This window comes from Gymnoscopelus braueri (genome assembly GCF_963280865.1).
Source record: "Gymnoscopelus braueri genome assembly, chromosome: 3".
Classification (NCBI taxonomy): Eukaryota; Metazoa; Chordata; class Actinopteri; order Myctophiformes; family Myctophidae; genus Gymnoscopelus; species Gymnoscopelus braueri.
The window spans coordinates 18834554-18978732 of NC_137612.1; the positions used below are offsets into that span (position 1 = coordinate 18834554).

The 144179-nt window shown below is 43.2% G+C and overlaps 5 protein-coding genes across 5 annotated transcripts in view; 2 read left to right on the plus strand and 3 right to left on the minus strand.

The window, feature by feature from the left end:
• Window positions 1-7144: 7144 nt before the first annotated feature.
• Window positions 7145-30423, minus strand: rybpb (RING1 and YY1 binding protein b). Its single transcript, XM_080423296.1, has 5 exons — window positions 30229-30423; window positions 29235-29360; window positions 11428-11808; window positions 11244-11336; window positions 7145-10543 (listed from the first exon to the last, which is right to left on the minus strand). Exons 1-5 carry the CDS (start codon window positions 30252-30254, stop codon window positions 10294-10296), a joined length of 876 nt encoding a protein of 291 aa, XP_080279422.1. The 5' UTR covers window positions 30255-30423; the 3' UTR covers window positions 7145-10293.
• Window positions 30424-52721: 22298 nt separating this feature from the next.
• shq1 (SHQ1, H/ACA ribonucleoprotein assembly factor) lies at window positions 52722-86131 on the minus strand. The gene is made up of 12 exons (XM_080424020.1): window positions 86042-86131; window positions 83327-83493; window positions 82432-82496; window positions 79886-80014; window positions 78870-79039; window positions 78450-78562; window positions 77860-77960; window positions 71548-71705; window positions 70915-70968; window positions 67721-67844; window positions 61475-61595; window positions 52722-53896 (listed from the first exon to the last, which is right to left on the minus strand). The coding sequence occupies exons 2-12, from the start codon at window positions 83467-83469 to the stop codon at window positions 53209-53211; spliced, it is 1866 nt and encodes a 621-aa protein (XP_080280146.1). The 5' UTR covers window positions 83470-83493; window positions 86042-86131; the 3' UTR covers window positions 52722-53208.
• An 803-nt stretch (window positions 86132-86934) lies between these two features.
• Window positions 86935-109706, plus strand: gxylt2 (glucoside xylosyltransferase 2). Its single transcript, XM_080423131.1, has 7 exons — window positions 86935-87410; window positions 95454-95652; window positions 103947-104078; window positions 104276-104527; window positions 105757-105880; window positions 107311-107483; window positions 107924-109706. Exons 1-7 carry the CDS (start codon window positions 87097-87099, stop codon window positions 108098-108100), a joined length of 1371 nt encoding a protein of 456 aa, XP_080279257.1. The 5' UTR covers window positions 86935-87096; the 3' UTR covers window positions 108101-109706.
• A 4045-nt stretch (window positions 109707-113751) lies between these two features.
• On the plus strand, window positions 113752-121028 carry ppp4r2b (protein phosphatase 4, regulatory subunit 2b). Its single transcript, XM_080425103.1, has 9 exons — window positions 113752-113866; window positions 115303-115384; window positions 115719-115889; window positions 117640-117733; window positions 117817-117854; window positions 117976-118050; window positions 118152-118292; window positions 118576-118877; window positions 119444-121028. Exons 1-9 carry the CDS (start codon window positions 113830-113832, stop codon window positions 119806-119808), a joined length of 1305 nt encoding a protein of 434 aa, XP_080281229.1. The 5' UTR covers window positions 113752-113829; the 3' UTR covers window positions 119809-121028.
• Window positions 121029-134478: 13450 nt separating this feature from the next.
• The window catches only part of pdzrn3b (PDZ domain containing RING finger 3b), a 120418-nt gene continuing 110717 nt past the window's right edge, over window positions 134479-144179 (minus strand). Inside the window, exons 5-11 of the mRNA XM_080424392.1 lie at window positions 143733-143820; window positions 142413-142511; window positions 141640-141702; window positions 141158-141259; window positions 139339-139455; window positions 137193-137528; window positions 134479-136675 (exon numbers count right to left, since the gene is read on the minus strand). Of these exons, the coding sequence (XP_080280518.1) occupies window positions 135491-136675; window positions 137193-137528; window positions 139339-139455; window positions 141158-141259; window positions 141640-141702; window positions 142413-142511; window positions 143733-143820 (1990 nt within the window). The 3' untranslated portion in view covers window positions 134479-135490. The remainder of the gene's footprint in view (window positions 136676-137192; window positions 137529-139338; window positions 139456-141157; window positions 141260-141639; window positions 141703-142412; window positions 142512-143732; window positions 143821-144179) is intronic.

Genomic DNA, 144179 nt, shown 5'->3' on the forward strand with positions numbered 1-144179 from the left:
GTCTTTATGTTTGTCTATGGAAACGATTACTTACTTTACGGGAAAACTGATTTTTTTTTTTAAGAAATGTGGTTACCGGTATTTGGAAAGCATGCAGTGATTTGGTGCACTTTCCCCTGAACTGGTAAACAACAGACTGAGATATCGACAACAGCAGCAGAACAGGCTAAATCATCCATCTCTTATGTCATGTGAGAGAATGATATAAGTTTTAGAATGTGGATTTCACTGACCTAATCAAGGGCTTTGTTGCAAAGGGTTAGTGTCTATCTCTGACATCATTTTATGGATGTCATTTGGACTGTTGCAGTTTTGCTTCGCAGGGCCTTATTGCTGACAGTTAATGCTTGGTCAGTGATGGTGTTTGTCCCGTGGGCCATAGCATTGAAGTTAGACCCAAGTTTTGTAACAGCTCTGTCAAGGTTGCTGCCGTGGTATCCCTGTGCACTCTCTCTTCTCTCTCTCTCTCTCTCTCTCTCTCTCTCTCTCTCTCTCTCTCTCTCTCTCTCTCTCTCTCTCTCTCTCTCTCTCTCTCTCTAGAGGGTTTAAGTGAGGGCTTTTAAGGATTTACAACTGTATTGGGTCAACCTGCACACCAACCAACACACACACACACACACACACACACACACACACACACACACACACACACACACACACACACACACACACACACACACACACACACACACACACACACACACTGACTTGCTGTCTCCTTCTCTTTCATGCTCCCTCAATTTAACATTGAGGTGCCTAGAGGTCTCAGGTGCCCACTCTTCTGGTTACCATGTTAACCATGTTACCCACACTCTCTATACTTAGTAAACTGGACATGAGGTTGCCTCTGTACTTGGTCTGTTTTTCCCCCCTCTACACCAAATCTCTTCGCCAAAAATAGCCGATCTAGATCTTCTGTCCACTCTCCACTGTTATGAGTCCCAATCACACATCTACACAGACTCGCACGCACCCACGCACGCACGCACGCACACTCGCACGCGCGCGCACACACGCACGCGCGCGCGCACACACGCACGCGCGCGCACGCACGCACACACACACACACACACACACACACACACACACACACACACACACACACACACACACACACACACACACACACACACACACACACACACACACACACACACACACACACACACACACACACACACACACACACACACACACACACACACACACACACACACACTATTAATTGCTAACCTGATGGCAATCATGTGGTTGCTTTTAATTTTATTCTACAGTACACACAGTAAAATCCTCAGAGATAATTTAACTCTGAGTGTAAAAATGGGCACTGATTATTTTACTCTGCATTTTGTTACTTCTTTCTTGAAGCAAAAACATCCACTATGTTTAGTTTTTTGAGCAAAATGATGTCTGCTTGGACCTGCTTTAAAGAACCTCATATCGGCTTCTCTCTTTTCTTCTCACTGTCCCTCAACTCAGAGTGTACTGGCTTTTAACTGCTGTGCAACTCCAGTTATTGTGGATCTAGATTAAATGGATGGTGCATCCAGTACAACTAGGTCCCATTAATAATTAAACTGGGAGAATATTATGCAGTTCACAAACAGGGAGTTCAGTGAGTAGGGTCAAGAATGATTACACACTGCATGCTGACAGGCAGCGAGGAACCATTTGTTCAGCGGTAATTAGCCTAAATGATAAAGTAATGTACCCCATTAAGGAAGGGGAGACAGTTTTGTGGAGGAGACTTTAACACCCGCTACACGCTGTGACGAACGACAACAGGCGGCGGCGCTGAGCTGCAGATAAAGGACTTATTTGTACGAGGACAAATTTGAACATAATCTTTTCAATCCTGTGTTTACTCTTGAGGCTGAAAAAAAAAGAAGAGAAAATCACACTCCAATGCTGCTGCGAGGCGAGAAGCACAAACTTGATTTAAGCGAAACATCTGCTCCCCTCCCAACACAGCAAAATCCTGAACCAAATATAGTAGTGGTGGGGGATGTTCAATGTATTTATTACCACTACTACTGTGTTGTGTTGACTAAAGAAAACATACCGTGACCTTTTTGTTATTTATTCGTTATTTCATATTATTAAAATCTTTGTGTTTTGTCAATTATTTGGGGGCCCACTTGCAATATCCTCACGGCCCACCAGTGGGGCCCGGCCCCCAGGTTGAGAAACAGTGGACTAAATGGTTGGAGAGGGGCCGGGGGCGCCCTGGAGGGCCAATCCATGACAGAGGGAGACGTGACAGCTATCAGAGGCTGGATTTCTGACCTGCAGGTGAGACTGCTTTACAAGCCTCTTGAGGAGCCAGAGGTTCATCAATAATTTACGATGCCGCCGGTCATGTTCACACTATCCTTAAGCGGAGTCATTATGAATTACTAACCCCTATGGGAAAGCTTGCTGAACACACACACAATTGCATGCGCGCGCACACACACACACACACACACACACACACACACACACTCACACTCACACTCACACTCACTCACACTCACACTCACACTCACACTCACACTCACACACACACATGATACATGCATGCATGCACATTGCACAAGCACATTCATTCATGCACATAGTGTTGGCACACATGCAGTCATGCATGCACACAGACATACATGCACACAGACATACATGCACACAGATACATTTATGAAACATGCACAGTGTATTTTTCCATCTGTCTCTCTCTTACACCCACACACAGACAGACAGACAGACAGACAGACAGACAGACAGACAGACAGACAGACAGACAGACAGACAGACAGACAGACACAGATAAACACCCAGTAGTGTATGGAGGTTATAAAATGATCTTCATTACCCTGTATCACATGGTGACAAGCTTCGAGCAATAACAGACGGGGCAATATCTTGAGCAATATGGTCTGTTTACAACAACGGCGATTTAATGTCAAGTATCCCAAGATGCAGTAGGTTAGCGTCTTGAAACGAGAGTTCTTATTCCATTTCAGTTCGGTTCTTGGCACAAATGGGAAGAAATGTGCAGGGCCTTTGAAAGAAAGAATTAGGGAAAAAAAGAAAAAGAAATCCTCCCACAGACATCCTGGAAAAAAGAGGTAAAGTTCTTCAACAGAGATTTACTGTTCCACTTTATGAGCACCGAGGCTGCTGCTCAATAAATCCTTTATCATTGCACTTTTTATTTGGAGATCTGATCTCGTCAGACAGATGGGGGGACTGGGTGGGGGTGGGGGTGGGGGAGGGTCGTGTTAAAAAATGAGTCTGACTTAACTAAGATTTTGCGCCGTTTGAGCAGACAGACACTTTCAACAGCAGTGAAGCTGTTAACTAGATACATCCATCGATCATGTCAGCGCAACGACGCCCGTGGCTGAGCGACTCACTTGTGTGGTGAGTCATACTGTCTGAGACTTTAAGTCTCCTGTAGGCAGTGGCACTGGAGCTTCCATATCTCAGGCTGGAGCCTGGATGGTTTGCTGTGGATAGCAAGTGCACTGGGCCTTGAGATTTCTTCATTAGTTTCCCAGGGGTCACTACTAGTACTACTAATAAATAAAGTTCATACTGTATATTGCTTCTCATCTTTTGAGGCAAATCTCAAAGTGCTTTACAAATACTTAAACTACAGTAAACAAAAATATGTAACAACAACAACAACCATTAAATATAAAATAACAAGAATAAGGGGGGGGGGGTTCAAGGGGTTGTACCATAAAGGTTGCTGGTAAAAATGTAAGTTTTGGGAGGAAAATGTGTCCCCCCCCCAGGTTTCTCCACCCTGTATGTTGTCTCTGGTCTTCTGAGGTGGGAAAGCGTGGTGGCGGTGAGCTGGCAATGCCACCATCACTGGTGTTTATGTCAGTATAAATGCCAGGGCCATAGGGAGTGATTGACTGTGAAGCGGCCCCTGACTCAGGAATCGGCATCAGAGGAATGAGCTCCTATCACTGCCAGGCCTTGATAAGGCAGGGTCGGTCACTGAGGGCTTCATTCCCACAGAGAGGAGATCAATCTCATATTGACTGTTAGGCATCAGACCAAGTCGTTTTCTCTATTGATTACAGCGGCGGAGGTAAAACTAGGAGCGGTTGTGGTTTGCATTCACGTTGTGAACTAAGGTATATAAGGTTTATGTCCTGAAGAAGATCTGAATAGATCGAAACGTTGACGACGCAATAAAAATACGGCAGAGCTTTTTCAGCATCACCAGTGTGCAGACACTATTCTTTTTTATGATACTTTTGCTCGTCTTGCACCTGGACCACGGATGTGCGTGCACTACCTTCTTCTTGCATTCTCGTTGTGCCTTCAAATTGAACTGTTACAATGTAAAACCACACATTTCTTGCTGGAATCTAATGCCGGTGTTTAAAACTTGGTGATCACTTTGAGTATTAACTGCCTTCTGAGAAATTCTCTAAGACCACACAAAAGACTGTGAAACAACAATTACTATACTCTGCTGGATCTCTATTACAGCTGAAGTTCAAAAGGCATAAATGAAGGTCCCGGGAGAGGCCTTGTAGCTGCTTATTCAAAGACAAATGTATACGCTAATTAAAATGTTAATTCACCTCAATGAATCAGCTGAGAACTTTCTTGCATAAAAAGATTCTTGGGTATGGGACATTTAGATTAGTTTTACATCAAATTGTTTAGTTTTTTCAATTAAGAAGTGGACTTTGATGTGTTATTTCTTTGTGGCTGGAGTAGATTACTACAAAAACACAGGGTAGATTTCTTAGACGGGGAAAAAACATGGAACCCCTTTGTGCAGAGTCTGAACTGGAAAGACGTAGGATGCTTTCAGTCAGTCATCCTTTGAAACTCCCTTCATCATACAGAATATTTCAAGCCTGTGCAGCAGGCCTACACTCACACAATGTATACACGCACAAGCTAATGTAGAATTTACATAAGAGAACTGTGTTAAAATCAAAGGAAAGCGATCTGAGGATGATGATGATGCTGAATCATTATATGTGGATTTGAACCAGTTTTCTAAAGCGCAATCTAAGCCCCTCTGTCTTACCCTAATGCCTCCAGATCAACACTGTATGCACAACAGCACTTCAACAACAGAACCACAATATAGTATTTTCAGTGGTGGCAAGTAACTAAGTACACTTACTCAAGTACTGTACTTGAGTACAATTTTGAGATATTTTCTTTTTACTTGTGCGTGGAGTTTTTCCAATTTTCAAAACTTTTACCTTTACTTTACTGTTACTTAGTTAGTAGATGTTGATTATTATTACAAAACATACATTAACCACTTCAGCTTTATATATAGTACTTCAGCTATTTGAAAATAGCAGATCTACAAGCTCACAATGCGTCGTGATTTAAAAAAAAACATATTTAATACCGGACTTTTACTTGTAACAGAGTATTTCAACATTGTGGTATTGCTACTTTTACTTAAACAAAAATCTGAGTACTTCTTCCACCATGAGTACTTATAGTGTAAGGAAATACTGTAAGGCCATGGCTCCATGCTCTGCTACACACATTGTCTGTGTTTGGCATTGAGCCTCTTGATTTCCTCTACACATAAAAGCCAGTTTCTAAAGTGCAGATGTTCAGCTCTTCCTCACCATATGTACACTGTATGCTTTCATGGTATGGCGATGCTGCCTGGCAGAGCGCTCGACTCTAGTGGAAGAGACCCATCTGGTCAGACCTGTGCTGTGCAGAGGTCATCCACTCTCCCTGCCTGTCACTCTCACTTGACTTACATATCAGGTACTTTGATTATTTCAAGGCATAACACACATACACATACACACACACACACACACACACACACACACACACACACATACACACACACACACACACACACACACACACACACACACACACACACACACACATACACATACACATACACACACACACACACACACACACACACACACACACACACACACACACACACACACATACACATACACATACACATACACATACATACACATACATATACACATACAGCTGTAACAGGCAGATTCACGTTTTGGCCTATACAGTTCAAGAGTTATAGGCCAAAACGTGAATCTGCCTGTTACAGCGCCACCATGAGGCTGATTTAAAAAATGTAGGTAGGCATTTCTTCCTTGGCCTAGTGGGGATGTGCGTACATAGTTTCACGGAAATCGGAGGCTGCGTTCATGACTATTTACCAATGGACAGAATGCCCCCCCCACCCCCCAGTTTAAAATCACTATAACGATAGAAAACAATAAATGATTTTTTTTAAAACACTCATCTTTTAATTATTATCATTACAAACTAATAAAATAACCCTTGTTGTCAAAAACCAAAGTTGTCCTTTAAATGACCAAACATGCCTAGTGGTGAACTGTCCCCAGCTCTCCTCTGAGACACAGACTGAGTAGACAAAAATGGTACCATATTATAATGAGCATTAGTGAGGACCAATTATATGAAGATAGGTTGAAAATTGGCTGAAGTGGTCCTTTACGTATTTTAACAAAGCATATACTTTTAGGGTAACTTTCACTCATCTATACTTTGACTCAAGGACCTCGGTTGAATATTGTGCACCACTGACCGTTCATGTGGCCTTTTGACACTTCTGCAGTGAACAAAAAATAAATACAGGCTTCATTACCACACAGGTCAAGAAATCTCACCTCTCATCACAATTTAAAACAAATATTGAGCATCAATCATGCACGTACGCCTGTGGTCTTTGATTTCCATCTAGGTTTGCCAGTGACAGCATTCCTCGGCTGCCATTGGTTTAGGTTTCTGAAATGAGACAGTATGGGTCTGTAATTTTATGGTGCCACAAATAAGAATCTTGCGGTGGTGATTGAAGGTGCCTGTCAATAAGGGGGAGTCCCCTGGTGTTATTGCTCTGCTGCAGGAGGCCTCTTCCACTACATAAACACACACCCCAGGACGTCTCAATCAAAACAGCTGGTGACAGCCCGCTAGCTGCCATCTCACCTCCAGGAGGTAAATACTAATAGACACATCACCTCTAGAGGCGTGAACCGATTACAAGAGCAAGTGCACATTTAATGCATAGCCTACTGTATGCCCGTCTTCTTAAAACAATTGTGAATACACACATTGGCAATAAAGCACAGGGATCACTCAGAAAGATAGATAACTTTAACAATTTTATTTGTGAAAAACTACAAGCAAAATTCATAAATAGACATTTCTATTTGAAGCGGAGGAAAATGATACGGTTAGCCTATAAGCGCAAAGTCGTGCACATGCCAGAAACATGTAGTATTTCAACATTATAAGCTAGACAAGGAGCCATGATCAGCTGAAATGCTTCATACATTTCCACACCAGAAACATAATGTGACCATTTCACAAGGGGAAACAATGACACATTAGCTAGTTAGAAAAAGAAACAAACTAAAACTGGATTAAACAGAATGGATTATTATACCGTCCCTACATACTTTTTCTTTTTTTTACCGAGCAATAACTTTAAAAGCATTGTACAAGACATTGTTATAGCAGGAAAATGAGAAGTTTGTATAATACACTTACTTGGAAATTCACGGTTAAGGTTATACAGTCAGTAAACAAGCATTCTATATTTGGGTTTCTGACAAACAAAGCTAAAAAAATGTAACCATCTTTACACAGTAAATTAAGGTTACTGGTCGCACACAAGAACAGAACTGCTTGCGCGGAAAGGAAACAGGAAAACAAACAAAAAACCATTCAGCTCCAATGCCATTTTCATAGTGTTGGCTATTTGCACCATTTCAAATTCTATATACAAGCAATATTTCATATACTCAGCAAATGGCCATTTTTCAATAATTTAACATAATGAATCCGTTCTGTCAGACTATTCAGTCAAGTGAATGAGGTTGCGGATAAGGCAGGTAAAAGAGATGGCTTTTCAGGCCCATTGATAATAGATTGCATTACAAAGCAGGGTAATATTCTCAAATTGGACAAAACATTTTTCCCTCGTGTTCTGACCCAAACACCTCAGTATTTCTGTTCACATTGCTTTTTGCCACTTTGAACACTGACTCCATATTTCATATAAAGTACATATTAATAATCATAGCTGAATAGCAGGAAAAAAAAAAGTCATGAACATATGCCACCCGGACATCAAACACTGCTCAACACACAACACATGATTATCATCCCTACATGTGTAACGGCGAAGCCTATAGACCCAAACCGTGTCCCTGGAAACAGTACATCGCGTTTGAGGGACATGTGCATCTCATCTAGTCTGACATTAGTTGCTCTTGGAGGGACAGAAGAGGTGTGCTTAGGCTAGCTGGGCCTCTGAAGGCTATGGTAGTCCAGCAAGGTGGAGGGGTTGGGGGTTCACCAAAGGGCTAGGTTTTAAAATTGATGAACCACAACTTAAAGTCAGCTGACCCACCCACAACGCCTACCGTTTCACTGAGCATGTCACCAAATAATTGATTGGGCCTTTGAGTCACAGTACGTCATTCTCTGCTCTGAATTTAGCCGTATGCATTGAGGAGGGGACAATAAGAACACAGTTTAAATGGATTATATTAGTCTTTATTTAAACTGTATAGACCTTTTCACACTTGACAACATAAACATTCTAAATGGGTCCAAATGTATTTCCTGTTGCAGTGTTTACGAATATCAGTAGCTGACAGGAAATAAACTTGGACCCAAGCTGTTCCCTAGAAATGCAATTCCACTGACAAGGTCTATTTCAACGCACACATTTTCATAATTGCATTTTCAAATTGTTATTCTTCTGTCTATTTATCATGTCATTATGAAATTCCTTTGGTCCTTCAATAAATAAAACTAAGATATCATATACACATTTATTCTTTATACAATTTCTTACAGTTAAAAGGAAATTATGTTGGTCTAGTGCCAGCTAAGGTGAAAGTGAATTAAAACCCTTAGAAAAGCCTCACTGACTTGCAAATTGAAAGAGCCATTAATGTTCAATCAACAACTAGATTCTGTTTGTTTTGCCTTCAATGACAGCTTTGGAGTCTTATCAATCATAATCATGTCAATTGAAGCTTTGAATCTTCCATCAAATGTTCATTAAATAAAATTGTCATGAGGACCACAATACAGAAAATAAAATCCATAAGCAAAAAAAGAAAAGAAAAGCTCACAACAGCTTGGTAACGACAGGTAAAGGACAGACTATATTACAGTTCAATATGGTTTTACCAAGTGGAACTGCACAAATGCATCCTTCAGTTACAACAGAAAAGAACCAGGTTTCCAGAGAACGATTAGGAGAATTCTACGGAATGCAGAGAATAAACTGTTTTATTTAGTGTTTTACACAATAGCCTACTAAATACAGTTAAGGACATGAGAGACTCTATAAGACATCTGCTGAAGCAGTGCTTTAAACAAAACAAAACATCCAATTGAAAAGGTTAGGTGTTTGGACTTCAGGTGGCCTTTGTTCTGTTTTTTTTTTTCCTCTCCTTTCTTCTTCGGATGCAGGTTGACCTGTACATATCAATGAGACGGACCTGGCTGGAGGTCCCGACAGTGTTCAGAGTTGGACAGTGTTGTAGAATGAGAATTTCTGGTTCAACAGCTCTTTTTCACATTGAGTGAATGGCAATCCCAGTTCAGTCGGACAACTCTTGGATTGGATTAGAATATAGATTTATTTATCTGAAAAAAAGACGTGTCACAGTGTATCTAGCACCAGTGAGTGCATTTGTGTATGATACAGCGAAGCTTGGACACAAAACAACAAATCAAACCCCAAAACAATAATATCAAAGTATACAGGTGCAACAGGTAATAAATAAGGGTAAGAATGGTTCAAAGTTATTAAAATGAGGGTGGTTATTGTGCACAGCGGAGAATTCTTCTTTACAAAGAAAATAATTAAAGAAAACAATATCGAGTTGGCCTCACATCCACGTACAAATATAAAACAATACATAAAAATGTCTGGATGCTACCGTGAAGGGGAGGGGGCCCTGTTCCTATTAGGCCTGCTGTCCTGGCCGGTACCATGGTCGTGTAAGCACTAGGAGATCTCCCCCAACCCTCAACTCAAACAGGAGGGTAGAGGGGAATCAATCAATCTCGCCAACAGGTGCACCGTGCTGCTCCTCTCAGAATCCAGGGGTGTTTACAGAATGGAGGCAGGGCAGCAATAAGAAATCTCTCCCCCAAAGGGATCCATAGTGTCCAGAAACATTGGAGTCGGGGAGTGAGGAGAGAGCAGTGGAGGATGGGGCGGGGGCTGGGGCAAGCGGGTGCTTGTGTATGTGCGTGTAGGGAGTCTCAGAACGACTCGTCCTGCCCAATGGAGAGATCCCCTTTAGGGGTGGAGGCGCGGGATGAGCCCTTGTCCATGCTCTCGGAACCGGAGCTCTGATGCTGCTGTTCAGAGCCTGCGCTGGACGTGACGGTGGAAGAGGACGTGGACGAGGAGCGGTTCTTCTCCTTAAAGTCTGTAATGATCACCGTCACGTTACCCACGGTGATGGCCAGTTTCTGGGCCGTGCTTCGGTCGACGTTCTTCAGTTTGGGCCTGTGGAGGTCCACGGAGGGGGTTTAATAGAGAGGAATAAACAAAAGAACACAAAGCGAGAGTGTGAAGTGATTGTACAAGACAAGACCAAATTGAGCTGGTGATGCAACAAGTACTCGGGGGCAAGTGGGGATAAAAGTCAGCGTGGGTGTTTATTAGTGTAAGATAATTTGTGAATCATGTGAGGTTTTACACTACATTGAGCACAAAAAACTCAGCATAAAAAGAGAAATTGTAGAGCACACAAAGCCACACCTGTCCATATGTGGAAAGGAGAAAAGGACATAAGGGGGCATGCTCCTAGAGATGTCAAAAACTGATAGTTTTGCAACCAATTAGCAGACATCATTATTCGGTTAATTAACTAAACATGTAACTTTGTTGTCATCCTTCTTTGTGAAACGGTTCCAACCAGAGATACATTTTTGATACATTTTGTTCATTCGTAGACCTTCCTCCGCTCTTGCCCTCTCTCATCAACTAGTAGACCTACCGGTGCAGAAATGCCTGTTCTTATTTTTCTCTCACTCTTTAAGTCTGAACTCTGAAATTACTCTATTGCACCTCCCCAAGTGTGTTTAAAATCATGACATCTCCCCATAACCAAATAACACTGTCAACAAACATGTACTTATAAGTTGCATATTTGGATATTTTTTCATGAAAGGCTGTTTGCCGTTGACGTCACTATGCTACGCACCTGGAGATGTGAGCGGTCTTGGTCTTGGATGCTTTCCCAGCCCGTATGCTGTGTTTTTCATTGGGTGTGGTCTGATGGCTGTCTGTCTTGGGTCTGGAGACACACAAACATGCATGAGACATCAGAACTCTACACGGTTCGCTTCTAGATGCACTAGAAAAGCTGGAATACCTCACACACTGACCTTGTCTTTTTGCTGTTGGGTTTCTTGGTTATGGCTGGGATGATGTCCTTCTCTCTGTCAGGCTTGTCTTTGATTGGCTGCTCCTTCTCAGCCTTGTCCTTCTCTGGGGTCTCCTCCTCCGGCCTCACTCTCTCAGGGGGATGCTCACCTTCGGGGCGCCCCTCAACTTCGGGGTGCGCCTCACCTTCGGGGCGCCCTTCATCTTCGGGGCGCTCCTCACTTTCGGGACGAATCTCGCCTTCAGGACGCTCTCCATCCTCATCAGGGCGCTCCTTGTCCGAGCGATCGCTCCTCTCTCTGCGCTCTTTCTTGGGCGGGGGAGGACTGGAGTACTGCTGAGCCACCTGCTGGGCTACCAGCTGGGAATTGATCCTGGGTTTCCTGTCGAGAAAAGAGCCAAGGCACAAATGGGGATTAGCCTGGTAGTGGAGCTAAGGAACCACACACACACACAAAAGGCTGGAACACAACAGGCTCATAAAGAGAGGTGAGTGGACCTGGAAGCCAGGGAGTGAAAGGGGCCGATGCTCCCAGCTGGTGTGGAGGTAGGTTTAAGTGACAGTTCCTGGTGGAGCTGCACTGTTTTCAAGGGTAATCTCATTAGCCCGCGGATGTAATAAAATGAATGCTGGGGATCACAAGGTGGGACATTTGCAGCACGTCACTTAGGGCTTCTAATCTGATTACTGTAGGGCTGGCCCCATTTGTCACAGACTGGGCCTCAGTGGGGATGGTTGCAGCCGCCCCACACTGATGAGCTGGCTCATGGATGATGAGCTCTCTGTAACCTCACACCACACACACACACACACACACACCCCCCCCCCCCCCCCCCCACACACACACACACACACACACACACCCCTTTGAACTCCCCCATTTTCATTCAGCAGGCAAATATGTTACAAGATATCTTAGAAAAACAGCGTGTTGTCTGTAGATTGAAAAAAGCCATGGATGACACTTCAAAAGGGGATAAGATCATATTACTTCCCTTGGGGACAAGAAAATAATCTCCACAACACATGCTATTGTCTCCTATATGGTACATGCAATGAATGATGTTCATAAGACACTCGCATGGAACTCTTGTGCTAAATATTACTTTCCATCTAAGATCAGTCTGTTGCCGTCTCAGTTCTGCTGATTTAGGAAGCACTGAAAGTTGTGAGGGACGAATGCTAAACTCGTGGCCCCTATTGCTTGAGCCAGCTTACACACCTGCAGCATAATGGACACCAGCTGGTGGCATCTGAGGTGAAACAGAGGACCTCAGGGGGAGGGGGAAGGGGAGTGGTGGTGGTGGTAAGGGGGGGGGGGCACAACCGCAGACTGGCAGAGGAGCGAGCCAGGCCAAGACCAGACTGCAGCCAGCAACATGGATAATCACAGGCCAGAACTGGGCAGGCATGCTGAGGAATAAACCGCAAGCACACACTCGCACACAAACGCGCACTTCAAAAGCCCAGTGCACAACCAAGCAACCTGGCACAGGTCCCTGGCTACTCAGGAGGCCCTTCAATAGGAATACAACCAGCCTTTCCAATCGTTTTTCTACCCTTGGCAGGAGGTGGTGGGTTGTGTTATCCGAGATGTGTAGAGGAGGGCCCCCGATTCATGGAGCAGGTTTCTGCTAGTTGGTGGTCAGAAAGGGATCAGCAAGAGTTTCAGAAACTTCCGTATGGACTCCGAGCGGCAGTGTGGACACAATCTAATGTTGCTACTGGAGAATTAAACAAGGCTCTCCTCCTGAATACAAAATGTTGGCTTCAATGTGGCAACAAGCTATAGTGAAGAGGTTCTGTGAGCAAATGCATTGAGGCTGGCTGATAATTACTGGACTGTGTGGTGTCAGAGAAGACCCTGTTGATGTCCGTGGATCAGCTGTGCAGAGAGCTTTCCAGGCAGCTGCTGAGGTGGTTAACCTTGGTGACGTTACGGTTTGACACTGCACCACAGTAAGTTACTCATCTTTGTCCACGGCTCCTTGCTCAGCCTCACACTCCCCCACGCTCTCTCTATCTCACCCTCCAGGGCCTAAAGATTTACTACAAAATGTGTTTTTTCCTCATCCTCCCCCTAATTATTTGGTCACTTTGATTCTCCATCCGGCTCATTTGCCCAATGCAGCCTATTAAGACCGAGATCCCCAACACCAAACCCCCCCCCCCCCCAAAGGGGCAGAGCAGCTGATCACGGGGCCATCAATCCCTCATAATAGGGCATCATGTCGTAACGCTCTCACCATGCTCTAATCAATAAGCCTGCTGTGGCGAATGCTGATGAGCCTGATGCCTTTGGCTGGCGATCCACCAGCCACAGCTGCCGCATTATTTCTGAGAGGCAGGCTTTTGCAAGCAGAGTAAAACTTCAAATGGACTTATGGATTGTGGCTTTAAACTGTCCACAGCTCTCCGGCATACCATGCTTGCAAGAAGTCCGTTTCTCTGTGGATGGTGGAGTCCACACCACAATGAATGTAGGCCTGTGCCCATGGTATAGTGGTGTATAGTGTATTAAGTAGCAGTACATGGGAATGTATGGTTTACTCTAAACACGGGCAGCTTTTCGTGATTATTGTACAGTCCATTCATTAGCGTTTCCCACAGGATTCTTTGACAATACTTTCAAACAGTATAAAGCATTATGTGAAGAAAGAAAAATGCGTTGGGTAGTGTGCACAAGATCGGTCTAGTGGTTTGCGAGATTAGTTCCAGACAGACAGACAAACACTCCTAGAGGGGTAGCTTACAGTCACGTCGTAAAAATAAAGTGAATGCTTCTAGGCCACCATCAGAGCCAAACGTTTAGAACAATACAATTGAAACGTGAGCTCACATGCATTGCACACACAAAAGCTATTCGTCTCTCTAAAGCACGGCGGCGGTAAACCCATGAATATGTTCGCTTATCCATCAAGCAATGTGTAGTGTTAGGCAGAAGGAAAAAAAAAACACGCTTCTGGGCACGGACGGCGTCCGACAGAACATGAAATCATTCTGGCTGGCAGGGGGAAGCTGTTTAGTGAAGTGGTTGAGGTGCGGAGTGAGCGTGATTGATTGATTGATTTATTGATAAGCTCCATGCCTCTTCTGCCTGTCGCCTGAGTCCAGGACGGGGCCTGAGATTTGTGTGTCAGCAGCAGCAGCTAGCGGTAGCAGCTTAGCTCGCTGTGACAGAAGCAGCCCCCGGTAGTTAACCAGTGATTCAGTGCCAGCTGTAAGTCAGCCATGAGTTGTTGCTGGCATGATAGGGCCACCGCTCTCCGTGGCCCGTTATTTATTTACCGACCGCACGTCACTGTATTCACACAACGCCGCTCTGTGGCCGATTAACATGGCCTGGGACCCTGTCTGTCACCTTGTGTGTGTGTGTGTGTGTGTGTGTGTGTGTGTGTGTGTGTGTGTGTGTGTGTGTGTGCACGGCCAAAGCATGCCCTGTGTATATGAGCGGGTGATGAAGTTACATTGGTCAACGACTGCCTCTATAACCATTTTTGTAATAGACTAGAAAAGTGCGTAGAGGGAGTGTAGAGGGTACAATGCTGTGTTGCGATCTGTTGTTGGGGGGGGGGGCAAAGTTTCACGCCGATCAGTCCAGCAGTGTCTGAGATTTGCCGTTTACAGAGGGATGGACAGACTGACTCACAAAAGCAAGAGCATAATCCCTCACCTTCAGCTGGTCGGGCCTGGCGGGGATGATAAATACCAAAAGGCTATTTATCTGACCTTATTGTTTAGCAAAAAACAAACATAATTACATAGGTTTATTACACTCTATATGGTTTTGTAGTACCATGTCAGGGTCAAATAAAAGCCACTTACATAACAGAGACAATACTGAGACCAGCAGAGAGCACATGTACCACCACGGGAAGTGGTCTCACACCCAACAAAAGCCCTCTATGGTTAACAGCGGTGAGTGTGTGTGTGTGTGTGTGTGTGTGTGTGTGTGTGTGTGTGTGTGTGTGCGCGTGTGCGTGTGCGTGTGCGTGTGCGTGTGCGTGTGCGTGTGCGTGTGTAAGCATGCAGCCTGGTGTCCAACCACTCCTGACCACGAGTGCTAACATCATATTACCTACCTCTTCACACTACCATGATTGACAATGCCTCCTCTGCCTGCCTCTTAAATTCCACAGTGTAGGGGGGTGGAGACTCCCTTCACGGGATGCCCTTAAATAACTATCATTAGGCTTAAGCACTTCTAATTCAGGCAGAGCAACACCCATAGTTACTCAGATACATCCACTGATCCATCCCAGTGACAGAGACACCCTGACTCCCCTCCCCTGTAGCTTGGGCTTATGCTAATGTCACTAGCCAGCCCAGAGTTGAAGGATGGAACCGCAGCTGATGGGAGATTTGTTTCTAGACACAGGAGACAAAGAGACCTAGCACTTCACGAGAGACCCCAAAACAGAGTGACAAAGAGAAAGTGAGCGAGCGATGGCTAATGCGATAGAGAAGAGAGAGGTGCAGGAAAGCCCTAATTAACGTGCCTCTCTCATTTGAAGTGCTATGTGGAGGACAAGCAATTATTTCCTGCCAGACTTGAATGCAGTGGCAGACAGCCGAGCCATAGAGAGAAAGAGGGAGTGAGAACTGAGAATGTTACCAGACAGGCAAGAGATTCCTTCATCTATGGGTCAGTGTGTACGGGAGCGCCAATGCCACAGTAATTTAACATCACCCACTCAACTGACTTGACTTTGTAACAACTCACAACTCAGTCCAGGAGAGCGCAGGTTCCTTGTTCCCATTCGATGTAATAAACAGCAGCACCGGGAATCCTGTCTCATTCTTCTTTATTTAGCAGTGACCAGTTTCACATGTGGTTGTATAGGCCTATCACTGCCTCAGCCTGGATCCCACATGCCAGCATGCCACAGGGCATCAGTTTGATCACAGCGTCTCCCTTATGCCGTGTTAGCATTGACGTAACATCTACGCGCGCTCATCCATGTCAACATCTGCCGCCCTGCACCTTGATCATTATGTAGAAACATACAGTGCCCCCCACCCCCCCAATCCCCACTGTACAAGGGGGTGACGGAGCGAAGCCGAGGCAGAATGGTCTTGCCTGTGTGGAATATGTTAAACAAGGCAAGTTGGATGCCTTTTTTTTCTTTCGGTGTGCCAATTCTGACCAGAGTTTGCGAGGTGACAGGAGCACGTTGTTACCTCTAGCATCCATCCATGGGTAAAGCAGTAAATGGTGTGTGTGTGTGTGTGTGTGTGTGTGTGTGTGTGTGTGTGTGTGTGTGTGTGTGTGTGTGTGTGTGTGTGTGTGTGTGTGTGTGTGTGTGTGTGTGTGTGTGTGTGCCTGTGCTGGGGGAGCTGTGCTTGGGGTCCGTGGAGAGCAGCCCGGGGCAAGGGAGCTGCTGCATACATTGCCCCACTGCCAAAAGGTGGCAATTAAACATTCCATCTTCTCAACCATCCCCTCCAGACACAGGATTTTGCGGACAGGCCCGTCTTCTGCCCTCAGGGATTGACCTGGTTTGCTCCCTCTCTTCCCATGTGTATCCCGTCTCACTGGAAACACTCATCACTATTCTACCCCCTCTTTCCTCATTCAAGTTCTCTGGGTCTTCTATGTACAGCAGGGGTCTTCAACAGGGACCGGGGTCCTCAGAGTTACTACAGGGGGGCCTCCAAATCTTTGTGTGACAGGATCATTATTTTTAAGTTTTTTAACATTAACCACTTGAACCCTAGAATCCCTATTCAGGGAGAACAGTCACTGAAAATAGCCGATCTACAAGCTCACAAAGCGTCACGTTGTGCCACGTTGTGAGATTGGCACGTGAGATTGACATGACAACGGACAAGCATAAAAAAATCTGGTGGACTTGGAATTCACAGAAAGACACAAATTAATATTTTCCTCATTATGTATCATCCCCCCTCCCTCCCACAACCGATCTGCTATACATTTCTGTTAATTTCGATGTCCCAAATTCATCCGCCCGCGTAAAAACGAGTGACAGCGGACAATCGAAAGATCTGTACTTTTACAGTGCACGGTTGCAGGCCCAAACCCGTCAGGTACCGTGGGTCTCGGGCTGAAATTTTGAACTCCAACAACTGCTTGGTGTTTGGCTAGTTTGTCGTTAGATCAACCAACAGACTAGTGGTGTAACTTCATTACTCAAGTCAGTCAGTTAGAGAGATTTATAGGTCCGTCTGGCTGCACGATCCAGAAGTAAGTGTAAGCAAGTGTCTGCTTTTGTGAGCGATATAGAGAGAGAAATTAAAAGGGGAGAGAACAAAAGTGTTCACTTGTGTGCTTTTGAGTATGTGTGTGTGTGACAGAGTGTGTGCGCATCCTGTCTCACTGAGAGCCTTTCCTCCTGTGACTGAAGCATGATTTGGGATCCAACCGGAGCTTTGGCAAATCGCGCCGCCCGACCGTATCCATTGGCTGGCTGTTTCTAGAATGTATATCTGATGGACACGGCCGTCTTGTGCATCCATGTTTGTCAACTGTTGCTGTTAAAATGTGCTAGTCCTACTGTTATATAATTGCTTCTCTGCTGGCTTTAATATAGGATTAGACAATAATGCATAACTCTGTGATGGCCTGCCATGCACCACATTCATATGCACCTCTAAAAATAATTATATACAGGCAGATTAAAGCTCACCTTACTGGCAGCATCATGATGTTGCTTGCATATAATATCCTGAGTGTAACTCCTGTTCAATAGCATATTAGTTTTTTTTTTTATTGTCCAACAGCTGAACACTGATGAAATGCCAATATGGCAGTTTTCCAACAAAGATCTAAATATGAATCTGGCAGGGGATAAGTTCATTCACGTGAGGTGATAAAGATCAGTATGATTATGTTCTGCAGCCTAAAATCTCTTCATTCCACTCCAAACATATCTTGCGAGCAATTATTAACCTATTTAACAGACTAGCGTATTTTAATAACAACAGTAGACAAACGGATGCACAAGACGGCCGTCTCCATCCATTTATAAACTCTTTGGATATAGCCAGCAGAGAAGCAATTATATAACAGACTAGCGTATTTTAACAGCAACCGTTAACAAACACGGAACACAGAGACGGTCTGGGGCGCGGTTTGGATTCCAGCGGCTCTCCGGGGGTGGGGTTTGCCCAAAGCTCCGGTTGGGTCCCAAATCATGCGTGACTGAACCTTCAGGCTACAAAATGGCCTGGCATCATGGAGATTGACATGCTGGCCATTCGGATGGTGCTACGTATGGATCATTTGAGCTCCAATGTGTCCCACTCCTGTGCATACACTCTCTCTCTATACCTGCTCCGTCATCCTCGTCTCTCTCGCTGCTCTAGATTACTAAAATGTCCATCGTTGTTAATATGTCTCCACTTCACCTCTTGTCCCCTCTCTCTCCTGCTGCTTTTGTCTCTGCTGTGCGTAATTTATCAGTTTGGTGGACTAGGTCGAACCTGCCTGTCACTGGCACTGCTGCTGCAGTGATTTAGTCTTGTTTTGTTTTGCCCCATCGCTCCTGATGTGAACATAGCGTGTTTCAAAATGGGCTCAACGAGACGTCAAGTGCCAGCGTTAGGGGGACAACATGACTGCTGTGAGCTTTCATTTTGACGACAGAAGAGAAGTGACAACCAACAAACGAAACGGTAAAGGAAACCCAATGCTGAGGTGTTCAGGACAAAAGACCCTGATGACAGATTCGGCAACCTAATTTGATTGCTTTGGGTTTCCCATAAACCCTGATCAAGGCATGACATTTTTGGGGGAAAATTCCCCAAATAGGGGGGAATTATACACTTTTATGAGAGAGAGAGAAAGATAGAGAGAGGCAGAGAGCATGTGAGAGAGTGTGAGTGAGTGAGTGAGTGAGTGTGTGTGTGTTTATGTTAGGGCTGTTGTGGTGTGGATATTTTTCTACCAGCTAATAAACCCATTTTAACAACTAAACTACTGGTAATATCAGATGCGAATTTGCATAGCCTACTTTACTTCATTAATCAATTGTGCCGTCCATTGAAGTGGTGCTGTTCGCTTGTCTTAAGTAATTAACATTTGTCAACCAGAAGGTGTCCTACCCGACTATTCTGGCATTGAGTCAGACACAAACATGAAATAAGTAGCTAGATCGGTTAAGAGCAAATCATCTACAGACTGTTGTGAATTAAATAAACACTCACACTCAGGTAGCACGTGCAGATTCTGCTCTGTTGTCAAGTAAACTTTAGAGCCTTATTTCTCTCCCTACTCCTGTAATGTGGTAAGTGAAATGACCCCACCGTGACTCGTGCAGAGTCACTTCTCACTTCATGTTTGAATTTGTCGTCTCACATCTTTCCACAAAATAATAGAAAAAGACCAATAGTGGGCTCGATAAAAGCTCGGATCAATAAGCAGGATCAATTTTTGACCGCCAGAGTAATAGTGTAATAGGGTGCCACTGCTGCCTGCAAAAACAGCTATTTTACTGTACCTTTGAAAAATCATGGAATATTATCCGTGACCACCGTCCTCACGGAGATCGTCTCATTACACGCACAGGTTTGGCATAGTAGAGGAAAAAAAGAAATGGTCTGGTCGCAATCCTCCATTCAAGAGCTATGGCTTGTTTTGCCGTAAAGCAGGCGGAACGGACATCTAGCAGAGATATAGCCATTTCACTGCAGGAAGTAAATGAGCTTTTATTTTCATTTCCGGGTCTGTCGTCATCAGGCAGTGAAAGCATCATCCATAGGATAGGTAACAGCGCCATCTAGTGGAAATCCACTGAAAACAAAAACTCGTCCAAACTCATCCTTGGCAGGGAAAGCCGTGGCAGAATTCGACGCGTTAACGCCTCCATGGCAGGCAAAGAGATAAGGTGCTCATCAATTTACGAGCTCCATCCCTAGACATAACCATATATAGAGTTCCCACTGCAGCTACACCCAAATATGGTGTGTCATGCTGACTGTGACAGCATGACATCAGACCCAAACAAGCCGTGTTGTTCATGAGATCAGACTCAAACAAATTATTTAAGGATCCATATAAGGAGCTCCACGTCGTCAACCATGACCATATAAGTATGAGGTTTCGGGATGACCATTATGTTAGAATATGGAGTGCATGCATTGAGTCACTCACTCTAACCTCTTCAGTAACCATGGCGATCTATCGTGGTAAACCCTATATGTGATATCCCACCGCCAAACATCAAATGCACATACTGTACATGGAGTCAAATGCACATATAGCCACATTCAAATACACATATATCTCCATATATGTGCATCAACATGCACTGATATCACATGAAAGGAGATCAACATGCACTGACGAAGTCATAAACAACATAAACCAAGTGGACATATATAGATCAACATGGACTGATGTTATACCCTAACCCAACATAAACCAAATGCACATTATGATGATGATGCCAGACAACAGAAACCGTGCTAGTGGATGAACCAAGGTTATTTTACTGTGTCATACGACAGAGTATAATTGAAGCATTAAAATAGCATTGATTGCAAGGACAGGACAGACATTAAACAGGCTACTCCGAAAAACACCTGTGGCAGCAACTTTACAACTGCGCAATCTGTTAAAAATAACTGGAAAGAGAAGAGAAGGCAGACACTTCTTGTTGGTGGGAGGCGAGGCTCAATAATAATGAAGTGGCTGATTCTGGACTTGCTTTGTTTCAAGAATGCATTTCTCTCCTCGACAATAGAAGCGTCGTCAACATGGCCACTCGCTCAATGTAAATTCACCAGACAGACTATGACTGCGTCTATCCACACATGTTGGGGGGTATCGGGGGGCTTGAAACAAACAACCATCTGTGACCTTGAAACAAACGCAACTCTCCTATCATGTATGAACATGAGTAACGTGTGTAAAACTCATGAACGTCCCCTGTGCAGTGCAAGAGCAGACAGGCACGGGCATGGAGCTCATTGAAGCGGCATTCACTGCTAGTTCCTAAAAAACAATGTCTATTCAGGCAAAAGACTCAGTCAAGAGAGTCTCACGTCACTGGCATGTAATGAAGGCAAAGACGTTGCTAATTGTGTCCAAAGTGGCCAGTACTAGGTCTGCTTAATCATCACGCACGTTACACAGAACTTCTCTCTCCTGATCAGCACTGATCATGGGTCCATGGGTTCTCGGATCCACTCAGGTATAACACATAATGATACAGACCCAGGACCCCCTGTAATAGAATGGACCATAATAAAACATGGACCTTGATATTCATTCTCAAATATGGTCTGTTTTTTTTGGTCTAGGTGGACCTGTGAAGACAGACCTCTAGTTGGAAGCACGAGCCCTGGTGTTGCCGGTGGAACGGTCTCCAGTTGACACACACACACACACACCCCTTCCCTGGGTAATGATGGGTTCCGTTCTGTCTCCTAGGCCCCTGGAGAATCACGGCTGAGCGAACACACACCCCACCACCGCAACTGTCCCCTACCCCTGGCTCACGGCACGTGCAGTCTGCACACACACACACACACACACACACACACACACACACACACACAGCAACACCCAGACGCTCCCCTCCCGTCGCTTTGCTGCTGTCTATTGTCCTCTTCTGCCCTCTTCCCTTACTCTTCAGCAAGCTCTGACTCTGCGCATCAACTCGTTCACTCCCTCCCTCCCTCTCCCTTGTCCTCTTTTTACCCTGCTGTTCTGCCTTTCTGTGTCGTATTCTCTGTGCACACTCTGTCCTCTCCGTCTCAGACACTCGCTCGCTCTCCGTCTCATTTTCCCCCCCGCCAACACTATTCCTTGGCGCTCGACATTTCTCTGCGTTTTGTCAGATTGACAAATTGGTCATTGTATTTAATCACTCACCACTCTGTCAAATCCTATGAGGTAATTAAGAACTTTTAAATCCGCCAATTAACACGTAAAGATTAGGAGGCTACACTCTCGTGCTTGGGGTTTTAGTGCAAATGCTGATAATGCTGGATAAACAAAATCAGTGTGCGTGTTTGAGGGTGGGCAAAGAAATAGAGATGCAAATGGCAAGTGCCAGCATGTCCCTCTTACGTAATTCCATTATCCTAGACAATTTGCCTTAATGTGACAGCAGTAGAATGCACGAATTATAATGACTCAGCTCCATCACTTTAACAGCAAGAATGGTGTGAGTGTGCGCATATAGACACAAACAAAACTAAAGTATGTAAATTCTAAGTGTTCAAATTATTCTCCATCAATTGTGCAGCCAGTCATGTAATAATTTCACTATTTGATGAACTAGGCTATTTCTGTCTGTATGCAAGAGAATTACTTCTTACTTAGACAAGGTTAGTTTTTTGTAGACAAATGCTGTTGCTCGATCAATTCATCAGTGGACTCTTAACAGCTCAGGGTAGAAAGGGTAACACCTTTCAATGGGTCACAGACTTAGGCTTGAGCGTTGGCTGTAATATGTTTTGTTTTACATGCTGTTTGTATGCTTTTCTAAGATGGATTTCAACACAGACTTTGCTGTTCATTAGTAGGATGCATGCAACGGACGCGTTGACGGTGAGTAAGTTGAAGCTTGTATTTGCAGAACCGCGTATCACTTCATATTCCGCTTGTCTGTACATCATCTCAGCATATTAAATCAAGTTACACTTACAACAGTAGACTACTTGTTAGTTTTGTCAAGAAAAGCAACACAGTTGCATGAATTACCGTTACAACAAACTCATTTGATTGGAATGTGCAAGGAAACATTTGTGAAACATGTATATGATCAATAATGATCTCGCAGAGCTTTCCAATCCACGCTGTAGGCTACTATTGCACGCTTACAGTGAGTGAGGAGCAATGATCCGATGGGAGGTAACCATAATGCTTAATTTATGCACGTGCTACATGCTGAAAACAGATAAACAAGCCCACAACTCTTGTGGATGCAATGCGTTGTGAGCTTGTAGGTCTGATATTTTCAGCACCACCTTTCCTGTTTATTGACCAATGATCAACGCTCCCAATGCTTAATTTAAGCACTTGACATGCACTGAAAACAGATAACACTCGTGCTTATAGAGAGCTTGTAGATCTGCTATTTTCGCTACCATCTTACACTTAAGTATATACATTGAGCTCAATGGTAGGTGTGGCAGTCAATAACCATCCATGGGACCATGAGTCAAATGATGACTCCCAGGTTAGCAAACAGCGCTATCTAGTGGAAAACCACTGAAAACACAAAATCTCAACTTTTACGAGAAATCTCGTCATTGGCAGTCAGAGTTAATGAAATCATTTATCCTAAATAATCTTGCGGGCAAACATTGGCAATCATTCATCGGGTGCATTAAGAAGACAAGGACTTTAGCTGCTGTTTGTGGTTGTAAATAGCCACTGTGACTCCTCGACACTCTCTCAAAGACACCCGGCTTTTTGAGGGGACAAATATATAATTTAAAATAAATTCCTCACGCGCGCTGTCCTCCACACCACAGTTACAACTTTATCCTAGGGGAAACACTGTAGGGGGGATTTAAACACTTTGGGGGTTTACTACATATTAAGCTTAGCTATAGAGGTCTTACATTGTCCGTTTCAGATTGCATTTTATCGCTCTGCTCCAATTTAAGGGGGGGGAGAGAGAGAGAGAGAAACTGCAGTAGACTACAATTTTAATATTTATTTTAAAGATCAGTAGAATTGGGTAGCTAGGTTAAGTATGAGGTCTATCCATTTCTGTGCCTACAGAATCCGTTTGCTACAGTATGTTGACTATGTTCTATACACTACTCCTTGGAAAGTCAGAATACAGAGGGGACAAATATGCAAAGTTCATAATATGAAAAAGATAATTTACACTTCATAGAAACTGAGATGGATAGGAACTAAAGAACAAGGCAAACACGCTATGTGGAAGGGGGAATAATAATAGAGATGGAACAGAGTGATAAAAAGTAAGGAGGAAAGAAAAGTAGAGATGTTTGCAGCAGTGTTATTGGTCTGGTGTTTTTACATAGTGGGATTCACTACAGATGATTGTAACCCTGATTTATACTTCGTTGTACAACGGTGTCGCACCAAATGTAGCGATCCCTGAGCACACAATGCGTTGCGATGTTCAGCTAGCGACGCCACCGTATTTATACGAAGTATAAATAAAGAAAGCCAACGGAGAAGGAAGGGGGTAGCAAATATTCCTTTTCCTAGGAGAACTGATGACTTATGAATAACTAGAGGTATGACGCCAAAAACATTATGCAACCCTAATCCAATGATAGCATTAAAAAACATAACACAGATGACACTGTAGTCTACAAATACAAACATCTCTAGACTGAATAATGATTATTCAGTGTTGCCAAATTTTGCGCGAGAAAAAAGCAACCAGGAGCGCATTTCACAACAACAGCCCACAAGTTCGAACACAGAATTTACTGATCCTGAAATGAAGAAAACAAGCTTACAATGAAGTAAGCATACAATATATTCCAAATAGGAAACACAGCTACTTTAATAAAACAGTGAGAAACGACTTGGCAGTGAATAGTGAGAAACGACTTGGCAGTCAATAGTGCCAAACGGATAGACTAAATGTGTAAGAAGCCCAAAAACATAAATGACATGAAACTTAGGATAGCCCTTCGCTCTTTAGCCATGTGACTGAATTGACTGAAAGCACAATTGCAACTTCAGCTGAAATGTAGCAACAACAAAGAAAAACCTCTTCCTTGTTTTAACGTTGTTAAATACAAGGCAGAAGTTCTTAGCATTGCAAAACGATTTTAGATCGATGCAAGTCACACTAGAAGAAGTAGTAGCTGTTTACATAGATGTAGTTGGATCGTCAAAAATCGGTGTAATACACCACATATAAGCGGACTTTTTTTATATTCCAGGGTCACCCTTGGGGCTCGGTAAAAGAAGTCATATGAACACACGTTTAACTTACGATGGCTTTCCAATACATCACAATCACACCATCTGGTTTGTCACAACCAGCTCATTATGGGCATTGGAAATCATGTCTGGTTTCTGTTTACAGAATGCTTTCTGCTAGTTCTCACAACCACACACACTAATCCACACTACTATCAATATCTGGATTTTGATATGGATGATGGAAAAATGTATATTTGAAACTGATACAGATTCTGATTTCAGATTTGTAAAATAACCAATTAGAAATCTGGTGGCAACTTTTACTGATCACATTTTCACTTCTGGAATAAATAACCATGCACCTTTATGTATACATCATGCACCCATACATATTTATGTATCTATGTCTTTCCACTTTTCTTGAAATTGGAATGAAATTGGAATGCCTGTATATAGATGATGTGACAATACAGTTGAGTTGAGATTAATAGTATTCCTTTTAATGCCAGACATTGGCCAAAATTTACATTTTATGAACCAGAAAATTATCACTCAGGTATAACACATAATGATACAGACCCAGGACCCTCTGTAATAGAATGGACCATAATAAAACATGGACCTTGATATTCATTCTCAAATATTGTCTAAAAATATTATTTTTCCAATGCCAAAACTGACTTAGACTGCCAGTCCAGCCAGTCCTTTCATTTTATTGAACAATAGAGACCTGAACTGTAATTGTTACGGGATGAAAACTCGATTGTATTCCTTTTTCCTCCAATAGAGATTAATAACTGTTCTACGAGTGGAGAAAGTGTAAATAACTTTGTTTAGACTTTTTATATGCGTTTACTTGGGTTCTTGGTATCAGATGCTTGGTGTCGGCCCAAACACCATTTCCAGTATCACTCAATGCTGCACTATATTTGCACTGTTATGCTTTTGTTCCAATTAATTAAAGCCATGCGTCTCAGATTAATTAGGGATCACAGTTGATTATCTTGTAAAAAATGGTTGAGCTTGAATAAAAATGACAACCCATTCCATGTATGTAGATCCTACTTCAGGTGGCAGACAACAGTTCACAAAAGAACAGATAACGCCACAGCATTCAAAGACTGAGGTACCCTCAAGACTTCCTGTGATCCGAGTCATCAATCAACTTTAGAGGGCTCCTAATGGTTTCTCCCTGGGCCGCGGGGCTGCTCGAGGTGCATACCAAACACCACCGCGCTGAAAACTGATGTATGGCAATGCGGTGTCACATTCACACAGTGCTCAGGTTCAGGTGATGGGATCCATTTGAATATGATCGCATGCACCTCACAGGGGTGCTAATGCAAACTCTTCAGTCTCCAATTACTACAGAGACAGGCGCAGAGCACAAAAGACGCCACGCACTTGGGCTACTTCGACTTGTAGATTAGCAGAGGTCAGATGCAAAACGCATAATTCCGTCTTATTTTAAGAGTCAGCATAGTAGAGGCTAGATTTAGCCTGCCCGGTGTTGAGTTACATCACTGGGCTGGATAGGGTCAACAGGTTCGTTAGGTTGCGCTCAGCTGGGGAGTGCAGGGGGCCTCTCCCTCTCTACATGCTGATGCTGTAGCCAGCCTTTCGCCCTCGTTAACACACATTCTTGCCCCCGTTAGCACACCAGAGCTGTGTGACTCGGTTAACTGCCGTAAACTACCGTTGGCATTCCACCACCTGTGACTGGGATAACCCACCATTCCCGCAGGAGCCTCGAAGTAGTAGGATTTGTTCAATAAAACCTGTGGAAACGGCTGCAATCCTAGTGACTTGGGTCAGGGTACACTCAAAGTAGAGCTTGTACTGTGCTTGGGGGCATATCAATATTCATTAAGTACAATGTTTAGCAGACCAACTCAACGTTCAAAGCGCCAGCAACCACACCACCATGCCATTGTTGGAAAGACGACTTGAACAAGGTGACAGCAAGATGTCACATCGACTGCGTTGTCGATGTGAACGTGTCATCAACTGAAGCCAAGTTGCCCAAAAGTGTCTGCTCATTTAGTATAACTTTGTCCTTAAGATCGGTCATCTCTTTGATAGATCCCTCTTATCAAGCTGTGGATCTTACTTTACCCCAGTTTCTGTGTGAGCCAAAGTATAGACTAACGAGATGCAGTAATCAATGCAAAGGCTCACCTACCTACAACCAAACATACAACAGCAACAACCCTGACTGTTCTGAATCAAAGTGCAAAGTCGAGTGAAGAATTCCAGTAATTAGTTAGTTGCACACAAGTTACCTTTTCCCAAAAGGACCATTCGAACCAGAACCCAGGAAAAGGACAAACAAGCAAGTGCAATCCACTGCGTGGATCATTTGGCTGAGAAAGCACTACTCCATCCCATGCTCTGGTGGGATACATCAAAGAGGGGGAGTAAAGATGGCTAATTAGAGCTCATTAGAATAAGAGGCAGCCTGGCAACAGTAAACAATCACATCAATCAAAGGTTAAATAATATTCAGATCAAACAACGACATGTGACAACCACTCCGGTGATGTCACACATTTCCATTTACCAAATAGAGGCAACTGGGCCATTGCCAAAAAAACACAGTGGTAGGAGGGCCATGACATGCTCCGCTCCTCTCCGCTTCCTGCTTTGTGCAGCATGCTCAGCCTGCATCATCAGCTGTGGGGCTTTAAGCTACATGCTGCTGGGAAAAGATTGTAGGGGGAGGGGAGACCAACACATGAGAATGAAATCCGTAGAGCGGCAGTCTATTTGGGATTCTCGGTAAACCAGTGTCGATGTGGTTCCCCTGTTTGTGGCAGGCCAGGGGTGACAAACGACCCACTCATAGTAAAACCACAGCTGGAAAGGTTAAAGCGTAGGGGACTCATCAACAGACTTGCAAATGACTCATCTATCTCTGCATCTCACCGTGCAGCTGATGCCGAGAGGTGTATGAATACCCACACTCGGTCACAGACTACATATTAGCAACAACATTCCCCAGAAGGTGTAGGGGGTGATGGTAAACACACAACTGAAAGGGAATCCCGTCATCATATCAAGACGCACCACTATGATCTCATTGTGATTTCCTATAAGTTGTAGCCATCCGTTCTCATGTGAAAATGTAAGTCTAACTTTGGCCGAGAGAACAGGTGCTGGGCAGATTATATTACACGGATGATTTTCAATGTTCAACTCCCTTGAAAAGTCACTGGCAAGTTAACAAGCAGTTTGTGGCCAAAAAAATGAGGGTTGTGAATATGATTGCATATGACATGCATATGACATGTCCATATGCAACTCAGGGAATTGATTATTATTGTGGAAAATACACATTTAGACAACACACTGGAAGCCTCTTATGAACAACCTCTCATGATGCAACAGCAGCATGGGCATGAATCGAGCCAGACATACCGAAAAATGCCAATCACCTTCCCATGATTAGGACCACTATTCACTTTTTACCACCCCACACACTCGAAAAATACCTCCTGTCATCATGACAGGAAATCCATCTAATGTAGGCTTTTCAGTAAAAAAATAAATGTATTGGTAATCCTACAGGTAGGTAAATTGTGCATCCCCGTTGTTTATGAAAACGCATCCTTCTCACAGACAGTACCCGCTCTGTATTGATGCACTGTAGCAATACCCCCCCCCTCCCCGCCCCTCCCCCTCCCAGCTGGTGAGGCAGCGTACCTAGACGAATCTGTTGGGTCTTATATCGATAAGGGTCCAGGTATAAGGGTCCAGGGCGATAACAAACAAGGCCACGATGCAGGAAGATGTTCGCGAGATTGTCTATCAACAACACGTCCGAATTCCCTGTCGGCTGACGCAGTCAAATAGGGCTGTCGATCAAAGTTGTCATTCCCATAAATTGCGATGCAATGCTGCAGCCAGCCATGGGAGGAGGAGGAGGAGGAGGAGGAGGAGGGGGGGAGAAAAAAAACCAGACAGAGAAGCAACGTTACCTTGTGGTTGTGCCCTTCCTCACTTCGCAGATGCTGCATTTGAAAGCCTCGGCAGTGTTCCTGAAGGTACAGACGCTACAGTCCCAGTAGCAGTCATCCGCGGGCGGTTTTGCTTGTCTTTTTGGCCTGGCAAAGGCAAACAAGACAAGACACGGGCGCAAGAGGTCAAGTTAGTAGTGGTATATAATTGCATCATTTCATAATTAAACGATAAATTAACCACTTGAAACCCCAGCATCAATATTGTTGTGGGGAAAGCTTCAGCTGAAAAATAGCAGATCGACAAGCTCACAACCGATCGACTATTTTTTCAGCCGAAGCTTAACCCCACAACAACACGAAAACCGAAAAGACACCAGGTATTGAGCCCTGAGGGACTCCGCGGTTACCCATATGGGGGTTTAAGTGGTTAAAAGTATGATGTCACGCGATAACAGACGTGTAATATCCAAGTGTGGCCCAAAATATATGGGGAGCTGTCATGAATATTCGGTTCGAGTCCCGACTATAAACCCAACTGGATCCACACACAGAGAGAGACTCTACGTTATCTCCTGCTAAAGCTAGCAGGCAGTCGCGAGCGCAGCTATTAAAAAAAAAAAAAAAAAAAATCGGGCTCGAGCCTCGACCCTTTAGCATGTCGGCTAACAAAACCCCCCCTATGGCGAATAATGTCTGCCGTCAACGTTGACCTTCGAACCATCTCTATTTTAGGCAGGAAGAGTGTTTTAAAGGAATGCCAGGCGTCTCCCTCTGAGAAAAAAATCCCTTTGTCTGTGTGACTGTGTAGAGGAGAGAGAGAGAGAGAGAGAGAGTCCGCCATAGTGACTGCACTATTCTAGCTTAGCACTGCTGGGCACCACTAACTGGAAAAAAAGGGAGAAACACTCCTTGAGAAAGAACGGCGTCCGAATATCAGCCCCGCAAAACGCCGCCCGGGATCCTCGGCTAAAAAACGAATCGGTTAGAGGTTCGTTCGACGCGGTTGTTTTACCTGGTAGGGCTCTTCTTGTCGCCCATGGTGAAGAATTATCTCTCGAACGAAGCAGCAGCAAATTCGGGGGTGGGGGGGCTCCTGTGTAATTGTCAGTAATTGTTGGAGGTTGTGTGTGTATGTGCGTGTGCGCGGCGGAGGATCCAGAATACAGCCGCTGCTGCTCTGCTATAGAGCTGTGGCAGACAGACGGGCTCGAGCGCTTGAGTCGAGGCAGGGCACAGCAGCGACTGCACTCCACCGCGTGACCGCGAGACGCCCAATCACCGCGTGCCTCGCTTTAAAAGTCTAGCTCTGGATATTATTTTATTTTTTTGGCGAAATAAATATCTAATGTCGAAATATTATCTCACAGACGGCCGTGTTATAAACAGAAATAGATGGCAAACTGTTAAATAATAACACAGAGAAAAATGTGGAGATCATTGCTGACTCGTGTTGTTTGGTCTGTCGCGTGCCGTGCCGTGCAGCCAGGTGTTGCATTGCATCGCAGCAGCAGAGCAGCATAGCAAGCTCTTCAAGTTTGGAAGAGAGGAAAGTTCATCTTAGGACAAGGCTTTAGCGCGAGACTAGACTTATCAGGAGCAGCCAGCCATTCAGGCTGGCATAAGAAAGCCCAAATATGACCGAATGCAGTAGCTATAGTGTGTAGTCGAGGGTGTAATGCAGGTGTTAAGACCTCTTATTAATCATGTCACGTGTTATCACGTGTAATTACCAAATTAAGTAATACATTTTTAGTTAGTACGGCAAATGATAGGCAGTTTATTTTTAGGTTCAGTCCTCAACCACGATGAATGGAATGGGGCTCATTAGCTATAGCTGGCCTGGCTGCCTAATTGTCTGTCCACCATCAGGTTTAATTGCCCAAACTGCTACATACCTTGACTCTAAACTCTCATATTACCATTAGCATTTTAGGCATTTGGGATATTAATAATTACAAATTGCGTGTGGGATACTGTGTGTGTGTGTGTGTGTGTGTGTGTGTGTGTGTGTGTGTGTGTGTGTGTGTGTGTGGGGGGATACATTACCTAATAAACTTTAACTTCAGCTTTCACTTTCACCGATAAGTTTTACAGCCAATTCACCTGTACTGTAGTTGTAAGGACAATTCAAACCCCTGAGTATGCACATTACATCACCCTGCCTAAAGCATGCACAATACTGACTGATACATTCTATGTATGGTATACTTTAGAATAGCCTGAAGTGGTTCTTCATCTGAACAGTTGTATGTGCAGCTCTGAGCGAAACCATCTTGATCTAGTAATCGAGGACACTTTGACCTACAGCTCTGAAAGAACTCTGTTTTATTGCCTCGGGTTATGACAAGATAAGATCTAACACAGCACAGAAATAACAAACCAATTCTATCTGTCCATCATTTTAATAATAACCCCACTCTGTAACTTATGGGATGTGTTGCAAACAGGGCACCTTTTGCACCCCTCCCACCAAGGAAAAGGCTCTCTGTAGGGGAGACCAAGGGCCTTATCTTGCACGGCACCTTATCCCTTATGCCTAATCTTATTAGGCATGTTTTATTATTTTGAAAAACATTTTAAAATAGTGAAGCGTTGTGAGCTTGTAGATCGGCTATTTTTTAGCATTTTAAAATGTTTTTCAAAATAAAATGTAAAACAGCCTAATACGATTAGGCATAAGGGTTAAGGTGCCGCGCAAGATAGGGCCCCAAGTGTGAATCTTGTACACTGCAAGACCCTGAGTGGTAATTTAACTCTGATAGTTAAATTACCATTAAGGTTTTGGTAGGCTCATTAGCCACACACTCAGCGGCTCCAGGTTCTATAGTGAATCGCTCTCGTTTTGTCCAGAGTGAAGACGCATGCCGCAGCATAACTCTGTCCTCCGCCCTGTGATTACCTCCACTTATCTCATGGCATGCTGCTCTAATTGAGCCTCATCACGGTGGCCTACTGATAACTACAATTCAGTCAAAACAACATTAAGTGCTGCCTTGCTGATTCTGTAATGAGTCCATGGGAAAAGCTGCATTTTCTTTAAATGGGAAATGATACCACATTCACTTTGAGTCTATTGTGAGAAGCTGGATTGTTGTCTTCATTTCAGGCAGCCCATACAATTTGTATGGACTAATTGATGCTATAATGATGAGGACAGGATTACTAGAGAGAAATACTGGGGTTATGATAAGGTTAGTCAGTGTGTTTGTGACTGTTTTGACAACCAGTCTGACTCTGAACATAAAGACAGGACTCTTCCCAATTGCCCTTGAGCAAGGTGGTATAAAACCTGTCCTGTCAGACTTGCCCACTGGCCAACAGATGGAAGAACATGGGGTTTGCGCTGGGCAGCACCCAGGTATGAATGTGTATAATTTTATGAATGTACAGTAAGTAACGAGCGCTGCATTTTAGCACAAAACACTCCAGACAAAGACATCATAACTTCACAGCAAGTCCGCTGTGTGATTTCCATGTGCTGTTCATGGTTTGGATCATTTATGTGGGCAAAGCACATGAATGAGGAACACTGGGCTATTGAAACCATCCAAACATGAAAGAGGAAATAAAACCAACAATGTCGTCTCTGTCTGTGAAGCCATTTCTCTCTGTTTACTTGTATCTAGAAAACATTCATTTTGGAGTGAAATAGGGGAGGGGGAATGAGGCAGTTATGGATGGACAGAACCGGCTGCTAAAAAGGCAGTCGGATAGCAGATAAGGGCATATTCTCACTCTGACACTGATATATACGCAGAGAGAAGAAAAGAGACTTAGGATTAATCATGACCTCTCACAAACATCCCATTGACATTCCTAGATCAATAGACCTTTCACACAGGGCAGGGGGATACAGAGATTAAAAAAGAATAAAGAGTTTTGATGTTCTCAAGCCCTCCTCCGCTTCTGTCGTCTGTCTCTGTTATCTGTCTCTCCTTGAATGATACTTAATCCCATCTTTTTTGTCTTGTAACGCATGCTAATAATGCAATTATTCAGCCTCGTCAACAATGACAAGCCATGTCTCATGCTCATGAAGATGCCCATAGCCTTGATGTGTCTGACTGTCTTGAGACCGATGTTTAACCATGATTAGGTCTACTTGACCTTTACCCTCTTGATTATACCCACGTGGCTCTGCCTCAGGCATAGTTTTCTCTCTGTCTCAGCATAGGTATGAGTGTGAAAGGTGCTGCTGCTGACTCTGCTTTCTTGTTCTTTTTTTTACTGTGCATATAATATGTATTTTGAATGACATAAAGCAGACCGGATACATGTAACGTTTTAGCAGCTATATGAGCCACACGAGTGACACGTTTTCAAGACGAGACAATACAAATGGTTTGATATAATTTTAGATTATCTGTCAGTTTCTAGAGAGCATCCTTTTGATATGAGAAAAAAAGATGTGCCATTTCTCTTTAATTGCTCTCTCTAGGTACACATCATTTATTTGCTGTTTAAACAGATATTTTCATGGAAAACACACACACACACACACACACACACACAAACAAACAGATGGTAGAATAATGTGTTTTGGAAGGTAAGGTGATCGTAGTATGTATGTTATTACTAAAACAGAAGTTTATTTTTAAACATACCATCCCTCCATCTATCAGACGTATGCTGGGAAACCAAAGCAGGATTTTCAATGTGACAGCACATGTGGAATGAACACGTGACAGATGGTTTTACAAAATTCATTTCACATCCCACTCTCACTCACTTAAATGCTTGTTTTATGTCACTCTCTCCCTCATTCTTTCCCATGCACACTTTCATAGACGTGCACGGACGCACGCACGCACTCCCTCTGTGTTTCTCTCTCACACACGTGCGCACACACCTCCCTCTGTGTTTCTCTCGCTCTCTCTCTCACACACACACACACACACACACACACACACACACACACACACACACACACACACACACACACACACACACACACACACACACACACACACACACACACACACACACACACACACACACACACACACACACACACACACACACACACACACACACACACACACACACACACACCTCCCCTCCCTCTGTGAGTTTCTCTCTCACACAAACAGTCTCGATTTCCATCTCCATGGCTGTGTTGAGTGCTGAATGGCTCTAGCCATTGCCTATGTTTGTGTGTGTGTGTGTGTGTGTGTGTGTGTGTGTGTGTGTGTGTGTGTGTGTGTGTGTGTGTGTGTGTGTGTGTGTGTGTGTGTGTGTGTGTGTGCGCACGCACACGTGCACGCATGTTTGCGTATGCGGATGAGGGAGAGTGTTTGTGTGCACTGATTGTCCAGTGGTGGAGCCCCTGAGGAGTTGAGGGTTGTGTGGGATGTGCTGAAGTGTCTTGGGGATTGGACCGGGCGGGGATGGGAGGGTGGCTGAGGACACAGTTTCCTTCAGTGCTGGAATGTCTTCATGCGTGTTCCTGTTTGGAGAGGCTGCACACAGCTCCCAGAAGTTGGCAGGAAACCACATGCTGCATACACAGGGCCGATAAGGGGGAGGGAGGCAGAGGAGCAATGGAGTGGGGGTTTGCTGCCTCGCCAAACCTTCAGGAAGGTAGATTATCCCACGAAATGCTGGCAGCGCTTCAGTCTTTGTGCATTGTGTGTGTTTGTGTGTGCGCGTGTGTGTGTGTGTGTGTGTGTGCGTGCAGCTCCTTCAGCTCTCAGCAGTGGAGAGTTTCAATGAATTCAGGGCAGACTCCACAAAGGGCTGCAGAACAAAAGGCCTGCAAGCTGAGAATGTGCAGCACGGAGGCACGGCCCAATCTCACGCTTTGTTAACTTTCAAGCATAACATTGCATGAAGAATAAGACAACCACGCTTCACTTGTCCATTACCTGCCTGTCGAGCAGTGTGTGACAGCACCTCCATTTGCACATTTTCACACGTGTCTACTGTATGAACATCATTTCTCACAACAATTGCACATTGCCTAATTGCTGCAAAATGTGAGAGTCTCTCTTGTTTTAGCTGTCATTCAGTTTAAGGTGATTGACATACCAAGTGTGGAATCTCTTTTTTGTTTATTAGGTTAAGTCAGATACATCAAGACATTTCTGACATATTCTACAAGCTTCTTAACAGTAATGGTGAAAGGGGGGTCCTGTGCGGGACCAGACTAAATGGTTGCCACAGGTGGCAGATTTCCACTCTGTAATACAGATTTTCTTTAACAATATTTTAAAGATGGACAAATTTCTGAATAACAAAGACTCAAGGCTATAATATCCCAAGACATATCGTTCCATTATATTCTTTCCCTCCTTGATGCCAGTGTATGGAAATAGTGAAAGGTGGCCTTGAATGTCCGGTAACAGTCTTATATAGTAATTCCCACAAGTGTACACACAATCCGATGGATTATAAATCATGGGCTCTTGGGAGAGGTTCGAGCCAACTATGGCTGGTGTTTATGGTTTTCTGTGACTGGATCCAGCTGTTTGGAGCTGCAGTGCTCAGAGAGATGCAGTCAATTTGGCAGATTAGTGCATTGACAGACGGAGCGCCATCCATCCAGCAATCAATATGTTCATTTTTTACAATCCCCTACAGAATGTTTACTCAAGAGTCATGATACAGAATGATACCCTCCCTTGGCTCTAGTAGCTATTATACAGTATACCCCCAGAGGGAGGGGGGTAACATTCACTGGAGTGGCTTCCTGGCCATCCATGGAAACGCAACACTCACCCCCTCTCTTATGGAGAGTGCCATGGGATATGAACCCCCCCCCATCCAAGTAGGGCAGCCAAATGGAGCAATCAGACAAGACATCCATCACTTTCGTGCAGGGTGGAGTAAATGACCTTGATGTAGTCTTCACACTCAATTTCAGATACCCTTGGGCTCCATTATGGGGAGATTTAAGCAGCAAGAACGCAGCCAGTGTTCACATTTGATTCTCACGATACTGGATGTGATAAGTGTGCGTCGCAGCAGAGACAGAGAATAATAAGAAAAGCTTGGGAGAGACAGAGACGAAAGAGGGGTGAGTAAAGACAGAGTGAGTCAGCAGGTGATGAGAGGAAGGGAGAAAATGGAGATTGAGTAAGGTGGTCACAGGAGATTGGAGTTGTACAAAAAAATGCAGTAAGAGGGAACTAAGGAAAGGTAGTGATGGTTGGAATAAAATCAAATTCTTTTCAAGGGCTCTCTATCCCCAAAAAACATTATTCTGCCTCAGAGGCAACTGCACTCCAGGTTGTGTAGCCAGGTTGTCAAGGTAATTTTAAGATAAGAGAAAAAAATCTCAGGTGTGATCCATCACAGAGGAGCTACAACACAGAGGATTAAAGTGACTGGGAACGTAGAAGAAGCATGGTATACTCTTCTCCTGCTCTCTCTCTCTTTTTCTGCTCACCGCTAGATGGAATTTCTATGCACAGATGAGCACTCACAAATGAAAACACATTTCCATGCCAAAACACAGGAATTTCGTTCAGAGTTCAGTCCCTGGATTGGGTCGTTTGAACATAAATGCTGAACAAAAAAGGATGAAAAAAGCACAAAATAAGCAAGAAGCTTCAGAATTCTGATGTAAACGCAATATGACAATCTGTGCTTTTCCCCACCATGTTTTCCTCTTGATTGAGTCTCTGTTCTTCGTGCTAGTCTATGGTTACTTCTCCTCAGAAGGAATCAGCTGGCGCAGCAATTCATGGCTGGTCCCTGGGGAGTTAATTTGGCAGCAACAGAAAACACCACCTGCAGCTTTGAGTGACATCATTAACAAAGGTCAGATGTGCTCTCTGTGAAATTATACATGCGTGAGTTTCTCATTGACTTGTTAATACACCTGGATTGTCCTCGCCGGGGGTAGGAGTTTTCCCATTGCTGTGTACTGGGGTGGTGGTGGTGGAATTGAAACTAAACCACATGAGGTAAATACATGTGATTCAATTAAGAGCTTGTTTATAACATGTAATATACAGAGTTTACCTTTGATTTAGGCAAGCATGCAAATAAATCAAGCAGTTGCCAAAACCAATGAAAGAAGTGTGTTCACTGCAGAAGGCTAATTATGCTTCCTTAACGACTTTCAACCTAGCATCCCTATTTTGGACATGTCAATACTGGCTAAATTCTTTAAAAAATGTCAAATTCTCAAGATTTCTCTTGTAGATTGTATTTTTTTGTTGAATTTTGCCTATGCTATTATGTTTTTGAAAATGGGGCTTAAGTGGTTAAATCAAATGTATACTCCATTGCGCTACACACTGTCGTGCGAAGGAGCATAAATTAGGGTTGAAGTTCAAATTAAATTAACTAACCCTGACCCAAAACAAATAAAAGTATGTCCACAGCAGATGGCAGATTATACGTTGCTAACCTAATTTATCACATGACCATGACAACAAGTGAGACTGTTTTCATCTCCTAATGTGTCTGTACACTTTTATATGCCTGGCAGAAATGTAAGAATACAGCCATACTTTACAACATGCCCCTCTGGTTTTCTGTTTCCGTTTTTACCAGCTTGTGGAGCAAATTGGTCTATATTCAGTCGCTGCGTAGTGGTGATTTTTCCGTGAGGTTTTCGTGACTGTTTGTCCTTTAAGCCAATGGGGAGCCAATGGGAATGCCTTCCCATACTCAGAACGTAAGACCTCCGGTCACAGAATTCAGAGCAACACTCGCAAATTTACCGTCGCTAACTTACGGTACACAGACACATGCTACTCTCCCTCTGGCAAGCATTTAAATGAACACCTTCAATGTGTTTTTCACGCAAACTAACGCAAGGGAAACTCTCATACAGGCACAAACAATCCAACATCTAACAGTAAACATAAACAAAAATAACTTACAACTTCTAGGCTTCTCATAAAAACTGCAGTATTAAATGACATTCAGCTCCTTTTTGGGGGGGGGAAGAAATGGGGAGAGAGATGGGGGGGTGACACGCAGCAAAGGTCGTCGGGATCGGGAGCCGAACCCGCGACACGCTGTTAGGCTGGCATTGCAGCCTATGGTGCCTAGACCTTCACGCTACGGCCCAGGTCAACATTCAGCTTCTTTGAACACTGTTTCACAGACAGCAAATTTCATTATTATTAATCTATTAATTCTTATCTAATATAATCCTGACTGCAGCGCTTCGCAGAGTTTCTAATGATCTAATAATTTAACAATTTGCTCTGGACCTTTTAAGTTAACTTTAGATGTAAAAGGCACCTTGTAACATTTTATATATATTAAAAAAATATGTTTAGTAAGAGTTATGACAGTACCTTTCAAGGGTTTTAGCTTGGTAAATGCTCGAGTAGAATGTCATTCTGTTTTCTTCTTCTTATGTGTGTGTGTGTGTGTGTGTGTGTGTGTGTGTGTGTGTGTGTGTGTGTGTGTGTGTGTAGGGGGATTTTAATACACTCCTATTCCCAGAAAAATATCAGCTCAGTGGCCTTGTGGTTAGAGTGTCCGCCCTGACATTGGGAGGTCGGGGTTCAAGCCCCAAGCCGACTCATACAATAGACTATAAAAATGGTACCCAATGCCTCCCTGCTTGGCACTCAGCATCAAGGTTTGGATTGGGGGTAAGTCCCTGTGACATACAAACATGATGTCCAGGGAGTGTACTTGTACATCATGGTTGGGAGATGTACTTGTACATCAAATCACCTCGCGCTACAGAAACAGGATAGGCTTGACCTGAGCCACATGGCTTGGGAAGCATTGGTTCCCAAGGCTTATTCCCAGATGGGGAAATTTTAAAAGAATTCCAGTAACTGCTTTAAAATTAAAGTCTCCTATTTAATAATACATTAACACATTTTACTATAGTTGTCCAAATGTGTGTTTTGGGTTAAGCAATATGCTCAGATGCTGAATATTCATTTTATACTTACATTGTTCTAACACCAGCAGCAAGTCTCCAGCAAGGAGCGGATACTTAAGCTGAATTGATGTAGGGGAAACACTACATGTTAACAGGGAATCTACACATTCCCCTGAGCTATATGCACACAACGCATATGAATAAAGAGAAAACATTAGACCAAAAGTTACACATGCATCCCTCTAATGATTCCCCATAGTGTGAACACTCCGTGGTCATAACATTGTGTAGAAAGCTGTCATGTGAGGCGAAACACACCATTAAGAGTCAAGCGGCTGTGTCAAGAGAGAGCAGGTTTTTACACAGCCCTCTGATCCATCACGTTAGAGGAGGTTGCGGCTTGTCCAGTGGAGCGAGTGTTTGCACAGTGAAAACATGCCTGGGGCAGTTCATGTGTATTGTGCTGATCCATGTAACTGCAATAGAAAAAAAAGTCACACAAGGCTTCCATTCTTCTGCCGAGTGCACTCATGTACACGTACAGTATACGGTCACGCATTGTCCGAGCACTAAGTCCAGCTCATCTATGAAAGCTATGGACATCGGTTAGCTATTGTGTCAGTTCAAACTGATTCATGTCTCTCCGTGTCCCCCCAGAGAAACCAGCTAGTTACTTTCTCTGCTAAAGTTCTGAATTGACATCATCCCACAACTTGGGAGAATGACAAGATGCTTGTTTTCTCTCAAAGCGGCGCTCCAGAATCGAGGTCTGTTCACGATTAGAGCTTGTCACGAATCACAGTGCCGTCTGGCTCTCACGTTCCTGCTCTCTCCGGCAGGCTGGATGTGAGACTGCCAAGCTGTGCATCACCAAGAAAGAGGCTCACTCTGCAAAGCAGCATCTATGTTGGCACCAGACACTCTAATGTATCCTTCACTCTCACTCTTATTCCCTCTATCTCTCTACCTCTCAGACGGAGGCCATCATCCTCTCACAGATCTATTCACGGATGTCTGTCTTTAGTTGTCAACCAATATATGGAATGTGCTGCTAGAGTTGAATACTGAGCAAGGTTCTACCAGAGTTTAACATGGCTCAGTCTCCTAAACAAGTGTGTCAAAGCCATGGTAACTCTGGAGGGGGATAATCTGCTCAAAAGACATGGAACAACACAGATGAGCACAAGTTCCATTAACGTTACACCGATTATTCATTTTGATGGACACGAAGGCCATAGTGAAACAACTTTTAGAATGGTCTCCTTTTCAGAGATTCGACAGTTTGGCATCGACTATCCAATGACAAAACAGGATTCATAAATGTTTTTGAGGCGCACATTATATCTTGTAACCGCACTTCTGTTACTTATTTTGTATCTTGCAAATGGAGATGTGAGCAAAATTAGTGCCCACCCCAGGCAACATTTTTTTAGACATTGACACGATATGCTTCTTACTTACTATATCAAGATAGATGCATGCTGGGACACATGAGCCCATTCGTTTCCCATGCTGAAAGAACTTAATGTGCCCCTTTTTTCCAATGGCCAGTTATTTCATGCAGAGAAAGTTAATGCCCCCCTTTTGACAGAAATACGAATGGTTCCAATCTGAGAGCTTCTGAGCCCAGATGTAATTATCCGTTCATAGACGTGGAACAAGACAAGTGTCACTAGTCAATCATTATGGTCACCCAGTGCTAACTGGTGAAAAGCACATTCATCTTTTATCATTGTATATCTTTATGTACTCAGCCTGCGTCAGAAGTGACATGACATACAGTATGGAAGTGAGACATGGGCCCTGACGGTGGAGCATGAAGAGAAGCTGGACAGAGCTGAGATGAGGATGATTAGATGATGTGTGGTGTGTCACTGAGGGAGAGAAAAACAAGTGGAGAGCTGAGACAGAGGATTGGAGTGGAGGCCATAGTGGATGTGGTGAGGAGACTGGAGAGGCAGACTGCGATGGTACAGTCAAGGAAGAGAATGACTGGGTGAAGAGAGTGATGTCGATTAACTTAAAGGAGACAAGACTCACTGGCCGGCCTAAGAAGACCTGGCAGACGACCGCGTTGGCTGACATGAAAGCCCTCTGCATCGACCATGAGGTGGCCATGGACGGTTCCTGGCGGAAGAAAGCCATAGCGTGGATCCAGTCCAACCCCAGCGGTGCCTGGAAAGCAGACTTTAAACAGATGATGATATGCCCCAATGGAATATTTACATACAGTTCCTCACTCACAGAGCACTGAAGCAACAGATAAAGATGATTGACAATAATTTGACTTACATCATGCCCATATAGATGTACAACCCAAGCTTCTACCAGAGTTTAACATTGATTTAACGTTTTGTAGCCTATAGTAAATATGCAGTGTGTCCTGGCACTACCCCGGAAAAGGGAAGGCATGCAAGTGTGTGTGCTCGTGGTTCTTGTACACACTCATAAATCCACAAATGATGCTAACATCCCACAGATGTGTGGAGGCCACAGTCTCTTCCTGGCTGGAGAGCAAGGAGCCGGCATTCAACTGCAAGAGACGAATGATGTGTGGGTGGGCGCCTCATTGATTTTGTGTCAGAGAGATTAGCGCACGTTAGGGTTACGCGCTCAGGGCTGGGATATATTAGTGTGGAACATACAATTTTAGCCCAAGTGCAAATTCCACCCACCCGAATTTATCCACTGAGGTTAGAGCACTGGTTCCTTACTCCGGTCCTTGTAAACCTGCTGGGTTTTTATCCTACCAGGTCTAAGTAGTCCATGATTAGACAGCAAGAATTACAAGGGCACATGTGAATGCAATAAACTTCATGGTAGGATGTAAAACCAGCAGAACTCATGTTGCCAGAGGACCGGAGCTGACCGGAACAGCCACTGGCGGTCACAGTCTCATAAGCTAAATCCTTAATAACATGTTGCATCCTCTGTTGAAAAGCTGTGTCACCATCGGTTCTGTTTTCATAGTAATTCACTGGATTGAAGATGTTTTCTTACTCTCAAATTAGTTTTCTTACACAGAATGACAGCATGGACCAATTAAATTACCCTATATAATAGGGTAATTAAATTGATTTGAGAATAATAACGTATGGCATATACTGTACATTCAGGATTTCATGGTAAATACGGCTGTCAAATGCAGCGTTGTCCTGAAAATGATTGAAAAGGCTTAACTTCCATCTACAAATCAAACTCTCCAAGAACATGTGTGGATACAGCCAAACGGAACATTTGGAGAATGTCCCTACTCAGCCAACAGTTATATTCAGTATCATCCCACGCCATTTGGAGCAGCTCAAGGTCAGTTCAAGCAGCCACTTCGCCAGGGTTCAGAGGTTGGTGGCCTACCTCTATGAGTAAATGGATCAGTAACCTTATTAACATTTATGTAAGAGCTTGATGGCCAATGTGCTCCTTTCCCTTTCAGAGGAGAGCCACTAAACAACTAACAGCCAGCCTCCATATAGTTTTATTAGCCATTAGTGCTCCTTATCTGATCCGACACAGTTTCCAGGGCTTGATACGACATAGATGCAATCCACCATTAGCGTACTATAAGGGTAGACTGTCAGGAAAATTCCACAAACTGCCAGTCACATTATGGCAGACAGCAGCAGAACAGGAAGCCTGTGTTCTGTAAATCCACTCGAAGCGATGACGTCCCCCGTCAACCCCCTGTTCCTGTCCTTTGTGTAAATAGCCTCTGCATATTTCAATTTGTGCATTTCACTAGCCTCAAGTCTTGCCCATGGATGAGTTTGGCGAGGTCAAGGAGCAACTTTGAACTAAAGACCTGTGCGACACCTTTCACAGACTCACCACGCTGATGGATTGGCATCCTCCTCCGTCTCCTCTTGGAAACCCCCCTCACACACACACACACACACACACACACACACACACACACTGATGCTGCGTGTCTGCTGGGAGGCACAGCAGTTTACCGTGCAGATGTAATCTACACCTCTCAACGCTGCCAGAACGCAGCGATTGAATCGCAGAGTGCCAATGCGTGACGAGCTGACAGCCTCGGCATAGCGACACGTACGGGGATCTGCTTTCATACACAGCGTCCCAGGGGGGTTGTGTGTAGGCTCTTGTGATGTGTGCTTGGGGGAAATGGAGAGGCGCTTAGGACTACTGCGAGTGTGTAAGTCTGGCCCCACGGCACATGTTGTAAGACCTAGCCCTAATTGTACTGTAGCAGTGGCGGCTGGCAAATTTCAGGGGGGGGGGAGGGGGGGTGTGTGTGTGTGTGTGTCTGTGTGTACACACACACGGCTCTACAGGACTCTTGACCCTGATTGGATTGTGACATTCAGCAGGTGGTTTGAAGACATGTACTTATGCTGTTACAAATGTAACACCATACAATGGCCAGTCACAGCTTTTAGAGTTACAAGGTAGAATCGTCGCCCGCATCGCACATGTAGACGAGCCGTCGTTGTACTGTAGTTGTGGTATTCTGGTCATTTTCACCATTCATAATGAATGCTGCTTCAGAATTGCTCTAAGTTTTTATGCTTTCACATAAGAGGTCTAGAAGACATGTCAAGGTTATGTTGGAGTCTTCTTCTTCTTTCTGCATTTGTTTGAAACATTGTAGATAAAACTGTCTACTGTTAACAGGTACCCATGGTATTCGGTCATGTTGTGATCCACTGTATTTGGTCTTGTGTCCTTCCAGAATTAAATACACGTTGAAAGAATGAATGCTCTGTTTCAGGTTTAAGGGTATACAAAAAGTAAGTAAGTATACTTACTTAAGGATATGGAGTGTGAATGATCCTGTTTAGCAACTCCTGAAAATAAAGAACCTGAAATAAAGATCAGTGAAACCTGTTCCACATGATGCTTTAACTGCACGGAATGGCACAACATGAGACCAAAGAATCGATACGCCTTAAAGAGATTTGGTAGATGAAAAACAGAAGGCCAAAAGCGACAGAGTGAGGAGCGTGGGGAGCAGAGGAAAGGAAGTGCAGAGAGATTGCGAGAATTGGTTTGAAGAGTACATGAGACAAGTGGAGGAAGAAGATGAAACATGGCAGAATGAAGTCTGGTTTTTCTGCTCTGCAGGCTATTTATCAGAGAGGAAAGTCCATGTGTTTTGTTTGCTCAGCTCACGTCAATGGGAGCGCTGTGAGTTTAAAGAAGCAGAGAGCATGTTATTGTGTCTCTATGTGTGTGTGTGCGCGCGGAGGCTTTTCATCTGTCAAGAGCTTGTGTTGGTAGTGTCAGGGGAGGCTCGTCTGCGGAGCGGGTGGGGAAAGCGCACGAGCAGCCTTTGTTCCCTGCCTGTTAGCAACATGCTAATGTCTGCAAGGCATCATTAGAGGGAGGCTCAGCCCGCTTCTGTGCCGAGCAGAGGGGGGTGCGTGGCTTTTTTGGGGGGTTGGGGTGGTGTGGGATCATGTACTTCATGGGGTCAGAAGGTCGTGGTCCCCTGGACACAACACAGAACAAACAGCCGCCGCCTCTGAGGTTTATCTGAGAGAAAAATGTGCTGAAACATGTACACACCTTCATGATCCACCACAGCATTAAATGAAGAAATACACCAAAGAGCTTGACACCACCACACAAGCTTTACCCATGCAGTTTCTTAACTTTCATCCTGTCCGTTTATTGTAGCTCTCATAAAAGAGCTTCTCAGTTCAATGAAAGCAGTAAAAGTGCTCAGTGTTCATTTATCCATTTGTAAGTGTGCCAATGTGTAGTACAATTAACACTGAGGATTTTACTGTGTGGGGAGGCGAAGATGGAGAAGGAAGCACAGAGGGCGAGAAATCCAGAAAGTGTCAGCATGTTGTTTCCAACTCCCCTAACACTTACAGACTCCCTCCAGCACCGTCGCATGCTGAAATATTAATCATGTTTGACAGCTGCTTTTGCTATGAAAACAAACATAATACGATTTTTTTTCGCTGTTTTGTTTTCCTGACACATGCATGCCTTGGCTTGGACCAGCTCAGATTAAAGCATCAGGATTGACAATTGAGACGGAAATGCTCTAAGCATGTCAAATGGAAGAGCAATCTCAACAGATCTGCTTTGCTGTGAATGATTAAAAGTGCATGACATGGTGTACCGTAGAGGCTTCATGTCTTCATGGCTGGATGGCACAGGTCCATTATCTAAGTCTATAGAAGAGTACAGAGCTCTTTCCGTTGTTCAACAAAGCGTGTCATGTTTACATTGTGAGCTGTGGGCTGCAGGTGGGAGTTCCATGGAATGAAAGCCTGTGGCCATGTATGACCTCATGCATGGTTGCTTCTTTTTTCCCTGTTTTTTATTTATTTATTTTTTAGCCGCGACTTGTGGAAACTTGTGCTTTGACTTTCTCTGCCGGCACTGGGATGTTATAATGCATTTCAATGGACTGTGGGACATTTCTGGATGACCAACTTTGCCAAGGCCCAGCACTGGGATGCTGACATACATTTGAATGGGCATGGGAACTACTCCTGAAAACCGAACCAATCGAAGCAGCGTATTCCCGAAAACCAAAGAAGGAACAATGGAGGCCCTGACAGCCAGACACAGTGACCGACCGTGGCTGTTCATCGCCTGAGTTCATTACTTCCAGGAGTAGGAGTGGATCCCACGCCTGGCTAGGCAAAGGGAACGAACTCAGCGGTATGAAACCCAGACCCGCTTCTCTACCCAGCTGGGTGCCGAGTCGCTATAGGACTGGGCTTGGTCATCATGCACATTGCACTGTTGTACTGGAAGCACATCTAGCGGTGGTCTAGCGGGCGCATCCCTACATGGCTGATCTTTGAGATAACTCTTCTCATCCATATTTTGTGATAGGGTGCCATGTCACTGCATACCGATGTTTTTTTACAAGATGAGATTGAGGATCTCTCTCATACGCACACAAAGGCACACAGTCCTAGCATGGCAGAAGTCATTTGCAGCATTAAGTGACCTGATAGCATATGTCCACTGAGAGTTAAGGAGTGATTTAACAGACATTGCTCACACCAATTAGAGTGAATCAGTCAGGCAGCGCAGCCAAGGACAAGTGGATACCGCCGGCACTGTCAACACGCGCAAGCACACTGAACATGAGGGGGAGGCATTTTATTGTTTTTGCGATTAAGAGCAATGGAAAGACCTCATTTAGATAATCTCCTCCTGTCAATGCTATCTGCCTTTAGAGACACTGACACATCCCATGCACTCACTCCCTCATTTCCGTATGCCAGTCATTCCAGGCGCACGGCCTACAAATCCTTGAAGAGATGAGCCGTAGGGAGGAACGTCGACACCTGGTTCTCATTACATTACATTACATTACAGTCATTTAGCAGACGCTTTTATCCAAAGCGACTTACAATAAGTGTATTCAACATAGGTAGGGAACGAAAACTACTAATCACCAGAAGTCTTTAGTGCAATATCTGCAAAAACAAGCAACCAAGAGTATACCTAGCGCTAAGGTAAAAGTGCAATATATCAGCTACCTATTTCCTTAAACAGATGAGACAAAATAGCTAAATCAAATGAGCATGAGCTAAAACAAATAAGTGAATCGACTAAACAAGATCCAATAAACAATCCAATAATCCAATAAACAATACAGCAATAGAAAACAAGCGTTCGTACAACTAGTTAACAACAAGTAGGTCAGGCAGAGAGGAAGGGTAGTGTTTCCTGAAGAGGTGAGTTTTCAGCCTGCGGCGAAATATGGGCAGTGACTCTGCTGTCCTAACATCAGTGGGAAGTTCATTCCACCACTGTGGGGCCAGAACAGAAAAGAGTCGTGACCGTGTGGATCGGCCAGAAGGACCCTTGAGTGACGAGGCAATCAGTCGCCCCGAGGTGGCAGACCGAAGTGGTCGGGCAGGGGTGTAGGCATCGACCATAGCCCGGAGGTAGGAAGGAGCTGTTCCTTTCACTGCCCTATAGGCTAGCACCAGGGTTTTGAACTGGATGCGAGCCGCTACGGGGAGCCAGTGTAGAGAGCGGAGAAGGATGGTTGTGTGGGAGAACTTGGGGCGGTTGAACACCAGACGAGCCGCAGCTTTCTGAACAAGCTCCAGGGGTTTGATGGCAGATGCCGGAGCACCAGCAAGGAGGGAGTTGCAGTAGTCCAGGCGGGAGATGACGAGAGCCTGGATGAGCACCTGGGCTGCCTTCTCCGTGAGGAAGGGGCGAATCCTCCTGATGTTGTAGAGCAGGAATCTGCAGGACCTCGTCACTGATGCGATGTTTGCCGAGAACGTCAGTTGATCGTCCAGGGTCACACCCAGATTCTTCGCAGTCCGAGTTGAGGTCACCACAGCATTATCAATGGTGATGGCCATGTCTCGGTGCGGACAGCCCTTCCCCGGGAGGAACATCAGCTCGGTCTTGTCCAGGTTGAGCTTCAGGTGGTTTGTCGACATCCACTCCGAGATGTCAGCCAGACAAGCAGCAATGCGTGTCTCCACCTGGGTATCAGAGGGGGGGAATGAGAGGATTAGCTGGGTGTCATCGGCATAGCAGTGGTAGGAAAAGCCATGGGAGTGGATGACAGCACCCAGAGATGTAGTGTAGAGAGAGAAAAGAAGAGGACCCAGAACCGAGCCTTGGGGAACCCCAGTTGTGAGCCTGTGTGGTTCTGACACAGACCCTCTCAGCATCACCTGGTAGGAGCGACCCGTCAGGTAGGATGCAAACAGGGAGAGTGCAGAGCCTGAGACACCCATCCCCTCGAGGGTGGAGAGGAGGATCTGATGGTTCACCGTGTCGAACGCTGCAGACAGGTCCAGGAGTATCAGAACGGAGGAGAGAGAGTTCGCTCTAGCGGCATGGAGCGACTCCGTCACTGCCAGGAGGGCAGTCTCTGTCGAGTGACCCACTTTGAACCCAGACTGGTTGGAGTCCAGGAGGTCGTTCTGGTGGAGATAGGAGGACAGTTGTTTAAAGACAGCACGTTCGAGAGTTTTAGATAGGAAGGATAGAAGGGAAACCGGTCTGTAGTTCTTGATCTCAGAGGGGTCAAGTGTCGGTTTCTTCAGGAGGGGGGTGACTCTGGCAGTCTTGAAAGTAGAGGGAAAGTAGCCAGATGTCAGAGAGGTGTTAATAAGGTGGGTTAAGAAGGGAAGAAGTTCAGGTGCAATAGACTGCAACAGAGTGGATGGGACCGGGTCCAGAGAGCATGAGGTGGGGCGACTAGAGGTAATAAGGAGAAGGACCTCGTTAGGGGAGAGGGGAGAGAAGTGGGATAGAGAGGGGATGGGGGGGGGGAGAGGAGTAGATGAGGGTAGAGAGGGGGGGGTGGCAGGCAGACGGGTGTGGGTAGTGCGCAGGGCACCAGCCGGGGGAGGAGGGAAGGAGGATCGGATATCGTTCACCTTCTTGTCAAAGAAGTTGGCGAAATCGTCGGGGAGGAGGGACGAGGAGGGAGGAGGGGGGGGTGGTTGCAGGAGAGAGGAGAAAGTTTCAAAGAGTTTTTTAGGGTTGGAAGCAGAAGCCTGAATTTTAGTGCAGAAAAAAGCAGCTTTAGCAGCTGATAGAGAGGAGGAAAAAGTAGAAATGAGAGATTGGAAGGTGAGAAGGTCCTCCAGGAGGTTGCCATTTCTCCATTTGCGCTCAGCCGCTCTCAGGCTCCGTCTCTCAGTCCGCACTGAGTCCGACAACCAGGGGGCAGGTGGAGTTTGGCGTGCAGGCCTGGTGGTGAGGGGACAGAGATGGTCGAGAGAAGAGGATAGAGTAGAGAAAAGAAGATCTGTGGCGGTATCAGGGGATAGAAGAGCAAAGGATTCAGGGGCAGGGAGAGCAGAGAGAACAGAGGAAGAAAGAACAGTGGAGGAAAGTGAGCGAAGATTGTGACGTGAGGCAATCATGTGGGTAGGGAGGGGCTGTGAGGGGGGAGAGGAGAGAGAGAGAGAGTAGGACATGAAGTAGTGATCAGAGAGTTTCTTACCCTTTTCACTGGAAAGAGGAGTGACAGACAGGTTAGCAATAGAGCAGCCTCTGGTGAAAATCAGGTCCAGTTGGTTGCCCGCCTCATGGGTAGGAGGAGATGGGCAAATAACTAGGTCAAAGGCGGCGAGAAACGAAAGTAGTGGGTCTAGCTGCTTCTCAGTCGGGAGGTTGAAGTCACCCAGAAGGATGAATCCAGAGCCATCGACAGGGAAGTGGGAGACTAGATTGTCCAGCTCCTCCAGGAAGCCACCAGCAGGGCCCGGTGGGCGATAAACAACTGCAATGGTGAGCTTGACTGGATGAGAGACAGTGACCACATGAAATTCAAATGAGGTAGGAGAGAATTGTGACAGTGAAACAGGAGAGTATTTCCATTTTCTGGAAATTAGCAGACCAGCCCCACCACCTGTCCGCACGGCTCTGGGAGTGTGAGAGAAAGAGTACACATCTGACAGAGCCGCGGGCGTAGCAGTGTTTTCTGGTCTGATCCAGGTCTCAGTCAGAGCAAGGAAGTTAAGGGAGAGCAAGGATGCGTAGGCTGAGATGAAAGCAGATTTGCCTTCCACCACAGCCGAGTGGCAATTCCAAAGCCCTCCCGTTACCACTTGCTCGACGTGAGTGGAAAGAGTAGGATATATTAGATTAGTTGTATCGCGACATCTGGGTGTAACCCAGTGTTTTTGCGACCACCAGGAAGAGGAGAGGACAGGAATAGGAAGAAAACACATCGTAGATCACTAAACATATACACACTACTATAAGTACTACTACTATCACACTACTATATATCACTAAACACTGTTGCTGCTTATGAAGAGAAGAAGCACTCAATGTGGAAGGCCGTAAATTGACTAAGTCGGATTTTGACAAAGTCGCCTGTCGCCTTTGGTCGCCTGGCCTTCGGTTGCTGGCCGCCGCTTAAAAGCTGACGCTTTCAAAGCAAGTATTTAAGGCCACTTCAACTGATTGCTAATCGCCTGCGAGGAGTGTAGGCTCCTCCCCTATTTATCGAAGACTATAGAGCTGGTTCAGGTGAAACTGCCTTTAATGGGGCTGTCAGCTGAGACCTAACAATAGGCTAATCAAAAAATAACAAACTAATTTTAAGCTAAACCAACTATACAACACTGATACTTTGGAGCAAAGTACAGCTACTTAAAGCAACCTGCTAATACAAGAAAATATACTCAAGCTGTCTAGGTGGGTCAGGCAGTTCAGAGTTCCTCCAGAAGTCAAATTACACACTGAAGAAACACTGTTCCTGGACACACTTATAAACACCTTCAGACTAAGTAGGCTCCTCCCCTATTTATCCAAGACTATAGAGCTGGTTCAGGTGAAACTGCCTTCTCCTCATGAGTGCTGGAGCTGCATGGCCGCCGTCGCCTCTTTGCCTGCCAAGCCTTAAGCAACACGATCCAGCGCTAGGGCCACAAAGGGACAGCGGAGCTGTGCAGGCGACACAGCCATGCGAATAAGGGAGAGCACAAAAGGAATTCTATTTGTACGCCCATTGGAGGAGTCAAGCCCTGGAGAGCACCTGATTCATTTCTTCTTGAGGGCTATTAATCTTTTCAAGCACCAGAATCACTTTGCCTCTCAGGAAGGGGAGAGGAGATTGAGTTTTCTATTACAATCAACTACGAGGTCCTGTTCTCACTCTCTCTCACTCTCTCTCTCTCTCTCTCTGTAGGGAGAGAGGGGGCAGTGATGATACTATCCTTGCGGCTGCCTTCCATTGGAAATGAAAACAAGGGAGCATAATACATTATCCTGTAAAGAGAGATAATTCAGAAATTTCCATTCACTACGGGAATACGGGATACTTCATTGAATGCTGCAAGGCAGCATTCCTAGTAAAATGAATAAATTAATTTAAATTAACATATTTCACAAACGGCTAAAATAGCTGATCTACAAGCTTGTAGAACTGCTATTTCCGCTATTGACCTACAATGAAGTATAAATGGAAGAGTCTACCGATGACCCTCTCGGTGGTACCAGACAGGCCTACATGTCCTCACACCTATTTAACCTCTGTGGTGTCAAACTCTTTTGTCAGCTCATAATGGTAAAGTTCTCACCAGGGTGAGACAGATGGTGTTGCTAATCCCATTCTTTCCCACACTCCTCGACCATTACACCTTTAAGCACCGGTAGGCTAATTAAACAAGGCAGAGGGCTAGACAGCATTCTGAGGGCAGTTGGTGCAAATTAGACCTGGGACACATTACCGCAATTTCCAGACCTCTGAGGGTCAAAAGGCACACGCTCTACTAGAGTAGGGGGGCCAATTTGTCAAATCCAAGTCAAAATAGTGCATACACGCTCCATTAATTAATGCCTTGCATAATTTATCAACCACATTCATTAAAATAGGGTTGTAGTCTGTTGAAAAATGTCTCTCCACGAGTATTAATTGCAGAAGAAGAGACTGAAGTGCCAAGCTTGGCTGCGACTCCCTCGGCCGAGTGCCTTGACGGCTGAGCTAATGGGGGAATACGTGGGCCACTTTAAGATGAAAAACGGCAACGGAGCCCACTGTCACTTAATCAATGTGAAACCCCGGTGGGGAGAGGAAACCGTGCCTGCGGGGCCAACACAGTCCCCGGACTTGTGTCCCCCAGAATGAAAGGGAGTTTAAAATGGGTTCGACTTTCGTATTGTAACTCATCTCAGTCACGGGCATGATGGCGCTCACTCTTGGGAGGCTGCCTCTGCTTGGGAGGCGCTTAACCACGCCATCCATCTCGGTAACACAATACCACAGAGACCACCTGGCTAAGAAGCCATCATCACCAGTGGCTCCTCGGCTCCCTTCATTCATTCACGCAGGAGAGAAATCTCCTTGAAAAGATGGGGGCCTATGCTGTGGCCACACATGATCAATCACTCCCCTCACCCACTTACACCTGAGTTATGAGCTTCCCAGGCCCCGATACCTTTTGTGCTTCTACGAAATGTAGGTCATTCGAGTCATTTGTTGCCCTCAATTACACCTAACAAGCCTAATTTACCACTTTCAGGAAGTGAAAAATGTGGTATATGTACGTTATGGGAATTTTCCCCCTAACCAAAATATAGGTAATTGCTAATGCAAACTGTATGTAATGTAACTGTAATGCGAGTGTCTCCAGGATGGAGGTGGACTGAGTGGCAGATAGCCTTTGCCTGCTCTCTATTGAACCCCTAACTCCCCCACCCCCCCAATCTCATGGCTGCCTCGGCCCTGGGGCGCTCTTATCTCAAACAAACGGCTCCCGTGCTGCAGCACCAGCGCACAGCCCTCATCTATCTGCCTGACATGTGCTTCCTTGTTTGTTTTCTCTCGCCTGCTAGACACAGCTGATGATATTGAGCTGTGTCAACGGCGCGCCTCCATTCATGCCAGATGAATCAATCACTCCTGTGCTCCCGCTCACCCCCCTTTTTAGCGCCGGCACAGTCTTCTCTGCTTCAATCAATGACGCTTGGTGAGTGCTTTGCCTACAGTTTCCAGAAGGAAATTGATTTTGAAAAAAAATAAAAATGCTTTTTCAAAAAACACTGAAAGGCAATAGTGAAAACTATGGGCATTAATTATGCAGAGATTTAAGACACTGTAGTCCTGTGATGCTGAAATGGACCGTGAGACATGAATGTAGTAGGGCTGCAACTATCAATTATATTCTTAGAGATTATTCTATCGATTACTTGTTTGTTTGATTAATTGAATAATCAAGAAGCATGTTTTTATATATATATTTTTTTATATATATCAAGAAATGTAAGCCCTAAGCAACATTTAAAAAAACTTTTCAGCTATAATGACAATGGTTGCAGGACGAAAGTAGAGTACATTAAGTCAGTCATGACATTGAGAAAATGTTTAAATGTAAATGCATTCGATAAATGTTATGTTAGCAAAGACGTGGTACAGCTTGCTGATAAGACAATTTAAGTCCATTTTAATGATGCTATTCATAAGTTCTGTACAAAATAACTCCTTTATGTTAAAATACATTTCACAAAAATGTTTTAATGACACGCAATTGAACTAAGAGACATGGTATAGTAGTGACAACAACAGAAATATAAGAAACTCATTAAAGAACCAAAATACAGTAAAATATACACTTGCTGATAACAGGACTCACCTTTATACCTACTCTGCATGCATCATCAGCAGCACTGGGCTCACAGCCTCCTGTTCAACAAGCTGCCACATACATACACACATGGCATAACGTGTCTCTTAAGTCCCATAATGACACGTTCGCTCCATTAGCCAATGATGTCATCCTCGTCAAGATCCTCGTCTGTTTTGACAACAAGCAAAGGGTTCCTGCGAGGACACAGCTCTAGGAACGTTCCAGCGCTGCTGCTGCTGGTGGCGGCGAGCTGTGAGCAGCTTCTCTCCGCCTCCGTTGCGGGGTCGTCACCGGTATGTCCGGCACGAGGCTGAGCCCGGGAGGAGATCCACAGCTCCTCCGCAACCTGCTCTCCCAGCTCCTGTATCAGGGGGTCGGGTTTCCTCCCTGCTGATGATGTTACAGTGGTCGGGGGTGGCTGCCGGGGGAGGGGAGCGGGGGAGGCGTGCAAGGGCCGGGGCTGGAGCGCAGGAGGGCTGGCCTTGGCTTTCTCTCCTCCTCTCCCTCCACCCCCTGCACCCCCTCCCTCGGCTGAGTGAGTACAGCCTTGCCTGTCAGCCTCAGAGTCGTCGCTCTCCTCGGACGAGTCGTTGCTGCTGCTGCTGCTGCTGGAGCTGCTGGAGTCACTGCTGCTGCTGCTGCTGCCGCCGCCGTCACCGGAGAGGGTCTGAGGACCGTTGGATCTACTCCTCTGTTCTTCAGCTTTCTCTTTCTCCACCATGGCTGCTGCCTGCTCCAGCTCGTCCAGCTCCAGTCCCAAGTCTTTTTTACACTGGGAGATTTTCAGCAAAGGACCGGCCAGGGCTGTCACCTTTCTGGACCTGTGAGAGACAGGGCACAGGAGAGAGATAAAGTTGCGGGTAAAATGAAGCTGATGTTTCACCCTAACCACCCCCCCCTCCCCTCCCTTTTAAAACTATATTTTGTACAGTGTGGATAACAGAAATAGGAGAGGCGATGTCATTGAGTACAACTTCATCAGCGTGGCTGCATGTGAGACAGTGGAGCCAAATTGACCGACTGCACGCCGTGCTAAAGACATAGCCACGGGATAACCATCTACGAATCTAATACCCATTACCCTTAATCCCATTCTCATCTGAATACTAAGTAGACTGCCTTTTTCAGAGGCGTTTGGGAGGGGGAGCTCAATGAAATATGGAAATATAGATGTTTAATGATGTGTAGGGAGATGCGCTCAGCAGATAACTCGGGCATCGCTCTTCTCCTCCCCCCACTGCTGCTCTCACTGCGAGAGGTGATAAGAGACTGAAAGGATTACAGAGACGTGCAGGGCTCCGTGCATGCGCACGCGCACGAGCCCCGAGAGGCTAAACTAAATCGGCTGCTGCTAGACCGAGCGCAGTGTGGCTGGTGGGAGCCGGCGGGCTCTGATGGCTCTGATGACTGTGGATGTCAGAGTCTTTCATACTGTACATGATTGTCATTGTAATGATTGTCATAATGCCATTTAAGGACTGCTGGGGAGCTTCTTGAGGGGCCGGCAAGTATCAGAATCTCCTTTTCAGTGAGGTTTTCTTGGCATTCTGTGGATGCTGCACGTCAGGGAATGTTACAAGCGCAATATGAATTTTAAACAGTCAAGTCTGGGATGATCTAGTGCTTTCAACATTTCTGTTGTCAGCTTCGTCCAACAATCACACGGCGCAGTTGAGTGAAAGACCTAAACAAGAATAAATCCTGGGGATGAGAAGTCGAGACAACCTTGAATGGCCTACGGTGGTGTATAATGCATGACTGCAGTGCCGTCAATACAAGTCTGGACCAAAAAACACCCTGAAGCTATATTTCTCTCCTTCCACAAGATATTAAGATAAAATACACTCACAAAGCAGTTCATTAAATGTGGCCGTTGCAGGAGCTTACGTTTTATCGAAGCAGAACTTATTTTTTTATTGATTGCCCTTTTATAAGGTTTATAATAAGGGCCTTGCTTGCACATTATTATTGTTACATGATGCTTACAATTTGAGCCGTTGCTATCCGACCTGGTAGGTGAAGTTAAGGTTAGCGAGCAGCCCTATTATTACCATGGACTTTTAGGGGGAGACCTCTATATGCCAGGCCTCATGCACGCATTGCATGGCTCAGCCCACATCCATTAATGTGTAAGGTGCGAGGACGGTCGAGGTAGTGGAGCGGGTGTGGGGGGGGGGGGCCTCGCCTTCCACCATTCACTTCCTTGCTAGTCGTAGAGGAGGGTTCCTGCCACTCTCGCTGGCCCAATTAACCCACCGCGCTGAGCACCAAGATGGCTCCTTAGTACCACACAGCCCTAACGAGCTCCCCCACTCTGGGGAGGAAAAAGCATTTAATGTAGTCAGTAACGGAGAGGGGCTGTATGTTCATTTAAGACCTCAGGAGGGACTGTGTAAACAGATCGCATAGATTGTGCTGAATCCCAAAAAAACTCTCATTCTCCGGATAAGCTAGGAAAAAAATGTGAAAGGAAAACGAGAGGGTGGGGGGGATGGATGGGGTTCCCCTGGGGGAAAAGAAAAGGAAACAGGCACAACATGAACAATGACCCTGAATTCTTGAACCACCCGCCCACCCCACCCCCCACTGTGAACAACCCACTGTGAAACACTGCTCTGACAATTTAGTAAAAAATGACACCAAATCCTTAATGTAAGCTACTGATTATGATGACGATGATGAAGAAGATGTGATGTGCGTGCGTAGAGACCTGGCTCTCTCTTTAAAATTCCTGTGAGAACTTCCTGCAGTGGATCTGGGGCCGTGGAGTGTCCTGCAGCACTGCCAGTTCAAAGACGGCACAATATTCTCTTCTGCCCCGTGGGAAGTCATTATTGAGTTAGCATTGGAGAGGCGCGCTTGTTTTCTCTCCACTCCCTTGCTCTGCGGTCGGAGAAGCAGCGCCTGCGGTGAATACAAAGGCTCCTTCGATGAGGGGGAGGGAGGTGGGTGATGTTGTACACAATCCAGTCATTACTACACCACTGTTGTGGCTTGCCTTCATTAAACTGAGGAGTGGTGGCTTTTTCAAGGTTGGAAATCTTCTGTCGACAGAAAGACGCCTCCATCTGCCAGACAGAGTCCTTGAGAACAAGGAAGAGTGTGTGCGCGTGTGTGTGCGTGCGTGTGTCTCCTGCCAGTGAAGGAGCCAAGGTACATAACATCCTACAGTTTTCTTTCATCAGGCCCGTGTTCAATGAAAGAGTGACTCATTCAACGCGTCTCTGTTCAGGCGTCGCAGATAAAGCTCCTCTTCAGAAGTATAAATTCTTGTAATAAGAGCACAGCTACTTCCTCACTGTAGATCGTGAATGCATCATTCAATAGCAGAAATGGATAAGCCACCGGGCGGGCAGATGTGATAGTGTCAGCTTGACTGAATACTTAACTGGTCAAAAGGTGCTGGACTGCCGTTCTGATTCTAGACATGCGAAGCACAGACAGAGACTATAGAAATCTGCATATGAATATAAATGCTGACATACACTGATGAAAATTCAATGGCTCTCATGACCGTGACAGTGAGTGTATGGAGGGTACATCTTGAACTTTATGCCCAAACCTGATAGGATCTGACAAGACTTAAATTAAAGTTGTTGATCACTGCTCATGTAATTGCTGGGGTTTGGCACGATTGCTGGGGTTTGGCCCGAAGTCATGAATAGTGTTGAAGAATCCCAGCCATAATTGATGATCAAAAAATGATTCAGTCTGGTTTGCGCTCACAAAGACCTGCAGCCTGGAGGCTTGTGTTTCAACAGAAATATTTCAGATTCCTGTTGGGCTTGGCTTGGAATTTTCAGACCTGACTCACCGGAGTCAAACTGTGGGATGAGGGAGTACTGTACGTACGTAGTCTGCACTCCTAGCTAGGTTTAGCTTTCTACAAGATCTCTCTCGCTGTCTCCTCTCTTCCCTGTTGGTTTCAAAATTCAAAAAGCAGCTCTTTTCTCCATTCATCATACTCAAAAGGTTGCACTTTCTCACTAAAACCATCTTGGTTTTGTTTGGTTTTGGTTTTGGTTTCATCAGTTTGAGTTTAGAAGAATCCAGGTATAGGCCTATTCGACTGTATATTCAAGTGTTCGAGTGACAGTTAAGCGACAGTTAATCAAACTAATCGATTGATTTTGGGGGAAAATTCAATTTAAAACTTTTTAATTTCAAATTATTCTAAGAAGTGACAGTCAGTACAGATACTACAGTAGCAAAGAGTAAACATTTTCTTTTTCTAAAAAACAAATAAATAATAATAATTCGGTATCAGCCCCAAAAATCATGAACGGACCACCCCTAGCTCCAGCCAGTCATAGATAGTTCAAATAATCTCTTATCCAAAACTAGTCATCGGCTCCAAAATACAAAAATGTTGGGAGGAAATTGCTTCATTCATGCTTGCATCATTAAATTAATGTCCTACTTATGCAAACAGGGTGTGTAAGTGCATGTGCAAGACGGTCGTGTGTGTAACCAGACAAAAGATGGCGAGGCCTCATGCAGAGAGGAAATCTGTACTACTTATCCCTGTTAGCTGGGAGACACTCGTGTCTTTGTTCTGCCCAGCGGGGCACTAAGATCTTCTGTCTCTGCGGAGTCTGCGCTAGAGGCTCACACATCGGATAGACGCCGGTCTGCTATCTGAAACATCAAAGACTGCAGGACACATGCCTGACAGATGTGATGCCGCCTTGTGAGTCGTCCGAGAGAGACCTTCATGAACAGCGCCTGAATTATTGCGTCGGCTATGCAGTCAAGGGACAACCATGGAAATAGCCCGTAATATTAAATTTGTATTCTGGCTAGGTGGCCCCCTGGGAAAATCAGGGTAGCGAGTGCCTTGTGCTTTACAAGCGCAGTGGTGAATTGACCAGCCAGGCCTGGCAGAGGTATACAAGTTGAAGTGGCAACACGCAAGTACATTCTACAGGCGTCTATCCATGGGGCTTAGCTGACACACTGACCGCCCATGGCTTGACCCCTGGCCCCCAGGAGAATCTTCGTTGTTGGAGGAGCAGCAGGTTTTTTCCTGTGGGGTAACTGTTGCCCGCCCCCCCAACTCCTCCCTCCCCTCTCTCTCTTTCCTCAGTGCTGTGGACAACTCTCTCCTCTGGCCTTTGTCATACACAATACAGGAGATGAATGGGAGGAGGGGGTTTGAGAGAGAGAGAGAGAGAGAGAGAGAGAGAGAGAAAACCTGGGAGAAAGGTTGTCCATGTGTGTTGTTGTTTTCATTTGGCATGGCGCACTATCATTTTGAATGTCTTTCTATAATTCCATTGTTCAGGTTAAGGTACATTAAGGTCCTCACACAGGGGGTGTTTTTTAGTGCAATCAAATTACTATTTGTGTAATTAGTATATCCACACCGACGGTGAATATTACGCTACATGTTTTTATTTGGATCAAGGTTGATTTTTCACCACAAACAAAGTGAGTAGTTTTGTTCCTGGTGTGTAAAGACCTTTATTTAAAACACTGCAAAATTGCCACATTCATGCATTTGCAGACTGCTCACATATTCACAGATCAGAAAAGAGTACAAACAAAGAGCTAACAATGTAACGTGTTCTGCATCAAAACATTTTGAAAATAATGAATCTAATAATGAATCTAACCATACTTTCATGCTCCATCTTGGGAGTAAATAAACCCTAAGCACACCGATCACATTACCATGGCGTTTTTGCTCTGGAATCTAATTGACCCAATTACTGATTGTGGTAGAGAGTAAATGGAGGAGGAGTGAAGTGAAAGAAGAAGTTCAAGCTCTACCGATTCAACGGAGGTGCAGAAACACAGTATTATGGTGCTTTGTCGATGCTGGCCACCATGAATCTACACTGGCTTCTATCCAGGCCATTTTGATAAAGGGAAGAGTGAGAGCGAGGGAGAAAATGAGGAAACTGTATTTTTCTTTGCAGTCCAGCAACTCTGCGGGGGCTTTGGCATCCGAGGACTCTCAAAAAGCACACGCAGAAACTAATGGAGTAGAGAGGCTGCTGCTCCATTTGGAACAACATTCGCTCTGCTAACAATTCAGACATAATTAGGAACTGGAAGGGTGTGGGAGGTTAAAGTTGCCACAGTTTCCACAAAGGAAGTGTGTGAGGAATTTTGGAACGCTCTCCGGTGTAGTAAACAAATAAAGCGCTCGGTGTCACTGAGACAAGGTGAAATAGGAGTAATTTGATGCTCGATAGGACTCTTCATTCCAGGGGCCGTGGGGTCAACTTTCTCCCCTTGTAGGCTATGTGTGTGAGTTAGAAGGGAAGGCCTGCCCCCACGTTCTAAATCACAGTGAAGTCTTTATGAGGCCGTAAATTCGAGGCTGATGTCTCAGCAGTCAGAGGAACTTTAGGAGTAGAAATGCATGTGGGACAGGGAGGAGATGGCATAAATCAAGATGGCATAAATCAAGGCCCCCAGCCGGCAAACACTCATTAATCGGCATGTCCATCATGTGCGACTGATCACGTCTTGCCTTGTCTGAGGATAGGGAGCGATGAGATACAGGATTGCGGCGGGGGTATAGATTACATCTCATCTTACCGATCCACACTCCCAGAGACGACTCAGCTAAGGATGACAAATCCCGTGCATGGGGGGGGAACATCTAACAGTGAGGGAAAACAATGCTTACACAATCTGTCATCAAACCCGTCAGGCGCACAAAGGGAATGCCACAACAAACCACATACATGCGATAGCGGACCGCATTCTTCTCAAGAGCTATTGGCTTCAAGCGAGGCGCTCTAATGCGGCTTTGCATTTTGACAAGTCTCCGCTATCATACATGTGGTTGCCTACCTCCTCTCCTACCTATAACAGTTTGAGAACAATGGAGCTGCAGGAGTACGCATGGAATTTCGAACTGTACAGTAGATGGAAGAAGAGCCCATACCGCGACAGCTCTAGTTGTGTCCCAAGTGCCCTGAAGGCGATAGATGATGCTTTAAGAGGGATTCAATGACTCCGTGTAGTTTTTGTATTTTGTCTGCTCAACAGCTGATATAACACATATTGAGGGAAGAAGCAACAATGCCTTTTGGTTGGTTTATTGACTGGGGTGGGGAAAAAATGTCTAAACAGTGAAAGGAAAATGTAACCATTCAATTACAGGTCACTGCTACGAGGGCACAGGCTAATCCATTTAATGATTGATGTGGCGTGTGGTAGGAGTCAGCATGTTAGGTCAGGCTGACATTTAGCTCTACCCTACAGCAGGGGAGGGGAGGAGAGGAGAGGGGAGAGGATGGAGAAACACTCAACCTCAGGTGCCCTCCTCCGCCGTTTCATCTCCTAGACTGGGGCTGAGCCAGAGAGAATGATTGAGCTTTTCATTGGGCTGACAGCGATGCAGCAAGCCGACACAATCACACGGAGCAGGACAAAGAGGCCGCCTTGCCTATATACTTGCCCCTCTTCTATTCTGTCCACCCTCTCCCTCGGTCTACTGTGGCAAAAGAGATGGGCGGAAGGTCAGACCACTGAATCTGGTTCGAGACATTGATGAGTGTCTAATGTCAGTAGCATTTCTTGTTGCGGTTCAAGCTAGAATTCAGACTTTGCTGGAAAAATGGAGAAGTCAGAATGTGAGGGGTGTTGGGGGAGGGGGAAGTGAATCCCTGCAGACCTTTTATCGTGCCTCCATCTGGGCGCTGGGCCTACAACATCAGGCACACATTTTTCAACTGGGATCTTTCCAAATGAGCACACCACTTGGCTGAACGCTGGCCAAGAGTAAAATACAGCTCATTACTGAGTAATGTGCTTGCAGGCTCACATTTGAGATGTGTAAGTAAATTGTAAAATATGCACTGGGGCAAAGTAGTCGAGCTGTGGACCCTTTATCATTTGGGAAGGAACTGTTCGGCTTGTAATGCCAGTAGAACACTGCTCCCAGACAAGGAGGCAAGACAAGCATAAGTGCACACTGCTGGATAAGCCTCATATGGTGTGATTGCGCTAGACTTCTGATGGAGACGGGTTCACCTAAGACTATTTAAACACACTTTTGACACAAGGATAATGGATACCAGAGAGATTGCATCTCTCACCGGCTTGGCCATTCAATTGGCCCCGCTGTGACAAATGACTCCTTTAATCCTCTCCTCCCCCAGAGCACTGATGCATCATGGGGACAGAGAGACACTTCCCTTGGCCCTGGAGGTAATTCTCTGAGATGAAGGTCTCTGAGGTGTGTGAGTCACTGTATGAGTGTGTGGGCATGTTGCGATATACCTGTCTTTGCATGCTGAGTGCGAGTGTGAGTGTGAGTGTGAGTGTGAGTGTGTGCGTGTGCGTGTGCGTGTGCATGTGCGTGCGTGTGTATGTGTGTGTGTGTGTGTGTGTGTGTGTGTGTGCGCGCGCGTGCGTGCGCATGTGTGTGATGAACTTACTTGACCCTCTGGATCCAGATGCAGTAGTCGGTAATGTAAAGGTCATTCAATATGTAGGCTGGATCATTCTCCCTAAAGATTTTGTGAATATCCAGAAGGCATTTCAGGACACAGGCTTTCCCTGGGCAGAGAAAAAGACATGGCAGACAAAAAGAAGTGTTATTCACACTGTGTTATTCGTTATTAGTAATGACAATGCAGAGTTACTGGCAGTCAGACAGTGCTTCTTAACGACTTGCAGTCACTGTTACATAAAAGCAAACATAAAAGCCAAGGTACAGGATCGCAAAAAAATAAGAAATCACAAGCTGGAGAGTTATTTGATCCGTACCACTTAATGAGAGCTTGTACTTGGAGAGGTGGTTCAATTGCGTGAAAAGAACATTTATCATTGAATCATCTTCAAATTTGTCCACCATTTGAAATGTTCAAAGCTTGTCGATTCTGTTTATGTTGTTCAAGGGTTAATATATCCTTGAACTAGACTACTTGCAAATTCACTCCAGCGACGAAACTAGTTTGCACGCTGAAGAAACTGAACTGCAGCCCATTTATTTTGAAAAATGACTTCTTGTCAAGACTACAAAAACAGCCTTACCACCGCCACAACACTGTCCTCGCCAATCAGGACTATAAATAGCACCGCGAGATGACTGACACTAGACTGAGGGTCAGAGAGAACACTCTTCTCCACCAGAGACATTCCAGCCCAATCAAAACAAACAGCACACTTGCACCGAGGAAAACCTTACACAAACATTTGGTTCCCATTTGAGCCATGGGACAGTTGGAAGGGAAGTGCCTCCGCCTGGATCCAGCTCTGAGAAGGACCATGAGCAGTGTGTAACGCATCTCTACTCTGAGGTTTGATTTCCTCCTTTCAGGAAAGAATCACCCCTTTTATCACAGAGAATCTTTGCCTGATCATGTTTATTTTTTGTATTCACGAGATAAAATGAGTGGGTAGTAAAGATATGTTAAATAAGCAGGCACACATTCATCCTTTGTTGGGGGAAAGGGGGCGCAGTTTGAGGGAGAAACAACTAAATGGACAAGTTGGCAAAGTTTATGTAGTGGCGTTTTATCAACTTAAATAAAATTTCAACTTGATCAAATCCCCTGATGCACCATCAAAGACATTGTACGCAGGCAAAAGAGCCTTCTTTCCCCCAAATTGTTTCAGTTTTGGGAGGTCCCATCAATCTAGCCAACAGAATTCCATCAATGCATCTCTACAAGTCTCTCTCTCACTAGTAGGCTGTCCTCAGATGAGCCCTCCAGCGGCGTCTCCAGCAGAAGGAGCGAGTGCATTTACCGGCAACGGCGCGGCAGTGTTTCCTTTGCCACGCCAGCTGCGTCCTAAGCCTCGGCAGCTACCGGTGGCATCGGAGCTGCCTATATAGGCAGCTTTACTGAGATTAGGGTTAGGCATAGTTTTACTGAGGTTAGGGTTAGGTTTAGGCAGCGAAGGCAAACAAAGCTATATAGGCAGCTGCCGGTGCCGGAAGCCGGCAGCTGCCACGGCAACAGAAACACGAAATGCTCTCGCTGTCCCTCGTCTCCACTCTCCAGTCATCTCAATCCTCCATACATCTGGCTAGCTCACCAGTGCTCTCCACCGCTGCATCTTTCCTTAGTACATCTATGTAGGTACTTGGTGTGGTACGCCCTCATGATTGATGCCTGTGTATTGTCTCTCACGGAACAGGTTTGCTGGCAGGGAGCTCCTGGTATCTATGGCAGTGACTGGCCAGCCTCATTCTCCTGTATGCCATCCCTGGTTGATGTTTAGTACAGCACATTCTGGTGTAGCACCCATACAGGGACTTCTGTAGGGCAAGGTTCAAGGTCCAGCATTCACAGTCGTATACAGTATGAGAACAGACTCAACAGGCACTGAGAAGAAGCTGAGCTTGATATGTCGGGGGAGGTTGGACTTCCACACACTTGCCATGACATTCAGAGCCCTGCATGCAAGCAATTTCCTCACTTGCTCTGTCGAGCTGACCCATGAGCCCAGGTATTTAAAGTCATTGACCTTTGACTGTAGATGGACTGGGAGGATGTTATGGGGGGGGGGGATCTCTATTTTCTTGCAATTTAGCGCAAGACCAACCATGGCACACTCTGTCTCCACTCTGGTCAACCTGCAGGTTGATGAGGTGTCATCCGCATAGTCCAGGTCCGTTAGAGATCCAGAAGGGAGTCGTCTAGACCAGTGTTTCCCAACCTTTTTGGTGCCAAGGCACACCTGGCATAGCCAAAAGATCCCAGGGCACACCTAGATATACGGTGTGCATATATTATTTATATATATATATATATATATATATATATATATATATATATATATATATATATATATATATATATATATATATATATATAAATGTCCCCCCAATAATTTTATTGCTGCTACAAAATATTTACTCTCATGTACACAATATGTAATAAAGAAACCTTACAAACATTACAAAATGTCTTTGGCCTACAAATATACAAACTTGGGTCAGTGCTGACTGGAGGAGTCTGATTTCACCTTACCAGAGTAAAAAGTGAAAGTATTATTGCGGACGCATGCGCAGTTACCCACTACAGACGGTTACCAAAACACTCGCCCCAAAACACAGTCACCCACCTGGTATTCCTAAACGTAACCTCAGTAAACTATGTCTATAACCTTATTCCTAAACGTAACATCAGTAAAACTATGCCTAATACTAAACTTATTTCTAACCTTATCCTCAGTAAAACAAATACAAGAACCGCTGGTCCGCGAAAAAAAATGTGGGTAGCGTGCTTTGGGGCGAGACTTTCGGTTACCGCAGCTGCGAGTGAACAGACCATCTCCCGATCTCCTTGGAGTAATTAAACACTAAAACTACATGGATTATTACGTTCACACTAACACCCTGGAGCGATTTAGAAGCACTTTATAAGAAATCTAACACTTATTGATTTAAAGTTAGTACAGTTAGTTAGTTAGTGTTTTATTGTCGGACATTCATCATCATGGCAGGTTATAATATGACAGCCCCTCTTGGCTCTTAGCCGCAGTATCGGCCCGTTCCGACCCACAATGTAGTAATGCTACGGAGTGCCAAAGCATATACCCTGTGCCCTTTTTATACAGTACCAGGTAGGCCAACATATTTGCATTCCTATGGGATGGTCGCTACACTGAATGGACTCGGGCGTGGGCCGTGGCTGTGTGTGAAACGGATGATGGCCGTATCGATTGACGGACGATCGCTGCTATTGTTCTCGAGGGGCTGGGTTCACACCTTCTTCAAACGGCGCGGAACACCTCAGCAGTAGCCCCGGCCCAAAATTGGGACGTTTGCCAGGGTTGATAAACACTGGTCTAGACCTCCTAGGTGTAATAATGAAGCAGAGTTCTTGCTCCCTTCCACTGAGTGCATGGTGCACGACTATAATGATTCTCTCCCTTGCTCTGGGGAAAAAAATAAACATTACCTTACCCCAATTACCGGCTTCACATACACTGCACGAGTGAGGTGTGCCCCTAGAGCCCCAAAACAATGAAACAAAACAAATACAATAAACGTAATAACTACTGATAATAATAATAATAAATAAGATAATGAAATGCTGAACTTCCCAGAAAAAGTTGAGTTGAACACTCAATTTTGTCAGATTAAAATCTTTTCTGGATGTAGGAACTGCTGTTAAGTTTCCAGGAGCAGGAGAGAAGCTGTTATCCTTTTCATCTCCTGTACAGCGAGTAGGAGTGGCAGGAGGTGATTTACCACGGTCTGATACTGTCACTGATGAAGGGTTGAGTCAGTTCATATTGAACTGAAGAGGCACAGAGAGGCACATGCTGCATGCATACGTATATTATGTTCATAATAGAGCCACAGAGTTACTGCCCACTGGCTTCATATTCTAGTGAAGTCATTGCACATATTGTAGAAGCTGTCAACACTGTCTCAGTCTGAAACATACTGTACACACAAACACATACACTATTGCATCCAGTCCCATAAAAATCTATAAATTCCCTGCAGAACTTTTGGCACAATTCATGAACAAATCCAAGTGTAAATAGACTATGAAAACTGAGTTGGCGGTGAGTGAATGACACCAGGAAATGTGAGGTGTGGGGGGGACCTGCCACAGTGACTAACGGGTATGACAAAGAATGGTTCCCTGGCAGCCTGGCTAGTCTTTCAGGACATGACAGCAGCATGACAGCGGCATCGCCGCACCCCCCCCTCCCCCCCCCCCCCCTCCCCCGATGCACTTCAGCGGTTCCTCGTCACCTCATAGCCCACGGGGGGGCTTTCTGTTCTGCTACGTTCTCCATGCCCGAGGCCCCGCGGATTAAAACCACTTAGCAGGCAGCTGGGGGGAGGTGCGGGGGGGGGGGGGGGGGGTCCTTGAGAATACTCACCGCGTTGCCAGAGGGTTGTTCAAATATTTACCCCCGGATAACATTTCCTCCAAGGCCTTAACCTGTACGTGGCCATTAATGGGTTTGTTTTCATAATAACTATGAATGTTTGCTTTTCACGGATGCTTAAATGAAGTGCCTCAAATTGGAGTGCGCATTTCCATTCGCCTTTTATGCTGACAAATTAATTAGCGCGTGTGGCAATGCTGGGGAGGAAAAAGTGCATTCACTCACACACGCATGCCAAGCTGAATTACTGTAGTGTTACTGTAGCGGGAAAGCCCTGTTACTCACACTTCCACTAATGCCTGCAAATAATAAAGAAACTGCAGAGCGGGTATGGCAAAAAAAAGAGAAAAATCACCCCCTAATAAATTCACACAAATAAACAGTTGCCTCTCGCTGTTGTTTGTCTACTTAGGCCTTGCCATCACTAGTTGGCTGGCCTTGTACAATCCAGGGCCAGGGTATGAGCTTTCCAGAGGCTTTGGACCCGTTTCCAGGCTTGGAAGGTACTGGCGAGAATGTGAAAAGGCTCATTATCGCAGGTGAAGCGTGTTTGTTGTAAAGAGAATGAAAGGCGAGTGGTGAAAGTGGGATTGCATAGCAAGGAGGGTTCTCCTCAGCGCAGTGACTCTGCGTGTCGTTTCTCCCTCTGGCTCTCCTGATCAACTCATCTTCCAACTTAATGAGGCGCGGAAATGCTAATCTGTGGCTTAAAAGGCCTTTAATTTGCCGGCGTTTACGAGCGTTAAAATCATCACAAGCTGGATAATCTTAGCCCTCACACTATCCCTACTGTGTTTACACTGCCGTGTTTCATCTCCCCGCCGGGTGCTTTTGATTTAAAGATTACTCCAGGATTTTGGATATCAAAGTCAACAGTCCGCTCTGAACTAATCTCACATTTCTTTCGCCGAGGGGTGTGGGGCCGGCCAGGGAGGCAGGCAGGCCACCCTCTTCTCTCTTAGCTGGAGGAGTATTACTTTCACACATGCCACGGTGCGCATGAGAAGCGCTCTTTGCCCAGACTTTGGTTTGCTGGACTGAATACACTCCTATACCGTGGTGTTTGGGCTTTGTTAGGATTGCAATGTTTGTGTCAAATCAAATAGAACACTGAGCCCAACACCGAGTAGAACACTGAGCCCAATTCAGATTTATTTTATTAGTACAAAACTAGTCAATGTTTAGATTCATTGTGGATCTTCGTCGGGTAAATTTAAAACACCTGCCCAGCCGTTCAATAGACTTTCTTGTCACCTGATGTATCACTACATGCAAGAGTAGACACAGGCGGAGTGGAGCTATTGCAATCTTAACATTGCGATACTAAACAACATGCTTAGAGAGAATACATTCAGTAGAAAAAAGAAAGAAAGAAGAAATACAGCATCGGTAGGAGTGCACCGTTGACTTAAAAACAGAGTGCCTTTTTAACAGCCTCCACAGAATGATATATATACCAGATATATTTTCTATAAAACAAGCTGCATCACACCACTTACAGACAGGCAACAGATGCTCTGTGGCTGCAGACTACAAAAGCTTCATTCGTTGTAAGAAACATTGCTCAGAAGAAACCACAGAGTAGGACCAAATCAATTATCAACTCATTAGAACCAATCATGTTCCCAGAGTGGAGGGAAACAAAGCCAAACACACTCAATGTGGGCTACCCCATTTCACACTGACTGCGGCCCACAAAGAAGCCATTGACATGTCAACGTGTCGCAGACACTGCCAGAGGTCATTACCAGTCTGTAGGGTGGAAAAGGTCACTGGGTTATTGTGTGTAGTGTGTGTGTGCTGTAGGGGGGACGACTCACCTGACTGCAGAATCCGGGCTGTGTCTCCAACGGCAGCAGAGATCAGGTCAAAGTGTCGGTAGAGCGGGAAGCACAGGACCCTCCGTCCAAATGACACCAGGACCTCCTGCATGGAGCTGTATGTCTAGGGTTACACCAACGGCATTCATTAACTACCAGACCAAGATCAGGTTTGTTCAGACACAAAGGGACAATAACATGTGGCCGATAACGGACAGACATTTTGGCCCGTGGGGGAGTTAAGGTGAATCGCTTCCTCTAAACTAGGAGGGCCTGTTCCCCTGGTGTGAATTGCAGCGCCGTCCAAAAAAGGAGCATAACTTGCTGGAATGGCAATGGGAGAGACCGTTTTGCCGTCCTTGGGAGAAAAAGTGCTGTTAAATGCCCGATATGTGACCGTTTTCATTTGCCTGTAAGCACACATCAAGCACACATCATGATTTGTGTGCATGGGGTTCTCATCTTAAACAAGCTGCATGCTTAATGAGAGTTCCAGTTTAGTAGACCTTGTATTGTGAATTTGTACTTCCATGTACTGTTATGTACTGTCATGTACTATTCTCATGTCTTACTAAATAAACTACATCAATCAATCAAACACAAAACTTCCATCTGCAGGCTGGCACACAGACTGGCTAATGTAACTTTAATCCATTTAAAGAACAGAGGAGACGCAAGCTGTTTTCTCGTAGTTTTTTCTCATTCGTTATCACAGGGGGTTAAGAGGTGGAGTTACTTGGCAGTTCTGCTTTTAGCCTAAAATCTCATGTCCAAGACGCCATCTTGAAATGTCAACTTAATCGATCATTTTTCTTCTTTTATTACGGCCACTTAAAAAATGTAATCATATTAAAGACAGCTGTTCGCTTCTGTGTGCCTCTCTCTCTCGCCAACCCTCTCCCTATAAACGGAGCTCATCCAATATCCATTGCAACGTGACGGTCTCGACAAACCGGTAAGAATGCTCTCTCACTCGACGTGCTCTCTTTCTCTTTGTCAACGTCATCATGTTATCCAGAACTGTGAGTAGTTAATCACTCATAAGAACTGCTGCATTCATGGAGCAGTCAAAAACTAGGACTTGTAACCCTTTAAAACATCTCTGCAGCCGTGGCCTTCTTAAACTGCTGTTGCTCTTTAATCACTGGGGGAGGAAAAAGGAGGATTGTTCTCTCTTTGTTGCTGGACGAAGAGCTCGGGGACAAAAAGGAGATCGGATTCCTTCCCTTTTTTTTTTCACACTTTCCATTCTCAGTGGGCTGAGTTAAGAAGCGAGGGGATGAGGGGGTTGCCTGGTGGCTCAGCCAGTTAGTGCACAGACCATAATTAAGCTCCTAGTGGACCCAGGTTAAAATCAGATCCCTGTCTTGTCTCGCATGTCTCTCCTCTCTCAGCTCTTGGGTTCCCGCCTCCGCCAACAATAACGATGCCGAAAATACATCTAAAAAAATAAATAAAAGAAATGTGTTGTGAGCTCACGGGCGCATGTCACTGGGGATCATGCGCTCCCTCAGGCTTGTTTAGCAGGAGTGTAAATAAGGTCTGCTTCGGCACGGGGGGAAATCTCAGTCACATCACACCATAGCAGCACAGCTGACTGGGGAGGGTGAGTAAACACACATGTGGATTGTGGAGGGTTGGAGGTACTCTGGGGGAGGGGGGTTCTGTGTGTGTGTGTGAGAGTGAGAGAGAGAGAGAGAGAGAGAGAGAGAGAGAGAGAGAGAGAGAGAGAGAGAGAGAGAGAGAGAGAGAGAGAGAGAGAGAGAGAGAGAGAGAGAGAGAGAGAGAGAGAGAGAGAGAGAGAGACAGAGAGAGAGAGAGAGACAGAGAGAGAGACAGAGAGACAGAGACAGACAGACAGACAGACAGACAGACAGACAGACAGACAGACAGACAGACAGGACAGAGACACAGACAGACAGAGAGAGAGAATAAGGGAGGACGGGAGCACAAAGGGAAGGTGGAATGAGGCACAGGAGCTGGTAGGCAAACAGACAGACAGACAGGCGGACGAATACGGAGAGCGATCTATTGTACAGCAGAAGACAAAGGGGAAAGCGGGAGAGAGGATATGGGGGGTGGGGGGGGGGGGTTCGGTGTTTGGGGTGGAGTGAGTGACAGAGAGCTGGGGGGGGGGCGGCTGTCAGCACGAGCAGACAGCTCTGTTGACTGACTGACTGAGTGAGCATGAGAAGCAGGCAGCTGCAGCCTGCCATTACCACCTCCTCCATTATCACTGTTGTAGGCAAACTGCTACCTCTCATACCGGTGGTCAAGGTCTCACATACCGCCCACCACCCCCCCCCCCCCAACGCACCTCACTCCTCTCCCATTGTCAGGTTTAATGGTCCAAATGAGGGGATTAACGGCCGTCTCATCCTGAGGTGTAAAATGAGCTGCACATATACACCCTAGGGACATGATTTTCACTCACACACACACACACACACACACACACACACACACACACACACACACACACACAGACAGACGGACATTGCACATCCCTTCATTCACTCTCTCAGCTGGGAACAGACTTGTTTTTGCCGTTTCACAGGCTACGGGTAGGCAATACAAATGTCAAGAACCTCCAACATGCACTGTGGTTGACATGGATCAAGCTGTACTGCTCCAATCACTTTGAATGCAAATCTCTGAGTTGTCAGGCAAACCAGCCATGCCTTGAGCGTTTACCTTATTTTCCACGTTCATGCAGCCACTAATACGTTTACAATAGGCACTCGCGCATGTGCCAATGCACACATGTACATGCTCACAGGTGCCCATGCGTGCTCACATACTCACACACACACACACACACACACACACGCACGTGCACACTCGTTCGGCAGTCTGCTCAGGCTCGCCGCACTCGCATGCTGCGCTGTTTACCAAGCCCTACTTCTTCATGGATGATTTGTGTCTTTCTCCTGCATAAATTGAAGGTCACCGCCGGTTCGTCTTACGGCCCTGGTCTGTGTGTACCTGAGCAAGACACTGAAGCCATAACTGCCCCTCCTGAGTGCTCATCATAAACATTTGAGCAGCTATCAGCTGGGTGAAGCTGAAACGGAAACTAACCAAGGGTTTCCCTTTCCCCTAACCATACTTAACACTACCAATACTTAAAACTATCTACAATCTTAAGACTAACAATACTTAACACCAACAGCTAATCTCCCCCTTCCTCTCACCTCTAGCCAGCATAGGGTTCCACTCAGCTTCCTGATGGTCCATGGTGACTCCACCTGCAAGGAAAAGAGAAATCACATCATCAATGTTAACACCACCATATGTGAACCATGGCATGGAGCTACGGTACGTACCACCAGACTTATATTAAAGGACATGGGAATTACTTGACCTGGAAACTGGACCTACCTTATTAAAAAGTGGTCAAAACCAAACTGAAAAAAGCCTGTGGAAAATTGTTCTGGTTCTGGAACCTGTTTCGGGCCATTACAACATTTAATGTGTTAACTAAAACGTTTGCATATGAAACTTTATCAAGAATGTTTTCCAGCTGGGCTCTGTATTTTGGCATGCTGTTGTGTCTGCAACATCTCTATTATCTATTTTTGCTTCACTCACATTGCCAGTGATCTGCGTGAATGGCAGCTTGTTCACCAAGTGCCTCCTTACGCTTCCATGCAGGAGTGACACGAAGAGAGGCCTGGGCTGAGCTCAGGGATCTGACGGTAATCTCTTAAGGCTCTGAATGAAATGAAAGGGGTGGTCTAAAGGATTTGAGGATCGGGAGAGCTTTGTCAACCGAGGCCAAGTGCCTTTTGAAGAGGCGTTATCTTGTCATTTACACCCACACTTACATTGTGATCTCCTTCCGTTGTGCGCACTTCATAGGCATAGGCCAGGAGGATGTCCACCAGGCCGAGCCAGGTGTGGTGTCGGGCCATCTTGTCCAGCAGGTAGGAGCGGTTGGTGAACTTTCGTAGCTGGTCCTTCTCGTCGTCGGTGAAGCACACGGCTGCATGGGAACATGACATGTTACGATCAGAATTATTATTTTATTTTATGTATTTTAGGCAGTTCTTTGCTTTTATTTAGACAGGACAGTTTAGAGAGACAGGAAAATGAAGGCACAGACAAAGGACCATCACCAATATTTGTAGGCATCAATTGGCTGAAACGCGCTAGCTAGCTAGCAGTTGCCTTTTGACAGAGACATGTGCTAAAGGGGGATCTATAGTCTAATGGGACCAAGAAAACACTTTAATCACACAGTCTCATTGATGTTAGCTGCATCAGTGATGAACGTGCGTAGGAACAACTTTAACTCAGCAGTTTTGATCTTTCCTCAGCAGCTCATGGAACAGCTGAAAGCAATTCTCCTCCCAGTCTCTGCATGAGGACCGCGTTGGGGTGGGGGTGGGGGGGCTATACAATGATCCCCTGATGTGTGAGAGGAGCTGGTATATATGGCACAACTGAACACAATCAATTCCAGCACTGCGACATATAATACACAGACACGCTACATGCATGCGCACAGCCGCACACTCCCCTCCCCGTTACACATCACACACACAAACATGGTCTCTCTCTTCCCTGTGTGTTGCACAAAACCGCACACTGGCACACACTAGTGGTGGGAAAAAAGGTTCATTTCAGTGAACGAACGATTTCGTTCACGTTCACGGCAATGATTCGTTCAAATGATTCGTTCACGTTCTCGTTCAGTAACGCTATTTTCTAGTGTTCAAAATTTACTCGAGTAAAAGTACAAAAGTATTGGCATCAAAATATACTTAAAGTACCAAAAGTAAAAGTACTAACATATTTGAAAATAGCCGATCTATGCGACGCGTTGTGAGCTTGTAGATCTGCTATTTTCAAATAGCCTATGTATAAAATAGGGCTAAAGTGGTTAATGTATGTTTTATAATGTGTGTAAAACACCATCGTGGGAGCGCTTTTTTACGTCGCGAGTGAACGTAACAGTTTCAGAAAGTGAACGAGCTCGTTCGCGCTCACTGCAAATGAACTAGTTCTTTTGAACGAATCAATCATGAACGACACATCACTGGCACACACAGATGCACAATGTTCAGATGAAGCTTCTGGCTGCAGTGGGAACTTGGCTCTGCTGGGAGGGAGATTCCTGCTGCATTACGTCAGGGCTTAGCTCCCTGCAGACAGACGCTACCTGAGTCCTTCGCCAGTGCAGCTGTAGCAGCGCAGCACAGCCAAGCAGAACACACACAGACACAAAGATCTTTAGCACGCATGCATTCACACAGCTATTCTCTCTCTCTCTGTCCCTCCGAAAACACACACGTCGGCCCTCTAAAACCCATGCATGTCCTGCACTCACTCGTGTACATTTCTCACTCTCAAACATAAGGCATAACAGACGAGCAAGACTGCAAAAGTCCACATTCAGGTTGGTGCAAATGTTAAAATGTGAAAATACAAATACTCAAACGTAATTCTCACGCACGCACGCACGCGCACACACACACACACACACACACACACACACACACACACACACACACACACACACACACACACACACACACACACACACACACACACACACACACACACACACACACACACACACACACACACACACACACACACACACACACACACACACATCAATTTAGGCATTTAGCAGACGCTCTTATCTTTTCAAAGTGTAAGCTCTCTGAACCCTGGTCAACCAACAACAGGGTAAGTGGTCAAGTAATTAGAGCACTACGAAAACAAGCAAACACACCCAGCATCATCTAAAAATAGCACACTAAGCATCTGTGAACAAGTAAACAACATCTATCTACACTCTGAAGAAGAGGTGAGTTTTCAGATAGATTGTGGCAGAAAATGAACTAAATCTGCAGTCATTCCACAGCTTGGAAGCCAAGATAGAGAAGAGCAGGGCTGAATCAAGTAGGGGTGTGTGTGCCATGCCCATGGTTGCCTTGTACGGTAGATCAGGGGTCTTCAACGTTTTCAGGCCAAGGACCCCCTAGCTGAGAGAGAGATGAAGCAGGGACCCCCTACTTTATATTGTATAAAATTGTGTTTCAGATTAAAGTATTTTTTTTTACTTAGAGTGCTATTTTTTCCCTCTACACCTATCGCCTCTTTGCCAAAAATAGCCGATCTACAAGCTCTCAACGCCTCGCAGCTTGTAGATCTGCTATTTTCGGCTAATGTTCCCTTCAGAAAAGGTATTCTGGTTCAAGTGGTTAATGTAAAAAAAACTAAATCCTATCACACAAAGATTTGGCGGACCCCCTATAGTAGCTCTGAGGACCCCCTAGGGGTCCCGGACCCCCTGTTGAAGACCCCTGCTGTAGATCATAACCAGTGATTTGAATTGGATTGCAAGAAAGCATCAACCGGGAGCCGGTCAACGGAGTGCACAAGTTAAGAGACATGAACAATTTCGGAAGGTTGAAGAACAGGCGTTCTGTGCTATTCTGGACAACTTTTAGACAGCAGCATGATCTGCATCTGTGTCATTTTAGATTTATTTGGCTATTAAAAAATAGCAGATATACAAGCTCATAGCGCTGCACGAAAAATCATGAACATGTGCGCTAATCTTTGAATACATATTTTTCTAAGCGAACATTTGTAACTCAAATCTTTGCTTCTGGGGGTCCCTGGAACTAAATATTTTTAGATGGGTGTCCGCGACCAAATGCATATAATTTTGGAGGTCTTTGACATGAAAATGTCCGGATTGAATGGGTTAAGTTGACTCGCATAAGGGCACCGGTATACTCACTCACTCAGGTGACACACACACACACACACACACACACACGCACACAACACAAAAACCGTGTGTGTGTGTGTGTGTGTGTGTGTGTGTGTGTGTGCAGGAGCACCAGGGAGAAAGTGAGTGGCCTGCTGGCCCACATCCAGCCTATTCCAGACTGTCCTGGAGCATTCAGGCTGAAGGGGGAGGGGCTGATAAGGGCAGAGTGGCTCTTTTGTTTCTCCATTATAAAGACATTGATCGTATCTAGAGTTGATAATGCTTTATGAAAGAAAAGGGAAAAAAGTCACTTTGTCATTCATAATGCCTAATTTATACTATGTCTTACGATGGTGTCCTGTGCTGACAGATAGCAGATCTACAAGGCAACGCATCATGCGACATGTTGTGAGCTTGTAGATCTGCAATTTCCAGTGTGGGACACCGTCGTACGACAAAGTAAAAATCAAGAGAAAATTGGGAACAGCTAGTGTACATCTGTTTTCACATATGACTCGTCCTTACTGGAGAGACAAAGTGATGATAAAATGAAAAGATAACAGATCCTTTCTTCCTATAAACAGTAATGCGCGCTGCTGACAAAACAAAATCATTTTGCATTTGCTTTGCATGAGTGATATGAGAGTTGTTACGCTTTTTTCTTTTCCTAGCAGCAGCAGAATCTTCACATTTTTGAGTGGAGCAGAGGAAATGATATACACTAATGATTGTAGTCAAAATGAAAATCTTGAAGGCATTTTGGATCAGTCCTGAGTATCTATTAAACACACCTGCACTGAATTATTCTGAACATATCTCCATTTCTTTTTAGTCAATTTATCTCTGTTGTCTGCTCTTCTTTCTAACTCACAGGCCATTTTAGGTGGTAACAGATTATTATTCGTCATTAATATTCATTAGCTGACTGATATTCATTAGCTGACTGCCGTGATTGGTGAAGTGTGAGACAACCTGGGAACGACTGAGGTTAATCCACACTAAGCCTCAAAATGAACAGTGAACCCTGCAAGATTAAGCTTAAAATAAATAGATTAGTTAGATAGCTGATAGTATGTAACTTACACACACTTCTTGGTACCAAAAAACACTGCTCACTCTCTGCAGTTGTTGAAATTTGAACTTCTTCGTTTGAACAAAATGTCACATTCTGATGCCTTGGCGTGAGATTTAGCAGTTGGTAAAGTTGTAGTATTCAACATTCTTTCAATTAATTGTAATTAATGCAGCCCTAATAGGTGAGCAGAACAAACATAGCACTAATATTAGACCCCATGCCTCATTTTGTCCAAGGTTCTGTCATCTTTACTCTGAAGTCAGTAATTTCTTCTCAGGGAGAGCATTAGGGGTCCTCAGATTTTTGACCTACTTAATCCAGTTGGAAAGGCAACCTGGCCCCCATCATTGCTCTCTCTACGGGTCCAGATGGCCCTGTTGACATGTAGTAAATATGCTCCTTGCAAAGCCAGTTGGAAAATGCTCCCATAACTTCACATCACTAAGAGCGGTCAAACCATGACCTTGGATAGGATAGATGATACGATGTTCCAAGTACCCAAACTCTGCTCATTTCATTTCTCAAACACTGAAGTTAAAACGGCAGCTTTGGTTAGTGCAGTAGCACTCTTACAAACAATGAGGCTATCTAATTCGGTCAAAGGTTAGCAAGTGCCTTTGACGCCTACACACAGCCATAACAAAGTGCTGCAGGTAAAGAGAGACAGAGCTGTCAGCTCCATTTAGCTCAGGCCAGTGGGTGAATGCAGGCATCCAGCGGACAGCTGTGGCCTGTCAGAGCGCTGGCCCTGACTAGAGGAGACCACAAAGGGGCCAGTTTCTACTTCATTAGCACTTGTGTCCACATCCATCTGTCAGTTGACATAAGCATCAGCCCTTGCGCAGGTGGACAGAAAAACAAGTTTAAAAAAGATGGATAAGCTGAAGAACAAAGCAAAGAAGAATTTCAGCGTCTGTGTGATACACGTATGACAAGCGGTAAAAGAAATAAAAATCCACGAGTGCGCCAGCAAGGTTTGGCGGCAGCCCACTTAAATCTCCTGACCGACACAGCTCTCTGCGCTCTGCGAAGGCAAACGCTATTTGACCTGTCAGTCAAACCATTAAGTTTAATTTGGCCCATTTATCCGCGCCTGGGCTCCCGTCTGGGGCACTCCGTCTTAGCATGCGGAATGAGGGGAGGGAGGTGGCGGGGGAAAAACTTAATGTTCTTCAGAGGCTAGAGTCGGTTTGCTGCTAATGGTCTGTATATGGCTGAGTGATGGCTGCCCGTCAACGATTGGGGCCCTCAGACTGGCATAATCAGGCCTCCTCCTGTCACCTCTCCAGCAGCGCGTCCTCCTGTGATAATGCTATCGGTTTAATCTAAATCCTCTCTGAGCGTGCGACATCCTGGACTAACATAACATAACGTGGGCTGTGAGCCATGTGCGCTCGCTGAGGCGATGGAAGTGCTGGAGTTAGTAGGCTGTTAGGCAGAGGCGGGTGGGAACAATTGAATTGTCTCCTGCAGCGCCGGGTCTCCGGGAGCAGCTATCATTCTTTTATGAGAGACGGCGGAAGGCGGGAAATGAGACTGGGAGTCTCCGTCCAACAAGCCACACATCACACCTAAGTAAATGAGCCATTGATTTTAGATGTCATCCAATGATTGAGAGGAAGGGAACTTGTTGCCAGAGTGAGACACTGGCTGGGGACGGACTATTACATGAGATGATTTTGTCGCTATAAAATGAAACAAGGAGATGGGCAATATATTGTAACAGAGACAATATACAGTACTTACTTCAAGTATCTCTAATTCTAATTTGGCAATACTCAAGTCTATTTTATAAAGTGTATGATTGTCAAAATAAACTATTGTGATAAGCAATGCATCAACATAGTCTAAATAGCATCACCACACAATCAATGTCTGATTTCTATTTTTGCAACTCAATGCCACCTTCTGGTGAATATCAGGTACTACTTTACTAGAGACTTAACATTGTACAGAACTGGTTCAAATTGTTAGAACATGTGGCATGTACATTACTGTAGAGAGAAAAAGATAGATATATACTGTATTTTCTTATGTTGATCCCAGGTGATGCAGAGGTCAAATTAAGGTCTCACAATGAACTCTATTCAGTAATCCAGATCAGGGAAGATAACTAAATTAGAATAAGTATTAAGTATATCCTTTAAAAACACCCACACAACATTTACTTCACCAAGTTCACCAACTATAAGCTATTTATCCTGTACTATTTAAAAAAACGTGTTATAAATGCGGGTGAACTCATTTCCATAAATGCAAATACAAGTGAATATGAATCAAATGTACCCTCAGCTACCTTTGATGACTGTGAAGGGATGAATTACAACTCACCTGCTTCTTCTCCTTCCTGGTCTAAGGAGCAGCTCAACTCTGCCCACCAGGGACGGAACCTCAGCAGCCTCTGAATCTCGTCGTCTTCAAACAAATCAGCGCTGCAACAACACGTCACCATAAGCAAATTGGGACAGCAGGTGGGGTGTTGTTTGTCTTTTTTTATTTCTTTGCTTAATTTAGAGTAGCCAATTATTTCTTTTAGTCGTTATGCCAATTAATTCCTCCTCACACACATCTCTGTGTTGTCACTGCTGTTGTATCCAACATGCCCACATGGGGAGGACGTAGGGCCTTCGTCCTACTCATCCCGCCCAACACTCACTGCTGTCAGGTGCCGCCCCAGCCCGTAGGAGGAGTATGTGCAATGACCAATATCACCCTTCCCACCCGGCTTCCCTCCCCTGAACACGGGCCTATAGTCTGTATAGACGCCCGACAAAGCGGGCAGGGACTTTACCACTGCGCCACCTGAGCGTGTTGGTTGTGTAATTGAGAAGAAATAAAATGTATATCTTTTAATAACGAGCCAAACCCCAGAAACCCCACCCCATGGATATCGCACAAACCTTCGTTTGTAATAAACTTACAGGTAATGGTCGGAACAGAACGCGGCGCTCTCTGCGTACTGCCGAGCCTGTCTCCTCTCTCCGGCCGTGGTTCCTTCAGGGTTCTTGACGTCAATGACATCAGTCAGTTCTTCCTGTTAGGACACAACTCCAGCATGTTATGGTCTTCCGTTGCTTCTTATGAACAACAAATTACAACTAAAATATGTATATTAGATTCAATTAGACTCCATGTCGGGTTAGGATGGTCAAATGTTACTGTAGTCAAGAAGATAGTAGAAAGGTGCAAAAGATGCATAAATGTTAGTAAGATCTGTCTGTCTAAAGAATACTTGAGCATTGCGTTGTATTACATATGTTTGGTTTACCTTTACAATTGATTTCAACGACAATAGAGGGGGTTTATCAGTGATTTTATCATTCTTCATATTGGGACATTACCTGAAGTCTGGCGAACACTCCGGACCTCTGATTACCAAAGCCGTATTTCTGAAGGGACCCCAGCTCTGCCTCAGAGCTCTCCATGTACACCTCCTGCTCCACCTGCCAGTCAAATTCTTCTTCGTCCTCCTCTTCCTCACCCTCGGCCCCTACACTTCCTCCGCACGCCTCTGAATTGCAAAAGGGTTGTGGTTGGTGGTAATAAGAAGTGGCAAGAAAGTTTCGCATCATGTTTGATAAACAACTAGAAAGATTGCACTCAGTAAAGTGCATAACTCCCCCAATGCAATTGCAAAAAAAATCAACTCTCCAGAACATGTGGCACACGTTTGTTTCATGGTGTTAGAGTCTGTGAATCTGTTCACACAACAGCCACACAGCAATTTATATGAACTAGCGGCCCTCACACCTACGTCGCACCGCAGATCGGACTGATATGCCCATATATGGAGATCTCTGTATCTGTCAGTCCTTGTCCCTTTTATGCCCATATATGGATCTCTCTGTATCTCAGTCCTTGTCCCTTTTATGGCCATATATGGAGATCCCTTTATCTGTCAGTCCTCGTCTCTTTTAAGCCCATATATGGAGATCCCTGATGTCATCAGTATATGCCCATATATGGGCATGCCCCCTTTCGTGCCCATATATGGAGATCCCTGATGTCATCAGTATATGCCCATATATGGGCATGCCCCCTTTTGTAGCTGCATTGGGAACTCCGTATATGGTTATGGCTGAGTCATGTTGACATGAGCGTGACTTCAGAGGTCCGTCCGCCCGCCCGGCCCGCCAGTCCGTCCGCCCCTCCCTTAAGCCAATTTTAATATAGAGAGAAAACTTGAATTGATTGGTCTGTTTGGAAGTTATAAACCTTTATATGAGTTGCAACGCCCACCTCCACACTCTACCTTCTACCTTCAGAGAGGACACAAGGTGCTAGCTATGAAAATACCATACTACTTTGATTAATTACAGTTTATTCCTTGAAAATAATAATAAACTGCTGAGCGTACCCATGCTGATGTCTTCTACCAATGGCTGAGCTGACCGGGAACCTTTTGGAGCAAGGAGACTGGTCAGCATTTGGAGGCCTTCAAAGTGTTCTCCAGCGGTCTCCTTAGGGACCTGAAGGGTGAAAAGACCTAAACCAAGACAGGACAGCGCTATAAGGGATGCTTAAACCAGGAGTCCATTTGGAAATACAGCTCACATATTTTCTTGTAAAGCTAAATCAGACAGTACAAATCCAACGTACTACAACTTGATAATTTTTTCAAAATTTCACAGACAGAAGTCTGTTCACCATAATAAATGTATTTTCCTAGAATTTAGGGCTGTCAGAAACAAGCACACCATTTTTGAAAATGGTGTGATAAGTGGTTCAAGTGCAAGTGGTCGACACAGAATGCAGTGGGAAGTGTTATGTAAGATTTTCACATGTCCGCCGGCGCCGACCACCTCACAGAAGAACAATAGGTTCAATTCATGTTTAATACCGGTGAAGTTCACCTGAACGTGATTAAGACAATATTATTCACACTGACAGTACTGGTGAGTGAGAGAAGACTATTTATGGCAACACACAGATAATAATTTCAGAAGTCTGACAACTCTGTAAATGACACTGTCTAAATCATTTAGTGGCTTCATTAAAACAGATGAGGTGCAATAACATCGAATCCATGTAATTCATTCACATCAAAGACAATTTCATAGACTCATTCTAAAAGACCTGATAAAACTTTCAAACCCGAGCGTTTAAACTTTAAAATGCTTTACGATGCAAACAGGGCTAATTGCCTTGGCTTGTGGGCCCCTAATGAGGCTGGAGAGCTCAAAAGACACATCATAATGACTGCTAATTATAAGTCTAAACAAGGACACCCATTGGTAGCGGTTTATTAGCAGATGTTAGAGGCATATTTAGACACAGCGTGTTAAGCAGGGCCGAACTGGCAGAGGGGCAACGAGGTGTCAGAGTCCATAAGGCTGATGTCTCCATAAAGCCCATTTCATTAGGACAGATCATTTCAAATGGAAACTTAGAGACAGATCAGGGCCGATAGCCAGAAGCTCACGGAGCGCTTGGAACATCAAGCTGACGGCCATCATCACAACTCATGTGCAGTGGCACATTTAAGAGAGCATGCTACACAGGCTATATTAAAAAACCTTACAGCCATTTGGTTTTATGGGCAACTTGAAATGCATGCGAGATGTGAGGGAAGTGCGTTGTTGGCTGGTGGGCATTAGTGTCGAACATACCATATATACTAGAGGTGTGCATTGGCACTGCCCTCACGATTCAATCCGATTACGATTTACCAGGTAACGATTCGATTCGATTACGATTAACCTTGTAATAATTCGATTCGACGATGCATCACACTTTTCTATATTACTGCACAACATGGCAACCTTTTCATCAGTCAATACAAGCAGTCAGATATATTGAACAACATATACATCTGGCTGCTGCTCTGTGCAGTTAGCAATATGTTTAAAACATTTTTTTAAAATAAATAAATAACAATAGATTTTTGACATTTGTGAATGTCAAAAACATTTGTTCATAATCGTCCATGTCCGCATCGCGATTAATCTATGAACCGATTATTTTTGACACCACTAATATATACGTATATTATATCTATTGTCGATGTAAAATTCAGACGCCGACTACGGCTTCACATTATTTATACACAAGTCTGGAGGTTAACAAACATTAGCAAAAGGTCATATGTCGCTCAGAATGAGACAGCAGGGCTGCAGGCGGTAATCATAATGACATTTAAATGTAATGAAATGTCATAAGTAGGCTCATTTACCCTGTTTATCCGATTGACTAGAGTACAAAGTAAAGACACTCCATGGATCAATCAGATAACTGTGCTACTTAACCCATGCCATAGGATCTTATGATAACACATGGCTGACCAGCAGAACCATGCAGTGACAGCACAGTGGCTTATGACCACACAATGCTTTAGACTAATTTCAGGACCACATTGGAAATAAGTGTTTTATTACACTTTATGTGTACATCCTGGGTTGAAGTTATATTGTGTTGTAACTTGAATAAAATAAAATAAAAAATAAATCGAATTAACAACAGTTCATTACTGTAAGGAAGGACTCTATCTGACATGGTTACTGTGTGTATTATTATTATTGATTTTGTCCTGCATAATGCAAACTTTGTTGAGGGTGTATACGGTTTGTATACTATTATTCATTACAGATGTTTTTACCCTGCTGTATCTAATCTTATCTTATTGCTATCCATGTTGATTTGACCAGCTACATTTTAATACACACTTAAAGGTGTAACAACCCTGTAGTATGTGTTGTCATAAAACCAATATAGAAATTAATATCTACAATTTAGGCATTTAGCAGGCACTCTTATCCAAAGTGACTTAAACAGTACACGGACGGAGGTAGAGCTGTAAATCCTGATCAACCATGGATGTAATTGGTCAAGTCATTAATAGTACTAAGAAAACAATAACAAACGTATAAATACAAACAAATACAACAACACACACATATAACCTACCTTTATCAATGTCAAATGTGGCCTTTTCCCTTCCATCCTCCACTATTCTTCCTGGAAGGCATAATCTATAGTAATAAACAAGTAACAATAATTATGATTCTGATTTACATGTTTATTTTAACAGATTTATAAAACACCAAAAACTATTAACCACTTAAACCCTATAATTAAAAAAAAAAATATGAATTAATAAATCAAATACACCTATAATGACATGCCAAAATAGGGATGCCATATTGAAAGTGCGTAATATAGCCATAGCTGGTTCCAGTGTTGATTTCGTCGACTAAAACTATGACGAATAATGTTCGTCGACTACCTTTTTTCACTGACGAAAACAAAATAAAAACAAAATAAAAACTAAGCTACGATGATTAAAACTAAGACTAAATAATATTGACAATTTCGTCAACAAATAAAAACTAGACTAAAATGTTAGTGAGGGACTAGTGGAGAAGAGATCCAGTAGAACTAAAAGACAAGTCATTTTATGTTTGGTTGAGCTCGGGTGTTGCGCTTTCAAAATAGCCGATCTACAAGCTCACAACGCGTCGCAGCGCGACGTGTTGTGAGCTTGTAGATCGGCTATTTTCAGCATGCAACCAAGTGTAAAATCAGCCATTACGACGCCATCAAGGCACCGCCAACATACATTTTAGTCGACTAAATCAACTGTAGATTTAGTCGACTATAACCTTATGATATTTAGTCGCCTAAAACTAGACAAAAACTAAAACATTTCAGATGACTAAAATATGACTAAAACTAAATGGAATTTTATTCAAAAGACTATGACTAAAACTAAATCAAAATGTGCTGTCAAAATCAACACTGGCTGGTTCCAACAAAACTTACCCTATACCTACTGTCTTTATGATCAGTTAGTATAACTCACCGCAGGAAGTAAGGTTTAGCATAGAACTTGAAATCAGTCCCGTCGATGTAGAGGTCAAAGTCTGATGTTCTAGTATAGGGCACGCGGATGCTGAGAATCAGGTACTGGCCATCCTGACTCAGCTCAAAGGCAGGCGTAATCATGATGACCACCAGCTTAGCAATGACCTGTAACATCAATGATGAGCAGATGCATTATGCTTAAACCTACTGTAAGTAATGCCGTCTGTCTGTCTGTCTAGTACTGCTACTCTATCAAAACCAGTGGTGGAAAGTAAGTAAGTACATGTACTGAAGTACTGTACTTAAAGTTTTTGAGGTACTTTTACTATACTGGAGTATTTCCAATGTTCTATACTTTTACTTTTACTCCACTACATCTCATAGACAAATATTGCACTTTTACTCCACTATAATTATTTGAAAACTTTAGTTACTAGTTACTTTGTAGATTTTTATTATTATAATAAAACATACATTAACCTAGCTTGGCATGGCCAGACTAATATCACTGCGTAGACATTAGTCTGGGATATCTGTGTAGAACCTGCATTTCCAAGGGGCGGATTAAAAAAAATGCCTCTGGTGATAAACCTGTCCCACATTTGCATACTGGGCCCTGATTGGTCCCTCACTTCGGATGGAGTGAAATCCAATCACAACTGAGCGGTGCCAGACCAAATCTGCCGAGGGCAATTCTTTTTTTTCCAATGGCAGATTCGTCTGGTTTCCAGGCTAACATTATCCACTTCAGCCTATCTAAACTTTGGCTACTTGAAAATAGCAGATCTACAAGCGATGTGACGCATGCAACGCATTGTGAGCTTGTAAATCTGCTATTTTCAAAGATTTTTATACATTTGAAAACTTGTGAAACGGGACATTGTGCATAATCAGTACTTTCTACTTTTGTTACTTTAAGTATATTTTGATACCAATACTTTTGTACTTTTAATCAAGTAAAATGTGTTTTATTTATTCAATGTTTATTAATTTTTCAATTTTACTCAAGTACATTTTGAATACAGGACCTCTACTTGTAGCAGAGTATATCTACATTGTAGTATTGATACTTTTACTTGAGTAAAACATGTGAGTATTTCTTCCATCACTGATCAAAACCAATCAGCTATGCAGGACATGCCTCAGACTAGTCCTCCAACCTCCAACAGACCTTGGGTACCTACCTGCTCAATAAGAGCAGGCAATTAAACGACGCCATCTAGTGGTTGACTATAGTCTTGAACGATGTTAAGTGACCGTGATGCGTGAAACGGTCCTAACCAGTGTTGCCATGTCTGCTTATAATAAGCGACTTTGGGCTTCCTTTTCTGTAAAGTTGCTTGTAAAAAATGGTGGTTGGGGTTTTTTGGGCTTGTTTCTAAAGTGTACTTGCTTATTTAGGCTTTCTTCACTTTATCATTTAAACCAGTGGTTCTGAAATATTTTCATGTTTTGATTGATTGATTGATTGAATACTTTATTAACAGTTTGCAAAGACAAGCACAGGGAAGTACAGTTCAATACAAGGTCTGTTAAGATGGATTTTAAACCCAAGAAAGCACTATGGCTTGTTTCCATTGGGGTCTTTTGTACTCAATTAATCGAAACATTTATTTAATGACAGACAAAAATGCTGTACCAGGGAGCCCTGTATGGGTATATTCTATGTCAGGGGTCTTCAACGTTTTCAGCCCAAGGACCCCCTAGCTGAGAGAGAGATCAAGCAGGGACCCCCCTATATTGTATAAAATTGTGTTTTAGATTCAACTTTTTTTGTTTACGTTTACTGTTATTTTTTCCCTCTACACCTATACCTCTTTGCCAAAAATAGCCGATCTACAACAAGCTCACGCGAGCTTGTAGAATGTAGATCTGCTATTTTTGGCTAAAGTTCTCCTTAGAAAAGGGATGCTAGGGTTCAAGTGGTTAAGGTAAAAAAAGAAATCATATCATAGATTTGGCGGACCCCCTGTAGTAACTCTGATGGCCCCCTAGGGGTCCCGGACCCCCTGTTGAAGACCCCTGTTCTATGTTGTTAGAATATTTCAAAATTCCACACTTTATTACAAGAGTTTTGGAAAATAGCAGAAAAAAATATGCTATTTTCAAATAGCCGATAAAGTGCTCATGTGGCCTAGTTGCTTCTTTTGGGCTTGTTTTCATAGACGCGGTTGCTTATTTCTCACGCAAAACCTGGCAACACTGACCACCACATGTGCCACATGGACTGAGAGCTGCTTAATGTTTACATGAGCTGCTTGTCTTCAGTAACACATCATATAATACGCTACAGGCCAGGCTGTTGTGTTACGTACAGCGGCCCACACAATACAAACATTAAGTTCGTGTAAAGCCGCCTAAACTTTAATGTATTAAGTCTAACTTTAGGCTCTGATAACGCGAGCTAAGCTAACACAAACAGTCAATTTTAAAGTGATGTATGTGGTGGCTAATGCTAACGCATCATTATTGGCTTTATTGACATGAGAAAACATACGTTTACGTTGTCAAAGCAAGTGTCAAAAACACCAAACAAATTAAGAGAACAAACTGGGGAACGTGGGTACAGCGTTGTGGGTAAACATATCGCATCATGCATCGCTAGCCGTTAAGTTTCGCATCAACAACGTACACGTAATAACAGATGCTAATGAAAAAAAACACTATCTATATACCATCCAAAGCCTCTTTAGATATAATGTAATGTACGTACGTCTCATAAGGAGTCTGTGGATGAGTTCTGGGTGTCTGATGAACAGGCTTCAAGCTTCACTGGCAGCATTGAGGCTCAGCAGCATCCATGTTTAACCGTAGTATAGCGTGTATATGGGATTGTGAAATAGAAATAGGTATTTAAAACCATTATTTTAAAGTAATAGTAACACTCCCAATATGGATAATTAATATAATTTAATATCCACGAACATGAACTGCATAATCTTTTTTTTTATTTTTATGTTACGACAGACAGAAGACCCCAAGAAAGAATACATGACTTTAGCCCCATCTGGAACCTCTTCCTCCGCTGTATAGCTCCGAGATGAGGTCCCACTGCGTCTGATGCCGGCAGATGACGACACCGGCGAACGGTCGCCACTATTGTTGATTCTTACCCTTTTCCGCACATCGTATCCAAAAAGTAAAGGTAGTCTCTACTGCTCTCAGGTGTTTTACATTTTAGCGGTCAAGAAGATGTAAGCGACGGCTTGAAACAAGCGTTTAAATCGCTTTTTTAGTCAGCCTGTGTGCCATGTTTTCCCCAATGCAACCTTAACGGGAGCAGTACTGCGCATGCGGACGGGGGTTGACTGGCCACAGGCTGACTAAAAAAAGCGATTTAAACGCTTGTTTCAAGCCGTCGGTTACATTTTATTGAGCGCAAAAATGTAAAACATCTGAGAGCAGGGGGGAATGCCGTTACTTTTTGGATACGATGTGGGGAAAAAGGTAAGAATCAACAATATTGGTCACCGTTCGCGGGAACCCCACGTAGCGGGACCTCTTCTCGGAGCTATACAGCGGAGGGAGAGGTTATACTGCTATAGTTACGGTAAAGCCACCAATAAGCCACTCCTCCAGTGAGTAATGTTTCATGGATGTGATCGTGGAGCTCTTCTCTGTATCATCTGCTGCTCTGCAACCCGAGGAGCGCTAACAAAATGTCAACTCTAGGTGTTATTCTTCTCCACTCGCAGACAACATGAGAGGATCTTATTTGTTCGCCTGTTGTTCAAAGTGCCACAACAACAACAACAACTCGGTCTCACCATGCGAATTCACTGCAAACTAGTTGTGATCGCCGTGTGTTTCGGAGTTTTTCTACTTTTGTACTTTTTCGGGGGGAACGCCGCTGCAGACGATCCACTCCTGAAAGAAGTTGTTGATGTGGATTATAACTCTTCTCCATCGTCTCCACGACCAGAGCAAGAAGAAGGAGAAGGACACAACGATGTTGCGTTCAAGTTCACCCCAAAATCCCACGTCGAAGCTCGCATTATTCGCATGGGAGCAGAGCCACGCAATAATAAGGAGCGAAAAGAAGCGACATTTCTCAACAGAAGGGACCATGTGAATGCAAAGAGGTGAGAGCGTTTCTTTTCCCCCATCGTTTTTGCAGGGTTGGTGATGTGTGATTGCGTTTCTCTCCACGCCTGTGTTTCCATTTTGAACACTAAAGTATATGATGTACTATTTTATTTTCAAGCAGCAGCTGTGCCTCATGGGCACCTTTTGTCTCGTTTGGAAGTTGTGGAACGAGTCTATCTTTTTTCCCCTTTTATTTTTAAGTAGGGTAATTCTCAATCAGTAGCCTACTTGTCAAATGAAAAAATAATTAATAATAAAAGACTCGTTCCACAACTTCCAAACGAGACGAAAGGTGCCCATGAGGCACAGCTGCTGCTTAAAAATAAAATAGTACATAATATACTGTAGTGTTGAAAATGGAAACACTGTCTGCCAGGCGTGGAGAGAAGAGCAATCACACATCAACACTGCAAACGATTTTCTTTTTTCTCCCCCATTTGACAAGTAGGCCAATTCTCTCAAATCTAATACCCTTCTGTGCCCAAGGACACTGACTGGTATCACAATAGCTATGATCTGTCAATGCATCATTTTGACTTGAATTGATGATATTTTCTATATTTCCATTTCTGAGTATCTGTCTGTGTAAAACATGCCCCTTGAATCACATCCTCTATCTAGTTTGAAACTGAACTGATTGACATGTCATTAGCTAGATTTTCTTTCCTGTTCTTTTTTTACTACGACGTTATTAAATAATGATACAGCCTCATTCATTTATTATATGTGACCTCTAGATGGAATTGATATCACCCACAGTGGGTTTATGAATGCCCATGAACAAATAATAATAACAGAAAAATCGGTTAAAAAGGGTAAAGGTCACCTTGAAAGATGTGCATTTATATACAATAATAAAATATGAAAACGGAATAGATTTGGTAACATCTTCTCCGACAGGATGCTGCAATACTGATGCAATGTGTGTATTGTAGAGAGAACTCATTGTTGACCGTTGACAGTTGGCAAAGTCTGGGAGGATTCATGGTGGTGGGATGACAAGCTTGTCAGCTGTGATTCTCTGGCTCAGTGGTATTCGACCCTTTTCATATCAAGGGCCATTATTTATTCGGCATTTGAGCCACGGCCCACCGCTTGATGAGATGTAGCCTCTAAGACCCAAAACTTAGAATATTTTGTTGTCATTGGATAATATTTTGTCCACAATTCCATGCTGTATGGATGTGGTACCATAGGACAGATAACAGGCCAATGTTGATCAAAATAACAATTCTTCTACATCCTCTAATTGTGTAGACAAATGAAGTAATGTTTAACGATAATTTAACTCTTGAGAGCGTAAAATGAAACCAAATGGTCCATTTGGTTTGGCATTTTACGCTCTCAAGAGTTAAAGATCTAATAAGCGTCCATTTGGTTACCAACTCTCCATCATTTAGCTGGGGACCACCTGGATCCCCCTCAAGGACCACTGGTGGTCCCCGGACCACTGGTTGAGAACCACTGCTCTAGCTGGTAAAAAAAAGAAAAGACTTCTAGATAATCCCATTTTGTCTTCACCTTATTGCAGGGCCTTGCAGACAATAGGCAAGAGTTTAGCTTTTGCTATTTCTGTTCAAGGATGGAGGCATTTTAATAATGTCTTCTAATTTAAGCCCATACATCCTCTCTTTCAGTCTGTGTTGAATGCCATTTGATAACATAATAACCAAAATGTGGTTGTGGAAAAGCCAATATTCGCCCGCAAAGCTTTGCTTGTATGTTGCCCGTCCTGTTCAGAAGATGAAAGCCGTAGAGGCGTTATGTTGAGAGAGAAGACCTTATTGTCCTCCCTGGAGCCTCACTCTTGCATGTGTGCTCTGCACAGATAAGGGATATTGGGTGAAAGGGTCACTTGTGACTGTGGAAAACGGCTAACAGGTTTGGCACACACACAAGAGCGAATGGGTGTGATTAGGAGAGAGCACACTGCATCTCCCTACTGCAGCTTTGTAACTCAAACATTGGTGCTGCTGCTGGATTTAAAAAAAAACTGCCATCAGTAATGCTCAGAAAATGACATTCATTTGGGTAACTAGGACATGGGTCTATAAAGGGATCAAAAGCAAAGCAAATAATCCATTATTTATTTGGTCAGAATTTCTGAAACATCCAGTGGTTGTCCCTAAATTATGCTTATCTTTTAACCCGTTAAAACCCGGGAAAGCATCTGTGTTTTTAGATTTGAGCGTTGGCTATTCGAAAATAGCAGATATACAAGCTCACAGCGCGTCACTTCGTGCCGCACTGCGAGCTTGTACATCTGCTATTTTTGAACATTTTTTAGAAAAATCTTGAAAGTGTGAGAACTACTGATTTGGAAGGCATTTTGTAGAATCGGCCTCAGGTCGTAATGGGAGAAGGAAACCTTTACCTTCCTTGACAGTTTTGGGACAGTAGGACAGTAGTGCTTGGGTTGCTAAATAATTTTACACCCTGTATCTCCTAACAGGGAGTAGTCTTATTTCCTGCCCTGCACACTTTAATGGACAAACAATCCCTGCTTTTTCCTAATCCTTTCATTTCCTCATTACACATCACTCTACTTCCTGCGGCCAAAAATAGAGTGAAGAGCAGCAGCTCTGTCCCAAACAAACTTTAGATTAAAAGGCTGTGGGGAAGACATTGCCAAAAACAATTTGTGAAAAACGTGTGACAGGCATTGCTAGGGATTCCAGTGTTCACTCTTGTTTATTCTTTTAAATAATGAAACTCTACCTCCAATGCCAAATCATTAAGAAATAACTCCCATAGCTGTCAACCTGTCACCTTTATTCAGACTGAATAATCGCCTGTTTGCACAGGTTTACACCAGTGTTGATCATCTCTGTGTAAACAAATCCCCACACTATTATGCCAAATACAGTTACAGTAGGCAGTGATTGGTATGACCGTACCTGGAGACCTTTATGCCTTGTTTATAAAACCGTCATCTTGCATGACTGAATGAACGCTCTACTAGCTGTGCTTTGAAATCTCCCTGCTCAACCAAGCATCCTGATATGGTTGAGGAGGGAGTCTGCTCACGTGGGCCTCTTCAGTGGCTGTTATCTGTCCCTGGGTAACTGTCTTTCAGCTTCTGGTTCTGGACAGCTAGTTATGGAGGGCAGGGAGGAAGACATCACAATGTGTGAAACGCTGTCATTGGAAATCGACACATAATAGTCTCTTGTAACGGCATCCAATCTATATATATTGATAGGAAGTTACTGTGTGCAGTTTTTGAATGAAGCCACACAAATTATAATGTAGTGTGCAGTAGTGACGCCGCACTATACAGGACAAATCCGGATGCATCGTCCCCACATTGACAAACTGGCAGCTTGTGGGCATGGCGATTAGTGTGCATGGTGATAGTCTACGTCTCCGTAAAAAGGAAATGGCGATCTTTTTAACTAATTAAGGCCCTTTCTACAAATTCCTTCTAAATCAGTAGTTCTCACACTTTCAAGATTTCAAAAATAGCAGATGTGTGAGCTTGTATATCTGCTATTTTTGAATAGTCAATGCCAAAATCTAAAAAGGCACAGATTCTTTCCTGGTTTGAATGGGTTAAATTCTTCCCAATTTACAAACATTGAGACTGCACGGGCAGGTGCCGGTCGCATGTAAATCAAATTTCAACAGATCCCCAAACCTGTTGTTTTGAGGAGCACTGGTTTCGGTTCATTCAACATCCTGTGTGTAGGCTGGTCTCCCAAGAGAGACGCTGGGAAGTTAAGCCTTATTCACACTTTGCCGTGTGACGGTGTCGCATACCGAGAATAGCCGACCTTGGACCCCCATATGTGTGCAATTTAGGTTTTATGGTGTGACTATTTTCATGCCAACCCCCTGAACAGTGTCTGTGGTAAGTTTGGTGCTAATCGGAGCAACGGTGGCCCCCAGGGGCCCCGTGGCAGACCCCTGAACGGTCTTTTTCTGCCCAGTTTGTTGCGGATCGGAGCAACGGTGCACCTCGCAAGTCCAGATGTAGCATTTGTCGGTCCAACCACCCCCACCCTCTTGGCAATTTTAATATAGGAGGTCCTCCTCAGGATATAGTGTCGGCGGCGGCCATTGTGACCAATCAGATTGTTGAATGTTACAGCCAGAGTAGTAACCACGTAGCAAGGATTTTCTCTATGGAAAACCTTTAAAATAGCAATTGTACATGTCAAATAAGTCAAGATTGAGCAACTGTATGGGCTATTTGGCACCTAAAATGTAAACAGAACATATTTTTGTAGAAGATCAAGAGAGAAAGGAGTCTTTTTGTGGGTAAAGTAAAAATCCCCAACAACTAGTTTTTTCTTTGGTGCAATGGGAAATGGAAAGTGTGGAAAAATTCATGTGGAAAAATTAAAAAAGCCTTTAAATAGTATGGCTAATTGTTTTGTTGAACTGTAGGTGAAATAGAGATGGTTTCCAGATGAGCCAGCACTGTTCTCACAAGCTTTTTGGATCCCATAGCCTGGGGAGGACGATTGCTCTGTGATTGGCTAATGTCTTGTTAACTTGTAAGGATACACAGTACTACATCTCATAGCCTGGAGGGAAGATTACAAATGCGTGTTTCAGAAATAGGGAGCCAACATGGATGGACCCAAATTGGCCCTCCCCCGGATCTGGCAAAAATCGAACTTTGCATATTTTAAAATGAACTATAATGAGAGTGTATAATGAGATTTTTATGTTCTTGCACAACACATTGTCACCCACTCCTTTATACCTGGTATTTACTTGTGACATAACAATGTACTTGAATTTGAAGTTCTTGTCAAGACTGATTCTTACAATGTGGAGGAAGAGCATATTGGATATGCTGTTAGGGCAAGGAGGAGTTAGATGCCCGCCAGTACTGCCAAGTGCCAACCATAATGAAAAAGTAATGTTTGCTAGAATACATACACAAAGGTAGACGTGCTGTTGGTGCACTCTCATTGCTCTTCCCTGATGATTTGAAAGGGGATGTCTACAGGCAGAGTGCTCTTTTAAAGGCACACTCTCTAACCAGTAATGAATCCAGGTCCCTTTGTACTCGGCTGTGAACTCTCAGAATGTTTTCCAGATGTGTGGAGTAATGCTGTGCTGTAACACATTACCTCATGTGTATAGACTGTACATGCTTCATGCAAAAAGGAATAGGGCCTGTAGTTTTCATACAGAAATCATCTCACGGTCCATCATTTATTTAACTTCACAGTTTTACTTGCAACATACTTACACACATACATAGCATCATAGGATGTACAAAAGGCAGTGTCGTAAGGTGAAAAGGGAAAGATGTATATGACAACCTTGAAGGCAGATTACCTAATCTGTGCTTAATCATTATCCCTCGGCCATGCAGAAAACAACGTGTCATGCTTGGAGATTATCCTCCAACACACCTGTAAAATTTCACCATTCCCTTCGATTTTCTAGCACACTCGTTTGCTTCATTCAGGCTCAAAGAGGAAAATCCTCTCTTTTGGCAGAATAGAACTCGTTCCATCACTCCCTCCCGAAAACCGGCAGACAAAAGATGTTTTGTTCGTATTTTTTCTTTTTTCTTCTTATTTTTTGACTGTAGGCTAGCAGTCTTCTCTCCCTTCAGTTGTGCCAACATTTACATTTACATGTGTCATTAAAACCAGCCCCGCACATCGTATTTGTCCGACAGACTCTGAATATTGGCCTAGCCTCAGGCTCCACACTACACATGTTTCCCTTTTTATGGTGGGGATTGGTCTGTGCTGCTGAGTCTATTTGAATTCAACTACAGTTCTACCTCTGCAGAGAGAGATTTTTTTCTTTCTTTTTTAACATCAGATAAAGGCACTCCTTGTTTTTTGAGCGTGGAAGAACAAAGCCCAGTGGGAACACAGAACTACAGACATGGAGAAATAGTGGCGGGGAAGATGGGGACTATTGAACACTACAAGACAGGCAGCGATGCCTTTGAGGAAGTGTTGAGCACGTACCCTGCACAGCAACATCCAGCCTGTTTTTTAACCCATTAAGGCCCTAGGCCTATTCTTCAAATGTCTTCTAAATCCTAACAGTTTTTTTAAAACACTTATGTTGCTATATTATCAGTGGTTCTCAAACTTTTTCATGTCAAGGACCCCCAAAATTATATGTATCTCAAAATATTTTGTTCCAGGGACCCGCAGAAGTAAAGATTTGAGTTAAAAATGTTCAATTTAAAAAAATATATATATCCAAAGATTTGCACACAATTTCACGCAATTTTTCTACAAGCTCATAGCGCGGCACTCTGTGCCGTGCTATGAGCTTGTATATCTGCTATTTTTGAATAGCCAAAGTATAAAACTAGAAAAAGTGCTCCTCGGAGCACAGGTCTCCGCCAGGTCAGGTAGGTTATTTTGGCCTCCTGGTGGCGCTATAATAGGCCAATGTGAAAAGGGTGCCATTTAGTATAGGCCGTGCACGGCAATCGGACACTGCATGCATGATTTGAGGCATTTTGTTCTAAAAATGTGTTTAGCTAAATTTGACCTGCTGGTGGCGCTATAACAGGCCAATGTTAAAAGGGTGGCATTTGTTCCTCAACGTAGTGCAAATGTGCATTCAAAGTTTCACCGCAATCGGACGCTGCGTTCATGATTTGCGGCATTTTGTTCAAAACGGGCCACTCCTGCAAACATTACATGTCAATGTTAGCCAATCAGGATGGAATATGAAAAAACAAACAGATCCGTCTTGATCACATGACTATAGAGATCATGTGTACCGATTTGCGTGAAATTTGGATCAAATCTGAAGGCTTAATATCAAAAAATGTGTTTTACATAAGTCTGCCTCCTGGTGGCACTATAAAAGGCAAATGTGAAAAATGGCAAAGGTTTTTCCTTGGCCTCTAGAGAGTGTGCATACAAAGTTTTACACTGATCGGTGCAGTTATAGGTAAAAACACGAATCGGCCTGTTACAGCGCCACCATGAGGTTGATTTGAACATTTTCAAATGGCATTTCTTCCTCTGCCTAATGGGAATGTGTGTGCAAAATTTCACGGAAATTGCATGCTGTGTTCATGATTTGAGGCATTTTGTTCGAAACGGAGTACGCCTGCAAACTTTGAAAGCCAATTTTTGCCAATCAGGATGTAATATGAAAAATCTGAAATGAGCCATTTCTTTTAATGACTATAGAGATACTGTGTACCGATTTGCGGGATCTTTGGCCCAAATCTGTAGGAGTACTGTCCAAAAATGTGTTTTGCACAAATTGGCCTCCTGGTGGCGCTATAAAAGTCCCATGTGAAAAATCTGGATCAGAGGTTCTGCTCTGGCATCCAGGGAGTGTGTGTGCACAGTTTCGCTGCGATCAAGCCAACGGTGCCAGAGATTAGCTGTCCACAAAATGACAGAATGATGGACAGACGGACACACACACGGACGGACGGACGGACGGACGGACAGGGGGTAAAACATACTCTCTCGCCATGCCTTTCGGCCTGGTGGAGACAATAATGGTTTAAGTGGTTACACAGATGTGTTTCCGGTTTTAATGGGTTTAAGTGTAAAAATGGACCGGTTAAATTAACACCCAGGGGGGTCAGAATGTTGCTCTGTGCTCTGGCTACCTGGTAAGGAGATTTACTAGGATGTTTCTGCAGCATGTGCAGTCATTTTCAACGTTGGGTCCGGTCCGGGGGACCTCCAGGGGTCCATCCATGAGGGGGCTCCAGGACGTCCCCAGCAAAATGATTAATAGTTAGGAACTAAATGGACCCGTCCTGGTCTATAACTCAGAGTGTGCAGAAATGCACCCTTTACTGGCCCATTTGGTAACGTATTATGTAGATTATGTACACTCAATTAAGAATTTTACCATGTAGACTGGCGTTCCAGAGATAAATATGGGGCTCTGTGGCATGGAGGTCCATGCATATCAAACAAGTAAATTGTTGTGCAGCATGTGACATGTTGTAAGGTGGTAAATAGAGCTTGCATGCTTCTGCTTGACATGTGTCTATAATTAGTTGTGTGTGTGTGTGTGTGTGTGTGTGTGTGTGTGTGTGTGTATCATTTGTATTTATTTATTTACTGTAGACAAAGGAGTGATGTGGGCCGGGGCATGTGGAAGCGGGTCGGTGCTGCTGAAGAGGTCATGCACCTGGCTGTGGTTGCCTGTGGGAACAGGCTGGACGAGACTCTCACCATGGTCAAATCGGCGCTCCTGTTCAGCATAAAGAGGATAAAGTTTCACATCTTTGCCGAAGACCCTTTGGCCTCGCAGTTTGAAAAAGGGGTAAGTGGGCTTAATAAGCGGCTGGGGCCAGAATTTGTGTCTCACTGTGCAGTGCTTTTAAATTAAGTTTTTAGTTTTCATGTTTGTGTATATTACATGGAAGTTGTTCAGATATGTTTCTTCTTGCCATTTCAACTGCACAAGATTCACAATTCAATGTTGAAGTAAAACTTCACAATCATCCAGATGCGCTCATAAAATATGCTCACGATTCATGGCCTTCTAGAAAGAAGGCAGCATGTTCTAACTAACACTAAAGACAATACATATATTGTAAGATTTTGCTCAGCTGCTGATTAGCCTACTACTCATATAAAACACACATAAATACAAATCAAAATAAATAAAAGTCACCTATGGTACCCTTTCTCTTCTTCTGACTGCATGATTTGAATAAAAGAAAAACTCTTTTAAACTCATGTCATTTGAACAAAAATGATTATCCTTGATCATATAATAAAGTATAGACGTAGTTGTGTAAAAAAAACACCTGCGATTTGTTGCCAAAAACTATTGATTACCAAATTAGTTGGCAATACATTTAGCAATTAATTTTAAGTTATTAAATTGATGATTTCGTTGCAGGCTTTATATATTATATAATTATCCTATTGGCTTTCAATGGGTATTGATGACCAGATTTCAGTGCAAGCAAGGTCTCCCCCAGAATTTAGCCATTTCCAGTTCGGTTATTATACTCTAATGCAGATATATTATCTGTTAGTTTTTTTTTTTTTTTGTCACTTAGAATTTTTATTCATTTTTTTACACACACATACATACAATACACTACATAAACACGAAAGCAAAGAACGGAACAAAACAAAACAAAACAATAACCAACAGACTTCACATATAGCCCAAAAGAAAAGAAAAAACACACAACCAACAAAAGAAAAAACAAACACTAAAAGACAAACATTTTTAAACTGACAACTTTTCAGATATGCAACTTCTTATTACAATGGCATTTCACAAGTGATTTTCCTTTCTTTTCTTTTTTTTTTGCATCAAATGTCTTTTCCCACACCCTCACGGTCCATTAGAGTTCTTGTAGTTTGTCCATTTTACCCATTTATTTTCCATTTGTGTTTCCTGGAGTCTCAGGCGATGTGTTATTTTTTCCATCACATATATCTCCTCCATCAGTTCTTCCCACTGTCCTTGTGTAGGAATGTCAACCTGTCCCCATTTCCTAGTGATGGCCTTTTTCCCTGCTACCAATAAAATCTTAACCAAATACCTGTCCTCCATCGTTATATTTCCCGCCTCTAGGCTACCTAAATATAGAATCTTACTTTCCATAGGGATATCATAACCCAACATCTCCTGTATTTGTTTGTGTATCATTTTCCAGAAAACCTCAAGTTTATTACACTTCCAGAAAACATGTGAATGGTCTACGTTTACTTCCCCACACTCCCTCCAGCATTGAACCTGTTTATTTAACTGTTTACTTTTAATTTTTGGGGTTATAAAGAACCTGGTCAGATTTTTCCAGGAGAACTCCCTCCAGACCCTTGAATTGGTGGATGTTTGATGGACCCTCCACATATTTGTCCAGTCCCGTTCTGTAATTTCTATATTAAGTTCAGTTTCCCATTTTTCTTTTATATAATCAGTTGAATGTTTGTTAGTCATCAATTTTCTATACAATCCGGATATAATCCGTATCTCTTTTCCTTTGTATATATTTATCATAATTTGGATCACACCATTCACTTCTCCAGACGGGGTCCCCTGGATTTCCTTCAAGTAGTAATCCCTTAGTTGCAAGTATCTAAAGAATTCATGCTTATCCAAGTCATATTTGTCACTGAGTTCCTTAAAGCTCTCCAGCTGCCCATCTTTTATCAAAGTACACCATGCCGTCATGCCTTTGTCATACCACTGTTTGAATCCTCTGTCATATACCGCCGGTTTAAATGCTCCATCAAAAGCTATCCATTTTAAAGTTTTTATTTCCTCCTTCAACTTGTATTTTTTAACTATTTTAAACCAGATTTCCAATGTAAATAATGTAACTGGGTCGATAAGATGTTTATTTTTCTTAAAATATTCATTATCTCCTAAGACACTCTGAATGGGTTTGTTATCAACTACTTTCTCCATCTCTTTCCATTTGGATATGTATTTAGGATTACACCAACAGATAGCATACCGTATTTGAGCGGCTTCATAGTACATCTGTAAATTAGGGAGACTCATCCCACCCTTGTCCTTTGGTAGCTGAAGTGTTTTATACCTCACTCTTGGTTTCTTTCCATCCCAAACAAATCTGGAAATCATTCTATCCCATTTTATGAATTGTCCTTGGGCGACCTCTACTGGTAGAGCCTGGAATAGATACAATAGCCTTGCCAAAATGTTGATTTTTACTATCTCAATTCTAGAGTTCAAATCCAATGGTAAAGTAGACCACCTTCCAATATCTTTTTGAATTTTCTGATCAATTTTGGTATAGTTGGCCTCATATAGGGTGGACATGTTCTTAGTGATGTTCACACCCAGATATTTAATACTTTCTTGTTTCCAGTTAAAATCAAAAGTTTTCTGCACAAGTGCATTTGGTGTATAGTTTAAGGCCAAAATCTGGGTTTTCGCTATATTCACCTTGTAGCCGGATAAATGACCAAATGTTTCCAATATATTACCCAACACAGGGAGTGACTTATTTGGCGTTTCGAGGAATGTTATTACATCGTCCGCAAAAAGCCCTATCCGATGTTCCTTGCCCTTGACCACAACGCCTTGTAGTTCTATATTTTGCCTCACGGCTTGCGCCAGAGGTTCTATAAAAAAATCAAACAGCGAGGGAGAAAGGCAACAGCCTTGCCTCGTAGAGCGTTGTAGATAGAATTTCTCTGACAAACTCCCATTAACTTTGATTCTGGCTGACGGTTGTTGATACAATGATTTTATACTTTGTACTGCCTCCTTATTAAATCCAAATCTTGTCATCACTGCATATAAGAACCTCCACGATACTCGATCGTAGGCAGTCTCTGCATCTATGCTCACTATTAATGTACTTGTTTTTGTCCGCTGTGCTTGTTCCACAACATGTATAGCCCTCCTTATACTGTCATGAGTCTGTCGCCCTATGATAAACCCAGTCTGGTCTTCATCAATCAAGTCTGTCATGAGGCCAGCCAATCTTTTGGATAAAATTTTTGTGTACAGTTTGTAATCTACATTTAAAATAGATATTGGTCTATAACTCCCACACTTTTCTTTATCCCTCCCTTCCTTTAGTAATACAGTAATTATTGCTTCCGACCATGACGCTGGTATTTTGTGTTTTTTCAATGTCCAATTAAAAGATGCAAGTAGAAGAGGTGTAAGCTCTTCCCTATACATCTTGTAGAACTCCACCGGGAAGCCGTCACTCCCGGGCGTTTTATTATTTTTAAATGAGCTAATTGCCTCCTCTACTTCTGCCAATGTGATGCTAGCTGTTAACTCATCATTCTGTATTTTCCCTATTGCGGGCAGATCTAACTGGTCTAGGTATGTTTTAATTTCCTCCTCCTCTGCTCCTTCAGTTTGTGTGTACAGGTCCTCATAGTATTGTTTAAATATCCTCTCTATGTCTTCAGGTATATATGTCAACTCATTTGTCTGAGGGTCTCTAATTTGACAAATATTACTCAGTACCTGCTGTTTACGTATTCGTTTAGCCAGTAGTTTAGTTGCCCTTGAACCAGCTTCATAATAATTTTGTTTAAAATATTTACTGTTTTTTTCGATCTCATCAAGTTGCGTTTCCTTTATTTTTGTTTTCAATTCTTTAATTTGTTGGAAATCATCCCCCTTTTTTGTTTTCTGGTACACCTGTTCCAGTTCCCTCAATTTTTTATTATTTTTATTGTAGATCTCTAATTTGGCCTTCTTCACTATTACCGATTCCACTATCAGTTTACCTCTGATTACTGCTTTCATAGCATCGAGAACTACTGTAGGATCCACTTCTCCATTATTATTTTCTTCTATATATCTTTGTATGTCATCTCTAACCTTCTCCTTACGCTGTTCATTATTCAACATCCCCATATTAAGTCTCCAATTTGTATTACGTATCCTGTTATTTAGTCTCATTTTTAGAATCACTGGGTTATGGTCTGATACATCCGCCCCTCTAATTTCACATTCTTTAACTCTATGGCTTTCACCTGTGTTTACAAAAAAATAATCTATTCTTGAATGAACTTTATGTGCCGCTGAATAATGAGTATAGTCAATTTCAAAAGGATGTAACCTTCTCCATATATCTATCAAGCCCATCTCCTCCAATGATACCTTTACAAATTTTGCTAACTGTGTCTTTCCTCTTTTCATACTTGACGTATCTTTCTTATCGCATAAAACTGTATTAGTGTCTCCTCCACAAATTAAAATTCCACTGGATTCCACGGCTATAATATCAAATAAGGATTTGAAAAAAGTCTTATCACTTTCTGGGGGTGCATAAATGTTTACCAAGGTCACCGGCTCATTATCCAACCTTCCTTTCACTATAACATACCTCCCTTCTTTATCTTTGATTTCTTTTTCGAAAATAAAATTAATTGTATTGGATATTAAAGTTATAACACCTCTTCTACGTCCCTCTCTATATGAACTATAGTATGAATTCCTGTAGCCAAACCTTTTTAATTTCTCATGTTCTGTTTTTGTTAAGTGAGTCTCTTGTAAAAAATATACTTGCATTTTTTCTTTTTTCAATTTTGTCATCACTCTTTGTCTTTTTATCGGTGAGTTCAGACCATTCACATTAAGCGACATTATTCCAACCACATTAGTCATCCTTATATCTTGTTTCTCTTCTTGTTACATATAGCCCTCTCATATCCATTCCATAACATCTGCCATCAGTTATCAGTTTCACACATACAACATAAAACACAGAATGTAACTTCCAAACACGGGGTAAAACCTCCGTGACCCCTAAACCCTCATAGTAGGGTGTGGGAGCAATCCCCGTCTTACACGGGGCCTCCCTCCTAGGCAAGCTAGTACTAATCCCAACCCTTGGGCTTCCCCAGCGCCTAGCCATCAACCTCTTTACAAAACAGAACTCTCCGTCGGTATTTTGTTATCCAAAATAAAGAAAAAACAGAAAATAATCCACCTTGTTATCAGATGAAGCCCTAATTTCTATCATAAATCCCATATTGAGTTAGTGCTGATCCTATAATTACCATTACATCAGACACAGGAGGGTTTGCTTCGGCTATTCTTTTTTTTTTTTCTTCCTCCTCGTATTTTACCTTCCCTCGTCATTTTCTTCTCCCCCCCCCCCCCTTCTTATCAACTCAAAGTTACCTCTTATTTTCAGCAGAAAGTACTCATTATTTTCTTATATTTTTATACACTTCCAGCTTTTCCTTAGCTCTTCTCATCGCTCCTCTCGTCTTCGTCTCTCGCTTCCACTCCGGTGATCCACGGCTTGTTTTCGCTTGTTCCCTCGCCTCCGCCGCCGGCTCCGCGATTCTCTCTGTCTCCGCCGTTGGCCCCGCACGGCCCTCCTCCTCCCCCGGCGAATCTGCGCGTCGCTCCCCGCTCGGCTTTCCCTTCACGAAGCCTCTCTCCTCCAAGGCTTGGGTGACTTCCTCCGCGCTGTTATACGTCTTTATCCCTTCTGGCCAGTGGATCCTCATCTTTGTGAAAGGAGTCTTGAAGATAATTCCCTTATCTTTTAGGATTTTTTTAGCTGGAAGGTAGTCTTTTCTCATACGGACAATTTCTGGAGGATAATCGTGGTCAAATCCTATTCGTTTGCCTCCTACTTGAATGTTCGCCTCCCACGCCTTTCTTAATATCAATTCTTTCGTCTCGAACTGTAGGAAGTTCAGTACGATGGACCTGGGGGGTGCAGACGGGTTGCTTGGTCTCTGGGTTAGCGCTCGATGTCCTCTCTGTAATTGTAACTGGGTCCCTTCGGGTAGGACTAGCTCCTCTTGAAATAGTTTCTCCATATACTTTATTACAGAGTTCCCTTCAATTCCTTCCTGTAGATTGAAGACCCTTAAATTCGTCCGTCTCGCCCTGGACTCGAGCTCCAAAAGTTTTGTTTGTAATATCTCCACATGGTCCACTAGCACCATCATGGCTCCGTCCGCCCCCCCTCTCCAGTCCTCCACCTCTGAAATGCGTGATTGTGCTTCGTTTGTATCCGACTTTAGCGTTGCTATTTCCTCGTCGTGTCTTTTCGCCCGGAGGTCCACCTCCCTGCGAAAGCCCGCAATCTCCTCCTTCATTTCTTTCTTTATTTCGTCTTTAAAAGCCGCCAGTTCCTGTTGTATTTCTTGCTTGAAGGATTTTAGCTCCGCAGTTATATCTGCGAGTCCCGCACGAAGCACTTCAGTAAGGCCCCCGTCCATTTTCAGACCCGCGCCTTCCTCGTCTCTTTTTCCTCCTTCGTTGTCGATGATTTCGCTACTTTGTCTTTCTGCTATATGTTTTCAGTTGTTTCTATGGCTTCATCTTTGTTTACTGTTCATTTATCTTCATATTTTTCCCACTTTGGTCCTTTTTTAATCTAAGTATTTTTACCGACTGTAGAGAGCTTGTTTGTTAAGCTTCTCCTCTCTCCGCCATCTTACCGGAAGTCTCAAAAAAAAAAAAAAAAAAAAAAACATTATCTGTTAGTTTTAAAATACTTACTTCTGCTATTAATATATGGCACCACTCAGAGATAATTCGAGGAAAGTGATGCACTTTTGTGCAACAGTTACTCATGGATGGATGAACTTGAATTAAATATCCTACTCTTGCACAGCGAAATGCAATCAATTGACAGTTTGTCGGTTTTCAATCCACCTATCTTGTATTGATTTGAATTAATTTAAGCTTATAACACAGGTGTTTTTTCACATTGTTATGATATTATTACCTATTCAAGGTTGCTTTTTTCCCAAGAGGGATGGAGGATTTCGGTAAACAAAATATTATTATTATAATAATAATAATAATTGTTATGATTATTATGAATAAATAAATACAAATATTATAATACTGAAAATAAATAAATCAATTTAGTGAAAAACAGCACAAATGAGGTAGTTCAGTTCAGACTGCTGTGTATTTATCCGTTTCTGATACGTGGCAAGCCTTGGATTCATGCTTTTAAAGTAGGAGTTGTTAAACATTCCTCCCGAGTCTGTAATAGATGACATCAAGATCAGAGCCTCTTGTAAACCCTTGCCTCTCTGACTCATTCTCGCATAGCACGGGCATTTGAGCCTTTTATCTCAAGGTTAGGGCATAATATATCATCAAGACATTCCACTGTACCCCATTACCATGCATCACTTCAAAGTCACCTCTAAAGAGGTGCCTGTCATGATTTTTCTTCTTAGTTCCAGTGATGATGCAATTAACCATCAGTCTATTCTCTATAAACTGTCACTTGATGGTGATATGAAGCTTTAATGCCTAATTTTGGATGTTTACTTTCATGTGCTCATGGGAAAATCCTATAATGTAGAAAGGAACCTGGCATGGTCAGAATGTTATTGTTGGGCTGTCAAATTGGAGCCTGTGTTTGCAGTAAGAACCTAAGTGCAGTTGCAGTGGTTGGAGATAGTTGAGTGCCTATGCATGCAGGCATTTCACTTAAGTTATTTTTATTAGGCACAACAAATGTTGACCAAATTGCTGTACAATGAATACAATTTGATATCAGAAAAACTTAAATCAGGAGTAGTAAAAAAAAAAGAAAAGATTATCCAACAATCTAGTTTTTTTATCTGTTTTATCTGTCCACCTTGCCAGCACAAACCATACCAATTCCTCTCACTTCTCCCACTCACTTCTGGTCCAAATTATTCAATAATGCTGACTATTATAGCAGGATTCAGCAGGCTAGAAAATCACGTGCTCTCAGAGGGTAAAGGCTGGATCTGTGGCAAGGTACACGTACCTCTGCTCCAGACATCTGTCTGAGTTGTTTCACTGCCCGAAAATAGAGAAACAGCTGGCAGCATTATGTTCGTTGTGGAACAACACGCCACCACAGGGCATGACATCAGTTTACATGGGCGTCTTTACAAACACACCCGTAAGCTACCTCCAAGAGAAGACTATCATCTGTCAAGAATAATGACTTGTTTCTGCTCAGTGAGGCGCTGATCCTCCTTTAACACCTTTACTTGTTCTCTACCTTTTCAGAAGCACACCGGGGACATGATCGCAAGTGATATCAACAGTGTGAATACACACCGTCTGTCTGTCATGGCCAGCTATAATAACTGAAATGTGTTCTGAGTAACCGTGTGCTGTTTCACTTTTAGCTGAACGAGTGGCCTAAAGCGATCTCAGCCAAGTTCCAGTATAAAATCTATCCCATCACCTTCTCAGTGGGGAACACAGAGGAGTGGAAGAAGCTCTTCAAGCCCTGTGCTGCTCAGAGGCTCTTTCTCCCCGTAAGACTTCACCACATTTTACTTCCATATTACATACTTTTTTTAAACTTATGCAAATATGCCGTATATATTGTATAGATAGATACACACATATGTAAATGTATAAATGTTTTTGAAAAGCAGTTAGTAAACTTTGCTTGTAGATAAGGTTTCTTTTATCATAATTGTTATTACACCAACTGTCAATGTGCCACCAGGTCATCCTGAAAGACGTGGACTCATTGCTTTATGTAGACACTGATGTGCTGTTTCTGCGTCCCATGGATGACATGTGGGCCTTTCTCAAGGCCTTCAACAGCACGCAGCTGGCGGCCATGGCCCCGGAGCACGAGATACCCAAGATAGGCTGGTACAGCCGTTTTGCTCGCCACCCCTTCTATGGTGTCACTGGGGTCAACTCGGGTGTCATGCTCATGAACCTCACTAGGATCCGCAAGACAATGTTCAAAGTAAGAGACAATCCCCCCACCCGTTACAAAACACTAAACAAAAAGGTCATCTCCCTTTTGTTATGATTATGGGATTATGGGTCATTTATCTGCTTGACCCAGTACATACATGTGTTGAATCACTCTCACACTGATACCATGACCATCAACAACTTTATCAGATAGACTGAAGTCTGTGCACAATGATACGAGATGCATGTTCTATTCATATTCATTCTGTTCTTTTCCTTGTCTCCTATCTTCTGGTCACGTCATGTGTCACTGTCCAATACTGTAAATCTTCTCTAGTCTAATAAACTTCAGAACTTGAAGTGTGATACTGCCTGGTGTCATCTTGTTCTCCAAGCTCATCACTCAATTGAACCATCACTCACCACCCTTAGTTAGACGGAGACTCTTAAAAGAAATGAAAAAAGTATTAGAAGGACTATCAGTCACCAGAACCAAGGACGGGTGTTTCCGATAAATCTAACATGGTTAAAATGGAGTTTGAAGTTATAATGGGTTTGTATAGTAAGGGGGCGTGTCTGAAAAGATTGATATCAAATATCTAAATATTCTATCTATCTTTTCTCCTGGAACTATTTTCTGCTAGAGATAGAGAATATGTGCTCTAAAATGCAATAACACGCAACGATAGTGTGAGTTTAACAAAAACTAATTGCGCAATGAAACCTTTTTTTCATACCTTGCTGAAATGAATGGAATCCAATGGCTTCCCAGAAGATCCAACAAAAATGGTTGGCAGTAATGTTAAGTATACATAAAGTCATATGTCAATGAGCTAAACATGGCAGACAAATTGTATGGTCCTTTAATTCTTATGTGGGCAGAAATGAGGGGAAATGTGTGTGTATGTATGTATGTATGTATGTATGTGCTCTCTTATCTGTGCATTAAAACAAAACAAAAAAAACATCTATTAAGCAAAAATATATATGCTGTACTTTGCAGTAGAGACAATTGTTTCTTTTTATTCCTGTCTTTGAGCCTGAGTTCCGCTGTCTCTACTGGCTCAGTGCTGAGTGGGCTGTGATTGAAGTGTGCTAATTGCCAGGCTGACATTTCAGGCGCCTGCGATCAGAAATCAATTTAGATGCTCTCCAGGACCCAATGAGCAAAATAAATTGCAGATTGAAGATCAAATGTAAATGTACCCTGCTTTGATTATGTGGAGAGAAAAAGGCCACTCAAGCTGTTAAGAAAAAAGTCCCTTCTTTCCTTTTCAGAACAGCATGATACCCAGTGGTCTGTCGTGGGAGGACCTTCTACACCCTCTTTACCAGAAGTACAAGAACCACATCACCTGGGGGGACCAGGACCTCCTGAACATTATTTTCCATTACAACACAGGTAACACCCCACCTCCACCCCACCCTGCCTTTCCCACTGTATTTGTCAGACCACTGATAAGTAATGATCTAGATCTAACTGCATGTCATTCTTTCGTGTCACTGCTGCAAATTGCATAGCTGCACCAAGTGCAATAATTTGTTTATCCTATCTTATATGAAAACTGGCTTAAATCCTGAAAGATTAATAATATAAAAAAATGATAAACCGTGCTCTGACTTCGCTGGTGCGCTGTCCTCTTAAAACAATGACTTTTAAACGAGTGAAGGGTCACACTCAGTGGCAAGAGTGAGTATTATTTTATTTCTCCATGTCTTTACAAGAGAGAACAAACGGTTCAGCTGTCCAGCCTGTACAGGCGAAGGCTGGATAGCCGAAACGTTTAAATGTAATATAAACATTTTGAATAGAAATTTCTCCTTAATCAGAATGGTTCATTGGTCAATGCAGTAAAACTATGTTTATTTATGTGTTTGGGAGTCAAGCATGCTCAGAGACACAGATACAATATTTTGAATCTGAGGATGAAAATGTACTCAAAATATAAACCATAATGTGCACTCTGATATATTCTGCACGCAGTGCAATTTTGCTTTTAGGCGCATATATCAATATGTAAATTCCAACGTTTAATGCATTATCAGCACAATACACCTCTTCTCATATGTGCATTATGGGTCAACCAGTTGGTGCAGAAGTCTACGTCATGAATCTCAATCTGTAAACGCAGCATTGTCTGGCTGTAGGCAACACCAGAGTACCAGGTGCAGTCTCCAGATGTGTGTATTATAAAGTGCTCAGAGCCACAGGCAGAGTTGTTGGCGCCGCTGTTTGCCTGACAAGATGATCACTGAGGCAGCCACGAAACATAAAAACACAGCCACGTGGATTCGCCTGTGTGTTCATGTTTCTGTGTTTGTTTGTCTGTGTCGTGTGCCTTTCCCTGCCTTCTCCATAGAGACCCTGCAGTCTGTACATAGATTGTACCAGCTCATGCGTTGGCGGTCTGTCATCCATTCACAGATGGATGCATTTTGGTACACACAAAGAGCTTCCAATTGGATGATTAATTTGATCTTTTCATATTTATTTATTTTATTTCACTTTCAAACAACAAACCATGATCCATCTTTGTTTAATATATTATATCATATACATTTTTGTGAATAAAAGAAAGAATGCTGTTTCATATAATAGTTAGGCCAACGTTTTGCAAGCTTCCTCCGTCACCGTCAGGGTCTGAATGACCCTGACTTTGCATCGGAGCTTGAGTATGCTATTTCAGTTAAACGGAAATCTTACAAAACCTGGTAGATTTAGGTTTACCATACTATATGCTGGCAGGACCTCTCCTGGTGTTCATTGCATTAGAAATGCACGTGGAGATGATCTGTAATAAACATGTAATGGTGTGTGCCTCTTGTTTCCAGAGTGTCTCTTCACCTTTCCCTGCCAGTGGAACTATAGGCCTGATCACTGTATGTATGGGAGCAACTGCAAAGGTGCTGAAGAGGAAGGGGTGTCCATTCTCCATGGGAACCGTGGAGTGTATCATGATGACAAGCAGCCAGCCTTCAAAGCGGTCTATGATGCAATCCATGATGTGAGTGAGCCTCTAATGTATGCACCCCCACATATATTGTGTATATACAGTATGTATACCCCACAGTAAATGTACAAAAGCAGGAAATCTATAGATTGTGTGTACATTTCCCAATGAGGGTGTATGTACTTCCCAGTTTATCTACATTTCCCTGTGGAATGGTAAATGTATACATTTCCCAAGGTAAATATGTGAATCTAGATCTGTTGGGTTAGAGATGTATTACCGGGAGATGTGTTTCTATCCACATTTACTGGGAGATCTATAAACTTAAGTCGATTTACTGCTGGAAAACTAGAGATAAAACCATCCTGATTGTCTTTGTTTATTGTAACACCCACACACACACCCACACACACACACACACACACACACAGACACAGACACAGACAGACACAGATATATAAAAACTGACACTTGTCCATTTCTCTGTTCTGCAGTACCCTTTTGAGGAAAACCTGTTCCAGTCACTATTTTACCCCATCCAGACCAAGTTCCTGGACACTGTCAACACGCTGTGCGGCCGAATCCCACAGGTCTTCCTCAAGCAGATAGAGAAGACAATGAGAAAAGTATATGAGCAGAAAGTGGTACGCCACGCGAAACCTAAACAATAGCTGATGGAACAATGGACAGAGTAAACGTTCAATCGACATAACTGGGGACCATCTTGCTATGGTTTATGAGTCAGGATCTGCCAGTTATGTCAGGATCTTCCAGAAGCCAAGGCTCTGAAATGAACAGTAGGATCAGATTGTGTTTACTGTTGTCTTCAACACAAAACACATGATATTCAACTTCCTTGGACTGGAGTTTTTTTTTCTTCTTCTTTTTATGGCGACTGTGATAATTGACCCTTTGTCAAGTCCGGCCCTTGGTCCTGTCCCTCTTCGTGTCCATTGGTTGCTGTTGCTTGCTTGGACAAAAATCCTCTCTCTCCATCCACTACCATTGAACAAAGGTGTTTTTCAGTTGCTTCGTATTGATATTTAATGTATTCAATTCTTATTTTAAACTTGGCAGGAACAGTGAACAGGAACAGCTTGGGTGCAGTATAGTCACTGGGCATAATGTGGTTTATTCTCTCCAAAAAACTGGATATTTTTCAAGATTTTAGCATACTCAGCAAGTCAGCATAAACAACCAGATGGAGGCGGTACCGGGGTCGGAATGAGCCTGCTGGTTGGTCGGTCAGGGACCAATCAGAAGGCTGACTAAGGGTCCATTGTATGACTAACTATGGACAAGCATCCAGTGCCGGTCCCTTTACACAGAACCAGGGATCCAGAGATCAAGATTCAGTTTGCCTTATTACTGTTTTACAATGTGCATAACCTGGTTATGTACAGATGTACAGTGGGTAAATGAATGACAATGTTGGGAAACTGTGTATGCATTGTCTTTTGTGTGTGTGTGTGGGGGTCCTAACAGAAAACATTTTCGGCAAACTTATTTTTGTCAACTACATGTTGCATGAAAATATGTGCCTTGAAAGGAGTACCTTTTTGTCTTTTTTCTGTAAAGGTGTTTTTACAATCCAAAATCTAATTTGCCTTTGAGGGGCATTGGTGATATTTTTTATTATAATTTTTTTAATGTTAAGTAAAGGCTGTTTTTTTTGGTAGGTTTTTACTACTTGATGTAGTAGGTAAAGAAACCACTGTTCAAATATCACATGAATGTTTTTACCAATAACTTGAACAATACGTGTGTGAAGGAGAACAATGGAGAGCTGTATACGTACCTGCTGTGCAGCTGCCTAATGTCACTGACAGTATTAAATGCAACAAAACACCGCAAACATGAATAGTGATGTTACATACAGAATGTTAAAATGCACTTTTGGACAGAGGTGATTTTTAAGAGGACCGTATGATAGTTTGTACTTTGTATTTTCAATGTAGATGCTACACTGACAAGTGAACCAAAAAGTGCTAGCATTTAAAACTATGAACTAGAACTGAATATGTGCCATATAAATAATTTTAAACTGTAATGTTTACAGTTAAAAAAAAAAGAAAGATATAGACCCATGTCTATGAAAAGGTATCTTATTTTGCAATATATTTGGTATGGTGTGAATACAAGGGCAATATATTTTGACAACACGACAGTCAATGTGGTGTGTTGGCCTATATGTATCAAGTTATTCAAACTGGAAACTGAAAATAGCTGTACAGTTAACCATATTGGTGTTACTGAATAAAGCAAAGCAAAACAGCATCTGTTTAAGCATCATTGATATAATTCAAATAAATGGATCGGACAAAATACTGTTTACTACAGTATATACATGTTGAAATACCCCTTTTAATGTTTTTTATTTATTATTATTTAGATATAGAATAGTAGAGAGAGGAAACCGAGGGCAGTAGACATGCAACATAGTTCTCCATCAAACTAAGGGCATTGGGATTGTCTGTTATTCTACCATCTCGGCCCACCCCTCTAATTTTTTATCTATTGTTGCTGTTGGGTGGAAACATTGTATGTGTATCAAAACTAACATTTCAGGAAATGGGAAAAAGAACCTGTTGTCCAATGGATCCAATGTAGTTAATATTTAGTCGATACTAAACCCACAGACACACTTAACCAGTTTCACTTTAACTTAGAAAATATACAATAGCAAAAATAGCAAGCTCACGACACGTCTCGTGAGCTTGTTGTAGACCGGCTATTTTCGCTACTTTTTTGTGACTCTTGTATGACAAAGTATGGCATACATTTATGTGTTGAAATACGGAGATACAAGGTTTCTGCCCGACAGCAACGCTATGTGAATTGTTTTAAGTTGAAGTCCTCTGTATCTGCTGGAGCAACTGGTAGAGCCAGTTGGTATGTGTAGCACATGAATGTGGTCATAGTTGACACAACATGGGCTTGAATCCAGCCCATATATCTTTCTTTTGTTTCTCTCCACTATGCTGTCTGATAAAAGCAGAACCAGTAAAGCCTAATTTATTCTCCATTGTACGACCATCTATAAATAGATATTTCCCCCCCTGCATAACTCAAAGCAGTATAATACTCATTGCTATGTTTCCTGATGCCACCTGTACAGTTTTAAACTGGAATAGATACAGTGTAGTATAACAAATTTTACCCTAAACATTATGGTACATTTTCTAAGTGTTCACCCATCTTCTCTGTCCACAGGTTCTCATGGCAGAAGGTATAGCTAACAGAAGCCAAAATGCACCCATGCATAGAACATACTGTAGAAATATGACCAAAAGTTGAACTTTGCCGTTACCTGGCATATTAAAAGGTCTTATTCCCATTATGTGTCTAGCATTCCATTAATTTAGCATACATCCACTGATAGTTTTACCCATATTAAACATTCCTTGTCCCCCCTCCAATGCTCTAGTATATATATATATTTTTTTACTATTATAAGCACGACGTTCAGCTGAGCTGCTGTGGATTTTTCTGACATTCTGAATACTTCATCTCCTATTTCAAGTGCTAATTAATCCCGGTTTGAGTTCATTCATGCTTGCCTAGATCATTGGTTCGAAACCTGTGGGGACCCCCAGATGACAGTGAAGTGACAATTTAAGGACTTACGACTTTTTATACCTAAAAAGAAAGAAAAAAAAGAAGGAAAATAGACCATTACTGCATCAAAGGTTATCAACAAACTATACTATAAAAATTGGTCAAACATTGGCCAAACTGTCAAATAATATAACAAATTGTAAAAAAAAATAGCCGATCTGCAAGAGGCGTGGTGAGGCGTTGTGAGCTTGTAGATCTGCTATTTTCACAATATTTATCTGTGGAACCGAGTCAAACTAAATGTAATGCCTGAACTCCCAAGTGCTTGTCAGGCTGGGGGGTCCCCAGTTCAAATATGATTATTTTGGGGGTTCCCCAGTTCAAAGATGATTATGTTGGGGGGTCCCCAGTTCAAATATGATTATTTTGGGGGGTCACAGCCTGAAAAGGTTGAGAACCACTGGCCTCTAGATGATTTGCTGAAGAGTATGGACCCTATCTCCCAACTCAACCTGGCATGTCAGAATATTTGATTTGTCCAGTTCCAGTACAATACATAATATGGTTCATTGACTGAATTTCCATTTAGGACATGGATTTATGTATAGCATGTATGTCTTTGAGGATACTGCTGGACATCCAGTGAGATTTCACCTGAAAACCATGAGAGGTGCTGGGGCCACTACAGGGGGAAAGTTATAATTTTGCCCTCTGGTGGTTGTTTTAAAAGCTATAGGAGATGAAGAGTAACTAACAACAATTCCCTACTACTACACACACACACACACACACACACACACACACACACACACACACACACACACACACATATATATATATATATATATATATATATATATATAGTTTTATAGCCGTTAAAATAGTTTTTTTAATATAGTTCCATCTCTACTACTTTCTTTGTCAGCAAAACTTGAAGGCATAGTTAACCATTAGCCTCGGATCAAGACTTTAATAGGCCTAGATGCATTTTATCGAGTCTGATTTAAAGACTTTAGCTTTAATATCTGAGATATGCAAATGTCAAAATCAATCAAATAGCCTACATCTATGATAGTCTTGATCCAAGGCTAGTTAATCATTTTAATTAAACTACTGATTAACCTCGACCGCACCCGGCTTACATTCTTGTGCATGACTTTATTATGCTTGTTTGATCGACCGTAAGTAAGATATTGGCTGATTTTGGATTGAAGTCTGAACCAACAGGCTTCTCGCCAGCGCCATATTAAAAATGATTCTTCCTCTATGGAAAAGTAGAACTGCCTGCCTGTCAGTGTTGCCAGGTTTTGCGAGAGAAACATCAACCAGGTCTATGAAAACAAGCCCAAAAGATTCGAGCCCTTCGCCCTTTAAACATATACATTGGCTATTTGAAAATAGCAGATCTACAAGCTCACAACTTAGATCTGCTATTTTCAAAAAAAAATCTTGAAAATGATTTTTTTTGGAAAATGTGTGGAATATTTGTTTTAAGCATTTTAACAACACATCTTGTATGGAGGTTCCTGGCATAAAATATTTTCAGATAGGGGTCCGCAGACAAATGCATATTAATTTGGGGGTCCTTGACTTGAAAAATGTTTGAGAACTATTGGTTTAAAACAACATTAGGAAACAACCTGCGACCTGCTTGCAATGCCAGCTTTGTAGCAAATGAAGGGTGCGTTCGGAAATTACGCACCGGAGCACACTCGCCTATTAGTTTGTATTGGCCAGTGCGCTCAGTGCTGTATTTTCGAACGCGCCCTTTAAATAAACTACTGTTCCACCGGAAATTGGTTGATTCCGCTTTCGAAATCAAAGCTTACCTCTCTCTGTCCAGTAGAACGAGTAGAACACATTAGTAAAAAATATCAGAATATCATAGTTAAAAATAAGCAGCGTATCAGCTGGTTTGTGGGAACATGACTTTATAATTATTTTCCCAATCCTTTTTTAATGCCTCAAAAACGTCTACAAGAAACACTGTTAATTGGCCACAGCATGAAAGCGTTTATTTATTTACACTGCATTCTCAATCGTTTTTTGCTCCTTTCTTTCTTTTTTTTGGTTGTCATAATAAAACAAATATATATATATATTTTAACATATTATGCTTCAACTTGTGTTTTATTTTGAAGTCCACTGACCGGAAGTCCAATTTTCATTCGAGAAGACTGAGAAGACTTGACGCTGGCAGTGTTGCCATGTCTGCTTATTATAAGCGACTTTGGGCTAGTTTTTCCTGTAAAGTTGCTTGTAAATATTGGTAGTTGCGGGTTGCGGTTTTTTGGGCTTGTTTATAAAGTGTGGTGGCTTATTTGGGCTTGTTTGTAAATTGTAGTTGATTATTTAGGCTTGCTTCACAATTGTTAAATCGTTTTAACCAGTGGTTCTCAAATATTTTCATGTCACAGACCCCCCCAAATTAACATGTATTTGTCCCTATAACCCCCCATTTGAAAATGTTTTGTGCCAGGGAGCCCGAGCCCCGTGCCAGACTTGTTAGAATGTTTCAAAAATATTCCACATATGTGGAATATTTGGAATATTTTTGAAACATGAATTCATTATAAAATATTTTATAATTAAAGATTTTTTCGCTCACAACGTGTCGACGCAGTGTATAGGTTTAAAGTGCTCATAAATGCCCTATAGTAACCAGGGCCTAGTTGCTTCTTTTGGGCTTGTTTTCCTAGACCAGGGTTGCTTGTCTCTCTCGCAAAACCTGGCAACACTTGGCTGGTAAAACGCAGCTACTATACTAGCATCAGTAGCTAACGACGCTAGCCGCCGCCAGTCTGCCTTTTCGCATCCAGACGACTGACAGAGGGGCGACGACATGATGGAAGTTGACTCACTCCAAGAAGCGCTCAAAGGTCACTTGAACCTCCCGTCGCTAGTTTTCGTGTCAAGTCGGAACACACGTGTGTTTTTGCGCTTCTGCGGTGCCTATATCTGTCAGAATTGATGGGTTGTAGCGACCTCGATGCTAAGCTAACTGTCGATAGCTAGACATGCTAACCGGCTAATGCTAATATTGCGAGCAGTTTTTCACGGAAATGGTTCAGCGTTGCCAGGCCTGTTTATTATAAGCGACTTTGGGCTTGTTTTTTTCTGTGAAGTCGCGTGTAAATAACGGTGTTTGCGCTTTTTTTTGGGCTTGTTTCTAAAACGTAGTTGCTTATTTGGGCTTGTGTTCCCTAATGTTGTTTAAACCCAGTGGTTTTAACAGCATCCCATTTGTCTGCGGACTGATAATATAATGTGCCAGTGGACCCGTCTACCAGATTTGTGTTACGTTTTTCCAAGATCCAAGATCATTTTGGAAAAAGCCAATCTACAAGCTCACAACGAGTCGCACCTGTGAGCTTTTTTCCCCCAACTCATGGCCACTAAAGGCCTATTAATTGCTTCTTTTGGGCTTGTTTTCATAGCTTATTTCTCTGACAAAATCTGGCAACACTGAAATGGTTAGCTTTGTAGGCTAGGTAGCTAACGTTACTGATTATTTGTCAGTTTCGACAGACCTAACAACCAACAACAGTCTTGTTATGATTTGTTCCACATTATCAGCTTGTGATTATCTAAGTTGCTGGTGCTCAACTTTTAGCTCATGTTGGACAATTAACTATTTGATTTATATCCTCTCTTACTAGCAGGGTTGCCAGATCTGCTTATTATAATTTCCCCGCAAGATTTTATTCGAAAATAGCCGATCTACAAGCTCAATGCGACGCGTTGTGAGCTTTTAGATCTGCTATTTTCAAATAGCTGATGTACATGTTAAAGTGCACATGTGGCCCCATAGTCGCTTCTTTTGTGGCTGGTTTTCCTAGACCTGGTTGCTTGTTTCTCTCACAGAATCTGTCAACACTGCTTACTAGCCCACAGCTAGCTAAAATGAACTAGCGACCGAGTTAGCTACACCTTCTAACAGTTGCTGCCTTTAAGCCTGTTAGATGTGTTATGTAAATAGCGACCGTTTTCCAGTCAGTGTATTTTTCTGATTAGCCAGATGCTTAGCTTCAATGGTTCTCAAACTTTTACATGTCATGGTCTTCCCTTAACTCTGACACTATCCAAATGGACCCTAATTTGTATACTGTCAGAGTTGCATACTTGCCAGGGTCAATTTAGAACCCAGTCCCTAAAATCCACTTTGAGAACCACTGGTTTAGCTCAAAGCATCTCGCTTCATCATAGCAGAGTTGTCGTCTTGACTGCATTTAAATCAAAGCCCATCCATCTGTGGATTGCTAACAAACTCCCATTTGAGTTTGTCTCAGTAACTTGTCTGTCTTCCTCTCCTCAGACTTTGATAAGAAAGGAAAGAAGGAGCCCACTCCTGTCCTGGAACAGTTTCTATGTCATGTTGCCAAGACTGGAGAGACCCTGTACGTAAGATCAGCAAATAACACGGATACCCTTATTACAGACATGGCCTAAAAGCCCCAAACACACTAACTCTGGATGCTTCTTTGGATAAGTAATAGCACACCATAGCGCTGTAGGTGTTAAATCATGCTCAACATTGCATTCAATAATATTGTTGAATTTCAGAGTCTGGCTTAAAGTACGTTTTCCCATTTTCTGAATATTTCTATATGCATTTTCATGACTGTTGAAAAATGTACCTCAAATATAGTTATTGCATTTTTATGCATTCGCTGGACCAACTGTCCTGGATCATGTTGATTATCACTCTGCGTACCATTTGTTTTTCTCCAGGGTTCAGTGGTCTCAGTTTCAAACCTACTTCCTGTTCAAATTGGAGAAAGTGATGGATGACTTCAGAGCCTCAGCACCGGAGCAAAGAGGGCAAGCCAATCCCAATGTGGAGTCTATTCCATTTGAGGATATGAAGGAAAGGATACTGAAGATAGTAAAGGGATACAATGGGTAGGTATTGGGTTACAAACCGCAGTCATTTTTTCAGCAGTCTGTCGTGTTATGTGCGTATGTAAACATAGAACCAAAGGTATAGAATAAATTGTGTTTAGTAGATCATGTCTCTGTTGTTGTAACAATGCTTCTTGGCAATACATTTTATACCGTTTGTAAAGCTTGTTTATTTTGTGGGATGAGCAGCACAGCAGAATAAGTAAATGCCAATTAAGCATTGGCATTTGGCCACATTTTCAACCCACATACACAGCTGCTCATCCCTCAAATGCATGTTTCTTACAAATGGCGCACCATTTAAAAGGGAAATAAACAGGCTTTCCAATGGTACAAACTAAAGTAAGGCTGGGCAGGCAATTAACCGAAAATATCCAATAACCAGTCTTGTTCATGAAGGTTAATCGAATAGTGTGTGTGTGTGTGTGTGTGAGAGAGATCGTATTTCCTCTTCAATAATACCAATTGGTATTGTATTTTAAATATCTTTTATCGTTGATTAGTCACCTTTACAACAAGGTATAAATTGTAAGGATCGTGGAATTAGCAACACAGCTAAACGTGTGGGTAGCGCCCCCCAAAACTTTGCCTAAATCCCCCGATATGCTTCTGTTGGTAATCGCTCTCGTTTTGAGCGACCTGCCAGAACACACCTGCTGGCAGGTGTGTGCCAGCCACTTTTTTTTTACTTCACCAGTCTCATGGAACTTGGTCCTAAAGTTTGGAAATGCCAGGGTTGACACCAAATAATATTGCCACTCTGCGTAACGGAACACCAGCTTCCACTTGCCTTATTGCACAGGCCTCATCCTGAAGGGATACGTGGCATCTTTCCATGGAGGCAATGTTGCTGCTTGGAGCGTACACAAACTCAAAAAGTTGCAGGACCCATTCTCAGGTGCCAGTCACACACCTGCCAGCAGGTCGCTCAAAACGAGAGTGATTACCAACAGAAAAATGTTGGGGGATTTAGGCAAATTCTTTGGGGGCGCTACCCACATGTTAAGCTGAAATACAATATCAATTGTTATTATTGAAGGGGAGAAATAATAGGCCCAAGTTAAGTTTCCGAACTCTGTGTGTGTGTGTCTGACCACCTTGTATTATACAACCACAATGGTGTCGCGACACGTAGATCTGCTATTTTCACTTTTTTAAATAACCGTTCATTAATTGTAATCGAGGCAAAGGTTTCAAATAATCTTGATATTCATTTTAGTCTATTGCCAAGAAGCATGGTGGTTACAACAGAGACATAATCTTCCAAACACATTGCCGAACTTATTATTACTACTATGGTTTTACCATCCTATCTTCTATTTCCGTTTTACTGGTATTCACACTGTTGGGGAAGCTTGAAGTACAAGGATTCCATTGCCTATAATGCTGCTACCCACTGTATTGGATGATAAACACTTTGAACCTTCACCTGTGTTAAAAAGTTACTGCCAATTTGACATTTTAACACAACAGCGCCATCTACTGAAGTGTCCCATATTGCATACGGTCCATTTTTGGGCAAATGATGGATGGTGCCGGACTCATGTACACAAATGAGTACTGCCTGATTGCTACTTATTTTATTGGACAGAACTGTTTTTAACCTGTGCACTCCCAGTGGCTCTTATTCTCTAAAATGACAGCGGAATAAGGCCATTGCCATTGCAAATCACCCTGGCAATTCTCATTTTTATTTAATGTATATCTGTCTAAAAGGGAAATATCTAAACGTTTCCTCCTTTCACTTCAGAATCCCATTTACAATCCAGCGCCTGTGTGAGCTGCTCACAGAGCCCAAGAGGAACTACACAGGAACAGAAAAATTTCTCAGAGGGGTGGAGAAAGTGAGTGTCTTTAATGTTCTGTGAACTTTAAAATGCACTCAAAAGTATTGTCACTGAATTGTAAGTGTTTTGTTTCCCTCTAGAATGTAATGGTGGTTAGCTGTGTGCACCCAACTTCAGAGTAAGTGTGGCAGCTACTGTGTGTTTGTAAAAAATAATAATAATATGGCATTGCTGTTGCTGCAGCAGAGATTACTGCTCTGTTAACACCCCCCCTTCATTTGAACTTCTGGCTTGTGCAGGAAAAACGGATGCAGTAGTGTAAATAGAATGAATGGAGTGATGCTTCCTGGGAACACGGCTACATTCACAGAGAGGTAACACTGTTAGATTCCTTCTTTGATCCAAAATTGACATGCAGTCAATTCTCTATTATAATTGTGCTTGTGTTCTGCCACACCAAATCTTCATCTCGCAGAAAAGTGAATGGTCCCGGTACTCCGCGGCCCGTGAACCGACCAAAGGTTTCTCTGGCCAGCTCCTTAGCAGCCAACGGGCTGCCCGACAGCACTGACGATAAAGACCCTGAAACAGAGCAAGAAAGTGACAAAGAGTCCAGGTCAGTTGATAGCAAAGAGAATAGGTTGCATCCCCAAAAATGTCAATTAATCTATGCGATTAATTTTAAACCATACAATGGCAGTAATATATTATATAGGATGATAAAAAATTATCTGAAACCGACATCTTACTGTTATTGATGTGTTTTACCCAGGAGTCAAACATGTATCTACATTTTATAATATGGAATAATTAAGTCAAAGAAATTAATTATTTGATGAATAGTCTCACCACTAAATGGGAATGGAATGATATGCCCTGGGTTGTTGTTTGTCTCTCAGCGAGGTGTCTGCCTCGGGGAGTGGTCCCGGCAGCTCGGTGAAGAACAAGCACTCTGACGACGATGACGAGGAGGAAGACATGGAGGCCGAACAGCATGAAGTGAAAAGACTTAAGTTCGCTGACGACGATGAAGAAGACGAAGAGGAAGAAGAGGACGAGCAGGAGGCGGATGCACTCGGTCCTACACGTGCTGCTGATTCCCTGTCTGATGAGGCAGAGGCCATGGTCCAGGAGAAGGACGAGAGAGACGGCGAAGAGAAGGAGGCCTCCAGCAAAGCTGCTGGGGTCATTGAAGACCAAGGTAAGAGTCGTCATGGGCACACCGACTTTGGGCTGATACAATTAAAATGTAGGCATTTAGTACTAGTCACACAGAGTGAACTGAATGAAAGAACAGCAGGGTAAGCGGTCAAGTAAAAAAAAGTGCTACGGAAACAACTGCTACAAAGTAGTTAGGATAGCAGATAAATATCAAACTTAGCATCTATCTAATAAGATGCCATGGCATAAACCTGCTCTCTTGTTGAAACTGCTGACTCCATGTGTAGTGCAGGAGACGTGGTTGTCTACACACCCTCCCCTTTGGTGGAATTCATTCATCATTCTATTGTGTGGAGGACGTGATATATATTCTGACATACAGCAACACTTCCCAATTTGTTCTGTTTCTTGAATACTTGCCCTCAAATGCTCTGGGAAATCCTCTGGCAGCTTATGTAAAATTATTTGTCTGATTTGTCTTTTACATGGGCTGGCAGTTTTCTCAGAGCCCGCTTTCCAGAATTGTACTTGTCCTCGCGATAGAGTGATCAAGTTAGACTTAAAGCTTTTTTTCTAAACTTGAACCCCTGTCTGCGCCCCTCACAGAACCAACCAGCACACAGTCGGAAGTGACTGCAGGCCCGGACAAGGAGGCAGGGAAGGCAAAGAAGGAGTTGCCATGCAGTTCCCAGGAAGAGGGCAATGACATGGACCAGTCGGAGCAGCAGGCTCCCGCAGGTGTCCTGCAGAGCCCAGAGAACAGCGTGGATGGCGAGGAGAGCAACAGCGACCCAGTCAGCAGCAGCAGCAGTAGTAGCAGCAGCAGTAGCAGCGAGGAGAGCACCGCAGTGGCCAGTGAAGACGCAAGCCCTGCTCCCTCCAGCAGTACGCCAGAGCCCCCCGTAGAGGGTGCAATGGAAAGTGCCAGCTTGAACACTGGGACCAGTGACGAGCCCATGGAACAGGACTAGGCTGAAGGCCTCTGCAGCCTTTCTGTGACCATGAAACACCTCTGTCCTCAAATCCAGCCTGACTGTCACTGGTGAGGGGGAGAACTGCACCTCCTACTCAAGATAAAAACAAACGCCTTGTCACGCTTTTGGACACTCTTCCAAAATGGCTACTTGGCATCGATGTGGGCATACAAATACATTTAGATTTTCTTTTATTTCTTTTTTTTAACTGGAATATTTTTACTTACCTTCTATTATAAAATTTCCCCGGAGACGTGTGGGTCGTAAAAGGGATTTGTTTCAGCCTTGGTTTAATTCTTGAGGATAGAGATCTTTCTTGAAGATGGAACTGTTTAGGATGCTGTGTTTTGGTTTCTCTTTCTCTCTCTGCCACTCCCAACAATTTGGCTGTTTTTGACAAAGTAGAGGTTTGTGTTTCGTAACCCTTAGTTCCAGTGTTTTTAGTTGGCCCTCTGGATTTTTCAGAACCACATTACAAGGGTCAGAACAAAGCCACACCATCAGCCACTTATTATTTATCGTTCTGGTGATGGACTTACTTGCATCATTTCAGTTTTTGAAGCGGCAGCATCAGCACATCCCTACACACGCACACACCACAACTTTTGTCTTTGCTCAAGTGCCACCAAGGCTTTTATTTTAAATTATTTGTACTCGTTTCCTTCATTGTTTCCTCGTGCGATGGGAGACATTGAAGTAGTTTTGTCCATTGTGTCCTTATATTAATTTTAACCAACTTTTGCTCTGATTACACTACCATCCCCACTGAAGAATACTTTAACATTGACCTTTTGAAGAGGCATCCTATGTAACATGCTACCTTTTTGGATGCAGTGAATCACCATAATTTATATGATCATTTCAGCTCAATGACTTACTTTTTGGAGTACGTTTTATTTTGTCTGCAAGTTCTTGTTTCCAAAACCAGCTGTAAGTACAAAGACGACTTCCGCTTTCTTTGTATTGTGATGTCACCACGTCGTTCCACTGACAGATATCAAGTGCAGTTACTGGTTACAGTTCTACACCCGTTTCTGCAGCTGTACTTTTTGATATTTAGAATTTTAAATTTCTGTAAAGTAGATTTTGTAGATTGTAATACAGTATGTGTTCACTGCCTTTGTGAAACCATATATAATTGTATAATTTCTGTGTATACTCTGAATGCTTTTGCTTTCAATGCGGTATTCAGAAACAGCAATAAATGTTAACATTTTTATGTGTGGTAGTCATGCTTACTTGGCCAGTGAGCCATTATGTCTCCCTACTGAGTCTGTATGCCTTATACAGTATGCTAAACATTCTATCTACCCCATGTCAGATCACTTTTTTTATTTTGTTTTAATTTCATTTACAGTTGCCTCAATGTTTTAATGTGGCAGTGATGCTGAACACACCTCACCAGCAAGTGCAGGTGGTTAGATCCTTTGGATTTACCGTGGGTGGCGCATGTTTATATACGCGTGTATGCTCCCCCTCCAGTGTGATCAAACTTCAGCTGTGTGACCAGGCCATCTGTGACATTGATGGGCCTTCTCTTGAGCAGTAAGACATTTGCTCTACAAAGTGTGCCAAAAAAGTTGATAATCCCAGGTCAATGTGTTAAAATGTTTTTCCCAATGTCAACTAGAGGCTAAAGAATGCACAGTGTGAATTTGATATGGAGAGTCTGGAGACGGCGTATTAATCAAATTGGACTATTTCCCCAGAGAGTTTTGTGGGCACAGGAACTACTGTTGGGGCTTGTGTAGAAGCTCACCAATTATATAGGTTTGTGTATCTGTCTGAATCCATTTTGAGCCCTCTGTACTTCCAGGAGTAATGTCTACCTGGGATCAACACTTTTCTAACTAAATAAATGGATCTTCACATGTGCCTCAGCACCAAAGCCCCAAAATATGTTATGAGTAAATGTACAATATCTGCTGCTGCTATTGTCTTGGCTGCTGAATTTGCCCTGGCTCTCTGAGGAAATAAGTGGATTGTATAAATCCAGCCGCAGGAGGGACTGTTTAAACATGTCTTTGAAGAGATTTGTCTCCAGGGAAATAAATGCTAGATCATCTGGGGAATTAAGTATGGTGTGACATAAATCGAATCTTAATTGGATCCCTCCTCCATGAATGGTACTGCCTCTAATTGTGATAGTAGGAGCGCTGACGTTTGTCTGTGGTACATTTAAAATACGCAAGATTGCATGCCAACCATTCACGCTGTTCTTCAGGCCTTCAGAGTTTACCCCAAGGTTACTTGTGTACTGTTGATGCCCAGTGCCTATGCTCTGACGAAATGCAAGGTCTACAAATGTATACACACTGCAGCGCTATTGCCTTTGGCATTTCTGAGCTGTCAATCCTGCCAGTCTTGTCTTTGATGTCAGGTCCCTGAGGAGGAAAATTCATTAGTTCAGGATAAAAGCTTTTTTTTAAAAACATCCAGGCGTTATTGTTAGATATGCACTGAGAGAAGCTTCATTATATTCTGGTCCTGCTGACAACCAATAGACACCACAAAGGGCCGTGACAATGCTGAAAGCCTAACATTAACCCTTTTATGACATGCCAAGACTTTCAGAAAGTAAAATTTTTCATGCAACAAGAGTATAAAATGGAGTAATCAAGTAGCAAGGGGTTGGTGATATCAAGTGTTATTTGTTTTTTTTAATCTTGCACATGAGGTGTCTGCTTACAGATTGCTTTTGACATGGTGTCGGAACTAAGGCTGAGATTAAATAGAAATGCATCTAACCACTAATTGCACAATGGCATACATGATGCATTTTACATAATATGACTCTGGCCCTAAAACACTGGCTTGTCAACTGCTGATGTTTTAGTTTGTCTAAGATTTTTAATTCAGTTAAACCTTCCAATGGACTCGATAACCTTTACTGTTTGCGTTTTGGCTGAACAAATTGATAAAATGTAAATTTATCACATATTTCAAAACTAAACATCAACTCCAGCTATATGGTTTAAAGGTGCAAACCTCACAATTATGAAAAAATTCTCTTCAAACTGCACCATCTTTTTCTGTGAGGCCGATGTAGGTTACTGCATCAAGGAATTAGCAGCACAAGTTCCACAATACACAAGCCACATGTGCTAGCCCGATAAGTAAATGTTCAAAATGGGAATAAATGAAACTTTGGTTTCATTTTTTTCCCTTCCAGGTGCTGATTATGATGAGCTTTTTGAGAAGAAGGCATGAATAATCCCTTTTACAGGAGTCATCTGGCTTTTAGGATAGACAGTAGACATTAATTACTAATTAACCACTTTCAACCAAATAGGCATCCCTATTTTGGGCATGTCACTATAAGTGAAGTGTTTCAAACAAATGAATTAATTAAAGATTCAAATAAAACAAAATGTGAAAATAGCAGATCTACAAGCTCACGATGTGTTGCGAGCTTGTAGATTGTCTATTTTAGTAAGTATATTGGGCTTAAGTGGTTAATAGAACTTGTTAACACTTGGGTATTTGGCACCCCCACTGAATTTAGACAAAATTCAATGATGGGGTTTACAGAAATACGCTGTATCTTACAACATAATGACCTGTGAAGTGTTAGTTACATATTATAAATGTCTGTTATTTATGTGTCAGGTACTTGCCAGCTGTAGAAATGCAATTTTTGTAAAGGGTGGTCAAAATTACTGATGACACACTGTTTACATGTACAACAGCTGCTGCATCACTAATAGACAGTGCACACAATCAGGCAGCAGCACTCGTAATCTCTGTGTCATCCAATAGAGGGTACTGTTTAGTTTCCAAGCCATAACATGTTTCAGAATGCTGTCTTGTTTGATGCAGTGTATAGGCTGTGACACATTCAGCATGCCTCCGCATACACCAAAACAAAACTACAGACATTAACCACATCATTTTCAATTCTATTCAAATAAATGTTCACCTATATGCCCACATGCCCATTATAGAGATGCCAGGGTTAAAGTGATTAAAACTCATGCATTAAAACCACAAACATCACCTCCTCAAGCCACATTCAGTGAGTGTTTCAGATTAACTCAAATGTCTTTATAAGAAAAGACACTTGCAGACACTTTCATTCTAGACAGAGCATGCTGCCTGTGAATATTCATGACTGTGTAGTGGCCAAACTGTTACACACATTCTGCAACACAACGTATACAGTATTTGACAAGACAATGCTGCGAACACATAATGAACACACCACAACTCAGCTGGAGCAGTCCTTCTCATTAACTCCCTTTACAAATTTTCACTTATTTGGTGGGGGGGGAAAACACACACACACACACACACACACACACACACACACACACACACACACACACACACACACACACACACACACACACACACACACACACACACACACACACACACACACACACACACACACACACACACACACACACACACACACACACACACACACATGTACACACACACACACACACACACACACACACACACACACACACACACACACACACACACACACACACACACACACACACACACACACACACACACACATGTATATATGTACACACACACACACACACACACACACACACACACACACACACATATGTATATATGTACACACACACACACATATGTATATATGTACACACACACACACACACACACACACACACACACACACACACACACACACACACACACACACACACACACACACACACACACACATATGTATATATGTACACACACACACACACACACACACACACACACATATGTATATGTACACACACACACACACACATATGTATATATGTACACACACACACACACATATATATATATATATATATATATATATATATATATATATATATATATATATATATATATATATATATATATATATATATATAAATAAACTCTAATAAATCTAACCTCTACACCTCTATATATTTAGAATACCAATCAAAACTTGTATTCTAATGTCTCTCAATGGTGGCGAGGCATGAGCACAAACAATCTTTTGGTCAATGTCAAGTTCCATTGTCTGGCATACATAAGGGTCAAACATTCCAAGCCACTGTGACAAATGGCAAGTGCTACTAGTGGGTGTAAGCTGTCAATTCTGCTGGCAGACAGAAAGACGTTTGTTTTTCTCCCTCGGGGACACTGAATGTACACGAAGATGTGTGTTGGCCGGGGGGACAACAGAAGCAGTTCCAGACAGACTTCACTAGAACCGCCATGAGGCGAGGGGAGTGGGGACGGTGAGATGTTCTGTAACTCTCTGAGGGGGAATTAGATGTGGGTTTATTCTGATGCCCAGGCTCACAGAGTTTTGAAGACTGGATTGGTGTGTGTGTGGGGGCGGGATGCTGAGTGGGTGCCATTCACAGGTAACTGTTGTTTGAATTTCCACAGCCCTGTCAGGATGGGACCATGAGAGGGAAAGTGTGGGGGAGGCTGCACAGATTTATGCAGCTCTGTGGAAAAGAGGATGTCAAGCTGGGACGTTCTGACACATGAAATGGTTACATTTAGACTTGCTAATACAACAGTTGTATGAAGCTTCAGCTACGTGGCGTTCTATGTATCTGAAGCTATAGTGCTCTTGGTAATATTTCTGCTTAATGCGCTGAACGCCGGGGAGGCCCCAGGGTGCAGTAAGAGGATTCATGTCAGAGAGGCAATGTTCTCTGATTCCTTTGCAGGTGCATAGGCCTAATTCAATGAATGGGCTGAACTGGCTGGAAACTATTAAGACACGTCAAACAATAACAGCATCACAGAACCAGTGGAAAGACTTTAGCGTGGTCCTTTATATTGGGACAGTAACGTGAGACTAGAATGAAGGTAGCTGTGGTGACTAGATTTTTGTTGTGTCATGTTTACGGGTCTTTAAGGAACTTCTGGTTTGATTGGCACATGACTTGTTTTTCTTTTGACTCACAGCTTGAACCGCAGACCTGGACACCATTACCTGGAGTTATCCTGTCAAACCACACCTCCTACTCTCCCTCTCCTCTTCTCTCCTCTCTCCCTTTCCACTTCTCTCTTCCATCCCTTCCTCCTCATCCTTCCATCCCCTTCCTCTCTTTCTCCTCTCTCCCCTTTGATTGTGGGTTCATGTCCCATCAGTGCATGTAATTAACACTGTATGGACTCATGCTCCAGTAAGGCCTGCCACTAACTGAACATCCGGGGACCCACTCCCCTGAGTTTTTGGGTGTCCCATCCCATGATCAGGGTGGGACAATGTCCGGTCTCTGCTCTAAAGTGTCTTGAGTTGAGACAACTTGTTGTGATTTGGCACTTTAATCAAATTGAATTGAATCTGTTTTTTTTCCTCCACACTTAGGACTCATAATTTGGAAGGTATTGTTGTTGTTAATTTAATGTCGGCTTGGATCGGTGAACTTCTCTGCAACTGGTTAGTTCTGCTACCTAACATAAACAGGAGGGACAAGAGTGTTGAAATTAGCATGTCGGTTGAGTGATGTTTAACACACAGATTTTTTTTTATAGAATTGTCCATGGCCTTCTGTCAGTGTATATAATAAATATGAGGCTGATTGGCATAGTCTCGTATGCAAGACCCAGCTCAGACACACGCATTCCACTTAATAGCCTACAGAGGAATATGCAACACAACCAATTGAATATGAAACTAATTATTTATATTTTACTAGAGGAGCATGAGGAATGTTATTGAATCCAATATTTCTATTTTAAACAGAAGTACTGACTGATGATTTTGATTACCAGAGTTGCTGGGGTTACGACCTCTCTACAAGTACACTACACTCTAATGAAGTACGCTAATTGACTTGCTGCACACATGTGCAGCACAGACCTCTGTCTGCCTCTCTCCTTCAACCACCACTCAGCCTAATGGCATTGAAGCAGCTTGTTTATAATACAGCCCTAGGCTTTTAGAGGCCAGGCTGCTTTTTGTATTAGGTTGTAAAAAGTGTGAATGGGAAGCTAATAAAGGCCCAATTATAGTAAATCTGTGCTTCCTGCTGGTTGTCTCTGCCAGGCCTTGGTTTGACTATGTTTTCGCCCCTGTCCGTCCGTCCGTCCGTCCGTCCGTCCGTGTGTTTGTGTCCGTGTTTGTGTCTGTGAACAGCTAATCTCCGGCACCGTTGGACCTATTGGCGGGAAACTTTGAATGCACACTCCAAGGAGGCCAGAGCAGAACCTCTGTTCCAACTTTTTCACATTGGCCTGTTATAGCGCCACCATGAGGCAGAGTTTTGCAAACCCATTTTTTTTATATTACTCCTACCGATTTCGTCCAAACCTCGCCTAAATTGGTACATTATATCTCTGTTGTCATGTAATCAAGATGTCTCTGTCAGATTTTTCGGATTCCATTCCGATTGACTTTGATTGGCTTTGAAAGTTTGCGGGTGGGGCCTGTTTTGCACGACACGCCACAAACACTGCTGGACCAATCGGCGGGAAACTTTGCATGCACACTCCCAAATAATGGATTTTGCAAAAATCAACCTCATGGTGGAGCTACAACAGACTACTTCACGTTTTGGCCAATAACTCTTGAACTATTCTTTGGATCATCACTCTTTATACTTTTCCAGGTTACATTTTCCACCATTTTGCGTTTTCTTCAAAACACACTTTTAGCTACTACTCCTAGAGATTTTGTCCAAAACTCACACAAATCGGTAAAATGTATACGGCTGCTTTTTCAGATCCCATTCCGATTGGCTATGAATGCCTTCCAAAGTTTAAGGGCCCTGGGTATGTGCTCCGAGGAGCACACTTTTTTTATGTTCCGTAAATTTCGGACTATAAGCCGCGACTTTTTTCCAATTTTTCGACCCTGCGGCTTATATAACGGTGCGGCTTATCTATGGATTTTTACAGCTAACGGCCACTAGGGGACCTCCTAAATCTATGGATTTTACACCCGCGGCTTATAGTCCAGTGCGGCTTATATATGTACAAATCATTCAATTTAGCTGCTGCGGCTTATATTCAGGTGCGGCTTATATTCAGGTGCGGCTTATAGTGCGAAAATTACGGTATGTATTTTATAATGATAATGGCTTGTTACGCCACAGTGGTCCTGCATAGGCCCGAACACCTACGTTGCACTGCCAATCCGACCATTATGTCCGAGTCATAGTGTAGTCCAAAACTCACACAAATTGGTACATGTCTGTGGAGTGATGTGATCAAGATGTATCAGTCAGATTTCACAGGTTTCATTTGGCTATGATTGCCTTCCAAACTTTGTGGGCCCTGGGTAGGCAACCTTGCCTGGCGGGGATCTGTGCTCAGAGTAGCACACTTTTCTAGTTCACATTCTCATTTACAAAAGTGTCAGCCAACGCCAACATTGCATAGAGCCTATTGCATACATGGGTCTTCAACAGGGGGTCCGGGACCCCTACGGGGTCCTCAGTGAGCTTGTGGATCGGCTTTTTGGGTGAAGACATTTGGTGTAGAGTGAAAAAATAGCAGACCAATTACAGAGCCAAAGGTCAAGTTTACGAAGTATTGAGGGTTTAAGTTATTAAATGTCTGAAAACACTTAATTAATTAATTAATTAACATGAATCCAGCATATTAATAGAAAAGATAATGTGTAAACAAACAAACAAACAAATATTAATTTACACAACATTGATGATGTCAGTGTCAAACAAGTCTATGAAGCCATCTATGAAATATATTAAAATATTTCATATACAACACAATTTTATACAATATGTAATAGGGGTCCCTGCTTCATCTGTCTCTCATGGGGTCCTTGGAGAAACATTGGAGACCCTTTGCTTATTGTTTTCACACTGGTTGGCCAAGTATTTAATTAAGTAGGCTATTTAAACCCTAAGTATGCAAAAAAAAAACAGAAGCACATGAAATGGTGTCTTATAAGCTGACCACTTAAGCTGTATTGATTTGTCTTTCCACTTGGTTGGATATAAAGTTGAAATATGTGGCTTGTGAGAACATGCCACGGGCGGATGGAGACAGTAGATAGACTTCCAAGAATAATGTGTACCGTGAGTGCAGATAATTTACCGCAAACAATAGACCCTCTGTCACTTACGGCTGGTTGTTGTATTCTATCTAAACCAATAGACAGTAAATGTTACCGAAGGCTGCCCACTAAGCACAGAGATGGGAAAAATACAGGAAAATGTATTTGAATACAAATGACAAATACTGGGTCACAATACAATCACAATACAAATACAAAATACGAGTCTGAAAAATGTATTTGAGATACAAATTAATATGTTGTATTTTACAAATACATGAAAATACATTTTATAGAAAACTAATGCAATGATAATTAGCACTGATAAGACAACGAGTATGAGGAATTGGTAGATGTGGGCTGGCTTCCGGTTGCTTCTCGCATCCAATTCAAAACACTAGTGATGCCTACAAGGCGACCAAGGGCCTATTTCACGAAAGATTAGAGGTTAAGCCTGGATTTAACACCTATCCTGGCTTAATTTTCCAGGATTAGCGATGAATCGGTTTCATGAAAGCTGAATTATCTTGCCAGATTAGCTTAGCCAGAGCACCCTGGATAAGTTTATCCATGACTCGATTTCACGAAAGAAAATTTACGCAATCCTACCTTAGTTACCATGGAAATGTAACTGTGAAGTTAGCCTGGTAGGGACCAGTTTATTTAATCCAGTGCCTTGTTCTTCAAGTTAACCAACACATGTGTTTGTATATGGACTCATTTGAATGACCCTGCATTCAAATAAATTGAAATAAATACAATAAGATATAATCATTTTAATTATATTACTGAAATAGAGTGTGACCATGAATCATAATTGTTTCACAATGACTCTGGTAATGTGATATGTCATTGTCACTCTGTTAACACTATAGTTCATATTGTTGTTAGATGTTTGATATATTACAGATCTTTTTTTATATTATAAAAAATGTCTGACAGACCATCACAAGCGTCGCCAAAACGCTACAACTTCCTCCACTGGGGGAGCTAGTGCGCAGGGGGTTGTTGGCCGGACTGGCGAGCCGTGGGTCATGGGTTCGACTCCAGCTCGGGGCGCTGCACTTCTCTGCCGTTATATTGGTGTCAGAAGTGGAACGTGCCCTTGCGTGAGGGACTGGCCGTGTGCAGTGAAGCGAGAACCGCGAGGGCGCTCTTCGATTCGGACCGAGGGGAGAGTGTAGCGTCGTCAAGGCGCCACAACTTCCAATATTCACTATACACTCCTCATGTTTAAGCCTAACTGAATTATATATTTATGGACGTGTATATAAATTACATATATTTTTGGACGACTTGTGCATTTAATTTGTCGGCAATACTTTGCCACGCTTTCTCCCTGGATCCATTTATTGCGGAAATTGTGTTTCATTTCTTGCTTATTATACATTTTACTTCCTCGTATGATTCCGGGGAGACATCAAATTTCTCTTTTGGGTCTTGAGTCAAGACCCCGGCTCCCGGGGAGACATCAAATTTCATCAAATTCTTGGGACTCAAGACCCAAAAGAGAAATTTGATGTCTCCCCGGGAGCCTGGGTCTTGACTCAAGACCCTTTTGGGTCTTGAGTCTTGGGACTCAAGACCCAAAAGAGAAATTTGATGTCTCCCCGGGAGCCTCAAGACTCTTGAGCTAAAACGTTTGTGAACCACTGCCATTTAGAACAGTGGTTTTCAACCTTTTTCATGCCAAGGACCCCTAAATTGATATACATTTGGCCGCTGACCCCCATCTGAAAATGTTTTGTGCCAGGGACCCCCAGAAGCGAAGATTTGAGTTAAAAATGTTCGCTTTAGAAATGTATATATATTTCAAAGATATGCACACATTTTCAAGATTTTTCAAAAATAGCAGATCTACAAGCTCATAGTGCTATGAGCTTGTAGATCTGCTATTTTTGAATAGCCAAAGCTAAGTGGTTAAAAATGATTGTGACGCTATCAGTGGCGTAGAGGCAGGAACTAAAATCTCGCCTCCCCTAGAAAATGAAGTAAAAGACTGACTGAAAAACAGGCAGTGAAAAAAATCCAAACAGAATAGTGGCCGTCGGACGATTAGCCCGTCTCCTCGTCCATTCACGCGGGCAGGCAGCTAATCACCACCGTATCCATTCAGCAGAGTGACCCTCGCCTATATAGTGATGCAAATATATTCCTTTGTCTTCATGGGGTACCAGGAGTGCAAGGGGTGGGGGTCTGGGCCATCACCTGTACCCACCTGGCATATAAGGGTCTCTGAGAGTAGCTTGAGCCATTCATTACTAAACTACAACATGAAGAGACCACCGCTGAAGAATTGATTGATTGATTATACTTGCATGTTGTTTTTATTAAGGTTTTTCAGTTTTGTAGTCAGTGTGTGTAGTGTTGTTGATAACTTGTTTCCCCGAGATTTTTCCACGAGTAGGGGGAGTGCTGCTGTTCAGCCACAGAGAAGAACGCCGCTCTGGTTTTGGGCTCCATGATTGGTCAAGTTCAAGGATTCTGCTATCGACTTTCATGGTCTTTTATAGGAATACGTGAAGCCTGGCTTTACCATCCTGGCTCGACACAGCCTGGCTTGACAAGTAAAGGTCTAGCTCGACAAAGTCGCTCCTTTTCAGCCTGGTTTGGCGTTCATGGAACGGAATAAACCAGGCTGTACGGACCAGACTTTGTCAAACCTGGATTTGACTTAAATCCAGGCTTATTTAATTCTCCTTTCATGTAATTGGCCCCAAGTGCATGGCACCGTACCCCCTTACCTTCAGGACAGACAGACAGACAGACAGACAGACAGACATATGCAAATGCAAACACACGCACACACACACTCGCTCAGTGCTGTGAGGTAGTATTTCAATGGATTGCAGTGCTGACTTAAGTTCTGAGTTGAATGAGTTCTCAGTACATAAAGCAGAGGCAGCCTGCTGATATTGGCCCTGGTGGAGAGATTAAGGAGAGAGAGAGAGAGAGAGAGAGAGAGAGAGAGAGAGAGAGAGAGAGAGAGAGAGAGAGAGAGAGAGTGACCAGCGGAAACATACTGGTCCTCTCTCACCTATCTGACAGTTCTGTTGCCACACAAGTTGGGGCCCAACAGGCTTTGGACCAGGCTGTGCTCTGAACTTGGACGACCCCCTGTGGTCTAGCTGATGGGTGGCTGTGGTCAGTGGGTGGACTTGTTGGAGACAGGCAACTCAGTGTCCGTGTTCCTTCCTGTCTGTGCTGTGTGGGAGCATCAGCTTTGATGAGGCTCAGAGCGTTCACTGACATCTACCCCCCAAAATCTCTAGACATGTCCACTCTGACAGTGTTGCACTTACCACATCATGCCACAGCTGCTATGGAGCACTGCACATGATCACACCCTTCACCGGGCTCTTTGAACATGAGGATTGATACGTTCCACAAGCGAGCGAGCAACTTTCACTGGATCCATCACCCTCTGAATCTACGTGATCCGTTGCCTATCCAATTGACCAAAGCCTGTAACATGGAATGTGTATAATGAATAAATTAGCTGTCAACCAATAAATCCATGCACAGAGAGGCGTAGCGGTTCATCTGATCTGACCCAGGAAGCTCCACTGTGGGAACAGTGACTTGAGAGGCGAGCCGTGGGAGGATGGAGCACTGGGAGCTGTAGCTCTGACAGCCCATAAAACAAAAGCAACCAAAGGGACCTTTGACCTTAACAAGACCATGCTAAGTTCAAGGGTCAAATAGGTACTTAGAAACATTTGTGTCGACGGTGGCTTTGAAAGAGCCAGCACTTATTTCATGTAATTTCTCTGATGTAAGACGACAGTTATATTATGTTTTTAAATGTTTATTAGACAAACATACAGCTAGAAATTTCACACGAGAGATGTTTTCAAATGTATTTTTCTAAAGGCCGGAAGGTGTGTTGTGCATGAGGACTACTGCTGTACAAGTGGTTCTAAATTTTTTTTCTTTTTTCAAAGAGCCCCATAACTTTCAGAGTTACAGAACTGTAAGGATCCAAATGGACCCTTAGAGGACCACACTTTGGCCCCTTGTCCACCAGAAGAACTTTGGTTCTAGAACTGGTTCCATTCTAGATTCTTGGGGGTGGCATACAGGCACGCAAATTGCATCACTTCAGTAAACACATGTTGGCAGAATACAAACTTTCAGCAATGACATGTAGAGTAACAAAGGGTTGAAGAATTATACAATGAAAATAATGTGATATATGGCTGATGGAGACTGACAGCCACTGGCGTTTTGTGTGTGTGTGTGTGTGTGTGTGTGTGTGTGTGTGTGTGTGTGTGTGTTTGCCCTGCTGAACTTTGGCTACTAGGAATGATCCACATGCATGCCTTGAAGGTAGGATTTGCACCAACAGAAAGAGATGCAAATATTTTCTTTTCCACTTATGTCACAGTCCATCCATTCAGACACCTCAGCCTTCGTTTCGCAATGAAAGTGGCGTGGCCCAAGGACCCACCTCCTTATCAGCCTTTTCTCTGCTCTGCCAAAGCGCCATTGAAACACAAGTCCTACTCTTCAGCCCAAACACGGGACAGTCAAACCAACGAGAAGATCACTCTCATTCACAAGATAAAAAACAAATGCCCAGAGAAAAAGCTAAGCCAAGTACGTGATCAACTTATCTCCCAGCATCAGGGTGGATATTCCAAAATTGATTGCGAGTGCTTTTTTGTTTGCTTGCCTGCCATATTGTTATCTCCCATTAAAAGACTGTGTACGCAGTTTGTACTCGGACATAAATCACAAGGCTTTGGCTCGCTCAGGCCTTGAGAGGAGCAATCAATTATACACTGGCTGACATAGAGGAAGAGGCTGATCCTGCACCCTTGGCTACTCTCATTATCATAATCATCCCCCTTAAAGTAAGACTCCAACACAGACACTAGCACGGTGCTCTCACAGATGAATTCACGAGGTAAGAAAGAGGCTGTGCTGCTCAGTTAAGGGTAAACATGGTTCAACTCGTTCCCTACATCTGATACTGTATCAGACAAAATCCTTCTAGCACTGATAATATGACTAACAAGTTTGTTTGTTTAGCTGCAACATTACATAAATTGAGTATTATTTGAAATTCATAAAAAGGTAAAACTCAGGAATTGTGCATGAGTAGGAGTAGTTCGGATATGCAGTTCTCCAGAACCACCGGTCTGACCGATATGTCCATATTCAGGCATATGTAAATATCCAGTTGTCTAGAACCGCCGATCCAACCGGTTGGGCATATTGGTCGGATTGGCAGTGCAACGTACATGTAGGTGTGAGGGCCCCGAACCTCTAGCTGTGAAAATAGCCTATCTACAAGCTGATCGCGCCGCGTTGTGAGCGAGCAGATCAGCTATTTTCACTTATTTTGTGTGACAGTCTTCCGTGAAGAAGTGAGGAATTCATTTACGAAAAAACATCAAAATGGAAATGTGGAGATACGAGGTTTCTGCCCGACACCAACGATATAAAACATCATTCATCATTTACACCGGATAAGAAAACTGGAGGATTAACACTGCCAGATCACACATTTGTTATGCCTATTAATAGTGCCCATCAACTGGTAGTGTTTGTATAAGAGCTTTGCTTTGTGTACTTAGTTAGGCTGCACCTTTTCATCTAGTTGCTGGATAGAGCACACAGCAGTGACAAATGACAAATGGCAAGTGTCAAAAGTTCTGTCAAAATGTGGATTCCTTTCTTCCCATGCCGTAGTATCTTCCTGGCCACATGCCGTATCCAAAACCTTTTATAAATAACAAATCCTGACAACATTTCAAAGCTCATCATATATAAAACAATAATTTATTATTTCTCTCATTTTACAAGACATCAAATTGTGTGGCTAGCTAAGGATTTATTAAGCTGTGTTATTTTGCTCGATACATGAATCCCTACGAAAGCAAAAGGTGGCTATGACGTGCTTCAACAATAAACGCAGAAATAGTTTAAATTCAACGATGTGAGGAATGTCATCCCCAAGCATACACAATGATATCACTTAATGATGACAGTCTCTACAGTATGGAACATGGGACATCAATGGTTGTATAACATTTACAAAAACAGCACCGTCAGAGATATCCAAAAAACAAAAAGTGTCTTCTTTCTTAAAAAACATGTTTTGTTAAATTTACAAAAGTCCTCTCAAAAAGGATTATATGGTTCACCTTGTAGGGAAATATTATTGTGTCTTGCAATAGGCATAGGGTATGTATAACAGCAAAATACTGATAAGAGATACTTGTTAAGAACAAAATAAAACAAAAAGCGTAAATGCTGGCTGTTTACTTATGGCACACAGTCTTTACACACTTCCAAAACCTTCTAAAAGATTAAAATCTTGCATTTTCTCAAATATTATTCAAAAAGAGCAAGCAACAAAGGTAGAAAAGGTTATTGAAAGCATTTGAAAAAGGAAAAAAACATTTTCAAATCGTCCTCGACGCAGTCACGTCCGATTCATGTGTAAAAAGTCCAACCACAGAGCACTCAACAGGCCACCCTCTCGACCAGTGCAAGGTCAAAAGTTCCTTCAGAAAAAGGCCTTTTCTTGTTTCTTATTTACAAAATGTTGCCACATTGAACGAGGCAGGAATCTCTACCTCAACTGGTAGTGTTCTATTTACAGGACTTTACATCCAACTGTGGGCTCTCCTCATCCGACCGACGACCCTGGACCGGGGCCCAGAACTGGGCCTAGACCGTGGTCACAGACAAGAGGGAGTTGTAGACTTTTTGACCGCCTTCCGACTTGGTACCGTGGGTGAGCAGTTCCTGGATGGTCATCCAATTGTCAAAGATTTTCTTGTTCCTCTTTTTGTTCATCTTTTTGTGGCTCAGTTCAATGATGTTGGGTTCTTTATTGTCCTCCTGGTTGCTCTGCTCCTTCAGTAGACTCTCGGCGCGACTCTGCTTCATGAACTCGCGCCGCTGCCTCTGCTCCTTGGCGCGCGCCGCGTGCTGCTTCCTCTCCTCCTTGCTCCAGTAGCGGCCCATCTTGAGCTCGCTGATGGCGTCGTCGTCCGTGGTCATGCCGCTGCGCTCCTCGCGGATGCGCAGGGCGCGCTCCTTCAGCAGCTTGTCCCTCACCGGCCGCTTGGTGATGTAGCGCGTGCCGTCACTCCGTATCTTGACCTTCCACTCCATCTTGGGGTCCAGGTCACTGGGCGAGACGGGGTCGCGGCACATGCTGACCAGGCTCATCTGGCTCTGGGCGTATTCCACGGCCGACTTCTGCTGGATCAGCTGCATGTAGCTCTGGTAGTGCTGAGCGTGGGCCGGGATGTGGGCGTGTTTATACGGCGAACGTCCCGTTTTACCGGACTCTCCCGACTTCCTCTCCTTGACCTCTGGCGTGCTGCCACCTCCGTCGGCGTCCTTGGACGAGGCCCTGCTTCTGCCGGGGCTTCCTGCCTCCTGGACGGGGGACAGGAGGGGCTTGAGCGTCCTGCCGTTGAGGCCGGTGGAGCTCAAGGCCCCCCCCGCCGGACCCTGGTCCTCTGCTCCCCGGCGGAGGGAGTTGTCCGGGGACAGTTCCAACGTCAACGGGGTGCTGCGGCAGCTCTCGCCGGTGTTGTAGGCGCTGGAGCTGTCCTTGTCCGATTTCTCGGGCAACTCGGTGATGTCGGAGAGCTCGTGGCGGCGCGCTCCGTCGATGCTGGTGTTGTAGTTGCGGAAGCCGCTGTTGTGCAGCATCCACGACTCTCGATACTGGTCCCTCAGCTGCTGCATCTTGTGGGCGCGGACGATGTTCAGGCACTCCAGCTCGATGCTGCGGAGCTCCTCGTTCAGCATCTCCAGCTCTTTGTCCACCCCCTCCGCCTCCTGGACCCCGGCCACGCCGCCCTGGCAGTAGACGCCCTGACCTCCGGGGTTCCTCGCCTGCAGTGGTGGAAAGTAATTAAGTACATTTACTACTAAGTACTGTACTTAAGTACAATTTTGAGGTATTTGTACTTTACTTGAGTATTTCCAATTTCCAATACTTTTACTTCTACTCCACTACATCTCAGAGGCAAATATTGTACTTTTACTCCACTACATTTACTTGAAAACTTTAGTTACTAGTTACTTTTCAGATATAAACGACGATATTATAAAACATACATTAACCACTTTAGCCCTATTTTATACATAGCGGCTATTTGAAAATAGCCGATCTACAAGCTCACAACGCGTCGCATCGCGACGCGTTGTGGGCTTGTAGATCTGCTATTTTCAAATATTTAGTACTTTTACTTTTGGTACTTTAAGTACATTTTGATGCCAATACTTTTGTACTTTTACTCAAGTAAATTTTTTATTCTGGACTTTTACTTGTAACAGAGTATTTTTATATTGCAGTATTGGTACTTTTACTTAAGTAAAGAATTTGAGTACTTTTTCCACCACTGCTCACCTGGCACTTCAACTCCAGGAGCTCTCGGAAGCGCTCGCACTCGTCGGCCGGGATCCCCAGGAAGTCGGCGTCGGCGTAGTCGGCGGAGACGAACGACTCGCCGCTGAAGGGCAGGTCGGCGCTGCTGCCCAGCGTGTCCTGGCTGTAGGTCAGCTTCCTGCTGCGGCTGCCCAGCGTGTTGGAGGCCGTGGTCTGGTCGTCGCACGGGTTCTCCTGCTCCGAGCTCTCGTCGTTGCGCGTGCTCTCGTCGGTGCGGCCCACGCCGCTGTCCTTCTCGTGGTGGTTGGACAACAGCGTGGCCGTGTCAGTGGTGCCGCCGTCCTCCTCGTGCTTTTTCTGGTACAAGAGACATCAAAAAAACGGGTGAGAAACAATGCTTCACTGACTAGGTGTCTATAGTTACTACATTATTGGTATTGGAGTGTAGTAGCAGTGGAAAACAATCACGTTTTTTAGAATCTGCAATAAGTCTTGTGAAAAAGGAAATCAACCTTAACACATTTACCGCCGGGCCCGTAGTTCTACGGGCCGTTAAATCCAACGGTTAAGCGCCAATCCCGTAGCCTACGGGCTGTGGTGCTTTTTCCTTTTTTTCGATTTTTTTTTTTTTTTAATTTTCTAGGGGGACCATTTTCAGTGTAACACCACCCGATCTCGACCGGAAGTGCGATCACGTTTTTTGTTTCCCGTCTGCCTCCATTCTAAGTCGTACACAATAACCCCTGTAAAAGCCCCTGTAAACATGTAGTTTTTCATCCTCGCATTTCCCATGTTAACTTAAACGGTCAGAACTCAAACATGGCGGCTCCGTTTGACACGTGGTCTTCACTGGTAGAAGCAGTGAGATCTCCGCGATGTTTACAAACAGTGCACAGCTCAATCTTAAGGATTTTAACAAGATCTGTGGCGACGTGAAAAAAACAAAAAACAACAATAAAACGTTGGCACTGGTGAGTACATTATGAGATTAACCTCTGGCGGTCAATGTGTTAAAGGAGTAGTTCACCCAAAAAAATTACTTATTTTCTATCAATTGCACACCCCATGAAGCCTTGAATCCATGGATTTATTTGAGTTTTTGTCGCATTCCTAAGCCAATAATTTGATTCCTGTCTCCTCCCGGCTAATGTATCCGGTAGGAGACACAAAGTAGATTCTTTGTGTCTCCTACCGGAAATACACCCGGGCATCAAATTATTGGCTTAGGAATGCGACAAAAACCAAAATAAATCTATGTATTCAAGGCTTCATGGGGTGTGCAATTGATAGAAAATAAATATTTTTTTGGGTGAACTCTCCCTTTAATTACTTACTGGTATCGTTTACTATTGTGATGTTGATGTCTGAACACTTAGTATGTATATAATATATCTTTAAGACCAATTGTACAAATGTATTCATTAGTTTTCTCTGTAGGTTTACCACAGTCTTGAAAACATTGTCATTAAAATATTTACTAACAATGATAAAAAAGGAAGGGCCAAAATTAATTGTGCCTGAACAGCTGCTACACTCTGTGGACTTGGGGTTGATTGAGATAGCCTGTCAGTTCATGCTGTTTGCACGCACATAATGTGCATGTGTGCACGTGTGAATGCTTGTGTGTGTGGGTGTATGTATATGTGATTGATGTACTCAAATTCTTTACTTAAGTAAAAGTACCAATACTGCAATATGAAAATACTCTGTTACAAGTAAAAGTCCAGAATAAAAAATGTACTTGAGTAAAAGTACAAAAGTATTGGCATCAAAATGTACTTAAAGTATCAAAAGTAAAAGTACTAAATATTTGAAAATAGCCGATCTACAAGCTCACAACGCGTCGCGCGACGCGTTGTGAGCTTGTAGATCTGCTATTTTCAAATAGCCTAGGTATAAAATAGGGCTAAAGTGGTTAATGTATGTTTCATTATATCATAATTTACATCTGAAAAGTAACTAGTAACTAAAGTTTTCAAGTAAATGTAGTGGAGTAAAAGTACAATATTTGCCTCTGAGATGTAGTGGAGTAGAAGTAAAAGTAATGGAAATTGGAAATACTCAAGTAAAGTACAAATACCTCAAAATTGTACTTAAGTACAGTACTTAAGTAAATGTACTTAGTTACTTTCCACCACTGTGTGTGTGTGTGTGTGTGTGTGTGTACCTGCTGCAGCATGCTGGCGGTGAACTGCATGGCCTGGTGATGCTGCTGCTCCAGCATATCCATGTGAAGGTCATCCAGAAAGTCGTTCCTGTCGTCATCCATCCAGCCCTCGTCCAGCTGACACACAATGGGGGTTTGTTAGAGGCCAATAATAAAGTACAGCTGAGGTCCTACACCAAGATGATGATATGCTATAGAACTGTCACTCTCATGGAAAGAACTTCTGCTGAAAGTTTAGCATATTTCTGTGAGCTAATAAATGGTAGAGACCAGTGGTGGAAAGTAACTAAGTACATTTACTCAAGTACTTTACTTAAGTACAATTTTGAGGTATTAGTACTTTACTTGAGTATTTCCAATTTCCAATACTTTTACTTCTACTCCACTACATCTCAGAGGCAAATATTGTACTTTTACTCCACTACAATTATTTGAAAACTTTAGTTACTAGTTACTTTTCAGATATAAATTATGATATAATGAAACATACATTAACCACTTTAAACCTATTTTAAACCTAGGCTATTTGAAAATAGCAGATCTACAAGCTCACAACGCGTCGCATCGCGACGCGTTGTGAGCTTGTAGATCGGCTATTTTCAAATATTTAGTACTTTTACTTTTGGTACTTTAAGTACATTTTGATGCCAATACTTTTGTACTTTTACTCAAGTACATTTTTAATTCTGGACTTTTATTTGTAACAGAGTATTTTTATATTGCAGTATTGGCACTTTTACTTAAAGTAATACTAGGTAACGTTTTCAACAAAACTAAAGTTAAATTGTATATCTTTTGCGAGTGGCAAAAGTTTCACAACACCCACTCCGTGAATTTCACCCCCGGAAGCCTTTTATTTATATATTTTCTATTGAACGTGTACGGGGGGGACTTTCCCGGGAAAATGACGTTCCTGGCCAACGTCATGACGTCGTGGCCGACGTCCTCAGGAACTACCGCAACGGTTTCCTGTTTGGCCAGGAACTACCGCGCTATTAACAAAAAGGAACCTCACGCTGATTTTAAGATAATGTAGGATTGGGAGATCGAAAAAGAACAGAAAAAGAAAGCACAGCTCATGGTAACTAATGCTCCACTGGCTAAGAGAAACGATCCGTAGATAGTATAAAACAATTAAAAGATCGCTTTTTGAAACGCTTCCGGCTTCCGGTGAAAACGAATGGAATTCTGGGTAATCGAGGACTAGGGAAATTGTATGCAGTGACGGTAGTGACCAGCAGAGGTTGCTAAAAATCGTTATTTGTGATTTTGCATTGTACAACTTTAAGTAAATAATTTGAGTACTTTTTCCACCACTGGTAGAGACTTTACATTTTCACCACCAATGACTGGAAGCTGTGTGTATCACAACAACTATTACCCAACTTGGCCTGATGAGGGCACTATAATTATAATTTTCACTTTAAAAAGTCATAACTCCTACAGTGATGTCTATGACAAAAATGCTACAGACATCCATCTATCCTCACTATACAACTCTGCCTCAAGAATGACTCAAATCGGTCTGACAGGTTGTTCAAACACCACCAAACGTGCTGGATTTGATTTATATTAAGACATTGAAACCCCAAATAATTTCAAAATTTACCTAAATAGGGGGTGTCGATATTGTTGAAAATGGATCTAGCCTGGAACTAATTTGGCCATAAATTAATTAGTGTCTGTTTGATCGTGATAATTGAAAGTTATCTTTAATACAGGCGTTGGAAATTAGTCTGTGTTGCTTGAACCCCCAAATCATTGCTTTATTATTCTTTTATGATTTTGTTTTCAATCTTTTTTTTTTTTTTTTTGTTACCTGAATTTCTGGTCTGGCTACCAATAGACAGACATTCCGGTTCTCCTCGCTGGTCAGCAGTGCTACAGCTTCCTCACGGTTCTGGATTTCAACACCATTGATCTGGGATACAGGAAAGATCAGTGAGATTACGCTTTCATGATTACATTGTAGGGATTTAGTCCGTTTTCCAAAGCAATAATACTGTATAATAACTACAACAGTAGAAAGAGCTGTAAATCCCCGCTTCACCAACACAGGCAACCAGTAATACAATACTGTAAGCCAATAACATGTACAAAGCCCTACAAACACAGTGCACAAACAACAGATAAGTAACGTAACGATTAAGTAAAACAAATCCCTGGATATAAGCGTGTCTTTGACAAGTAGCTAAGTAACTTAATAACAGAGAAGTGGTATGTAGGTACAGAATTATGAGCCCAAAGTTAAACCAAAAACAAACAAAGACGGGTTGCTTCAGAGTCTCATAGAGCATGTACCTGGATGATTCTGTCCCCTTCTCTGATTCTGCCGTCCTTTGCGGCAATACTGTGCGGGTCAATCTAAGGCAAGCAGAGAGAAGTAGAATGAATCATTGGAAGACTTTTCATTGCATTTCCTTTCAACAACGTCACTATTAACCCATTAACTCATTTAGTGCCACTGGACGTAAAATACGTCCAATGTAATAAGCCCTGTGCCACAGGACGTAAAATACGTTAAAAAAAAATGTTCAGAACCCAAGATATGATGATTTGAAAATGTTCTGCTCCATTCACTTCTTGTTTAACTTCTTACTGAAAAAGGCTGTATCTCGGCTCCTAAGCACTTTTTTTTTACAAAGAATTTTGGCTGTGGCACTGAATGTTTTTTTTTTACAATGAATTTTGGCCAGTGGCACTGAATGAGTTAGCAGATATACAAGCTCATAGCGCGGCACCGAGTGCCGCGCTACGAGCTTGTAGATCTTCTATTTTTGAAAAATCGTGAAAATGTGTGCAAATCTTTGAATATATATATTCTTTTAAAGCAAACATTAACTCAAATCTTTGCTTCTGGGGGTCCCTGGAACAACATATTTTGAGATGGGGGTCCGCGGCCAAATACATATCATTTTGAGGGTCCTTGGCATGAAAAAGTTTGAGCACCACTGATATAGAAACACATGTATTTCAGCAAACTGATTTAGAAGACATTTCTAGAATCGGCTTCAGGTCTTAATGGGTTAACAAATCCTGAAGCTGCTCTTCAGCGTTTCAGTGAGTGAACTCACCTCACTGACGTATATGCCGGTCTCATCCTCGTCGTCGGTCCTGTAACACACCGTCAGGCCAAGCTTGTCCTGGATATTGGTGCGGTACAAATCCACTTCCTAGAAAAAAAGACACAAGCTCCAGGTTACACCTCACTCTTCATCTGAAGTTTGGTTTCTTTTTGCTCTTCACAAAATTGGGTTAAGAACTGATATTTTGACTTCTATGAGGACACAAAGAGCAACAATGATACATAAATCACTGTCACGATTCTCTTGGGCTAGATGCCGGGAAGCCTTTGTGTCTCTTATAAGCCCGGTGACAGCATGAGGGATGATGTACTGGCCGGCGGCCCGGGCAGAGTCACGTTTGTCACTTGTCAACACCTGTAATCTGGGAGATCCGGTTAAAGATACAAGCGGCACTTTTTTTTTCAGTTGCCGGGGGTTGGGTAGGGATGGGTCAAACCCAAACGCCACTTCGAAAATGTCTCAAAAGCGTTTCAACCCCGACTACTGAAATCCTTTCTAATTCTGCTGCAGAATAGAATACTTTACACACATTCAGGCAGAAATGAAGAGCAGGCGATTGAAAGGACAGTGGTCAGACTGGAACTTAGTTTAAAACAACAGTACATATACTGTACGTATTAAAAGAGAAAGCATGACATTTAAGTGACTCAATTAATTTGATCTGAATGTAGCAGAGTAGCCCTGCCTGATAATCAGAAGCCTAATATAAGCGTCTTTGAGTCAGTCTTAGCCAATACACTGTGTGTGTGTGTGTGTGTGTGTGTGTGTGTGTGGGGGGGGGTGGGGGGGGGTGCAGGGTTGCAGGGGTCATAGGAATAGCAGCAGGGGTGAGAGTCACTATCCCCTGGTTACATCCTCCTCATCATGTCCTGATCTGGGCATTGTTAAATGTGCATCATCAGATCCATCATGGCAGAGCTATCATCTGCTCCATCTAATGATGACCCACTGGGCCTGTGATCGCCAACCAACCATCTCCTGTGGAAGACGTAGTACACCTTGTCACTAATAAGTAATGATGTCACAGTTCTGCATCTGCTCTGGACAAACAAGCTACTCGATTCCTGTCTGTCCTACATGTGAGTGTCGTTATATGGAGGGTTGGGGGGGGGGGGGGGGGGGAGTGGGAGCCGGGCACCACATCAATTATTGTGATCTATCGGAGAGAGACTAGGCATTGTGGTGGAGACACAGAGGCTAGATCAGACCGGCTGATGGGACCAAAATGGAATCTGCGCCTGAGCGTACGTCATCATTGAGGCGGCAGCGGAGAGGGACAGAGAGGCTGAAATGGAGAGCATGTCATACCTCATACTCCAGCTCCTCTCGCTCCATGTCCTGCTGGATGCCCTCTAGGAAGTCATTGGGGTCAAAATATGCACGTCCCGGTGGATGCCTACGAAAAACAAGATACAATATGTAAGATTACAAAAGCAGTGTTACCAGTTCAGCAGAATGACCTGGCTGACACATTTGGTGAAAGGACTGTTCTTAAATAAGGGTTCTTAAATAAATGAGATCTAGCACCCCTATTCCGGGCAGGTCCTAATAGGTGAACAACATTCGGAGGAAATAGGTGAACATTCAGTAAAAAAAAAATGCCATCTACATTCTACATATTCCCTCTGCACCAAATCTGTTGTAGACTAGAGGAGGGGTCTTCAACACCCTAGGGGGTCCTCAGAGTTACTACAGGGGGGCCACCAAATCTTTGCATGATATGACTTTTTTTTTTTTACATTAACCACTTGAACC

Bases quoted from the DNA above. Each gene is read 5' to 3' on its own strand.
- rybpb (XM_080423296.1), bottom strand. From the start codon at position 30,254: ATGGGCGACAAGAAGAGCCCTACCAG. The intron at 11,809-29,234 runs GTAACGTTGCTT...TTTTCTCGACAG, and splicing joins AGGAAGGGCACAACCACAAG to GAAACCCAGGATCAATTCCC. The intron at 10,544-11,243 runs GTGCGTAGCATA...GGACCTCCACAG, and splicing joins AAGACCGCTCACATCTCCAG to GCCCAAACTGAAGAACGTCG.
- shq1 (XM_080424020.1), bottom strand. From the start codon at position 83,469: ATGATTACGCCTGCCTTTGAGCTGAGTCAGGATGGCCAGTACCTGATT. The intron at 80,015-82,431 runs GTAGGTTATATG...GTCTTGGTTTAG, and splicing joins CACATTTGACATTGATAAAG to GTCTTTTCACCCTTCAGGTC. The intron at 61,596-67,720 runs GTGAGTCGTCCC...TTCTCTGCCCAG, and splicing joins AGCCCGGATTCTGCAGTCAG to GGAAAGCCTGTGTCCTGAAA.
- gxylt2 (XM_080423131.1), top strand. From the start codon at position 87,097: ATGCGAATTCACTGCAAACTAGTTGTGATCGCCGTGTGTTTCGGAGTT. The intron at 95,653-103,946 runs GTAAGTGGGCTT...TTTCACTTTTAG, and splicing joins CCTCGCAGTTTGAAAAAGGG to CTGAACGAGTGGCCTAAAGC. The intron at 104,079-104,275 runs GTAAGACTTCAC...ATGTGCCACCAG, and splicing joins CTCAGAGGCTCTTTCTCCCC to GTCATCCTGAAAGACGTGGA.
- ppp4r2b (XM_080425103.1), top strand. From the start codon at position 113,830: ATGATGGAAGTTGACTCACTCCAAGAAGCGCTCAAAG. The intron at 115,385-115,718 runs GTACGTAAGATC...GTTTTTCTCCAG, and splicing joins GCCAAGACTGGAGAGACCCT to GGTTCAGTGGTCTCAGTTTC. The intron at 117,855-117,975 runs GTAAGTGTGGCA...TGGCTTGTGCAG, and splicing joins TGTGTGCACCCAACTTCAGA to GAAAAACGGATGCAGTAGTG.